Raw genomic sequence first — 144,179 nt, forward strand, 5'->3', positions numbered from 1 at the left:
ACATGGAAAATAGGGTGGAAAATCAATTTCCATGGAAAATGACATTTTTCAAGTGTTTGATTACACTTGGAAATGGAAATTCATTTTCCACCCCATTCAAAAAGTCCACTAAATCATAGATTTCACTTTCCCACCCATATGGGTAGGAAAATGATATGGGTGGGAAAATGAAATCCACCCATATTTTCCATCATCAATTCTTCCCTACCACCGCCGCCACCACCACCACCATTACACTAACCTCGTCGTTGTCGTCATCGCCGTCGTCACCATCGTCGTCGCTGTTGGTTCCGTTTCCGACCACCTTCTCTCTCTCTCTTCTTTTTTTTCTTCTTTTCCTTCTTCTCCATCCCTCACCTCTTCTGCCACCACCATCACCACGTTCTCCCCCCATCTTCCTCACTTACCTTCGTCGCCGACGTAGTCGCCATTGCCCCCACCGTCGCCGTCACCGTTGCCGTCGCCGTCATCGCCACATCCTCCCCCCTCCCTCTTCCTCGTCATATTCTTCTTCCTCTCCCCCTCCTCTAATCTTCTTCCTCCTTCTCCTCTTGTTCTTTTCTCTCATATTTTTCTATGATTTTATCCAAGTGAAATCAAACAATGGAATTTGATTTTCCAACCCTACCTATTTTCCACAATTAATTTTCCATGGATTTCAAATTCCATGGAAAGTGACTTTCCATGCAATCAAACATACCCTTAGTAAACTTTTTCTTTCTTAATGGTCCCTCGTTACGTCGAATTCACAATTTTTACTTTCGTACTCTACATTTTTTTATTCAGTGTCAAATTCACAATTTTTTACTATTGAATTCACCACTTTTTATTTTTTGTCTAACTCGACAGTGGTAAAACCTACTCATTTTCAATTTTTGAGTTTATTAGACTAAAATATATGGAAAGTTGGACTAAAAACTTGACATAACGATTTGCTTAGATGATTTCTACCCAAAAGAATCGTTCTTGATCAATTTTCATCCAAAAACTAATAAGAACAAAGAAGTGAAAAAAATCCCTAATATTTTACATACATGTTTCTTCTTCCTTCTTAAATCCTTTCCAACGGAATTAAGTTTCCAAAACTTGATTGAGATGCCAAAAATCTAAGTTTTTAGATGAAAATAATGAGTTTGAATGGTTAAGGCATTCAATTGTACGAAATGTGGGAGACGAGGTCCAGGGACTATTTAGAAAAAGAAAAGTTTACTAAATGGACTATTTAGAAATTGCCCAAAATTTATGGACTACTAAGAAAGAAGTCCTTCCACCAAGGTCTTTTAAGTATTTTTTTCCTACAGAATTTAACGCAAAAAGAGACTTTACCCAAAATTGAATCCATTGGTGTATTTATATTTTCGTAGATCTAGCATGATCATTGTATAAGAAAAAATGAAGTCAAAATTATTAATTCTGAAGTGTTTATGTTGTTAATTACATGACTAGTGTGTGTAAAGGTCTTCTTGTGCTCGTATGAAAGGTGGAGCCACGATTTTGTCTATGTGGGGGCAATTAAGAACTCATTAATATTTGATTTTATAAAATCTACAAAATTTAACTACTCCAATAATTTACATTTACAAAAAGTATTAACTCGTAGCATTTATACAAAATGTTAACATTGTTTCAACAAATTTTATATACATAAGTTTTCACAATTATTCGCGACAAGTTCCCATATTTTGATCACAAGTTTGAAGTACTATCAGTATACTACTCACGGATTTCACCACCGAGGTGGCACCTACAAATTAAACATAAGCAATATCTATTTTTGGAGGAATATTAGAGAAAATAAAAAATTCAAGCATGATAGAGGAAGTTCTTAAATCACAATTAATTCAATATAATTCCAATTAATTCAAATGAAACTTGCTCTGGAGTGAGGTATGAATATTTTTAAAACAATATCAACTTAAATTAAGAAAAAATATGACACAACATCTAAAAAAATATTGATATCAATATATTTAAATATATATAAATGAATATTTTGAGATTTGTTTGAAGAATTTATATGAAATTGGCTAAACAAAGAGAAACATTCAAAATTCTAGAATTTAAAGACTTTACATGTAATAATGTACAATGTTTCTTAATCAATAGAGATAAGAATTTCACTCACGAATTCACCGGTTAAAGGGAATTCAACCAAAAAATATCATAATAATTTCCCACTCTTTGCTTTATCTACAATTTTATCATAAAATAAAAACATTAAAAAAAAACCTAATTGAATCAAACCTTGAACTATGATAATAATTACTTAAAGAACCTAATAATTACATAACAATCCAAAGATTTAAGATGGACTTGAACAAAAACTCACAATTGAAGGCTTATATAAACAACCCAAATTTTTGTTTTAGGGTTTACCCATTGTTGCAAAAATGTGTTAGAGAAATTACGAAGAACTTCTCGATTTCTTTTGGAGGAGACTTCTAAAATTTAAAATGACGACGTTAAATAGAAGAGATAGAGGTTTTTTTAAAAAAAAAAAAGAGATTTACCTGGCGGACCTTACTATTGCATTTTTATTACAAAAACTCCCTTGGAGTTCTGAAAACTCCAAGAAAACCCTACTTTACGAAGTTTGTTACCCACCAAACCGTACTTATCAAGTTTGTTACCAAACAAACCTTGAAGTGGGATCAACGTCATAAAATTCAAATTGTTGTGGTTAGTTTGCTACTTAACATCCTTGGAGTGGATCCTAACCGCATCAATTTGTGGCATCCAAAAATATGATATGATGCCACAAGGTTATAAAGGAAAATTTTCTAAAAACTCTGGGGGTGGATTCGAAAAAAAAATCATCGTTGAATTTTAGGTCTTGCTTGGTACCATGCAAATCATTTGCAAATGCAAAAGATTTGCACTGAAAATTATTTGCAACACTTCTTGAGTTGCAAGTTATTTGCTAAAATTTATGAAGGGTTTATTGGTTCATGCAAATTTTTTTCAAAATGTAACCAAGCATCTGTAAATTAGATTCCAACAAATCATTTGCATTTGCAAATGATTTGATTCGTACCAAACAGGACCTTAGTTTCAAAGGAAACCGTTTCTTTCGTGATAGAAATAGTTGTAATTAGAGATTTCTTAGATGTGTTCCTAGAGAAGTTACCAGGATTGCTACTAAATCGAAAGATAAAATTCTCCATCAACTTAACCATGGGCAGAAATTTTATATTTATTGCACCGTATCAAATGACACCGTTGAGACTTGAGAATTGAAGGAACGAATTGTTATTAGATCAAGCTTTACACTCTAAGTAGCTCCGATTCTGTTTGTGAATAAGAAAAACAGTTGAATTGTTATTAGATCAAGCTTTACACTCTAAGTAGCTCCGATTCTGTTTGTGAATAAGAAAAACGGTTGCATTGTGATTATATATCGACTATAGAAGATTGAACCAGGTAACCATTAAAAACAAATACCCTCTTCCTTAAATAAAGAACTTGTTTGACCAATGCAAGGTGCCCAATATTTTTTCAAGATTGATTTTAGATCTAGGTACCATTAGTTGAGAATAAAGGGGGAAGATATTCCAAAGACTGTATTTTAAATAAGGCTAAGACATTTTGAATATCTATGATGCCTTTTAGTTTGACAAATGCATCAGCTGCTTTTATGGACTTAATGCATAGAGTGTTTTGGAAACATCTCAACAAGTTCGAGATCATGTTCATAGATGACATTCTAATTTACTTCAAGTTTAGGGAAGATTAAGAAGAACACTTGAGGATTATGCTTTAGACTTTGAGGGAGCACCGGTTGTATGCCAAATTTAGTAAATGTGAATTTTGACTAATCGGGATGAAATTTTTGGGCCATGTTGTATCAAATGAATGTATTTTTGTGAATCCTTCGAAGGTAGAAGCAGTGTTAAACTAGAAACAACCCAAGACAGTGACTAAGATAAGAAAGCTTCCTTAAGATGGCTGGATATTATAGGAGATGCATTGAAGGCTTTTAAAAATAGTCATTAGGCTCTCACTAATTGAACATAACCATTATTTTAAATTCAACCATAGTCTCTTGAGGTTTTTTGCCCGAGTCAGTAGAGGATTGTGAACCTACACTTGTGCACACATCCTTCATTCATCTCCAAACCCTGAGACCCTATGAACCCTATTTATCTTGATAAAAAACCCTAGTTCCTAACCTAGATCTAGTGCTTCAACCTTCTCCATCTACATCCTCGACAAAATCTTAGCTATGTACTCTTTAGACATCATTTGGAGCAAGCTAAACATGATTGGAGCTAGAACTAACTTCAAGCAATTAAGACTCAAGTTTTTTAAGCTACATTAGTATGTTTTCTCTAATGGCAAGAATCTTCACAACTTGGTCACTCTTCTATTATATGTTTTTCTTTGGTTCCTTGATTTTTCATGGGACAATGATTGTGGAGGTTCATTTTTTTTAAAATAATTACTAAAAAGTCCCTTGGTGAAGAACAGGACTATCGAGGACACCATTGATCAAACATTGTCCTTCCAAGGACAATTTAAAGAATTGTTTAAACAAAATACTTGAAATGCCCCTTAAATCATCATACACTTTGAAAAACACACAGTTTTTGACAATTTCAAATCAACTTTCTCATTTTTTATTATAAAATTTCCCTCCACATTTATACAAAATTTCAAAGACAACAAAAGATCCTTGATTTTTTTCCTTCCAAAACAAATCATCTTCAATCTCTTAGATGATATCGAGGATGGTAGTGACTACGACATGATCATCACCACCACCACCACTATCATATCATTATCACTCATTGTCATTGTCGTTGAGATCACCATCATTATAATCGTAGTCATCCACATCACTATGATCATATCATAATCATGACTATTATCATCATTACCACCACCATCATCATCATAATCATGACTATTATCTAAAATAAGTAACGGTTTGGATTTTTAAATTATAAATAGGTATTATTATTTTTTAAATAAAATTTAGAAAGATCCTTCTGTAGACACCCCATTTTTGCACTCGCCTGATTAATCAACTCGTCAACCCGATCGCAACGGTTCCCAATGATGGATGTTTATTCCAATGCTTCATTTTGTTATCAAATATGTTTCCGAAATCCGGATGAGGTATCTCGAACTAACAAAACTTAGAAACCGCGCTACGCTAGGAAAATACGACCCCAGAAACATAGAAATCATCATCTTGCAAACTAAAAAGAAGTTTCACGATAAAAATCACTAAAAATGACCAAATTACCAAAATACCCCTAACATCAAAACAACCCTAGAGCCTACATTACGCTTAGGAAAACCCATTCAAACACATAAAACAACCAATCAAAACCAAATAAATCATTTTGCCAATTTTCACAAAATTTGATAAAATTACGAAAATACCCCTCATAAAATTCACGACCATTTCACACAAAAAATTTCATAAATGACAAAAATCAACATTCCTATTAAATTCCTTACAAAAAATCGATTCCTAAACATCCTGGAACATTGAAAAATGACTTAAAACGTAAAAAATCCTCTCCGAGGGAAAAACGATAATTTTACAACTTTAATAATTAAAAATTTTGAAATTAATAAATAAATCATTAAATAATGTAAAGTGAAATATTAAAGTCAATCAAGTAAGACTAAAGTCAAGTAAGGCTAAAGTCAAGATTGTAAAAGTCAACCAAGAAAGACTAAAGTCAAAGTATTAAAGTCAATCTCATAAGACTAAAGTCAAAACTCTAAATCAAAATCCTAATCTAAATTAATCAAATCAATCTCATAAGACTAAAATCAAAAACCCTAAATCAAAACCCTAATCTAAACTATTCAAGTCAATCTCATAAGACTAAAGTCAAAACCCTAAATTAAAACCCTAAAGACTAAGTCAATCTCATGAGACCAAAGTCTAAACCCTAATTGAAACCCTAATCAAACCCTAATTCTCCTAAAAAAATTTATAAATAGGAGCCTCCACACACTATTTTCGTGTCAAAGAAAAAACCCTAGAAAAAGTAAGTGAAGAAGCCTCCACAACCTCCCCAAAACCCTAATTTTGGAGCCCCAACTTCTTACCTAACACCCCTACTTCGATTTTAGCCTAAAAAATACCTAGAAACCTTTCAAAAACATCCCAAAAATCTATAATAAATTCAAAGCATCCAGATCCAAGAAGGAAATACCTTGCCTCGGAGATCAGAAATCAGATCCAGAGACAGAACAAAGCAAGGAGTACGGTACAAGGAGCAGTTTCACCAGATCTGAAGGAATAGAACCTTTGCGTATCGAAGGTAACATTTTTCTATTTTTTATCTAGATTTTGATCATTAGCAATGTAGTCTTACTTGGGATAAGTAGAGACCGGCATTGGCCGGGCAGGGTTGGTGCCTAACACCTTCCAACCCCGTAACATGATCCCCGGATTCAGATTTTCTGTAGTAGATTAGTTTTTTATCCATTTTAGAGTCAGTTTGGTTCCTAGACCATAATAACTAGGTGGCGACTCCCAAACCTCAAGGGTCAAAAGTGAAATGGGCTAGACTCATTTTAAGCTCTGATTTTGGAATGGGCTGATTTTTTGTGAGAATGATTTTTGTTGTGCCTAGCCCGCAGCCCTCGACTTGTCTTCCTCTGTCAATCGGTATGTTACATGATTTGATATAATCACCACTATTTAGGTTTGAGGGATGGGAACAACCACCCTTCAATTGAGATGACTCTCAATCTGGTCTATGTGGTCCAAATATTTGGGTAAGTAATTCAATTGAGAAAGGGGAAGATGTCAGGCACCCTGATCCCCAATCCTAAAGAATGATTGTTTTTATTGTTACTTTGAAAAATATCTTGTATTTTATTTTGCTTTGTGTTTCAATATTCTGAGTGATGAGTAAGTGAGATTCATTCAAATCATGATTTGTATAGGAGAAAGTGGGGATTGAAATAAGTTTGATTGGGTGGTTTTTGAGTGGGGATTTGAACGGAACAACCCCTAGTCATTTCGTTTGGTTTTTCTAGTGCACGATGCACAAGGAAGGACTCCAAATTACTCCAAGATAGTAAAAACTAAAACTGGAGACTCAACCGAAGAACTAAAGCTTCCAACATAATTGTTTTATTTACTTACATTTTTATACATATAAGTTTTACAAACGATTGGACAAAATTTCAATAGGACTACGTTTCTCCAAGTCATGTTGATGACAAAACTTTCACTATGTCGAGATAAGTAGGAATAATGTTCAGTGTAAATTGGAAAGGGTTTTGATAGTGTCAGGTAAAAGTAGGAAATGGTTCGGGTAATTTGGGCAGAATTTTGATAGGACTACATCTCTCCAAGTCATGTTGATGACAAAACTTTCACTATATTGAGAAAAATAAGAATAACATTCAATGTAATTTGGAAAGGGTTTTGATAGTGTCAGGTAAAAATGGGAAATGGTTCGGGTAATTCAGGCAGAGGTTCAACAATATTTGGAAAATGGGAAATAGTTTGGGTAATTTGGGCAGAGGTTCAACAGTATCAAGAAAAAGTGAGAAATTATTTGGGTAATTTTGGTAAAGGTTCGACTATGTGGGTGATGGGGATTGAAATTATGAAGATTGGGTGAAATTGGCATGGTTTTGAAGTTCGTCAGGTGGACTTCCAAACAATTGAAAACAACAAGGGAGCAAGTGGGAATGAAAACTGAGGTAAGAGCTCAAGGTGTTGAAATGGGAGGGGTGGTGCCATTTTTATAGTACACAACACAAACCAACCTTAGACATCAGTTTATGAGTTGTCTTGTCATATGTATGCTTGAACACATGCTGGGGGAAGTTTGAGGTGGTTGATTAGTCAATCAAGATTGACCAAATCGATCTTGCAGACCTATCTGGATAGTTTTTAATCAAATTCAGTTCTTTTGATTTTGGGAGTGGTTGGAAGGTTGACCTTTGACCTTTGGACTGGGGTAATGGGCCTAGGTGGGTTTTAGAGGTCTCGAGAGTTCGAAAAAACCCCAATTTTCAGGGAAGTTGGGAGATTGGTACAGGGTTTTGCACTAAAGGTATTTGGGGTTCGGAAAGAGTATTAGGTTTAGGATTTCGGGTTCGAATAGGGCTCAGGTGTGGGTTTCAAGAGTTGATTCAAGGGTTTTGGGAAATGATTTGGAGTAAGGGATTTGGTTTTTTCTCTACCTACAAACATCTCAGAGAATTGTTGCCTTACCGGAATGCTACACCACTTGGTACTAGAAAAGATGGGTGCATAATTTTGGGGTGTCTACAATTTCTATTGTGACAAGATATCCTTACAAAAAAATCATCCCATTTTGAAACTTTTAACCTTGTCAAAAGTGATTTACAAGTTTTTATGGACCATCAATTTTTACCATTAAGTTGTAAATCACTTTTGATAGGGTAGAAGTCCTGCAATGAACTGATTTTTATGAAGATGATCTCCTCACCATAGAGAGGAGATCAATGACGTTCGTCACAAAACGAATCCTAACAACCTCATACGCCTCGTCTCCTCCTATTTGGACAACAACAAAAAGCACTCCCCATTTGTAGATACATGATCCTCAATTACAAGTGGCACTTCTACGAATGTTTGGAGTAGCCACCATTCATTTTGTAAGAAGGTGTGAATGGTCACCCGAGGTACATTTTTGAAATATTATCATTTTTGGCATTTAGTGACTCTTGATAGATAAGGTACCAATCTAACTTTGAGATTTGGGTAAACAGCTCGATTAGAGAAAAGGGAAGGTGTTAGGCACCCTTTTCTCCCCACTAAGTGGTGGTAAGCTCAACTCAACTCGACCATTTTTAGATGAAAATACAAAATAAAATAAAGTACCACGTGTCAATAATTTGTACCCTAAATAGGGATTTATTTTTGGCTTAGACTATAGGAAACATCTCATCGAAGGAGATGAACATATGAATGTTTAGCCTTCAAATGATATGCTTTTGAAGAGTGTTGGCTAATGGTTAGGATTTCATTCTCATAGGTTGAGAAAGACCCGAATACCAGTTGCCTCAAAACAGTTGAAGATTTAAATCGATTTTGTTTTTTAAGGTGGTTACAACCTTTATACTTTCGACCGAACCGAAGTCCGATCTACCGAAGATAAGGGAGGGGAAGCATTACATCCTAAGTCTCTCTACAAGAAAAAATTAAAAAGAGAAAGGGCATAGTAAAAGGGGCATATGGAGAGGACAGAGAGAGAGGGGGGGTATGGATCCTTTGACCCACCTTGAAGCTTCAACTTATTTTTCTTTCTTTCTTTTTCTTCTTCTTCTTCCTTGAATCCTTAGTATAATATGATTATATATTTTAGAATAGTGTGAGGAGGTTGAAAGTGAAGTAGAAGAGAATTGAAAGTAGAAAGATTAGTTGAGAGTAGATTCTTTTTTTTGTAAGACTTGGGGGGTTTGATTTGAGAAATTAATGAGGTATTTATAAGTGTTGGGAGGATAGTTTAGGGATATAATGGGATGAAGTGTTGGGAGAGTAGAGAATGACATCGATTATGAAAGTGAGGGGTATGAAATTTAAAGTAAAGTGGTGGGTAATTGTGTAATGAAGGTAAATGGGTATTATTTTGATACAAATAATTTGGATCATACCCAATCCATTTGGGTAGAGTGTTTGGTGATGTGAGATGATGGGTGTTTGGTTTAAGAGAATGGGGATGTAAGAGAGTGATGTGTTAATGGAGTGTTAGGTTGGTTGAAGGGGTGAGATGCTTAAAATAGGAGAATGGGTTGTGTAAGGGGGGGTTGGTTGGTTGGGTTTTGGGAGGTTTAAGGAGATGATGACATGTGTTAAAAGGAGATGGAGGAGTTAGGTGATTAGATTAATTGATGGGTGAGAGTAGGTGTTTGATTGAAGATGAGGGGCATGAGTTAGTTTTATGATAATGGTTTTGTAAGAAATGATAAGGGGAGATGTGGGTTGTGATATGAGTTGGTGGAGTGTTTAGAGAAAGGTGAGGTGGGTAAATTAGGAAAGAATATGTGTTGAGATGATTTTTTGGAGAGAGGTGATGTGAGTAGGTAGTTGGATGAGGGATGTGAGTTTAATTGATGACATGTGTCCTATTTGATTATCAAGATGGTGATTGGTTGATATGGGTAGTGGTTTGTGGGTTAGGGTTATGAGTGTGGATGTGGATTGGATATGGATAAGGGTTAGTGGGTTTTGGTGTATTGAGCTTAGGTTATGGAAGGTTGTATGTTATTTTTGATTGGGTAAGGTTTGTTTTATGATGGGGTTGGATGTGTTGACTTTTGTGAAATTAGATTTATTTTAGGTTGGATAGGATGAGAGATTAATTTTGGAGAGTTGAGGGTTTATGGGCCTTTAAACGAACTTGGGGTATATTCGATTTGGGATCGGAACGGTGAAGGGTAAGGAAGGTAGTGGGTATCTCAAGTCTTATTTTAAATTATCAGATTAATCAAAATGTCATGTCTTGCCAAATTGATCCATTGAGGCCTATTGGTGAATTTTATTGAAAATTTGCATTTTTGGTTTTGGGAGAGGAACGGTGAAGGCGGGAGTATGCCAATTCTTTTTAGTAGGTCCATTAGACCCTTAGGGGGTCTTAGGGACCCTCCAAATCGATCAAAATGTCGTATTTTTATTAATTTGGGCTTTTGAGGCCCGTTGACCAATTCTATTGAAAATCTAATATTTTTTTATCCTTCCAAGTGGGGGTTCGTTCAAATTGAGGTGTTTACAATTGTCCTTCTTTACAGGAATTGCGTGCAAATAACTATAAAGAATAAACTAAACCCCTATTTGTATGGGCCATAAAACTTTTACAAAAATACGACTTCGGATTACCGATTGAGTTGATGACTTTTGTAGAAAATAGCTACTCAAACATGGGGTCTGATAGAGGTTTGCCTTATTAATTCCTTAATCTTGATGGCTCGGAGCTAGTGTGAGATCTCGAATTTGATGAGTTTTGAAATCCAGATATTTTTTGTCGTGTTTTAACAAATCGAAGTTGAGTGTAACACAAAAGGTTTTTCGAAATTCTTTTTTATTTTTATTTGAATATTTTGGGTTTTCTTGATTTTTTTATTTTTGATTCTTTTTTTTTGTCTTTTCTTGATTTTTGATTTTTTTTTCGTGATTTTTGAAAATTATTATTGATTGATCCGTGTTTGCAGCACAGATGATTATAAAATGATGCTTATTCGTATTTGGAATACGGATGGCCTTTAGTTCATTTTCATTCGTTCTTCAAGAACGAATAACACAATGTTTATTTCATCCAGGTCTGATGTACGGATGTAACATTGTTTTCTCCATCTGTACTGGTAATATAGATCAATACGAATTCAAACGTTTTAAAACCTACGCCCTTTCATTTTTCATTTCTTTTCGATTTCTCTTCTTATTCCCCACGATTTCTCCCTTTTTCCTTTATTCTCTATTTGATTTTGTTGATTTGAGCATTTGGTTTGGCCGTTGGGATGATTTGGAGCACACGTTGTTACATTTGGACGTTTGCGGAAGCGACCTAAAACCTCGAGCGATTTGTTTGTACGTATAGGCTACGATTTCGTATCGAGGTAAGTTTTATATTCTTTTTTTTTTTTTCTTTCCTTGCCTGTTTAAAATTATGATATGAGAGCCTTCGTTTTGCATTCTCTTTGGACACAAACAACATCCCTATTTTATGTTTTCCATTTTTCTTTGCTTTTTTGTTTTGATTTATTTATATTCTCCATGTGTGATGTTTTCATAATTCTTTAAGCATTTGAGATGAATGTATTTTCCTTCCCTTTTTGGAATGTTGTCATTTTTGTGAATTGTCTTCCCTATTATTGTTTTTGGTGGCCTTGCTTTGCCAATTTTATTGTTTCTATTTCATTGTCTAATTGGATATGAGTGTATGGATTGCTGATTTAAGGAATTGGTGGGTAGTGGGTGGTGGATTTGTGGAGCTTTTGGGTGAGAATTTCCTAGGATGTTTGGGAATTTGTGAGGGGGTTGATTTGTGAGTTTGGGATTTAAAATCATTAGCGTGGATTGACTGACGATTTCGGTGATTAATTGGTTGGGAATTGTGGGGATGGATGATGGGAAATGGTTGTTTGGTAGGGTTTTTAGGGTAGTTGATGATCTTGGTGTTGTTTTGGTAGAGTCTTACATAGACGAGAATGAGACTATTGGTGGGTCACAGTTTGGGGGTTATGAGTCAAATTTCAGGGTGGATCTTCGGTGGAGGTTAGGAGTCGGGTTTTTTGAGCATTTAGATTCTTTGTGGGGTTTGACGAGGGTTCGGGTTTGCGAATTTTTTAGTGGCAATGGATGAAGAGAGTGGATTTAGGGAAAGTGATGGTTGGTGAATGAGGATGGTTTGAAGTTGTTTTCTGAGAGAGAATTAAGGGTCTGTTTGATTACGCTTGGAAAATGATGAGAATTTGAGTTTCCATGGAAAATAAAATTTTCAAGTGTTTGATTGCAGATTTTTCCATGGAAATCTATTTTCCAACCCCAACAAAAACCCTCCATTTGCTGGATTTTGAAATCCCACCCTCCCCAAGGAAAATGATTTTCCATCAAAGATGAACTTTTTATTTCATTAGGTTATCCGATCGAACTCTCTTCACAAACGACTCTGCAACTTCATCTTCATCGTCACAGGTTTGTTCTTCTCTCTCTCTAATGTTCCTTGTCACAGGTTACCTAATCTTTGTTTTTTTTTTTTTTAATTAAAAAGCTCTCGATCGATCTCTTTTGTGGCTTTCGCCCCCGCTCATGGTTCTTCAATCGAACCATAAGAGAAACCTATCGTTTCCCTCTAATCGTTCTTCTTAGTCGATCTAGAAGAGAACCCTAACTCTAGAGAATCTCTTCCATATCATACAGTAAGCTCTCTCTAATGTATCTTTTGGATTCTTTGATGGAATCTCGAATCCATCTTGGTTTGAAAGAAATTTATTTGGTCTTTTATCAAATTCTGATTCGAGCTGTGGAAGGTTGGGATTCGAATTTGAAAAAGTTTAATGTTTACTTTGTTCATTTATGAAAAATTCGAAGCATTTATGTAAGTTAGATGTTTGAGAAATTGCCTAGTTGAAGTTGAAATTTGGAAGGGTGCTAGTTATGAGAAACTTTGAAGGATTTATTTATGTAGGATATTTTTTAGTTGAATTTTTGTTTGGAATTGTGTGTGTTTGTTGTGATTAATGAGTTTCAATTGATTATTGATTGGTTTAATGGAAAGACTATAAAAATAATTCTGAGTTTTGGATTTCATTGTCCTTCATACCGACATGGAAGTCATGTGGGCAGAATATGATCAACGTCATCCATAGTTATTTTTTTGTTTTGTTTTGTTGTACATCCTTCAAATTCAATGTCTTTCTTTTGAAGGTTTACTATAAAGATGAAAACTTGCATGTAATGAATCTGATTTGAGATTTTAAGCTTGCCTTTTATAATATGTAGGATCTCGTCTCTTACAATATTAAAATTATAATAATGTTATCTTTCTTGAAAATTGAATATTGCTTGAAAATGACTAACATTTATAACTGGCAGTTTTTCTATCATATCTACTTTGCCTTTCAGCTTTAACTAATTTTCTATTCATTTTAAAAAGTTTAATACCTTTATTTGTGATTGAATGTGTATGAATTTACTTATCATAAGAATGAATTCTTCTTCTAAAAAAGACAAACAACAAAAAGAGAAACATCTAAAAGATAAATCATATTTGACATGGGACTTTCTTATGGATAAAATTTTAATTGAAGTATTGTTGAAGGAATATGCCTTAGGACAAAAAACTAACAATGGATGGAATACGAAAGTCATAAATAATGTTTGTTTTGTCCTCCATAACAAGTTGCAAAAAGAAGTAAATGCCAAAAATGTATGATACAAGGTCAAGACGCTTAGAAAAAGGTATTTCAATGCAAATGAAGTGATTTTGGATGGGACAAGGATACTCAATTAGTGACAACAAATGATAATGGATGAAAAAAGTATATAGAAGTATGTTTTCAAAATATTAAATTTTAATACATTTTTTTTCTTCATACATTTATCATTATGATTATTTTTTTTTTGTCTTTTCTTATTAGAAACATCCAAAAAATGCAGAATACCATCACAAGTGCATCCCATTTTATGATGATTTTATCATTATTATCGGTAATGATCAAGCAAATGGAGAACGATGTACAACTAGAATAGAAACTGAACTAGAGATGTCTCCAATTGAAGAGATAGGTAAGAATTCTTCCTTGATTTATGCAATTATTTTGAAAATTGCATACTTCATTTTTCAATGTATTTTTTAATTTTTTTTCTTTGTGCTAGATCTTGATGAAATAGACTATGAGATGTAAGAAACAATTGGACAAGGTGACGTACCTACAAAACAAACAGGATCTTCATTGGTACCTTATCGTGAAATTTCTTCTTCTAAGAGAAAACGAAAGCATAATTCTGAAGAATTTAGTGATGCAACGATCTCCATACTTGCCTTTGCAGCCATGCGTATAGCAACGGCAATGGAGAGACCTAACATAGCCAAATTGCAAAAGGAACTCAATGAAGTTCCTGATATTTCTCGAAAAATCATACTAGAAGCGATTGACTACTTGAGTGAGCGTCAAGAAGCAGCACACATATTCCTTGGGTTGGCAAGTGATATGAAGAGGGATTGGTTATTTATGCGCTTAGGAAAGTTAGATGCATTTATATTGTTGGATGTCATATTTTTTTGGGAGATGTATTTACTATAATACAAAAAATCATACTGATTTGCAATAGTTATATGTTGCATTTTTTGGGGGATATGTCTTACATATATTTTTTGGGTATACTTATTTTGTATTAATCATGATGTATGACTAATTCATCATGTTTGTAAATTTTATACCACATCAATGTTATATATTGTAACTTTTGCGGTGAAAGTATTTTTTTTTAGATAGACCTTTTATTGTGTAAGATCCATTTTATTTAATAACTAAAATGACAATAAACAAAGAAATTGAAAAATATTTTAATTTTCCAACTTGCAATCAAACAATGGATTTGAAAAATGAATGCATTTCCCCACGTGTAATCAAACAGAGAGAAATTTTCTTTATGGAAATTCAAATTCCATACCATTTTTCCATGGAAAATGAATTTTCATGTGCAATCAAACATACCCTAAGGGTAGTTTTAGGGGTGGTTTTGAGTGGGAATTTGGGACTATTTTGGGTGGTTTAAGGGGCTAGTTTTGGGCGAGAAATGGGGGTATTTTTAGGGGTGATTTTTCGGTAATGCTAAGGTGGGAATTTGGGGTGGTTAAAGGATTTTTGTGGAGGGATTTGAGGTGGTTAATCACTATTTTTGAGCGAGAAGATAAGCTGGGCTAAGGACTATTTTTGGGTGAGAAGATAGGATGGTTAGGGACTGTTGGGGACTTGTTTGGGACTGGTTTAGAGATGGTTTTGGGAGACCATTTGGAATTGGTTTAAATGAGAGATTGGGTGGCTAACGGACGAAAGGTAGGACTGGATTTGGACTGCTTAGGGACTGTTTAGATAAGTTGACTTTTCCCTTTTTTTTTTCTTTTTCCCTTTTTTATTTCATATTTTTGATGTGAAAATATCGCTTGTCACGCTTGTTTTCTTTTCATGTTTTTTCTTTTCTTTTTGTTTCACTTTGCTTGAACATTCTGACTTGTTTCGAGTACCCACACACTTTTCCTTTCTTTGAATGATACCTAGACATGATTGTGATGGTTGATTGGTCAATTTGGCATATGTATGGGCTTGATTGGGTAGGAAGGGCATTGTGGATGTATGAATGGCTTTTAGGTTAGCGAATGATTGATTGGTTAAGTTTGAAGGTTTTGGCGTGATGGGATGTGTGAGGTGGACCGATTTTGGGGTTTGTAGGTGGAGAATTATGAGTGCTAGTGTCTTACTTTGGATGTGTTGGGTGAAATGGGCTCTAATAGGTGAGGTCTGGGGTTGGGACTGGGATTTACAGGTTTTAGGTGGTTGGATTGTCGTTGGTTTGACCTTTGGATAGATAGGTTGAGGGGTTAGGTAGGTGGTCTTTTAACCGAGTTCATCACTCTTGGGTTTGAAATGTGGGTCTGTTGGATTTGTTTAGGTGTGGCTTTGGAATGGGTAGACATAGGTAGGTAAGTAAGGTTGGATTTTGGTTAGGTTACATCGAGATAGGTGAATAGGAAGCCTTTTCTCTGTTGACTCATGGCTTATTGACTTGCAGATAGATAAAGAGAGGATGACCAAAGTGGCCCGACATTCTTCAAATGAGAAGGAGGAGGTGAGACCCAGGACCCGGACCTGCTTTGCTTTGGGGTTCGGTATAACGACAGAGACTGGCAGACCGGGTCAACTTTTGTGGAGGTCGAATTTTCTTCTACAGCCGGCTCTTCTTCAGGTAGCAAGGCAGATGAGGCTAGTACCTCTAGGAGTGATCTAGTTGAAGACCCTGTAGGTAGTAGTGGAGGCAAAGGTAGACAAGTGGCAGAGGCAGGGCATATATGGTCGTTGGTAGAGGCAGAATGGGTCGGGAGGTTCCCAAGGTCGAGATCCTTGAGGAAGAGAGCGAGAGGGTTCTAGATACCTCTCTTCTTCATGGCCTGGGGCGACATGTATCGATGCTGGTTCAATTGGATATCCCTACCCCTTATCTTTCAGCTAGTTTCAGGGATAAGTGGAGCACATTTCTCTCTATAGCTACCCTGTTTTCAGATGACATTAGGACACAGTTTTCCATAGTAGACTTTGGAGCCTTTCTCCAGATTCCTGCTTTCAGGGCTAATCGCCCTCTATTTTTTGCCATAGTGGAGATATGGTTTCCAACGACTCATTCCTTTCACATGCCAGAGGTAGAGATAGGCCTCCGGCCTTCGGACTTCGTAGCGATTACTGGTATCGCGATGAACGGAGAGCCCCTGCCCTGACTATGTTGATTGTTCAGGAGGTAGGTTAACTGTTGGGCATTGCTAAAGTCTCATTTTAAATTTATTCATCTTTTTAGGGGTTTTGGAAATCATTGGATTGATCAAAATGTCATGTTTTACCGAATTGGGCCATAAAGGCTTGTTGGTGAATTTTATTGAAAATTTGGCATTTTTGGTTTTGGGAGCGGAGCGATGAAGGTGGGAGTACGCCAATTCTTTTTGGTGGGTGCATTAGACCTTTAGGGGGTTTAGGGACCCTTCAATTCGATCAAAATGTCGTATTTTATTGATTAAGGCTTTTGAGGCTCGTTGGCCAATTTAATTGAAAATCTAATATTTTTAGGCCCTTCCAAGAGGGGGCCCGTTCAAATTGGGGTGTCTACACCATCTTTGCCTCAACTTGAATCACAACATTGGTCGTGCTCACTCTCTTCACTCCCCTCTTTACAAACTCATTGAAGTCATCCTCATTGATTCCTTCCTTACACAATACCAATGTGATCGTGCATTCTATATCTTTTCATGATTCGATTACCTCAAAAACCTGTTTCCTAATCCCAATTTTGAAAACTACCACAAAATACCTTGGTGTTTCTCTCATCTAAAATAACAGCACATTATTCAAACATTACAAAGATTTGGTTCAAGTTATCTATATAATAAATCACAACTATAGGATCCATTTTGGTACAATTTTGTGAGTGATAAAAGTATCATTCAACTACAATTTGAAGGGGATGAAGTCCCATTAGTCTATAATTTTATGAGGTCCAACTTATTCACTTTATTGTGTTTCCTATTCACCCCATCAACTTTATTTTATTTCCTCTGCTCCTCCCTCCATTTTTTCAATAATATCCATATAATTTTATTATATTTTCTCTTTTGCCTCCTTTTCAATAATGTCCATCTATCTTTACTATATTTTCTTTTTTATTCCTTTAACCCACTTTATTCTCTTTCCTTATCTCACAATTTCTTAATAATATCTCTCCAACTTTATTATTTTTCTTTTTTTACCTTCTTAACTTTAAAGATTTTTAATAATACCTATAGACACCCCAATGTGAACGGGTCCCATTCGAAATGATGAAAACAATATTTTTCTGTAAAAAAAATTATCTACGGGCTTAAGGGCCAAATTCTTTAAAAATAGGTATTTTTGTTCAAATTAAAGATCCTAAGACCTCTAAAAGTCTCATGGACCCACAATAAGGCTCTTAACCCCACCACTTTCTCAAACCCTCATCACTCTAACCCTGAACCTAACGTCAAATCTTGAACCCATTTTAAAACTCACCTAAGGCCCACCAATCCTCAACCACCCTAAGTCCCACTTTAATCCCATCTCAAAATAAACCTAATCCTAAGCCTAATCCCAACCCTAGACTTAAGTCAATTTTAAAACTTAAGCCTTCACCAAGTCCTAAGCCCAATATGCAAAAGTCCATTTTAATCAAACCTACTCAAGCCCAAGCCAAAATCTATGTCCTTACCCATATCATCTGTATGATCATAGCCAATCAAGATCTATGCAACTTTGATCATTAAGGGGACACATGTCACTACTATCACTCACCTCGCAAATCCTTCTACCCAACTTTATCATCATTATCAAAAATTTAACCAACCCACACGCATGTCATAACCTACCCCCATCATTCTTTCTAAAACAATCCAACTCACATCTTTTTTCTTAATTAACTCACCTAATACGCACCCTCATACCCCTTTGGACACTTACCACCATCGCCTCCACCCTTCCAAAATATCCACAACAACACCTCTTATTCTTCTAAACAACACCTACACCCCTTAACCACACGTAACACTCAATCCATATGGGTTGAAATATCCAACCCACTTAGGTAAAAAATAATCTATTTACATCATTGTCCACATATACCCCTCTCCAATATAAATATAACAAACCTCCATGCCATTATCCTTTACTTTTCTATTTTTTACATTTCTAACCTTAAAAGCAATCCAAGAAACCTATAAAAAACCCCTTTCCCCTATGAAAGCTCATGCTCTCAAGCCCCTAGGAAATTCTAAAAAAAAATTCAATCTTCTTCTACCAACTTTCTTCCTTTCTCTAATAATTTTCCCTTCTTTAAAAAGAAATTCATATTACTTTATTAAGGACTCAAGAAGAAGAAGGAAGGCTCAAGCCTCAAATTGGGTTAGAGACATGGATATTGCACCTCCTTTTCCATATCCCTCTTCTTCTCCCCTCCCTCATTTTTTTAATTTTATTTAGAGAGCTCTGGGATGTAATGTTCACCCTTTGCTATCTATTGTAGATCGGACTTCGATTCGGTCGAAAGTGTAGGGGTTGTAATCATTTTCAAAAGAAAATCACTTTAAACCCTCAAACAAAATTGGCACACACCACAAAATTTGTTTTGAAGCTAAAGGTGATTGGGCCCCTCCTCATTCAATGAGAGTGGGCCCATAACCACAAGGCCAACATTTTTCCAACTATGTGATCTAAGGCAAGACGTGGTTGTGATCACTTATCTTAATGAGATAATCCCCATGAGACAAGTTGACATTAAAGTCCCTTACATATAAGTGTACATAATCGTCGTTTTCCTATAATTTTTCTTTTCTTTTTTATATTTCCTAAAATGACCACATTTTTTTTAAGGTTACCACCTTTTGGTAGAGAGAGAGAGGGTGATTAACACTTTCCCATTTCTCTAACCGAAGCCTTACCTAGATCTTAGGTGGATCAGTGTCCTAATCCGTACGAGAGCCACTACAAAAAAATACATTTCCAAAAAAAAAAAATCTTATGGGTGTCCATTCACACCATTTTATAAAAAGAATAGTGACGACTCCAAATCCACATAGTGGTAATCTTCAAATTCGAAGATCACATATCTACAATACTCCTTCAATTTTTTTATTTTTTCCATCTCACCCCTTAACCTTAAAGAGGATGTCATGAGCTAACTCTAGTTAATCAACAATACAAAACCTTATAACACTCATTCCAACAATTTAAATAGTTATTTACATTTAAGATTAGACTCATATAAATCCTAAACCTAAAAATATAAATCGTAAACCTAAAAATAGAAATCTAAGAAAAAACAAAATAGATATTATTGGCATCCCAACTTTTACTTATTCTCCACCATTCACTTATTTTTTAGAGGGATACTATTGACACCTTAATTTTTTTACTTATTACATCTCAATTTCTTAAATTATTTATCACACCTATGACTGTAACTTGGGTGGATTGACCCAAAGTCAACCCGATTGATGGGATAACTTGAGCCTATTTATGTAAAAGATGGGTTAGAATATCTCAACTCGATTTCAATTTGGGTTGAGCTTGGGTTGAGGGTACGAGCAACCCGACTCAATCAAAACCTGATGTTATATACTAATATAGAAATATTTTATATTAATTATAGATTTTTTATTTAATTTTTTTATTCCATCCTATTAGTATGACTTGTGGACAATTAGTTAATATTAATGTGAACTTTGGTTTAGTATGATTTGTCTAAATATTCTCTCAATGATAAGTTTGAAGGTCGTTTGCAATTTTATTTACTAGTAATTTTGTTTTTGGTGTTATATATATATATTTTTACTATAAAACTTATTTGCTAATTAAAACGTAATTTGTGTTATACAACTAGCACAATCCCCGCCAACCTGACAAATTGGACCAAAGTTACCTAACTCAGACTAACCCGTTTTCAAAAGATCAATCTCAGGTTGAGATTGGGTTGGTGAGCTTAGACTCGATGATCGGGTTGAGGGTTCTACTACTTGGGTTGAGCCTATGTTTATCCTGCAACTCATCTAACCCACCCATGTTGCAGCCCTAATTACAGTCCAATGAAAGATTAAGATACATTGTACAAACATTACAAAGGTTTGTCTCAAATTAATATCTCAACATTATAACACTCCTTCAAACAATTTCAGAAGTTGCTTCTGATTATGATTAAGGCTCATATAAAATCCTAAAAAAAATATGGAAATCTTAAAGAAGAATATGAGAGAGCTTCTATTGGCACCCCAACTTTTACTTATTCTCAATAGTCTATTTTCTCTATTTTTAATTGGGTGTAATAATTAAAAGCCGAGTGCCAATATTTTTCTTATTTTTAAGGGTGAATATCCAATTTTCCATTTTGTCCATTGAATATAACAAAATTCCGAGTCTGGTGCATTGTTCATTATAATTCTCAAAACATGTTTTTTTAGTGAATTCATCATATTTATAATCAACGAATTTACTGATAAAATACTAGTTGCCATATTAGTGATTTCGTTGGTAATTTATCAACGAATTGGTTGATTATAAAAATGTCGAATTCATTGAAAAACAATATTTTGAGAATTAAAATGAACAATGTGCCGGATTTAGGATTTTGTCAAAAGTTGAGCACGTTTTGGAAAAAGTCGTGGTGGAGTGACCTCAAGCTGGAACCTCAGATTGCACTTCATGACGTAAAAGTGGATATGAATCATAGATGCTTCTCATCGAGATCATGTCATGAAGTGCAATGTGAGGTTCTCACTTCAGCATTATTCTTTTTTGTAAATATATATATATTTTTAATTTTTAATTGGATGTAATAAGAAAAACTTGGGGTGCCAATAGCAGAGCATAGATTTCTTAAAGTAGTGATGTACACTGTATATACTAGTAATTAGTCAATGGTATGTTTGGACTCGCTTCAAAATAACAATCCCAGATTCCCCAGGTCCCAAATCTCAACTCTCATCAGGTCTCAACTCACAAACCTCTCCTCTTCGATCTTCCAAGTATGCTTACTTGCTTCAACCCTAAATCAACTCCTCCTTCTCCTCCCACTTGTTCTTCTTCTTCTTCATCTACCTCTTCATTTTCTTATTCTTCTTCACCACCACCACCACCACCTCCTCCTCAAGATAATATTGGCACCTCAGAAAGTTCAGATCATGAATCCCCCCCAACAACATCAAATGACATCACTGTTGTTAATCTCACTAGCGACGAGTACAGCCTAGCAGTTCAAACCAATTCCTACAACGAGATCTGGTCCAAAATCCACATTGAAGAACCCGAAGTAGAAGTAACATCCACCCACTTCGTTTCTCAAGTCCTCCAACCCAATCATCAACAAATCAATGATGCTCTCAACAAATCCAAACCCAACAATCTCACACGCCTTGTTTCCTCCTATTTCGACAACAGCGAAAGCTCTTCACATCTCTGCTTCAATCTCAACCGCAGCATCGATCGTGCTCGCACTCTATACGCTCCTATCCACGAACTCATCCAAGTCCTCCCTATCGATTCCCCCCTCTCACAACCCCAATGCGATCGCACATTCGATATCTTCTCACAATTCCATCTCCTCGAAAACCCTTTTCCCAACCCTGATTCCAAAAACTTCCAAGAAATGCGTCATTGTTTCTCTCTTCTTAAACAAGATCTCGATCAACATCTTCGTAAGGCACGCAAGAGAACTTATTTTCATCGTCGAGCTGTTAAAAGCTCAGCTGTCTGTCTCATTGGTGCAGGCATTGGTATTGCCGTATCCGCCGTTGCCATTGCTACTCACGCACTCGTTGTCGTAATAGCGTCTGCCCCTTTCTTAGCTTTACTTCCCCGGAATTTTGCTAAGAAACAACTCCATCGTATAGCCCAACTTGACGCTGCGGCCATGGGTACTTACGTGCTTCTTAAGGATCTCGACACGATTGATAGACTTGTGGCACGTTTACACTCTACTGTCGAGAGTGACAAGGTTCTTGCTCGCTTTGTCTTGGAGAGAGGGAGAGACAGGTATGTCATACATGAGGTGGTGAAGCAGTTCCGCAAGAATCATTCCAATTTCCTTCTCCAACTCAAGGATCTCGAGGAACATGTCTGCCTTTGCTTTACTAGGCTCAACAGAGCGAGGTCTCTCATCTTGGAGAAGATTCATCTTCAACAAACCCGTAATAATTCCTAACAAACTAATTTGCACTTTTTTTTTTAATGCTTGTAATTGTTGTTTGCTCATATTCTTATGAGGATTGGATAGATATCAACCTTAAGTAGATTTGCGTACATTTATGTAGAATTTGTTTCTATTTAGCATTGTTATGTAATTTCTATATACACCCTATTAGGGTTCATTGTAATTTATCTGAAGAAGAATAAATTAAAAAAAAAAGGAATTTTGTTACCCAGTTGTGCTTTCTTCAAATCATTCAAACACTTGAGAAAGAATTGTATTCACCATATTTATTGGCTATTTTGCTGATATGTTGGGCAAAAATTTAGATTCTCACTTCGATTCATCATTCTGACATTTGAAGGATAACTAGAAGCTTAACATGTCCTACTTACCAATGAGGAGTCTGTTACCTACCTTCATATTTATTGCAAGTTTTCTTTGGGTAATTTGGAATCATTTTACACCTTTATTCAATCATTATGCGTGCTTTCTGGAATCACTTACTTTATTATTCCAAACCTGGTCTTCTATGGTGTATTTGTTGAGCAAGAAGTGTCTTGTATTCAGCTTGTTAATTCTTTATTTGTGTAACTGAGGTTATTTATGTAATCACATTGGAGTATAAATTTATAACTTTGACCTAGGGTTTTTTGTGGTTGAGAGAAAACACATTTGAGGGAGAAGGAGGCGAAGAAGGGTGAATCCCTTTGTACTGCTTTTCTTGTGATAATAAAGGAAATCTATTGCCTCTAAGGACGTAGCTCATAGAGGGGTGAACCTCGTAAATCTCTGTCCGTGTTTTCTATTTTATGTTGCATTGCATTGTGTGCCTGCTATTCCTCTTTTGAAACAGTAGTTCGGTAGAGAAAGAATCCTATGGTGGTTAATTCCATTTGCTGATTGTTGGGGCATCAGGAAGGAAAGAAATTGTCGGGCTTTTAGACGGAAGGGGCATTGTTTTTTTTTTTTTTTAGAAGTAAAAAAGGAAGGAGCATTCTATGCCCCTTTTTGAAGATTTCTTGTTTGGATGGGAAATCTTTGTGAATGTTTGGGGTAGGCTTTGTTAGGTGTATGCTGTTATGTGGAGGCCACCTCAGCCCCTACCCCTACTTTCTTTCTTTCTCCACTGTATAGGATAGTGGTTTAACCATAAAGTGGTTGGTGAGATGGCCAGGACCACGCCTCAGGAAGCGGAGGTCCTGAGTTCGATTCCCCCTTGGTGGCCACCCCTTGGGATCTTATCTTAGTACAACTGGTACGCGTGGAAGGTGTGACATGTGTGTCCCGTGGGATTAGTCAGGGTGCTCTAAGAGGCTCGGATACCCAAGGTACATATATACCAGAGTTCGCCTGTGCCTACGACACATGCATCCTCTTTGGGGTTAAATGGGTAAAAGAGGAAAGATAGTAAAATTGGTTGGATATTATTGAAAAATGGGAGGGAGGGGAGGGGAGGGACAATGAAGTTGAAGGGGGGTGAAGGGGAAAGCCAATAAAGTGAGTAGTGTGGACCCCACCCATTATAGCTGGAGGGTACATTTATTCCCCACAAAAACTGTAGCAAAGTGGGTCCTACGGTTGTGTTTTATCATATATATGATAAAAGTTCTACCCATAAAAAGCATGTACTTGCAATTTGGTTTCATATATAAGATAATTCACAGCATTTGATGAACAATAACTTCAAACCTTTGGGGGCAATGGTGCTATGTTCTCTTCTTTTCATTTATTCAGGTTGCTTTTGAAAAATTGTTAATGGCATTGCTACAATGAGATGCAGTAACATCAAACCATGAAAAGGTGGAAAAGAAAAAAAACTACTACCTCAACATAAAAAAAATGCTCCTTAGTTTGCTTTGCATGTTTGAATACTTTTATGTACTCAATATTTTCTGTTTTGTGTTATAATTTTCTATCAAGAATTGACCTCTTTCTAGCTGACCCACCCTTTCTTCAACATATGTTATTAATGAATACTCCCTAAACAATCCCAAAAGTAGAAAAGTCTCTCCCTTCAATTCCAATGTCATCACCTATAGTTTTCCTGGCTACCCATGTGGTCTAACCACGGAAAAAGAGTGAGAAGGAAATAACCATCAATGGTTGATGTGTCAGCTTGCTAAGTTGGCAAGGCCTGTGAGTGTTGATATGCTAAGTTGGCAAGGCCTGTGAGTGTTGATACCACCAAGGCAAGACCTGGGTTCAAGCCTTTATCCACTAATTACCAACTACTAACTACTAACTTACTTTGCTTTTATAAAAAAAAAAATCAATCCATTAGTGGGAATTGTGGTTTATAAAGCAAAAAAACCTGGTCATGTATTAGGTCAGTATTGCTCTGTTTCACCCATTCCAGGATGCTGGACAGGTGAGCTGTTTGGTGAGTGGCTTTGGCCAGTTGTTCAGGTGGATAAAACAGTAAGGTTCTGGCCAATCTGGAAAAATTCCATGGCCTATAGTTTATAATAAATAAATTCCCTTTAAATCTAATATTGTTTGAGATGGTTATTAAGGTCTATTACTTTTAAACTCTACGGTGTGAGGTGAGACATTCACCAGTCAAAGCTTTTAGATGCGAGTATCATGAGTGCATTTTTGAAAAGTAAGAAAAAGTAAAGAGAGAACTATAAGAATAACTAATTTCACATTCCAAAGTTTATATCCAAATGCGAAATACAAAATCATAAAAGTTCAATTATTAAAAAACTTCATCTATAGATTTGTACTCAGCAACACATAGAGTGTAATTACCTTTCTAACTAAAAAAGCATAACATACTAGAAGAAGAAATGGAGCAGGTTTATCATAGAGTGAAGATAGACGTAACAAGAATAAAAAAAATAGTCGAACGAAGAAGATGAAATAAAAAAAAAGGACTTTCATGTAATGATCCTACTCAAACGAAAGAGAAAATCGAAATACAACATATTCCATGGGGCATAGACATTAGTTTGGAGGTGCCAGAATGTCCTGCAATTACCCTTATTGGTGGGCCTTTCTGACTCCTTTTTAAAATAAAGCACAAGTCTTTGAAGGAAAAATGGCCTTTTCGCACCCTGAGGTAAGCCTCAGAGCGTAATCCTTCAATGCCTCTGAAAACATTAGGTTTGATCAACCAACACAAACTGCCTACATTGTTCATTGCTAAAATTGTTCTGTTTTGTGAAAGAGTGGTGCTTGATGATGAAAATTTTGTATCTCATGGGAAATTTACTGAGATGTATTGAGAGACCTGTGTAGCTTGTGCCTTATAAAGTGGATCAACCCATGAAAGAAAAAAGGGGGGAATGATAACCTAGGAATGGTTATGTACAATCATTGATATTAGTATCGTCCATGGCTTTCTCTAATCTTTTTAATAATGATTTTTATGTTTTTAATGATGCTTTCTCGACAATTGTGATGAACATCAAGAAACTCGCGCTGAAGTAACTAAGCATGTAGAATGTAATAGAAATTTTGTATATCTAGAAGCTGAAAATAGATTCCAAAGTCATGATATTGGCCATGCAATTACTAGACTTTCTAAACCAGTCATCTCCGTTTCTTGTTCGATGTCGATTTTCCAACAATCCAAGGATAAAATAGTATTTCCTGAAAATTCACTTTGGAAAAAAGAGAAAAAACCAAGAAAAAAAGTGAAAATAAAAAAATAAAATGAAAATTTATGAGAATATATACACGTTGGTAACCAGAAATCACCTGAGCATGGTGGCCCTCTCTTGCACCATCACCACTTGGTTTTACCTCATTGATGTATCTCAAATAAAGACCCTGATATGACAAAACCTAAACACCCCCCCTCCCCCCCCCCCCCCCCCCCCCCCCCCCCCCCCCTGCCAAAACCAAACAGAACAATTGAGAACCCAATGCTTGATAGGTAGATTTCTGCCTCTAAAATCTTCATTTTACACTCAAATGGACCTCAAATCCATTACAGAGAAAACCAACTTCCCTTTTCTTCAAAATTCTTGAACTCAAACCCACTAAATCTCTTCTCAAGCCCCTACCTCCGTATTTGAAGTATGAACCATACATTCCCGCAAAAACTTGATTTGAAGAGTTTCTGCTTCTGGGAATGAAAAGTGTGCACACACCTTTTGTAGAAGAAGAAGATACACACAGATAACCAGAACCTAAATCTGAAAGTGTTTACACTTTATAATTGAAAACAAAAAAATTGAGTGCTTGAGAATGTATAACTCTGTAAGAATGAGAGGAAGAAAAACAAATAGAGAAAAAAAAAAAATTAGTGAATGTTGGCAAGAGAAACTTTTACCTTTTATTTTCTTTCCACCCCCCTTTCTTGATGTCTCCAATTTTGAAAATGATTAGATGTGATCTTGTATGCCCTCCAATTCTCATTATCTAATTAAGGCAAGGCTACTGTGTAGTGTTTAGACGGTTTACCACATGAATCGAAGTATAAGAAATTAGAACTGTTGAAATGGTTTGATGTTTTGTTACCTCACTTTGCATTTGGTGAACCCGAAGGATGGGTCTACTTTAGGATTTTCTAGCTTATATGTTGTTTACAAGCAGGGATTAGACCTCTTCAAGTGTAGGTCTCATTCATGAGAAATTTCTGGCTAATATCTAGTTTGAGGCTACGCATTTTAAAACTAGTTGATTTGACTTGAAACTCGGACAAGTCCACTTGACTCTATTGATTTTGAGTTAACTTGGTCCTAAAATTCGTGAGAACTGACATGCTACAGAGTGGGTCTGAATATTCTAACGAGCGAAAATTTCTTTGTTATTTGAGTGAGATATTGAATGTTAAATTACTGTCATTTTGATTCTTTACTGGAAAGCCTGCGAGTTATTTTGGTCCTACGGTATTTTAATTTCATTGTTAGTGGTGCAACTCTTTCAATATTTGATTACAGGTTATCATTAAAACCTATTAGGTCCAAGAGAACCCATTATTTTGAAATTTTAGTTTAGCATGGAGCAACAACCCTTTGAATGACTCAAGGGAAGCTGGTAAAGAGGCTTGAGAAATCTTTGTTAAATTCTTAAAGGGGCAAGTGCACTTTGTTATCCACAAAGGTTTTTTTTAATTTTAATTTAGTATATCTTTCCCTTTCTGTGTTTTAAAAATATTTTTATCATATTGCAGCATCGTTAGGACATTTCTGTCTAGAGATGTTGGGTTCATGTAATTGATGATGTAGTCTAGAGAGTGTTTGGCACACACCTCCAAGGGTGCCTCTTGGGGGCTAATATGATTGAAGAACTGCTCAAACCCCCTGTGAATGAATAGAACTCACGAGTTTCTTACTCAAAAGCTATCAACGTATACGTATATAGATATAGTGAGTGTGCGTGCAGGGTGTAGGTGTACCACTTACGAGAAAGAACCCCAAGTCAGTCAAGTAGTTAACCAAACACAAGTAAGTAGTTCGTCAGTCCTTCCTCCGACGCCTCCCGTTCATTCTTCTGAATTGAATCATGTTTGTTGTGTTGTTCCGTTCATAGGTCCCAAGTCTGTCTCCTCCCTCTCCTTAAGTTAAGAAAAATAAGAATGCTGCTGGATTGAACGAACATTGTAAGAACCACTACAGGCCACCCACGCCTATTTTGTCTTTTGAACAAAGAGGCAAACGCCGGAATAATCCTCATTTTTTGTCATTTTGATTTAAGTCCATAATAACCGGAGTAAATTCACCATCCTCATTTTTGTCCTTTTGATTTAAGTCCATAATACATAGTTAGGTTGGGTTAGATTAGATCAATTGGTGTAAGACGAGTTTAGCCTTTTGTTTCAGAGATAGAAGTTGCTAGCTTTTCTTAGTGCCAGCCTCTCCATATTCTGAAATGATTATGGTTTTTGTGAAACTTGTATTTTTAGTTTACTGTGCTTGCAAGCAAAAGACTCTACGAATGTGTTACATTTAAAGAAGGCTATCTAATTAAACATAATTCTATCAATTTGTGTGAGCTCATTTTTGAAGTCAACTCTTTTGTTCTGTCACTTTCTTTGTGTGGATACTATTCGGTCATCAAGGAGCTTTTAGGGATTCACCTTTCTTAAATGAAATTTTGCATGCAAAGCCTCCAAGGATATTCATCATTCAAAGTTTGACTCTTTTGATGGTATGAAAGATTCAACTGAGGCACACCCTTCACTATTGTGACCACCCCAATCCGATCCTCTAGTTGCACGACCATGCATTGGTGTGCAAGTTTTTTCCATCAACACAAAAGAATGGGTGAATTATTGGTTCCAGTACTTGTAGTTGGGATCCATTCATGGCTAGTTTTGCCATGGTAGAAAAGGCTTTTGTCACACAATTCATCCATAACTAGAAGAGGAAAGTATGAGACCAGAGTCCACTTTCTTTTTCATCAACAATATTTGGTGTTCTTTCTTTGTTCAAGTTGGTGTTGTAAGGGCATTTACCCAGTTCTGTTTTGGACGTGTGTTGTAGCTGGCAGTTTTTTTTTAATGTGCTCATCGAGTAGTCTTATTGTAATTTATCAAGTAGGCTTACTTTTTCCATACATTGGGGCCTTTGAAAGTTTAAAAAAAAAAAAAAAAATAGTAGTGCTTTCGAAGGTGAGGAAGAGGATTTCCGAAATGTTATCCTTAATATAAAGCCTCCCTTGTTCCATTTGAAGATCTTGAATCAAGATAGGTTACATTTTCAAATGTATTGATCACCTTATCGTTTGAAGGTGCCAAGTTGCTAACTTGTCAAGGTTTGTGAGAGTTGATGTCACGACTTGGGTTCAAAACCTACGTTCATCAATTAATTACCGACCACTAACTCGCTTACCTAACAAATATATATTAAAAAAAAAAAAAAATCATCTTCTTGTACAACATTTCATGATAGGCATCTTTCTTGCAACTCATGTTGCATGATCCCTCTGAAAAGTGAAGTACCTATGTTGAGCATGTTGAAGTAAACGTCTAAACTTTCAAAAGAATCTGGATGAAGCCTTTTGGTGTCAAAATAATTGCATTATATACAGCAAAATCTACGAATTTTCCTTTTTCCATGGCATGTCAAAAAGAACTTGTTGCACTAGTCGATGAAGTTCCTATTCGTCACACATGAAGGACCATGATCTAAAATAATTCGTAAACCTGCCATTGCTGCTATTTTCCGCCACCTTTGGATCAAGAAGCTCAACATATGTGATGTTCAAGGACTATAATGGAATGCATTAGAACCAAATATCTGAAGGTGGATACAAGCGGCAAAAGTATGCATTCGAATTCTCTTACCAAGAGAGAAGCAACTCAATCATCAAATCTTCATGGAAACCTTCAATGGTCACACAATCCAGCTTTTCAATTTTTCCGAGTTGATGAGTATTAATCCACGAACGCTCGAGTTCAGGGTACATGTTAAAGTGAATTAAATATATCTTGAGAATTGATTTTCGTACTAAAACTGCCCTCAATTTGTTTTTATCAAAATACCCTCAAATGCTTATTTTCAAGGTGTATTTAATGCATCTTAACGTGTGCCCTAATTAATTATTTAATTAGGCTAGATCAAGAAAAAAATTTCAAATTGCTTGGAGCCGTTGAAAAAGAGACAAAAGAATGTGCGGGATTGGAGTTGAATACTGTCCGCAAATGGATAGTGGCAATTTTTGTAATGCAAATCATTTAGTGGAATTTCTTAGGAATTTAGGTGGTCTATGCAAAGTTTTTGCAATGCAAATTATTTGCATTGCAACTCCTGGAATCTCCATTGGACTTACCTTAGATTAAAATTTGAATACTTGATGGTAAGTCGATGGCACAACCTTCAATGAATGGGTCCATTTTTAGATGAGAATTGTGTTGTATGTCGAAAGTCACACGCCAATGAGTACGAGTTGAGTCATTATGGTGATTAGTCATGTATTCATTGGCAAAGTGATTTCTGCATCGAGGTATTAATGGCACTCTATTGATGCCAAACCTGTTGTCTACATGGACTCTAGGATTTTCTTTAAGATCCCCATCTACTTCACATACACAAGAAATATTGTAATGCCCTGAAATTTTTAAGATGCATCTCGAGATAATTCCTAAGTCAATCAATATAATTTTTTTTAAAGTTGGAATTCGATAATTTCAATCACACCATTAGATCCGCATAGAAAAATTAACCAAGATAGACTATAGATTTGCGAAAATCAGAACACGGGATATAGACTTTCTTAACATAGACTGACAAATGACCGTTATGTCCTTTTAGCTCTATAAATAATAAACTTAAGTAAAATTTATAGATTTTTATTTCATATGCTCTCTTATCTCTAAAATGAAACCCTAGCCTCGTTCCACCTTTTGACTCGCTTTCAATCGCCTAGAGGATTCATTAGGGTTCGTCGTAAGAGAAGAGATTGTTTGACTTGTTGAGAGTTTCGAGAAGAATCGTAAATTTAGAACTTCCAATCACTTCGGATAGGAAAAATTTGGAATCAACGCATATTTTTGCGTTCTTTTAGTGTCAAACTAAAGTAGGGAATATATTATTTTCTGAAAATCATGACCGATTTTACTGTGATGATTTTAGAATAAAACCCCATTAAAAAGAATTATTTTTATTTGAGTAAAAGAAAATTGAACCTAGAATTTCAGAGAAAAATTGCGGGTTTTTTGAAACCTTCGTTTCTGGAAAAGGTTTTGTTGATGCCATAGATAGACCCATCAGTGCCACCAACATAAAAGATTTTCGCCCCAAAAATTATTTCGGATTTTGACTGATTTTGGTAATTTGCTTCAAAATAGGTTTAACAGATGATTATTACCATTTAAATTTGTTTAAGGCTTCGTTTTCAACTCGTTAAAGGCTTATAAAAGGTTTTGATTGAAATTTCAAAAATTTTTTTTGAAGCAAGAGTTTGAATCATTGTCCAGTTTGAGGGATTACTTTATGGATGTGATGCCTTGTGAAAGAGAATATGAGCTCTCATTGTGTGTGTGTGTGTGTTGGCGACTTGGTATCTAGGTTGAATTTTACTTTTTGTTATCCCGAGACGATGTGTACTGTTGTTTATTTTTACGGGTTAGGTTGTTGCATGGTAGAAAATTGAATATCAATTCCATACACTTGTAATGTTAATTTATATTTTATTTTGAAGAAAATAATAGTAATATATATATATGGGAAATGTTCAGCAACAAACATTTTGGCAAAACATTTTTCAAAACATGGGTTAGAGGTTTTAGAATGGGCTGATTTTTGGTGAGGATGATCTCTACGGTGAGGAGATCATCATCACCAAAAATCAGCCCATTCCAAAACTTCGAACCACATCAAAAATGGTTTACAAAAAATGGACGGTCCACGATTTTTCAACTTGTAAACATGGGGCTAGAAGTTTTGGAATTGGCTGATTTTTGGTGAGGATGATCTCCTCACCGTAGAGATCATCCTCACCAAAAATCAGCCCATTCCAAAACCTCTAACCCATGTTTTGAAAAATGTTTTGCCAAAATGTTTGCCAAAATGTTTGTTGTTGAACGGGACCCTATATATATATATATATATATATATATATATATATATATATATATATATATATATATATATATGTAGATATTTTGAGATCTGTTAACAGTCTGTGAGAAGGGATAGTTTGTCATGTCATTTTTGGAGTGACATACTATCCTACGATGGACAATTGCGATGGTAAACTCCTATGTAGTATGAAATGCATAGGTTAGTAGCATCACAACTGAGATCTATAAGAATCCGTTCTATCTTTAACGATGAACTATGTGATGTAAAGGTACTTTGTGAAAAGTGTAGAGAAATCTTTGAGAACTATATGTTAGCCTGATAAGTTTATATGAAGATGACTTGTCAATGATCATTAACAATCTAGAGTAGTCAAATGTATTGACATTTCGTGAAAGGACCTGAGCCGAATAAATGATTACTCGATCGTAGTAAGTGCAATAACCGACCAAAAATCCGAAACTAATAATGGGGTTCCACATCGGTGAAGTCTGGAACATATTCGGAACTTGATTGGGAGGTATCTAGTCATGTTAATCAAAACACTTAATAGAAACACTAGCACTGCTTGTATTTAAACCTATTTATTATGCTTATTTGTTTATGTTGAGATTACTTTGAAAACTATGTATATTTACTTCAGTTATCTTCCAGCATGATTATGATTACTTTACTATTTCAGTTATTTGAAAACTTGCATATGTTTTTAAATGTATTAGCATGATTTCCCCCCCCATGTTAGGTGACTATTAATTTTGAGATAATAGCTTCTTATTGGGTAACTTCCCCATTACTCACCCTATCATTTTAATTGCAGATCTTCCCCTAGTCGAGGAGCAGTTAGAGGAGCTTCCAACATATTATCAACTCTGATCAGAGTCCACTTCTAGGCAAGAATTGGAACTATTTTTATTAATTCAATTTCAGTTTAGATATTAGGATACCTTATGTTTTATTTGTTTTGAGAGTAGGTTTGATGTTAGTGTGAGGTTTTGCCAACTTTTATTTTTGATAGATTTTTTTCTTTGAGTTCTAGTTTACTTTCCAGTTATTTTGTGGATATTAGTACATTTAAATTTCAGATTCATTCAATCTTTCCGTTGCAATATTATAAAATATCACCATATTGTTTATTTATTGTTATTATCATTGTGGGAATGTTGTTTTAGTGCCTTGGATTTTAACTGGGATCATGGGGATTTGTGTTAGAATTTGGGGTGCTACAAATATGATGACTACTCACTTCCCGAGTCCATTGCACTTGTTACTTTCCCATCATCTCTGAGTGAGATATACGATAAAAAAATTAGATTTACATTGATCTTCATTTGTGTTCTCTGAATTCAAGGGTGCATACTGTTAAAGCTCGTGGGCCTAACTCATCCTTGAAAATCGGCTTGTAAGGATAGGGTTGCTCCCGCTTTATACATTGCACATCCCAAGAGTACCCAGGAGATGTGACACTATTCTAAAACTCCCCCTTAGCGTTAGGGTTGGAGATACTCGACTCTCCCCCTCAATGCAGGGCTAGAGATACTAACCTGTCCCATCCCTGAGGTACACCAACTTTGATACCATGTTAAAGCCCATGGGCCTAACTCATCTTTGAAAACTGGCTTGGAAGGAAACCCCGCTTTATGCCTTGCACATCCCAAGAGTACCCAAGTGATGTGGGACTATTCTAACACATACTTGCAAAATACTTTGACACCCGAGTCATTTGATGTACACTAACGATTTGGTTTTAGGTTCTCTACCTCCTAATTTACTATTATTCCCTTGTTATAGGTTTTTAGGGATGTAACTCCCTATGAGCATTATCCCTTGATTCTAGCATGTTACTACACCACACTAGGGGCGGTCACTTCCATCCTCCCTAACAATGTCAATCAATTCACTTGGGAGGGAACTTGAATTTAGCTCGATCTCACCTACACCACTAAGCATATTCACTAGAGAAAATCGGCCGACCTATTAGTTTCTCTAAATACAAGACATATGAGATTTCAGAAAATTGAGCTTCAACATCTCTAATCTCCTTGATGTGACGATGCACACACCAAGGTTCATTGCTCCCAAATACTTCCATTCAGTAAGCAGAGTGTTTTATTTTTATTCAATTTAATATTACTTTTTTGGATTTGTTCATACATGATATGTTCTAAACTAGTGTATAGATATATCTATAAGCAATTTTCCTAACTAAATTTAGCAGATTTCTAAGCAACTTGGATTTGTATTCTGTTAAATAGTATAGTGTAATTTTTTTTGCATATTTCTTCAGACGTATAGAGTCCTTGAAATCAAGACTTTTTGATTTCTAAGTTTTATAGTCATGGAAAGCTTGAACTGATTTACTAACAAATCATTCTGCAAGGTTTGAGCTGGCATGAACTTCTGAGTTTTGAACATCTCAAACTATGGGTAAGTGTAAGATCGAGTTCAATATGTCTCCACGAACTCGAGGGAAACTTGGTTAGCCATGTAGACTCCAACCCTTTTTATCTGCTTTGTTTCATTGTCCCAATCCACACTTGGAATGAAATATATCACAAGGGATGCTATGGCTCTCAATTAGTGGAGTTGGAGATGAAGTTGAGACCTTGGCCCACTCGAATGTAATGTATCAGCGCTGCTCATTGTAGACGATAGAAAACAGAATTGTTTCTCAAAACAGAGCAATGAAAGTGATAGATGTTCAATTGAAAGGCATGTGTATCCGTCATTAAGTGTAATTTAACATATTCGGCTAAGTACAACTCGAATTACAAAAATTCATCATTTGGTTTGCTACAACCTCAACCTCTCACTAAACCCCATTGTCTCCATGAATCACAAGCTTTTTATATTTAAAGTATATGAGATAATGGTCCTTCATGTCCGATGAATGACAACCTCTATGATTTGTACAAGTAAATCGGATTCTTCTTTTTGGCATGCCATGAAAAGTTAAATTAATAAAATTTTCTGTATATTTTTGATAATTTAATTGTCCGGCACCAAAAGACGTCACACGGATTCCTTTGGAAGGTTAGATTCCAACAGGCTTGACATGGGTGCTTCACTTTTTTGGAGGAATTGTGCAACATGAGGTGCGGGTAAGATGCTTGTCGTGCAATGTCAAATGATAAGATTATTATAATAATAATAATATTATTATTATTGATAGACATGCGAGTTAGTGATCAGAAAATAGTCAGTGAAGGTGGTTTTTGAATCCAAGTTGTGGTATCAACACTCACAAATCTTGCCGACTTAACAAGCTGAAACTTTAATAATCTTGATTCCATAAATGGAGACTAGAAATCTGCTTTCTTACCTTGGAAATAAGCACTATATTACTTACTTTCGAATGCCCCAACATACTTCATATACAACTTCTAGACAAGAACGTCAAGAATTGGGTAACACCAATACATCAACTTGAGAAAAGAAGCAACACCAAATATTTTATATATAAGGCCATTTTTAATGAGGTCAGTAATTTGGCGATGGTGGGAATTGACATAGACTTCACCGAGACCTCTCAATCCGAGTTCTTCGAGCATCAAGGAATTTACTGTTAATGGAATTAGGTGTTAAGCTGTTCATTGAACAGCCACAAAAACTAACATTGTGATACATGGTGAAAATTTAGCAAATGAACCACACGTCAAGAAGTGGAGATCTTGAGTATGCATCTTCCCTTAGAGGCCACTCTCAGGGATTTATCCCGAAAATTACTTGGTGCAAGTTGTGGAAGGGGATTACACATACCCCGAGGATTAGTCCGGTGCTCTAAGAGGCCCTAATACCTCGGTTCCTAAAAAAAAAATGTTAAAAGGGAAAATTAGATGTTATATTGAGTTGTAACTTGTCCTGACCTTCCAAAGACTACCATTTTGTTTGGAAATCAAAATGTTTTTGTTTTTCTTTTTCTGCAATTTCAATGCCATTACCATTTAATGTATTTTATTTTTTTGTTAATTAAATCGCTTGGATTGTAGGAAGTATGATGGAGTGTGAAACCATGACCTAAAAAATACAATGCCAACTCTCAAGAGGTCACAAAAGTCAAAGTCATCAAAAAGACTTCTTCAGAAGAATTAATATTTATTTCAGATTTCACAAATTATTCACCCCCAGCCGCTTGCAAGACTAGAATTTCTCACAAATGACAAAATATATAGTTTTCTACATTTTTTTTCTTGAGCAGAATCAATGAAATCCGTGGAGAAGAATACCACCACCATAGGATGGGAAGCTAATTAATGATCTTAAGATGGGACTCCACAGTATCACTAATAAGATCGCTGTGGATCGGATCAAAGATGAATTTGATAACATACTCACGATGATCATTACTCTCACCAATCCAATAATTGAAACCGACTTCGACGCGCTTATACTTATCGATCTGATTTCGGTTTGTTTATGTTTTTAAAAACATGGGTCAAAATTTAAATTGACTTAGTAAATCATCTCTATCTCTCATTACAAAAGACTTTTAGAATTCAGATTCATACCGCAGCTGCCTTGCAAGTTGCAAGTCTTGAATTCTTATAATAACAAAGTAAAACAACAACAAATCCAGAATTCTTTGCTCTACAGCTCTGAGAAGCCTTCTTTCCTGCCAATGGAATGCCCGGAGAAGAATGCCGCCATAGAATTTGAAGCAGCTGAGAAGCTAATCTTAAGATGGGACGAAGCAAGAGAATGTACAATATTTGATGCTCATCATCGACAACAAGCTGAGATGCTAATCGACATTACTTGGCTCCAAAATGAATTTCACAAGATACTGATCACTCACACGAATTCAATTGAAACCGACATTGATCTGAATTCTTATTCAAATCCCACGATGAGTTCTGTAACTGAAAGTAGTGCTGATTTCAAAACTGCTGGCTCTCAATTCATCGAAGAAGGCTACCTAGAAGATGAAGTTTCGGGTAGTATCCCTTTGGAAGCGATCTATGATCTCCTCCGTAGTATTTCTCGAAGGATGATTACTGCTGGATATCTACATGAGTGTATACAAGTATATGTGAGTGTTCGTAAACCTATCTTCAATGCTAGTTTCAACCGCCTTGGGATCGATAAGCTTAGCATAGGTGATGTTCAAATATTAGAATGGGATGCATTAAAAAAGAAGATCGGACAATGGATAGAAGCGGCAAAAGTACATGTTTGGATTCTCTTTGAAAGAGAGAAGTGGCTTTGTGATCAAATCTTTGAAGGTGATTGTCTTGGCACCATCGCCAATGATACTTGCTTCATGAAAATCATTGAAGCTTCCATGATCCAGCTCTTCGATTTCCCTGAGGCGATATTTATGACTTGGCAATCCCCCAAGAAGCTCTTCAAGTTACTAGATCTTTACGAAGCAGTATCTGACCTCTCTAAGGTGGATGTACTAGTCAAGTGGAAGGTGGTGTCTGTTCGAGCTAAGGCTGTTGATATGCTACTAAGGCTCGGTGAGGTTGCGAGAGGGATTCTGTCAGAATTCGAGAATACTTTGCAGAGTGAGTCTACAGAAGTTCCAGTACTTGGAGGGAAAATTCACACCTTGACAAGGCATGTGATGAGATACATTTTCATATTGATATCTGGTTACAGACAGACCATGATGGAATTGATTGTGTCGAAGCCATCAATGGAATCACTATTATCTGGTGATCAAACAGCCCCATATATCGATTTTCATGAACCGGAGAATCAATCTCCATTGGCCCTCCATCTACTTTTGATCATTCAAATCCTAGAATTCAAGTTAGAGGACATGTGTAAGTACTACAAAGATGCTTCTTTATCTCACATTTTCCTCATGAACAATCTACACTACATTGTTATGAAGGTTAACAGATCTCCTGAGCTCCGCGAGATGATCGGAGATGACTACCTCATGAGAAATCTAACGTTGAAATTCAGGCAAGAGGCGATGAACTATGAAAGATCAACATGGGCCAAAATTTTATATTGCTTAAGAAATGAAGAACAACATGTGGGAGGGAGCTCCTCATTTTGGGTTTCAAAGTCTTCGTTAAAGGAGAGATTCAAGACTTTTAATTCAATGTTTGAAGAAGTACATAAGGTTCAGGCGACATGGACAGTACCAGATCCTCAGCTTCGAGAGGAACTTCGGATATTTTTATCAGAGCAGCTGATTCTAGCTTATCGATCTTTTCTAGGTCAGTTAAAGGGTCATATAGAGAGTAGGAATCACCCAAAGAAGTATATCAAATATTCAGTCGATGATCTTGATATTGCTGTCAGGGATTTCTTCGAACGGCGCCCAATTTCCATGCACACAAGGAAGAGATTCATGAAGAAATTTAGTTTAGGTTGGAAGCTAGCATTTAGAACCAGCTGACTTGAGTTCTGTAAATTTAAGACGATCAAGTAATTGGGTTGATCAGCTCGAGATCTCAGAGTAGTAAATGTTTTGATTTGTTATTCCATTTCAAATATTGTTTCATATGTTCACACGGGATTTATTCTAAACTAGTGTACCTTCATATATATATATATATATATATAAATATAGATTTCAGCTGATATAAACTTATAGAGTGGTTTCTAATTCTTGGTCTTAGGACTTGTATATATATATGTATGTATGGGTCACGTTCAAGGGCCAACTTTTTGGCAAAACATTTTTCAAACACATGAGTTAGAAGTTTTGGAATGGGTTGATTTTTGGTGAAGATGATTTCTACGGTGAGATATAAACTTATTGAGTGGTTTCTAATTCTTGGTCTTGGGACTTGTACGCAAGCATGACCATACACAAGCATTCTTCAATCCCATGAATTGATCATAAGGATTCACTCTTTGTTGTTTCAAAAGAGAGATGACTTGGCAATGGTTCAGTCAATAAATCCTCTACTAAGTACAAATTGGCTTTCAAATCGCTCATAATGATTTAAACCCCACAAGAGATACCACTCCCAAAACAGAGCAATTAATGATATAGATGCTCCATTATTGATCTGGTCATCTTAAACGATTCATACTTCAACGATGGTAAGCTTAAAAAAAGGAGCAAATATTGGTGTCTTTTTCTGTTGTTTCATCACATAAACTTAGATCCGTTGAAACTCAAATTGGTTTGGCTAGTAGTATGGATCATTTTGTAAATAATTCAATTGGAATGTACATGAGCATATATTTCACTAAGTACATGTCAGAATTTCAAAACTTCATCTATAATTTAACCATATAGAAAATACAAGATTTGAAAAAAAAAAAAAAAAAATTGAGCTCCCTTGTTCATACAAAGTGAAGTATTTACTACAATCACAATTAATCTCACACTTCAGCTTATTGTCTCCATACTCCACTTTTGATTTTAATAGCTTTAATAAGAAGTATTTAGATCATAGCCCTCCATTTCTGATGAATGAGAATGAATCTCATCAATATATATATATATATAAAATCAGATTCTTCCTTTCAGAATACCATGGAAAATGAAACTCAAAGATTCAGCATCATATTTAAGATAATGTAATTATTTGCGTTTCACAGTGCGAATGCTTCGCAAGTGTAAAAATTTATTACTACTTGATAGTCACCAGGAAATCTCCTGCAAAATCATTGAAGATGAGGGGCATTTAACTCATTTAAATTAGTCTCTCAGAGAAGACATAGGTCAAGGGAGTATCTCATCAGTTTGAAACACATTGGCATCTCTAAAATGTGCTACAGCCCATGTACTACTGACCAAAAATTGCTTCAAAAGAGCCGCTCCTCTCAAGAAGTGGTCTTCTAAAGAATTCAAGAGTTCAGATTGGGACAAATGACCAATAGTTTCCTTGCAAGATCATAATTTCTCACGATAAATAAATAAATAAAGACTATGCATTGTTTGTAGTCCAAGTTCTAACAAGAACATAAAAAAAAATCTACCTTTTCATTCAATTTTTAGCTTTGTAACTCTGAGAAGAATGCCGCTATAGAATTCGAATCAGCAGAGAAACCAATGTTAGACATGACTTCGTGGCATCGGTAGAAGCAAGTGAACATAAAGTATTTGATGACAAGATACACAAAGTAATCAAAGTAGATCAATACTTACGTGCTGTCAATGAGATCCAACAATTGATGGAGTCAGTTGCTTTACTGATCCTAAGAAGATCAGCAGTTTTGAGATACAGATTGCCATGGCTCAGCTCACACCAATCAAATTGAAACTGACGTGCATATCTATTCCCACTCTTCAACTCCCTTGAGTTCTCTAACTGAAACTTGTACAAATTTCAGAACTGTTTGGCTTGAAGATGAATTCCGCAACATAGTGCTCACTCACACTATTTCCACTGAAACCCACTCCCACATCGATACCAATTCTTCGACTCACTCAAGTCGTGTAACTGAAAGTAGTGCTGATTTCAAGGCTTACCGAGGCTACAAGAGGGATGATACTGGTAGAAGTTGAGAATGCGGTGCAGAATGATGGTACGAGGACTCCACCACTTGGAGGAATAATTCACCCGTTGATAAGGTATATGAGGATCACATCCTTTTGATATCTGATTACACGAAAACCATGATCGAGTTGACTGTGTCGAACCCATCAATAGGATCACGGATATCTGGTGATCTTACATCCCCAAATATCAATTTCTCTGTATTAGAGGATCGATCACCATTAGTTCCTCATCTAATTTGGATCATTGAGATACTACAACTGAAGTTGGAGAAGTACTATAAAGATGCTTATCTGTCTAACATTTTCCTCATGAACAATGTACACTACATTATTCAAAAGATTAAAGGATATCCCAATCTTCACAAAATGATGAGACATGATTGCTTGAAGAAGCTAAAATTGAAATTCAAGCAAGAGATAAGTGACTACGTGAGTGAGATCAACATGGGTCAGGATTCTATACTTCTTAAGAGATGAAGCGTGCACACAGACACACACACACACACACACACAGTAAATGAAATGAAGCAATTAAAAAAAAAAGGATTTACTTGCACGATATTTAATGGTAATAAGTGCAAAGCAAACCAGTGTGAAGCTTCTAGGAAAATATAGAAAATTAGGCTCATATCTGTTATGATATATTGGACCCAAGGCCAACCTATGAGATCAAATCCAAAATGAAATTCCTTCTAAATGCCTTTTCAAAAGCTCTGATCTTGCATATCAGACAAAAGGGTTGTGCTTTAAAAATGGACCATAAACGAGTTTCAAGCACAACTTGTTTTAAAAGCATCAAAGGTGGAGTAAACCCAAAAAATACAGACTTCCATAATCAAGCCATGTTTTAAACCAACATTCGAATGCATTGCGACAAGAGATTGAACAAAATCAAGATTCAAATTCATTTTGTATAAACCCACACAAAATTTCATAACCGATCAAATAGAATTTTTATATTACTTTAAAATTCCATGTCCAAAAAAAGCGAAATAAGCAACACTATCTAATCTAGACAGTGGAATTAAATTCCTAGAAATAGAAGGGACGTAAAATGTGTTGGGAAGATCCAGTACCAAGCAGTGTGTCCAAATTACTACCAATTCCGCTCCTAGCCAATTTCCCATATAGTTGGTCTTCTCATTTTCTATCGGATTCCTTTGAAAGGAATCCCTACATTGAATTTGTAATGTGAGTTGTGGTTTCAGAGTCAATCCACCAAGTATTCAAAAGTACTTCAGTCAAATTAAATTCTAAACATACTAAAGAAAATTCCTTACCTTTCTTTTAGAACCAATCCTTATGTTTGAAGCAATCCTTATTCAAATATCCCTTTTTGTTAAAAAATTAATATTTGACATCATTCAGATCTTTTACATGAACATGATTGCTGAACTCATACCCATTTTCTTTCTTTGGTTGAAACTCTTCCATTTTTTGTTCTTTCTTCTTTTCCTTCTTACTTGAGTAATTATTAATGCTGAGTAGCCCCTTTACTGTCTCAATCTCATTTCCTCCTGGACACACATATTGGTCAACTCATTCAAGCTCCACTTGTTCTTATTAGTGTTGTAATGGACTTTGAATGGTTCAAACTGGGAGGGACGTGAGTCGAGAATAAACTACATGAGAAATGACTCATCGACAGTTATCCCTAAAACTTTCAGATTAGCTGCCATGTCATCCATGTTCATCGTAGTCAGCTCTGCCTTTAACATGCTCGCCGGTGAATTTTCCTCGAATTTGAAATGATCCTCTATGATTTTTAGATATTTTAGTGTCAATTCAACTTTAGGTAGCGATGTCCTGATGTTGTTTGCAATGATCATCCTCATGAACATTAAACTTAGCCTATTCGATCTCTCCCATGTGATCAAGGTCTAGAAAGTGATTTCTAGAGCCCTTATTACATGAGTTTTATAGATAAATTGCATATCAAATCCCTTTATTAAACATAATGAATTTTTAGTCCATATTTTTCATAGGTTTCCATTAAATAATGTGTTTTAGAATTAATTGCTTTTAATTTCGTGTAACAGGAAAGATCGTAAATTTCGGGGAATAATTCAAAATAATTGAAGCATGCATTGCGATCAAGGACCCGGGAGCAGTCAACTGACCAAGAACCAAGTCCTGTGGACCCAGGTTGACTAGGGCGATGTGGTCAAAGCAAAGAGTCAAACCTCGGGAAAATTATTGTAGATTGGTAGCCGAATAACATTCGTTATGGATTAGGGTTTATGAATTTTTGTAACCACGAAATGTTCTCAAAATCCTAATTTCCTTAGAAACCCTAATCTCGTCTCTATAAATAGGAGACCAGACCAAGAGTTAAAGGCATCTAGAGAATTAGAAGAATAGTAGTTTTTTTTTTCCTATTGTTGTTTTAGTTTTCTTAGAAGATGGAATTGTAATCGAAGAACCTTGGCTGATTTTGAAGTTCAAGAAACAATAAAAGATTTTTCTTTCCCTCATCACTCTTCTCTTTTTTTACATTATGCTAATTTTATTTTATTTTATTATTCTTGCAATGATCATTGGCTAACTTTTCCGTTAGATTGCTTGAGGAAACTGGAGTAAGATTTTGACAATAGTTTTACTGTTCTCATAATAATCACTTAATAGTTTTTAAGTAGATATTTTTGGATTTAATATTGATTGTTTCTCAAAGTTTTGATGGTTCATTCTTTGATAAGTTCAAGATTAACCATACTTCACAGAGAATAATTAGTACTTATCCCATGAGCTTGGCTTGATTTATTAATCACATACTTTTAATCTCGTTTAAATTATAACTGTTTAATTTTTTGATTCACAAACATTAACTTTGTTTAGTGGATTGAGATAAATAGAGGACCAAAAAATCATTGATAAAACTTGTGAAGGTGGATCCGATTGATCTACAATTCTCTATCGTATTTTAAATCTCTTTCTTTTAGTATTTTATTTCAAATAATTTATCTCGAAAAGTGTTTTTAATCATTTGCATAAATTGAATTGGATTTAAAGTGAAAAGATTGCAGGATTAACATTGCCTCTGTGGTTCGACCTTGCTTGCTAAGGTTTTTATTTTGTTCTTATTTTATTATAATCTATAATATCGAACAAATTGGCACCGTTGCCGGGGACAACAGTATAATCCAATATCTTTTATCCGAAAATCCGATTTGGTTATCTGCCGATCAAAATTTTTATTTCAAAAAAATTTGAAAATAATTCTGTTGGATTCTTAAAGTCAGTACGAACAAAACCTTAAAATTTGAGTGAATTTCATCAGAATTTTACCACGGCACCTTAGTCAACTCGGGCATCACAATAAAACCTCAAGATTCATACTTCAAATTTTTACAGAATCTTTCTTTGAACTTCTGGATCTCAACGAACACATAATTTTTCTGAAATTCTAACTTTGATTTTTTTTTTCTATTTTCATTTGAAGGATTTGACGAGGAAAAATGTGGTTGGAAAGTTTTATTCCACCACTCAAATCCGATTCTTTGACGAAGAAACAAAAACTTTCTTTTTGTTTAGAATAGAACTATAGTAGGATTTTCTTTTAGAAGTTTTAATTTATTTTTATAATTTAATTTTAATTAATTCGAGAAATTTCGGATTGTAATAAAATTATGGGAGGACGATAGTGGGACGTAACTGTTTTGGCTCCTCGGTTCGTATACTGAGTTTGGTGTAGGTGGCCCGAGTCAACTCAACTTGATCAGCGCCCATCTAGAACATGAGGGAAGACTCGAAACTTCCATGTAACTCTTGCAAGTGGGTTTTTGTATTGAATTTGAGTGAGTTAACTGCACACTTCCGATTGTACGATAGTAAAAAGGGCACCCTTACGAGGATGATACGAACAAGATAAGAATCGGATTTCATCATCGAATTCTCGCCATATTAGAAAATTAATTCATACAAGTCAATTTTAACTAAAATCTGATTAGACTTGATCATAGGTTTCATCGAGCTCAATAGACAAAGCTAAAATGAGTTGTACCAATTGTACTTCTTGATCGAAGTCAATTGCACTCTTAAATCACTTTCTCGTCTCGAATAAACGTAATCTATTCCCCTTATACAGCAAGGTACAACGGGACAAGATTTTACTTAGGCACTGACCTTAATCAATAAGTACAATTAGTGCAACTTAGACTAATTTTGCTTATTGAGCTCGATAGGACCTAAAGTCAAGTCTATCTAATTTTAAATTATTTTGGATTCTTATGTGGATTCAATTAACCTAACAGGATAAGAGTTCGGTGTTGAAATTCGATTCTTATCTTATGGTACCATCCTAGTAAGGGTGCCTTCTTTACTAAGTACAAATCGAAGTTTGTAGGAATAATCAAACAAATGCAGTACAGAAACCCACAAGTAGTAGTTTGTGAGGGGAACGAGTCTTATCTCTCGTTCTCGACGGGGGATGTACTAGTTGAGTTGACTCGGGCCATCGACACCAATCTTGGTGTACCAACCCGAGGGGTCAAAACAGTTGCATCCCACTATCGTCATTTCCTAAAACTATTATACTTCGAGCCTTCTCAAATGAATTAAAATTTGTTTAAAACTAAAGTAAAATCCTACTATAAGTCTAATCTTAGAAAGAAAAGAAGAAAAGAAAAATAAAGAGTGATGCTGCTTCTGGGTAAAGGAATTTGATCCAGATGATTGAATAAAGCTTCAATCAAAATTCCGTTTTAACTCCTCGTCCTAAAAAGAGTAGACAAATCCGAAGTCAAAATTTCAAAACTTAAATATTTCATTTGAGTCAAAATCAGTCTAGAAATTTTCTGTAAAAAATCAGATTCACGTATCTCGATGATTCACTTCACAGCTCAAAGCACTATAAGCGCCGCGGTAAAATTTTGGTATTTCTGAAAAAACTTTATTCTCTTTTGATAGGTCGAGAATTAGATTGAAATTATTTTTAAAAATTTTAAAAGATAAAATTCAGATTCGTAGAGTGTGAAACCATGACCTAAAAAATACAATGCCAGCTCTCAAGAGGTCACAAAAGTCAAAGTCACCACAAAGTCTTCTTCAGAAGAATTGATATTTATTTCAGATTTCACAAATTATTCACCCCCAACTGCCTTGCAAGACTAGAATTTCTCACAAATAACAAAATATATAGTTTGTCAGATAATAAAGTCACTTTTGTTATCTGAAGGTGGTTAAGAAAAGTCAAATTTGACGACTGGATAAAGTAAAAAATGACGATTGGATAAAGTCAAATTTGACGACTGGATAAAGTAAAAAATGACGATTGGATAAAGTCAAATTTGACGACTGGATAAGTCAAACTTGACGACTGGATAACCACCTATCTCCCTCTATAAATACATGTTTCCTCTCATTCAGAGATTATTCCAGTCTTGTGTTAGAATCCCATCCTAACTAAGAGAGAGGGAAAGAAAGTTTAGAGAGAAAAATTGTGAGGTTTCTCCTAATCTTCATAGCCTTTCCTTTGTTAGAGAGAGTGTGTTTTCTCATATGATAAGAGAGAGGGTATTGTCAATTGTGCTCTCTTTATTTATATAGAGAAAGAGTTGTATTTCTTTTGCAATAGTGAAATCCTTCTGTAGTTTGCCCGTGATTTTTACTCCAATTTTTGGAGGTTTTCCACGTTAAATTTTGGTGTTCATCATTTTCATTTTTCTTTTCTTTTCTACTTCAGTTGTAATTGTGTGCCCAGTACCACAACTTCCTAACAGTGGTATCAGAGCCAGGTTTATAACTGGTTTTCGTGCTACAGTCAGATCTAGTTAGTAGAAAAGAGGCATTTTCAATAATGGCGACGAAGTATGAAATAGAAAAGTTCAATGGGAATAATTTTTCATTGTGGAAAATGAGAATAAAAGTAGTTTTGAGAAAAGATAACTGCTTTGAGGCAATTGGAGATAGGCCCGTGGAAATCACTGACGACGGCAAGTGGAACGAGATGGATGGCAATGCTATTGCTAATCTGTACTTAGCACTAGCCGATGGAGTACTGTCAAGTGTGACGGAGAAAAAGACAGCAAAAGAAATATGGGATACACTAACAAAATTGTACGAGGCCAAATCACTACACAACAAAATCTTCTTGAAGAGAAGGCTTTACACCCTTCGGATGATGGAGTCAACTTCGGTGACCGACCACATCAACATCCTCAACACTTTATGTTCACAGCTCACAACAATGGGGCACAACATAGAGACGGGTGAACGTGCTGAAATTCTACTTCAAAGTCTACCTGATTGGTATGATCAACTCATCATCAACTTAACCAACAACATAGAAGTTCTAGTTTTCGATGATATTGCAGCTGCGGTTCTTGAAGAAGAAAGTCGACGCAAGAACAAAGAAGATAGACTAGGAAGCTCATAGCAGGCTGAAGCTTTAATGATGACGAGAGGGAGATCAACGGAACGTGGCCCCAGTGGGAGTCAAAATCAGAGTAGATCAAAATCCAGAAGTAAGAGAAATGTCAAGTGTCATCACTATGGCAAGAAAGGGCACTACAAAAATGAGTGTTGGTATCTCAAGAAGATCGAAGAAGCCAAAGGAAAAGGTACTGAGTTGTCAAAAGCTCAGGGTTGTGTAGCAAGCACCTCGGATGATGGCGAAATCTTATATAGCGAGGCAACAACAGTTGTTGAAGGCAGAAGAAAATTCGCTGATGTCTGGCTTATGGACTTAGGAGCAATGTGGCATATGACTTCAAGGAGAGAATGGTTCCACCAATATGAACCTATCTCTGGAGGATCTGTGTTCATGGGAGAGGATCATGCATTGGAAATTGCTGGTAATGGTATCATCAAATTGAAAATGTATGATGGTATAGTTTGCACCATCCTGGAGGTACGGCACGTGAAGGGCCTGAAGAAAAATCTATTGTCTTTAGGACAATTAGATAATAGTGGGTGCAAAACCCATGTTCAAGATGGGATTATGAAAATAGTCAAAGGAGCGCTTGTGGTGATGAAAACGGAAAAGATAGCTGCGAATTTGTACATGCTTAAAGGAGAAACACAACAAGAAGGAGAAGCATCTTCTGCATCGGCAGAGGAACTAACGATGATATGGCACCATAAACTTGGTCACATGTCGGAACGAGGCTTGAAGATTCTTGCTGAACAAAGGCTTTTTCCAAGGCTCAAAAATGTTTCATTACCCTTTTGTGAGCATTGTGTCACTAGTAAGCAGCACAGATTAAAGTTTAGCAGTTCTAATGCTAGAAGCAAAGCTATCTTAGAACTGATCCATTTCGATGTTTGGCAAGCACCAGTTCTATCCCTAGGAGGGGCAAGATACTACGTATCTTTTATTGATGATTACTCTAGGAGATGTTGGGTGTATCCAATCAAGAGGAAGGCAGACGTATTTTCAATTTTCAAAATGTTCAAAGCGCGAGTGGAACTTGAATCTGAGAAGAAGATCAAGTGTTTGAGGACGGACAATGAAGGAGAACATACCAGTGATGAATTTGATAACTTCTGTCATAAAGAAGGTATCAAGAGGCAGTTAACAGTGGCATACACTCCACAGCAAAATGGAGTAGCAGAGCGGATGAACAGAACCTTGTTAGAATGGACAAGAGCGATGTTGAGAACTGCAGGGATGGCAAAGTCATTTTGGGCAAAAGCAGTCAAGACCGCCTGTTATGTGATAAATCGGTCACCATCAACCGCAATTGATCTAAAGACGCCAATGGAGATGTGGACTGGTAAACCAGCTGATTATTCTCACTTACATACATTCGGAAGTCCTGTGTACGTTATGTACAATGCCCAAGAAACATCAAAGTTGGATCCAAAATCCAGAATATGCATTTTCTTAGGGTATGCTGATGGAGTTAAGGGGTACCGCCTGTGGGATCCCACTGCCCACAAGGTGATAATCAGTAGAGATATGATATTTACAGAAGATAAAGTCAAGGAAAAGAAAATGATAACACTTCAAAAGAGAAATCAGAGACTACTACAGTTCAAGTTGAAGAAAGACAAGAACAAGAAGTTCCAAATTCTTCTGAAGCAGCACCAGAACACGAAGAACAAGAGCAAGTTGAGTTTGCAACTCCACAAGTTCGACGGTCAACTCGGGAGAGAAAAGAACCAGCTTGGCACTCAGAGTACATTATGGAGGGAAATGTTGCATACTGTTTACTAACAGAGGATGGAGAGCCATCAACTTTCCATGAGGCTACAAAAAGCCAAAAAGCTTCTCTGTGGATGGCAGCGATGCAAGAAGAAATTGAAGCTCTCCATAAAAATAAGACATGGGATCTTATTCCATTATCACAAGGAAGGAAGGCCATCGGGAACAAATGGGTTTACAAGCTCATACGAGATGGCAATGACCAAGTGGAGCGGTATCGTGCTAGATTGGTGGTGAAAGGATTCGCTTAGAAAGAAGGCATAGACTTCAACGAAATATTCTCTCCTGTTGTTTGACTTACAACAGTTCGAGTAGTCCTGGCGATGTGTGCTACATTTGACTTGTACTTAGAACAGTTGGATGTGAAAACTACATTTCTTCATGGAGAACTTGAAGAAGAGATTTACATGCTCCAACCAGGAGGTTTTGAAGAAAAAGGAAAAGAGAACTTGGTTTGCAAGTTGAACAAATCTCTGTATGGTCTTAAACAGGCGCCGAGATGTTGGTATAAGAGATTTGATTCCTTCATTATGAGCCTTGGATACAACAGACTTAGTTCAGATCCTTGTGCTTATTACAAGAGATTTGGTGATAATGAGTTTATTTTTTTGCTGTTGTATGTTGACGACATGTTGGTAGCAAGCCCCAACAAAGATCGTCTTAAAGAGTTGAAGGCACAGTTGACTAGGGAGTTTGAAATGAAGGACTTGAGACCAGCAAACAAGATTCTAGGGATGCAAATTTACCGAGACAGAAATAATAGGAAGGTATGGCTTTCTCAGAAAAACTATCTGAAGAAAATCTTGCGACGCTTCAATATGCAAGTGAAATCGACTCGACCCCGCGGTCATCCCCTGAATAACGGATTAGGGGTCCGATCTACGTATCTTGGGGATTTTTAAAAGAATAGGGAGTTGCCACCTAGTTTAGGTCTAGGAACCAAAATTAACTCTAAATGGATATGGGTCGGTCCGTGGATCAGAGAGATGGGTAAGGGGTCAGGTTACGGATTTTGGAAGGTGTTAGGCACCGAACCCACCTGATCAAGATGATCAGTCTCTATTGCGATCCAAAAATATCCTACGGTCAACATTCAAAGACTAAAAGTCAAACTAGGGTCCAATCATCATCAAATTGCATCGGATTTACTAAACAAATCCTACGGTTAAAATAATTACATGATTTAATGAGGCATACATGACCCAAAAATTTAATGGATCAATTCGATCATATTTTAAACAATACAAAATCGATTTTCAATGCCGCGTATATAAGATTAGTGAATTGGCTCATTGACGATATTTTATCAAAGAGATTCGATTTTTGAACCATCACGTCCATTAAATTCAGTGGATTAACTCACAAATTTTGAGTTGCCACGTGTATTAAATCGGTGAGTTAACCACGTGCCAAATTTTAAAATAAAATCGATTTAAATTTTCAATGTCCCCAAAATCAGCGAGTCGACTCACAATTTGTTAATCAAAAGAATCCTAATTTTTGGAATTGCCACGTGTATTAAATTGGTGATTTAACCCACGTGCCTAATTTTTTTAAAAATTCGATTCGAATTCTCAATGTCTCCAAAATCAGCGAGTCGACTCGCAATTTGTTAATCAAAATAATCTTTGATTATTTTTTAAAATAGCCATATGTGTTAAATATGTGATTTAACCCACATGCACAATTTCTAAAAAAATCAAACCAAATTTTCAATGTACCAAAAATCAGCGAGTTGACTCGCAATTTGTTAATCAAAATAATCTTTGATTATTTTTTAAAATCGTCACATGTATTAAATATGTGATTTAACCCACGTGCACAATTTCTAAAAAAAATCGAACCAAATTTCCAATGTACCAAAAATCAGCGAGTCGACTCGTAATTTGTTAATCAAAATAATCTTTGATTATTTTTTTAAAATGGCCACATGTATTAAATATGTGATTTAACCCATGTGCCTAATTTAAAAATAAAATCGATTCAAATCTTCAATGTCCCTAAAATCAGTGAGTCGACTCGCAATTTGTTAATCAAAAGGATCTTGATTTTTTTTGGAAATCGCCATGTACATTAAAATCAATGAGTTGACTCAAATGCCCAATTTCATAGAATATTTTGATTTGAAATTTTCAATGCATACAATAAATATCAACAATGAGCCGGTTCACCATCTTGATGTTAACAAGTTAACTAATCAATTTATCAACAAAATTTGCGAATCGATCCACTAATAATTCGAAATCGTAAAGATTGCCATAGTGCCATGCCTACCCTAAAAAATCGGTGAATTGATTCAAAAATTAAAAATTAAAAATTAAAAAAATTAAAAAAATTAAAAATTAAAAAAAAACAAACATAAAATATATATAATCTCTATCCTACCAATAAGCAACATAAACAAAAGAGAAAAATTACAGAAACACTACATCATTAATCCTACCCATATATGAAAAATAAACAGAGGAGAACATGAAAAGAGAGAAAAAAAAGAAAAATAAAAACAAATAAAAATAAATAAGAACTAAAAAAATAAACTCACCTAAGTGGGGATGACAATGGTCGATTCCTTCAGGTATGATCTCCAAAACTCGTGACTATTCGCTGTGGAAGATGGAGGTAGTGAAGAGGCTGCAACGGACCTTGAACTGACGAGGAGTGAGGCAATATCGTTTATTTGTAGGGGATACGAAAACAAGAGAAAGGCTTGGAGATGGAGAAGATGTTATAGGAAGTGAGGAACGTGAAAGAGAAATGATAAGGGGCTGCTATAGGGCTGTAGCAATGGCTGAACGTTGCTGTGTTGCAGGTTAATGGAGGTGATGGAATGGACAGTGAGTTAAGAAGACGATGTAAAACGTTTTAAAGGGCTGTATTTGGACATGTAATGAAGCTTCACAGAAGAGTTGAAGCGTTACAATAAGGTTAGGTGCGTTTGGGAATCAGCAATGTTGCAAGTTATGTAGAGAATAAGAAGTTGCTGTTTTTTTTTTTTGGACATGAAGGGGTGCTGTTTTTTAATGGAGGTAGCCCCAAAAAACGTTTTTTTTTTCTAATTTATGGAGAGGAAGAAGATAGGGAAGGGTAGAGATGCAAGGTAGAGAGAGGAAGGAATATTAGAGAAGGAAACGTGGGGATCAAAGATGTGAGAGAGAGAGATGAGTTGCTGATTTTTTTTTAATGGCTGTCAACCATGAAAACGTTTTTTCTTTTTTTTTTTCTCTAAAAGAACGTGGGACAACAAGGATAGATTTGGAGGGAGGGAGATGAAGTGAAGATGAGGGAGATCACGTGAAGATGAGGGAGGCCACAACAGATTTTTAAATGGAGAAGAAGAGTTGCAGGTTTTTTTTTCTTCAATGGCAGCTAAGCAAAAAAAAAATGTGTCTCTAATTCGTTGCTTCCCTTCTCTTTTACAATAGTGTTCCTCATCAAAATGTGAGAGAGGGAGAGAGGGAGAGAGTGGGGAGAGGAGTGGGGAAGAAAGTGGGTGTTGTGTGGGTGAAGAGAGAAGTTGGAGAAGAAGGAGTGGAATACGTGGGGAAGAAGAAGAAACGTGGTTTCTTCTTCTTTTTTTATTTTTGAAATTTTTTTTCTTTTATTTTTTAAAAGAATGAGAGAGGGGGATCCTACACTACTCGTACTACGGTAACTCTCGGCCAATGAGTCGTGATTGGTCCATTTAATTTTCCTTTCGATTGGTTGATTTCGAAATTTTTTTTTATATTATTTATTTTAGTCGATGTTTTGATTTGAAATTTAATTTGATGTTTTAAATTACATTTGAATTTGTATTTGATTTTAAATTTTGAATTTCGATTAGAATTTAATTTGAATTTTGATATTAAATTTGGTTGTTGGTGTGTTTTAATTTGAAATTTAAATTGATTTTAATTTTTAATTGGTCGGTTGACTGGATTTCGATTTAAATGTGATCGAATGGATTTTAATTTGTTAATTACATTTTTGGTTGGTCGATTTGGTTGATTGATTTAAAATTTTAATTCAATTTTGCATTTTAATTGGTTGAGTGATTTTTAACTTGATTTTCAATTTGATTTTGATTTTGATTTTGTATTTTAATCGGTTTCTTGAAAATGTAATTTTTATTTTGTATTGAAATTTAATTTGATTTTACGATTTTAAATTAATTTTAAATTTTGGATTTTAGTTTAATTTTCAATTTGAATTTTTTTTTGGTTTAAATTTATTATTTGAATTTTATTTTCCTAGGGATCAATGTCTCTATGTTAGAGTTAGATGTTAAGGGGCGTTTTGGTCATTTTTACGATTTTTGATGATTTTTCTTGAATTTCTCTGTTTTCATCGATTTGGATCCCGTTAGACTCGAAATCACGTTCTGAGTGCAATGGAGGTACTTTCGAGACTTTTCGGACATCCGAAATTTATGAGGGGTATTTTCGTCATTTTTGTGATTTTTACAGATTTTTAGGGATTTCAGCGTGAGATTTCTTTCAGTCCCTGTGTGTTTATTTCTAAGTTTTAAATCCATATTTTCCTAGTGTAGCGAGGTCTCTAAGTTATCGAACTGTGTAGCGAACCTATGCGTACGTGCTTGCTAAGTCGGGTGTAAGATGTAGCGATCCTAAGCGTGCGTAAATTTCTAGGTCGAGTCGTAGTGAGTAGGGGGGATGAAAAGAAATTAGAAACAGAAGGAATCAAGCAGTACTCACAAGCCTTCGAGTTCTTTTATATTCATCATTAGGAATCCACCAAATCGGGTGACGAATTGTCGAATTAGGCAGATGCAATAATGGGGCGTCTACAGCAAGATTGTAAGTCAGTTTCTACCCCTTTTTCCTATTAATTTCAAATTATACTCAAAGATGAGCCCTAACAACGAAGCAAAGAGGATGGAAATGTCTCGAGTACCGTACGCATCAGCAGTGGGAAGTTTAATGTTCGCTATGGTTTGCACAAGACAAGACATTGCACAAGCAGTGGGAGCGGTTAGTCGATACATGGCGAATCCTGGTAGAGAGCATTGGAATGTTGTAAAGAGGATCCTGAGATATGTCAATGATACCTCAAATGCTGCATTATGTTATGGAGGATCAGACTTTATTGTCAGAGGCTATGTTGATTCAGATTATGCAGGTGATCTTGATAAGAGTAAGTCCACCTCAGGTTATGTGTTTTCTCTTGTTAGAGGAGCTGTAAGCTGGGTTTTGAAACTGCAGTCTATTGTGGCTACTTCTACAACAGAGGCAGAGCTAGCAAAGAGGCAATATGGTTTCAAATGCTACTGGAGAAGCTTGGACACAAACAAGAGAAGATTGCTTTATTTTGTGATAGTCAGAGCGCTTTGCATCTAGCAAAGAATCCAGCATTTCATTCAAAGACAAATCACATACGAGTTCAATATCACTTCCTTCGTGAGAAGGTGGAAGAAGGAAGTGTGGATATATATAAAATCCATACTAAAGACAACCTAGCTGATATGTTAACAAAGTCGATCAACAATGATAAGTTTAGTTGGTGTTGATCCTCTATTGGTCTAGCAAAAATGCAAGTAGCATGGAAATGACAAGTAGAAAGGATAGAAGAATCGCAAAAGTGACTTTAAGTGGGAGATTGTCAGATAATAAAGTGACTTTTGTTATCTGAAGGTAGTTAAGAAAAGTCAAAATTGACGACTGGATAAAGTAAAAAATGACGACTGGATAAAGTCAAATTTGACGACTAGATAAAGTAAAAAATGACGACTGGATAAAGTCAAAATTGATGACTGGATAAAGTAAAAAATGACGACTGGATAAGTCAAACTTGACGACTGGATAACCACCTATCTCCCTCTATAAATACATGCCTCCTCTCATTCAGAGATTATCCCAGTCTTGTATTAGAATCCCATCCTAACTAAGAGAGAGGGAAAGAAAGTTTAGAGAGAAAAATTGTGAGGTTTCTCTTAATCTTCATAGCCTTTCCTTTGTTAGAGAGAGTTTGTTTTCTCATATGATAAGAGAGAGGGTATTGTCAATTGTGCTCTCCTTATTTATATAGAGAAAGAGTTGTATTTTTTTTGCAATAGTGAAATCCTTCTGCAGTTTGCCCGTGGTTTTTACTCCAATTTTTGGAGGTTTTCCACATTAAATTTTGGTGTTCATCATTTTCATTTTTATTTTCTTTTCTACTTCAGTTTTAATTGTGTGCCCAGTACCACAACTTCCTAACATAGTTTTCTACATTTTTTTTCTTGAGTAGAATCAATGAAATCTGTGGAGAAGAATACCACCACCATAGGATTGGAAGCTAATTAATGATCTTAAGATGGGACTCCACAGTATTACTAATAAGATCGCCGTGGAATGGATCAAAGATGAATTTGATAACACACTCATGATGATCACTACTCTCTCCAATCCAATAATTGAAATCGACTTCGACGCGCTTATAATTATCTATCTGATTTCGGTTTGTTTATGTTTTTAAAAACATTGGTCAAAAGTTAAATTGACTTAATAAATCATCTCTATCTCTCATTGAAAAAAGACTTGCAGAATTCAGATTCATACCGCAGCTGCCTTGCAAGTTGCAAGTCCAGAATTCTTATAATAACAAATTAAAACAACAACAAATCCATAATTCTTTGCTCTACAGCTCTGAAAAGCTTTCTTTCCTGCCAATGGAATGCCTGGAGAAGAACACCGCAATAGAATTTGAAGCAGCTGAGAAACTAATCTTAAGATTTGACGAAGCAAGAGAATGTATAATATTCAATGGTCATCATCGACAAGAAGCTGATCAATACTTACATGCTGTTGATGAGATCATCCAACAGTACTCGGTGGAGTCCGTTATTACTATATCCACCAACGATCATCCTATTCTTAGTAAGATCAACAGTTTTGCGATGCAAATCGCCATGACTCGGCTCCAACATGAATTTCACAAGATACTGATCACTCGCATGAATTCAATTGAAACCGACATCGATCTGAATTCTTATTCAAATCCCATGATGAGTTGTGTAACTGAAAGTAGTGCTGATTTCCAAACTGCTCATTCTCAATTCATCGAAGAAGGCTACTTAGATGATTAGTTCTGGATATCTACATGAGTGTATGCAAGTATATGTGAGTGTTCATAAACCTATCTTCAATGCTAGCTTCAACCGCCTTGGGATCGATAAGCTTAGCATAGGTGATGTTCAAATATTAGAATGGGATGCATTAAAAGAGAAGATTGGACAATGGAAAGAAGCGGCAAAAGTACGTGTTTGGATTCTCTTTGCAAGAGAGAAGTGGCTTTGTGATCAAATCTTTGAAGGTGATGGTCTTGGCACCATTGCCAATGATACTTGCTTCATGAAAATCATTGAAGGCTCCACGATCCAGCTCTTCGATTTCCCTGAGGCGATATTTTGTACTTGGCAATCCCCCAAGAAGCTCTTCAAGTTACTAGATCTTTACGAAGCAGTATCTGACCTCTCTAAGGTGGATGTAATAGTCAAGTGGAAGTTGGAGTCTGTTCGAGCTAAGGCTGTTGATATACTACTAAGGCTCGGTGAGGTTGCGAGAGGGATTCTGTCAGAATTCGAGAATACTTTGCAGAGTGAGTCTACAGAAGTTCCAGTACTTGGAGGGAAAATTCACACCTTGACATGGTATGTGATGAGTTACATTTTCATATTGATATCTGGTTACAGACAGACCATGATGGAATTGATTGTGTCGAAGCCATCAATGGGATCACTATTATCTGGTGATCAAACAGCCCCATATATCAATTTTCATGAACCGGAGAATCAATCTCCATTAGCCCTCCATCTACTTTTGATCATTCAAATCCTAGAATTCAAGTTAGAGGACATGTGTAAGTACTACAAAGATGCTTCTCTATCTCACATTTTCCTCATGAACAATCTACACTACATTGTTCAGAAGGTTAAAAGATCTCCTGAGCTCTGCGAGATGATCGGAGATGACTACATCATGAGAAATCTAACGTTGAAATTCAGGCAAGAGGCAATGAACTATGAAAGATCGACGTGGGCCAAAATTTTATATTGCTTAAGAAATGAAGAACAACTTGTGGGAGGGAGCTCCAAATTTTGGGTTTCAAAGTCTTCATTAAAGGAGAGGTTTAAGACTTTTAATTCAATGTTTGAAGAAGTTCATCAGGTTCAGGCGACATGGACAGTACCAGATCCTCAGCTTCGAGAGGAACTTCGGATATTTTTATCAGAGAAGCTGATTCCAGCTTATCAATCTTTTGTAGGTCGGTTTAAGGGCCATATAGAGAGTAGGAATCACCCAAAGAAGTATATCAAATATTCGGTCGATGATCTTGAGATTGCTGTCAGGGATTTCTTTGAATGCCGCCCAATTTCCATGCACACAAGGAAGAGATCCATGAAGAAATTTAGTTTAGGTTGGATGCTAGCATTTAGAACCAGTTGAATCAAGTTCTGTAAATTTAAGACGGTCAAGTAATTGGGTTGATCAGCTCGAGATCTCAGAGTAGTGAGTGTTATGATTTGTTATTCCATTTCAGATGTTGTTTCTTATGTTCACACAGGATTTATTCTAAACTAGTGTACCTTCATATATATATATATATATAGATTTCAGCTGATATAAACTTATTGAGTGGTTTCTAAATTTTGGTCTTGGGACTTGTATATCCTCCTCAACAAAAGACATTAACTCTCTCACAGAACTCACTGGGATTTGCTGAGAATTTTACATTAAGAGGGCCCAGTTGCCACATGACCATACACAAGCATTCTTCAACCCCATGAATTGGTCATAAGGATTCACTCTTTGTTGTTTCAAAAGAGAGATGACTTGGCAGTGGTTCAGTCAATAAATCCTCCACTAAGTACAAATTGGCTTTCAAATCACTCATAATGAATTAAACCCCACAAGAGATACCACTCCCAAAACAGAGCAATTAATGATATAGATGCTCCATTATTGATCTGATCATCTTAAACGATTCATACTTCAATGATGGTAAGCTAAAAAATAGGAGCAAATATTGGTGTCTTTTTCTGTTGTTTCATCACATAAGCTTAGATCCATCAAAACTCAAATTGGATTGGCTAGTAGTATGGATCATTTTGTAAATAATTCAATCTTATATTTCACCTAGTACATGTCAGAATTTCAAAACTTCATCTATTATTTAACCATATAGAAAATAAAAGATTTGAAAAAAAAAAAAAAAAATTTGAGCTCCCTTGTTCATACAAAGTGAAGTATTTACTACAATCACAATTAATCTCACACTTCAGCTTATTGTCTCCATATTCCACTTTTGATTTTAATAACTTTAATAAGAAGTATTTAGATCATAGCCCTCCATTTCTGATGAATGAATCTCATCAATATATATATATATATATATATATATATATATATATAAAATCAAGGGAGCATGTCATGAGTCTGAAAACATATGGGCATCTCTAAAATGTGCTACAGCCCATGTACTACTGACCAAAAATTGCTTCAAAAGATCCGCTCCTCTCAAGAAGTGGTCTTCAAAAGAATTCAAGAGTTCAGATTGGGACAAATGACCACCAGCTTCCTTGCAAGATCATAATTTCTCACAATAAATAAATAAATAAATAAAGACTATGCATTGTTTGTAGTCCAAGTTCTAACAAGAACATAAAAAAAAAATCTACCTTTTCATTCAATTTTTAGCTTTGTAACTCTGAGAAGAATGCCGCCATAGAATTCAAATCAGCAGAGAAACCAATCATTAGACGTGACTTCGTGGCATCGATAGAAGCAAGTGAACATAAAGTATTCGATGACAAGATACACAAAGTAGATCAATACTTACGTGCTGACACGTCTAGATATCTCCTTTGCGGTCAACAAGCTCTCGCAATTTATGCACAAGCCAACGCAAACTCACTGGACAACAACAAAACGACTTCTTCATTATTTAAAACAAACCATTTTTCATGGTATACAGATTTCTAAATCTGGTTTGTCTCTTTTAACAACTTTTTCAAATGCAGATTAGGCTAGAAATGTCGATGACTGCACCTCCACTTCTGCATACATCAGCTTTCTAGGATCCACTCCAATTTATTGGAGTTCAAAGAAGCAAAGAGCTGTTGCAAGGTCTTCAACAGAAGCTGAATACCGAGCACTTGCAAATGCCGCTTCCGAAACCACGTGGCTTCAAAATCTCCTCAAAGAACTTGGATTTCCACTCAAAACAGCACCTCAACTTCTCTGTGATAATCTTGGTGCTACACATCTCAGCTTCAATCCAGTCAATCATTCCCGTATGAAGCACATTCAAATCAATCTTCATTTTGTGAGGGACCTAGTTCAACAAGGATGCCTTCAAGTCCATCATGTTCACACCCAAGATCAACTAGCCGACTTATTGACCAAGCCACTGTCTCGACAGCGAACTGAATTACTACGCAACAAGATTGGTCTTGTTGATGGCAGCTCAATCTTGCGGGGGCATATAAAGGAAGATTGCATGAATCAAGTTCACAACACAACAGAGCATATCTAGGCTGAAATTGTGGTGTATAGTTTCAGTAACAGCTGCATATTTATTCTCGTATCTGTCAATTGTAACTGTAGCATATCGTGTATATCATTCTTAAAATAGAACTCTAGACTTTGTGTATATAATTCAGTTTTTCATATCAATGAAAGTGTGAAGGAAACAATTATTTCAAAACCTTTGCAGTGTAGACTTTCTCTTATATCTCCATTATAGATATCTGAAGTTCCCCTCGAAGCTGAGAATCGGTTACTAACCATGTAGCATAAACTCGATGAACTTTTTCAAACATTGAATTAACAGTCTAAAATCTCTCCTTTATCATTGTCATCTTCTGTCTCATCGTGAAACTCCCTCCCCCATGTAGCCCATCATCTCTTAAGCAGTATAGAATTTTGACCCATGTTGATCTCACTCACTTACGTAGTCAATTATCTCTTACTTGAATTTCAATTTTAGCTTCTTCAAGCAATCATGTCCCATCATTTTGTGAAGATTGGGATATCCTTTAATCTTTGGAATTATGTAGTGTACATTGTTCATAAGGAAAATGTGAGACAGAGAAGCATCTTTATAGTACTTTGGCATTTCCTCCAATTTCAACTGTAGTATCTCAATGATCCAAATTAGATGAGGAACTAATGGTGATCGATCCTCTAATACAGAGAAATCGATATTTGGGGATGTCAGATCACCAGAGATCCATGATCCTATTGATGGGTTCGACACAGTCAACTCGATCATGGTTTTCGTGCAATCAGATATCGAAAGGATGTAATTCCTCATATACCTTATCAACGGGTGAATTATTCCTCCAAGTGGTGGAGTCCTCGTACCATCATTCGGCACCGCATTCTCGACTTCTACCAGTATCATCCCTCTTTCAGCCTCGGCAAGCCTTGAAATCAGCACTACTTTCAGTTACATGACTTGAGTGAGTTGAAGAATTGGTATCAATGTGGGAGTGGGTTTCAATGGAATTGGTGTGAGTGAGCACTATGTCGCGGAATTCGTCTTCAAGCCAAACAGTTCTGAAATTTGTACGAGTTTCAGTTAAAGAACTCAAGGGAGTTGAAGAGTTGGAGTAGATATGCACGTCAGTTTCAGTTTGATTGGTGTAAGCCGAGCCATGGCAATCTGTATCTCAAAACTGCTGATCTTCTTAGGATCAGTACTGGAGGTGATCAATACTTACATGCCATCAATAAGGTCAACAATTTGACACAGATCACCATGGGCCAGCTCAAAGAAGAATTCTAAAACTTACTTATCATTTACACTCACACTCAAACCAATCCAATTGAAACTGGTGCACTTATCGATCCAAGTTCTTCAACTTCTGTAACTGAAAGTAGTGCTGCTGATTTCAAAACTGCCCGGCTCGAAGATGAATTCCACAACATACTGGAGTTTTGTAACTGAAACTACTGCTGATTTCAAAACTGCTCCTCAATCAACCATAGAAGGCAACCTAGAAGATGAAACAGACCATGAAGTAGTTGCTTTCGAACCCATCAATGGGATCACTAGATATCGATCATCAATCCCCATTAGCTATCCATCTGCTTTTGATCATTCAGTTCCTACAATCCAAGTCTTAGTATTACATAGATGCTTCTCTGTCTCACATTTTCCTAGTGAACAATGTACACTACATTGTTCAGAAGGTTAAGGGATCTCCTGAGCTCCACTAGAACCAAGATGATTGGAGATAACAACTTGATGAGGAAGCTGACACATAGATTTTGGGAAGAAGCGACTAGCTATGAAAAATATGCATGGGTTGGGATTCTATACTACTTAAGAGGAAAAGGGTTACACGTGAGAGGGAGCTTCTCATCTGAGGTCTCAAAGTCGGCATTAAAGGAGAGGTTTAAGACCTTTACTTCAATGTTTGAAGAAGTTCATTGGGTTCAGGTTGTAGAAAATACTGTACACATGCAACACACACTATATATCAAATGACAAGACCTTAATTGAAGGAGATGCAGCACACTGAATCAAAAGGACAAAACCTTAATTGAAGGAAAGCCCACTTGGAATCAAAGAAGATATTGTGGAAAAAATTCTGGCATCAATCACTCTTTCTAACGTCTCTATGCTCCCTTTAGAAATTGTAATCTAACTTCTTTTACTTTGGGAAAGTTTCTACATCCTATAAGGAAACTTAACCCAACACAGTTGTATGAATTTCTTTAAAATAATTCAATGACTCATCCATTCTGGTGTGGTCTGTACCAATCTTCTTCTTCTCTTCATTTTCTAAAAGTCTTTACAGGTAACATGGTCAGTACCCAATCCTCAACTTCAAGAAGACCTTCAGATATCGATATCGGAGAAGCTGATTCCTGCTTATTGATATTTTCTAGGTCAGTTCAGGGGCCATACAGAGAGCGGGAAGCACCCAGAGATGTATATCAAGTACTCAGTCGAGGATCTTGAGATAACTATCTTGGATTTTTTCCAAGGGCACACAGTTTCCCATCACACAAGGTAAGTTTGAGCTAATATGAACTTTTGAGTGGTTTTAGGTCCTGAGACTATTAAGTTCTTATAAAAAAAACTGTTTTACTGAAATTAAAACAGGGAAAAGATAAAATATTTTATCATTTTTGAAATTAAAATGAAGAATCTATTGTTTTGGTAATTTTTAAATTTTACTTCACCGTTTTGGTGATTGACTCTAATTTGTCGTCATTGGGCTTGAGTTATGATAACATGGATACTCAACGTTGGTATCATCAGTTAAAATATTTTTTTTTATTTTTTTAATTAAATCGTTTAAATCATCACTCACAATGACACCTTCATAAGACTTGAGACAGTACACATTATACAGGACAGATGAAAGACTACTCAGAGTAGAAAAAGAGCTATACAAACAAGGGGTGCAGACTTTTGGAATTCTAGGTTGGGGATAGAGTGTTCTTAAAAATATCATCACGAAAGGGAATCTCCAAGTTTGGCATGAAGGGTAAATTGAAGTCACAATTTGTGGGACCGTTTAAGGTAATTGAATGGATAGATCCAATGGCTTATAGATTAATTCGCCACTGCAACTTAAGCAGGTTCATAATGTGTTCCACGTGTCTATGCTAAAAAAATACTTGCCAGATCATTTGCACATTGTTGCTTTACGGGATTTAAAGGTAGACGAAGACATGTCCTACGAGGAAAGTACAATAAAGATACTTGACAAGAGAGTAAAACAACTCAAATATAAATTTATTCCTTAGGTCGAAGTACTGTGAAGACACCACAACATTGAAGAAACCACATGGGAAAAAGAGGTAAAGAAGCAGGCTAAGTATCCATAACTATTTCGAAATTAAGTTATGATTTCAATTTCGATGACGAAATTTTGACTAAGGGGGGAGAATCTAAAACCTGATTTTTAATTTGTATCTCGAGGAAAAATCAAATAATGAAATTTTGGGAAAATTTTAAAAGATGGACTTAGGGTAAAACTTTTTGATTTTATTCTGATAATTTTTAATGAAATTTGACTTTATAATTGAATTCAACATGACAGAAAAACATACTGTATCCTAAAAGCACGCTCAAATTTGAGTTCAAACGGAAAAGTTACGAAATCCTTGATTTTCGTGTTAGACGAGGCCTAAAAAGGTGAATTTTTGTTAGAACGAGAATTTTTAGAATCTGATTACACCATTAGGTTCGTAACAAAAACTTACAAAGAATAGAGTACTCATTCGTCGATTTCCGAGTCTAAGAAGTCGAGATACTGTCAACAATATAAACAAGTTAGAAAATACCAATTATGTCCTCAAGTCCTTATATATAAAAGAACTTAAAGTTCTTTTATTTCACATAGATAAGTCTATAAAATGTGGTCTATGACTACTACACGCCACCCAAATAGACTATAATCTTTATTAATAATTTTCATTCACTACTTAATACCATAGGAAAGGAACAAAGAGTTTATTAACTCTTTTTCACTTTTACTTCACCAATTAGTTAAGTGGCTTGTCTTACCAATTGAATCTACTTCTCGGGATCTCCATTCATATATATATATATATATATATATATCAAATTTTCATCACAGACTAAATATTTATAGAGGCTACATTTACTCACTAACTCTCGAGTTAGTGATTTATTTAATAAATCTTGTAATTTTCTTTTTGACTTAACAAAGTCAATGGCAATCATTCCATCCTTCAATAATTACCTAACAACAATATGTCTAAGACATATGTGTTTACTCTTACTATTATATTTATTGTTTTTACCCTTGGTAGTAGTAGCTTGACATTATAGTGAATAAATACTAATGGCAATTGTTTTTCCCCTAAGGGAATACCTATCAATAAGTTGCTCAACCATTTAGTCTTAGTTCCAACTAATTTTAAAGTAATGAACTCTGATTCCATTGTAGATTTAGTCATGCATGTTTGCTTGGATGATTTTCAGGGGACAACTCCTTGACCTAGTATGACAATATAACCACTAGTGGACTTGAATTCATCAAATTCTACGATTTAACTCATATCATTGTACCCTTCTATTTTTCACTAAAATGTAAGCCCATATACATTAGTACCCTCAAATATCTAGAAACTCTTACTAGGAAAACATGACTTTGAAACTTAGAAATAATCACGTCGGGACTAAAAGAAACTTCACGCTAAAATTCATAAAAATTTGGAAAATTTGACATAATGACGAAAATACCTCTCATAAATTTCGGAACTCCGAAAGACCTTGAAAGTACCTCCAACGCACTCAAAAACATGATTTCGAGTCTAACGTGAACCAAATTGACGAAAACAAAGAAATTTAGGAAAAGTCATAAAAATGACCGAAATGGCCCTCGACCTCCAAACTCAACTTAGAGATCTCGATCCTTAGGAAAATGTAATAAAAATCGAAATCAAATTTAATAAAAATTAAAATCAAATTAAAAATTAAACAAGTAAAACTTAAAACTTAATTCAAAATTAAACAATTAAAATCAAATTCAAAATTAAACAATTAAAATTAAAATCAAGCAACAATTAAAATTAAAATCAAACAACAGATCAAATTAAAATTAAAACGTAATCAAAAAATTAAATACAATAAAAAAAAATTTAAAAATCGATCAACCAATAAATTTTTTTCAGTTAATTAATCAACCAATAAAAAAAATGTCAAATTCAATCGATCAACCAAATAAAACCTGAATCAAATAGCCAATTAAAAATCAAATTAAAAGATTAAAATCAAATTAAAATTTTTAACTAAACCTAAAAATTCAAAATAATAAAACTCAAAATTAAAAAATCAACAAACAAAAACTCGAAACAAAACCAATCGATCAACCAACCAAAACTCAACAACAAGAGACCACTAACGTGGTACGAGTAGCGGGGAATCCCCACCATCCAAAAAGAAATACATAAAAAAAAAGAAACGAGGAAAATACGTGTAAGAATAAGAAAAGGAAGGAAGAGAAATAAAAAATTAGAATGTTTTTTTTATATATAGAGAAGGACGTCTCATTCTTTTTCGGTCTCTCCTCTTTGGGCTGGCTCACAGACCTCTCTCTCTCCTTGTTCATCTTTCCTTATTCTCTTCTCCAACGGTTCCACTACAACTCCATCCTTTCCACTGCACTTCATCCCTTCTACTCACCTTCATCATCTCCACTATTGCAACAACACTCCCAACCCTCTTCATCACGCCCTCTACACCTCTCCAGCCTTCTCTCTGTCTTCAGTTCATCTTCAACAACTTCCCCAACAGCATAACCATGTCCTGCATACATCTTCGTTCCTTTCTCTGCATAGCACAACACCCCAATACAGCCACGTTTTGGCTGAACATGAGCGCCCCATTGTTGCCCTCCTCTCTTCTCCACGTCTTCAACAAGATCCCTCTCTCTCTCTCTCAAGTCCTCTACTCAACAGACATCTTTCTCAGCCCTCATCTTCAACAATGTCCAAGCACACTCACTTTTATCTCAGCCCTTTCTCCAGCACATTTTTTTTACTTTCAAACCACACAACATCACTGCAGCCCTCTATTTCTTTCCTCTCCTCCTCAAAACGCTCCAACAACAGCGGTACCTTCACTGCAAGGCACACCTCCGCAGTCATCACGTCCATTGCTGCTACAGCCTCGTTACATCGTATACCAGAGTGCCTATCTCACTGCCTTCATCCTCCTTAACGGATACTCACAAGCTTTGGAGGTCGTATTTGAAGGAATCAGATCCTATCACCTCTCTATAGGTAAGTTTTATTTTGTTTTATTTTTTAATTTGTACTTTTATTTTTTATATCAATAGGATTAGTAGATTTTTTTTATGCATTTTGTTATTTTATTTATTTATTTATTTTTCTATGTCGTTAGGGTTAGGAGAATATTTAGTTTGAGTTTTTTTTATTCATTATTTTTGCATATTGGTAGGATTAGAAGAGTTTTCTTTTTTTAATATTTCTCTATGTTTTTATTTGTTTTGTGTCTCAATAGGGTTAGGAAAATATTTTTTTTTATACTTGTCTATGATTTTTTTTATTATTTTTTCTTGGCATATTGATGAGGGCAATACATATATATATATATATATATATATATATAGGGAAATGTTCAGCACCCTAAGTTTTACCACACACTTTAACAAATGTTTTTTTTCCTACATGGGTTAGAAGTTTTGGAATGGGCTGATTTTTGGTGAGGATGATCTCTATGATTAGACGATCATCCTCCCCAAAAATCAGCCCATTCCGAAATGTTTAGCCCCATATTTACAAGTTGAAAAATCGTGGACCGTCCATTTTTTGTAAACAATTTTTGATGGGGTTAGAAGTTTTGGAATGAGCTGATTTTTGGTGAAGATGATCTCCTCACTATTGAGATCATCCTCACCAAAAATCAGCTCATTCCAAAACTTCTAACCCATGTAGGACAAAACACGTTTGTTAAAGTGTGTGGTAAAGCTTAGGGTGCTGAACGGGACCCATATATATATATATATATATGTTTTTTTAGGCTTTAATCATTTTTGTATGTTGATAGGGTTATGGGTTTCTTTATATTTATTTATTTATTTATTTTCATATTGATAGGAAGAGGAGAATGTTTAGGTTTAATACTTCTTTTTTGTTCATTTTTATTTTTTTTTTGTTTTTTTTTTTAGGTTTTGTTTTTATTTTTATTCTTTGCATGTTAGTAGGATTAGGAGGATATTTTGTTTACATATATTTTTTCTGTTTTTTTTTTTTTTTTTGCATATTGACAGGATTAGATTCTTTGCATGTTAGTAGGATTAGTCTTTATTTTATTTTTATTTTTTATGCATTTTTTATGAACTTGTAATGATATTTTTTTTAGCATGACGAGTATGCATGCGTTGAATGATAAACATTGTTGAAAAATTGAGATATGTCATTGCATGATAGTTGTTTTGAAAAAATTGATGGTCATAGATACTTGTCCGTTTGAGTCGATTTGAGAATTATTTGAGTTTAAAAATTTTGTATGCATTGGTGTTTGTTGATCTCCAATATTTTGTATGCATTGGTACTTGTTGATCTACAATTTGGTAAGCATGGTATTGTGAACTCTTTTTCTTATTATTTCATAAATTTTCAAATTGGTGATCCTTGGTAAATCCACATTTTTAATTCGGAAATTCCCATTCATAATTTTGTTTTGAAAATTGGTATTTGGAATTTTCTAATAGGGAAATTATACAATTTTCTATTTGAAGAAGGAATATATTTACAAATTTCTATTTTAGGAATTTCACATTTTAGCAATTTCTAATTTAGATGATTTTGCAATTTCATATTTAGAAAGTTCATGGATTTAGAAGTTTCTAACTCAAAACTGTGATATCTTTGGAAAACTTCTATTTTGGGATAGTTTCATTTTTAAAATCTCTAATTTGGGAATTTAGCATATATTTTTGAATATTAATTTGGGCAACTTCGGATTCCCAATTTGAAAATTCTTTGAGTTCCAATTTGGCAATTTCTATTTTGAACAATATGAAAAATATGAGCATGTGTATTCCTTAATTGATTACAGATCATGGAGCTAAGTAGGGCTTTTTAAAACCCTTTTATATTTTGTAGAATTAAAAGAATAATCATGTAATAATTGAGACAATTTTAGTCATATGACTCATTTGGCAAATCCGACAGAAGTTGATGATAATGATTGGACCATAGTATTTGTGTGTTGATCATATGATGATTTTGGATCGTAGTAGAGACTGATCATCTTGATCGGGCGGGTTCGGTGCCTAGCACCTTTCGAAACCCGTAATCTAACCTCTTACCCATATCTCTTTGATCTGTGGATCGACTAATATCCATTTGGAGTTATTTATGGTTCCTATACCTAAACTAGGTGACGACTCCTATCTTTCAAAGTCCCCCATTTATAAATCGGACCCCTACCACTATTTAGTGAAGACGGGTCGTGGCGATTTCACTAAGGTTGTCCAATTATGTCTACTAGGATTTCTAGTGAATTTACTTAATAACCCCACAACAAAACTATATCTGGATGAGTATAGTTTTTTAACTACATCAAGTTTCTTATAATCCCGAATATTTTTTTTGTGACACACTATCACCTCTATTTTTCTTTGACTTCATGTTCGAATGTAAATGAGTCAAAACAAGTACATTCTCAAATTGCCCAAACTTCTTTAAGGCTTTTTCTATATAGTGGTTTTGTAACAATACAAATCGTTTTTCTTTCTTTGTTATTTTCATCCCTAGCATGATAGCAACTTCTCTTAAATCCTACATCTCAAATTTGAATTTTAAGAAAGTTTTAAAAAATTAATGAAACATTGAGTAAACCCAAAATCCAAAATTGGGCTGCCACGCGTGTCTGTGTGTGTTTTTGTTATCGCGCTAGCGACATGCACATGTGCATGTACTAATGTTTTTTGACTGTTTGACCCCAAACACAATGGATTGCAGTCCCACAATGCCTTGGGCCCTCATGTGCGCATCAGACCCACTCTCTTTCTCACTTACATCCAAACAAGAGAGAGTGGGATCCTTTACTAGGTGAAGAGTACTTTTGTAATTATTCACTGTGGGACTCAAGTTTAGAAGTATTGTTTTTACAAGTCTCACAAATAGAATGTAAAGAAAATCTTTGACTTTCAATTTGCACACAATTGAAAAAAAGCTCTTTAACTTTGTGTTTCACTAAAAAAGGAGATCTCTACACAAGTAAAGAACCCAAGAGGTCATGTATTCAAGTCTTGCCTCAAACAAAACATAGTAATAAAAACTATGAATTTTACAATAGTTGTTTCCTTTATTGTAGGGTGCTGGAAAGTTGAACCACGGATGGAATTCGTGGGTTTGTTGAGATTCTATTTTGTTTGTATTTATTATCAAATTTGAGAAGTACTACGAAATAAGGAGAAAATATTGAAAAGTCTTTGATTGGATTTGGAGACTGACCATCTTGAATTGATGTACGAGGTTCGATCTCCCTCCAATATGAGATCATTATCTATTTTCTTTTATCATGTTTATAATTTTTTTGTGATCTCTAAAATTTAGGAACATAACAAGATATTTTTTCGTGGCGATCAATTGACATCTCTATTCTTATCAAAAAATTCATTTTTATTATTTTATTCGTGTGGACATTTAGAAGTTGAGGTTATCCATTTCAGCTCCAACTATGTCGATGCAAAATGAGAAATGGAAGATGCTAACCTCAACCATGGTGTCGGCTGTCCATCAACCAAATGGTTGAGATGTTAGGGATTCCAAAGAAAATTGAATCCCTGGAAATGATTAAACTAATTCTTGAAAACTAATACTGATCTCTAAGAAATTGTGTCAGCAGAGAATCTTTACACGTTGGAGTGGCATCAACTATTTTCAAGACTTGTCATTTGCAGTATGCCACCCGTTAAAAAATGCATAATTACATAGTTTGACCAGAAATCCTTAGATAAAAAGTTCCTATTATTCTTTAAAGACATTTTATTACTCTCAGAAGATACGACTCCAACCTTTAGTCCTTTACTACTAGTATTCAAAGAAAGAGAGCTTACAACACACACGATTCCAACCTTAAGTCCTTTACTACTAGTATTCAAAGAAAGAGAGCTTACAACACACCAGCACTTAAAAATCGAACAGATGATCGGACCCAGAATATGCCAAATTGATCACCATAGTTGGAACCTGGTTCAGTTTGGTTGGATTACCTTCATATATATATATATATTCATGAACACATACATATATTAGTCAAACAGATCTTAGTAAAAATCTGGTTGAACCCAGTTTGACCACTGGTTCGGTACGATTTTTAAAAGCCCTACCATACACTCATTAATACATACGCATATAAAAGCCCTACAATACACTCATTAATACATACGCATATAGCTAAAACTTAAAATTATATATGGTGGTAGGACTAGCAACTGGGGAAGGGCACGCCACATCTGCTGGCTACTTTCCTAGCATTAGGACTATTGGCATAGCTCGACAGATTGGGGTCCTTCAGATACTTGCAGAGGCATGGCTTCTGCTCCCTTAATTTAGTGCAACACTTAGCAGATGGGGGTGTCCCCGATGCGACCGCGTTGTAGCAAGGGGCCAATCCGATGGCATTGCAAGTAACCGCCATTGACACATGGGCTTGGCTAAGAAGCGACACCACTGCAAACAACAGTATTAAGAAAGAGAGCTTCATCTTCATCCCACTAAATGGCTAAGAAGAAATAAAAACTGAGAATTATGCATTTGTGTTGGTTGGTGGTCTTCAATTTATAGCTGTGAGGGGTAGGTTCAAGTCAAATTAACAAGGCAAGAAAGTGGACGGTAATTTTATATTTGCGACACCTCCCTATTTTATTCTTTTTGGATCAACATTAGAGTTAGTGCAGCTAATCATTAATTCTTGATCGAGGCGGTTCAGTGCTCAAAGGCAATTTGATAAATAAAAAGAAGCCGTGATATTTTTACTTGAAAAGACCTAGTTGACCAGTATGCGACTGACATGGCAAGAGTGAAGAAGGGATATTTTTGTGCCCAGCTCTGTTGAAAGAATATTGGGAGGCAACAGATATGGTGATGTGAAAGTAGTAACAGTGAGAGAAGATATTTTTAGGAAGTAAAAGATAGGGGATTTTCACGTAACAGTTAGTGAAGATATTTTCACTCTCACTAACTCGATGTCATCTCTCTCTCCTTCTGTGTCTCTCTCTCAGTGTCTCTCTGTGTCTCTCTCACAGTCTCTCTCTCTCGATCGACATCGCTCTAAGGTTCTTACGCCTCACACTCACGATTTACCTTCTCTCATTCAACTCGATCTCTCATTCGGCTCTCTGGTATGCTATCTCTCAATCTCTAGGGTTTTTGCACCTCACACATAGACTCAATCACCAAGTATGCATCTTCCCTTGTAAGAATCTAGAAATCGATACGAACTCTCCTTCATATTGGATTTTTAGCTCTGGAAGCTCTAGCTAGGGCTAATCGGTATGAACTCTCCTTCCCTCTTCTCTCTGATTTGCATCTCTTGCATTTTATTTTTATGTTTTTGATTTGATTTACTCTTCCAACGATCTGGTTCTATAGTCGATCTCTACACCTAATGATAAAGTTATCATTGTTTCAGATTTTTCTTTTAGATTTTTCTTTTAGATTTTTCTTTTAGATTTTTGAATTTTTGGAGGGGTTTGGTGCTTTTATTTTGTTTCTAGTTGTTAATATTGATGATTTTTCAGTTATGTTTCAGTGATTTTTGAGTTGTTGATGGCGATTATCATGAATTTATGGATTTTAGGGGGTTTAGAACAACTGCTCATGATTTTTTGGATTATGGATACATGATAACTTTTATTTCCTTTTAATGGTAATACAGTTATATAACAGAATATGTAGGCCTTTATATGATCTAACATTTATTGTAAGTTTTCATATAAAAACTCTATATTTAGAAGGGTATAACTCTCAACATATGGTTTATGTTTTGCATATCAAGAAAAGAAAATGAACAAAAGAGAAAGAAAATCTGAGTCGTCCCTGTGATTCCTTGGATAATTGGCGTTTAAGTTATTTATTACATGGCTGTAGCATAACCATCCAGCATAGGTTCTAAATAATGATTTTTAGCCTCATTGAGGAGATGTCATTGTGCTTTGTACCAGTATTTTGATTCCCACCATAAATTTCTTTCTTTTTGTTTGGCAAAACATCTATGTTTATTTTTCTTTTATTATACATGTAATTTCCTCTATATACATTTTAGACTCCCTTGCAACTATTTTTGTTTTGGTGTTAATAGATTGTAGTTTTGATCTTTGATTGTGGATGATTTAGAGTGAGTAATTGAAAATGGGGATCTTCGTGTTGGAGTGTCTTTGTTAGCTCCAAAAAGCTTAATGCAGGGGATGCATTTATTTTTCTCAGGTTTGTTATCTACTCCACACCCTACACATCTTGTGGCACCAAATTCCAATTCATGTCTGATATGGTGTTGTTTATGGTTTTTAAAAGTGAAAATGGGAAAATGTCATCTCTTCCGGAACCATGTTCACCATCTATTATAAACCAAGGTTTGCATGTTATCTTGTTTCATTTCTTTTCTATCATTGAATTAAAATTTACATGATATTGAACAACATGGCAGACCCCAAATTTTTTCTAAAAGACTTCAATTATATCTGACCATTTTTACATGTGTCATGGAGTTGAAATTATCTGCTTGGCATGTACCTGTGATACTGAAATGTTTTCAATGTTGAAGTTACATTTGGTTAAGTCCATTTATTTACAATAGAATCATGCAAGATTATTCTCTTTCAATTTGGATGGGGAGATGGTGCATCTATTTTTCTGAATGACACTCCATCTAGCTAATAATCTACTAATTGAGTATTGTCACTCTTTCATCTGTCAGACCTAATGATCTACTAGTAAGACTGTAGAAGCCTTGAAGAAACTTCAAAATGCATACGAGGTACATTTTGTTGTCCACCTTTTAATCTTAGTCGGGTATTTTCTTAAGTTCAGTTTGTCACCATTGAAACAATCTATTGTTGCAGCTGTAAAACAACGTTGCTGTCATTGTGACATTGATAAAGCAGAACTTGAATGGAAGCAAGGAATTTGATCTCGATATATTTGTTGTAGGTTGTCGGAGTGCACCATGTGGGACTGCTTCCATTTATTAAAGAAGTAGCTCAGATGCTCTTTTTCCGTGGTGTGATTAAGGTAATGAGCAAATTTTCTTTAGTGACCAAATGTTCATCCAAGGAATTCAAACCAAGGTAGAAAAAATTAGCATTTATACTCCCATTATTACTAGAATTCAGTTTTAGGAAGGCTTGCTCGAAATCATAATAGCCCATTTATTTGGTGTCACTACTCACATAACACCAACTTACTAAGTTGGCACCTTTAGATATATTTGCATTTTGCTCGTCTTTATTTCTTTGTTTCCAAACCCAAATCAAAACTAGCCCATATTGGGTCTGGCATGAGTTGGATCAACTCTAACCCAACCATTGGAACCAATTTGCAATGCAGAAAACTGTTTATTCCCAAAATATAATAAGGTTCAAATGAGTAAGCATGGAACCAAAACCCATTTATCCCAATAGGGTTAGGAGATTAACCGAAGTTATAATACACGTATTTAAGTATTTCGATGGCGAAACAAGAAAGCTACAAGTTCTTGTCCAATTTGGGATGAACGTAACATTCCGCGTGACCCATAACAATCTAGATCATTTTGAAGTCAAACAAGGAAAGACAATAGAAATGCGTGTTTTACGGCTAGGTTTGGATTAGGCATATATATACACTTAACATTATTCTAGCTAAACTTATTGCATGAATCAATGGTGGGCTGGGAGTTGGGACCAATTACTTGACATTATAACTAGAAATTAATTTATATTCTATGACTTACATGTTGTAGGGACATTGCCATCCGAAAGTCGCGAAGGCTCTTGTTGAACAAGCAGAGAAACTCACTCTTTATCTCTAGAACAATCTATAATGATAAGTTCCATGTATTTGCGGAGAGTCTGAAAAGCATGTTTGGTTATGAGATGGTGCTACCAATGAATATTGGCGTTGAAGGTGTATAAACAGCCCTGAAATTGACAAGGAGATGGGGTTATGAGAAGAAGAATATTCCCAAGGATGAGGTAAGAAGCTATATTCAAAACGGCGTATTTTTTATTATTAAAACTATGTTTGCTTCGATGGAAAATGTCGTTAATTGTTCTTATGTGCGAATGTCATTTACATGATAACGAGCTAGTTCAACCTAAACCAAAGGGAGTTGAAGTAGGATCTGGAGAACAACTAGAATAAAGAATTGCATAGCAAGTGATAGGGAAATTTAAAACAACAGACATTTCACCATTATGGTTGAGTTAGAACTACTAGATTAAATTTGGCATCCCTAGATATGTACATCATTTCATGATTTCAGTTTCTATTTTATTGCTTTTTGAACTATCGAATCTTTCAATGTGTGTTTCAAATGTTGATTAGCATTTCAAATTTTCATATTGACTTTAGGATGGATTGTCCACAATCCAGACATTTGCTCATGATCAAAGTAAATAAAAAAAATTCAGCTTGGATATGATTAATAGAAAAAAGACCTCTGTCTACTTCTTATATTTTAGCTTGCTTGTTGTTTTGTGAAAGTAGGGATTTGCTTTTTGGTAAAAGTAGAAGAGTTATGATGGTCATTAAAACCAACTGATTAGAGTTTGCACAATAGATTGCAGTAAGGGAATTAAGGGAAAAACAAAGATTGGGGTAGTGTACTATTGGATGGGTTTGAAACTATACGATCTGGTTGCTGGACCACTCCTTCTACATCTTTCCCGATATTATTCTTGCACAAGAGTCATCTCAACCACCTTCATGAGGTGGTTACTTTGTGCTGGCCATAGAATTAGGAATGAGTTTCTTTTTGAAATAAAGCTTTCTGTTTTTTGACTATGTGTTGCTATATTTTACAGATTTAAGTATGGAAACCATTATTCTGGTACTGGTGCTTGTATGTCTTTGTTATATTTAAATAACCTTATTCTTATTTTCCCCATTTTTATCTTGTGGAAGCTTAAATTAATCAGCTCGGAGGCTGCTCTCGTATTTGGGGGTGTATCTGTTATATCTCGTTCTTGCAATTTCTATTCTTCTGGTTCTCAGAATCTAAATTATGATATATGTATGTTTTAGGACATGTCTAAATGTACCCTCATTGTTGGTCGGGGGTTATTTTTACTCTGGAGCTCATGACTCCTTATCAGACATGGTTTTAAAACTCGTTACCTATTTATAGGACAACTCAACTACCCATCTACTTGACCATACAGTTCAATGCCCTACAATGTTGAAACAGTTTATTATGGTTTAGTTCTTTAACGTTAATTGTTCTCTTGGACCAGGCAATGCTGAATCCTGACTTCCGTAAACGGCCAATTGCAGAAGCTGTATTGAATCATTGGTTCATGACTGGTACTGTTCTATGAATGTCTCGGGCTGAAATCTGAAAATTTAAGATAATTTTTCTTCTACTTACCACATATAATTCCGTAAAAAAGGTTTATGCTTTGTTTGCCCATAGAATGAAGTTCTTATATTGTCATTCTTAAGTGTAAAGGGTCCATCTGTCGCCCCTTTAGTAAATTGAAGTTTAGTCTATAAAGCTTCACTCAATATACTTTGTCTTTGATTCTATTTATTCTAAAACCCTTGGACTCCAAAACATCTCTTCAGAGTTCTATTGTTATGTTGACTCCTTTCATATATCATCTCTTACCCTAAAGCGAGATTCTATTGGTACACCAACTTTTACTTTAACACACCAATAAACTTTTACTTGGTGTGTTATAAGTAAAAGTTGGTGTGCTAATATAAGCTCTCTTAGAGAAGTTAGGCATACACTTAAAGGAGATAGCTGTTGTAAATAAATTATAATTGAAAATTTATTAGTCAACTTATGATTTGTTCAAAGTGGCAATTTAAATTGATACATTTGGTAGGCAGTGAGTTGTATTCTAGAGGTAGCATTTTATAGAGAGAAGGTCATTCCCTGCCATTTGAAGCCAGTGGAAAGGCAATCTAGGATCTTCAAAGACAAAGTGACTTGTGAAGGCATATAAGAAAATCAAAATTTTCATGATGCCCTAAGGGGAGAGTACTTTTTTTTATTTCAAATCAATACCATGTCACGCATGCGTGCACACACAAATGCTTGATTATCTGCCACCTTCATATTAGCCTAGATTCTTATCCAAAGGGGAACATGCTTGCCACTACCCAGGTTTTACTTTTCTATCTAGTTGTTTTTGTCTGTTTGTTTATTATTATTATTATTATTATTATTATTTCGAGTATTTTGAATGGAACTTAATTTCTTATATAGTACATTGGACATTTTGAATTGTCATGATAATATGACTCCCCCACGTGGCATACTAAAAAATACTCTCATGATGTGGCATGTGCTAGAACCATAGATTTTATGCCTCGGGATACACATCACCATAAATATGTTCGGTTGTGTATTTTGAGGAAGAAAGATCTATGGGTTCTAGCACATGCACATCAGGAGAGTATTTTGAGTATGCCACGAGTGGAAGTCAGAAAATCATTACTCTTTTGAATTACATCTGCCTCTACACCTTATGTGAATGTGAGCAACAAGTATTGTTCAAAGCTTCCTGTCATCTTGCTTTTTGGGGATAGCAAATTCAAATATGAAGATCAATAATCAAGTATATGGTATCCTTTTATATGGTATCCCTTTATATGTAAAACATATTAGAGCTTGTGTGTAATTGTCATCTATTGCAGACATATCTTAAGTTGCTCAATATCCTGCAAGAAACTAAACTCTGGAATCATGATAATTTTTTAAGAATTTATTGTTGATTGTTTAACAGAAAAAACGGATTTGAAATGGTTTTCTTATGTTTTAGATAGAAATCTGTGCTTAAAACTACTGATGATGAGTTCTTTTGCAAAGTACTTGCATAATGCAATATAAAAGTTAATACAAATTTATCCTTTTTTGCAAATTAATTTTGGTTACACAACATTGCAGATTTAGAAGACAGACTGTGTCAGGACTGATTAAGGATGGAATGAGTGTTGTTTCACAATATTAATTGAATAATTTTGATGAAGGCATTCGCCAGGCAAGATCCCTAGTCTCACCTAATTTATGATACGCAGATACCTGTATATGATTAAAATAATAGGTATCAGTAGAATTCATTACTGATACAGCTATGGTGCTTCTAGAATTTTATTTAGAACAATAATCACATAAAGTAATATATTAATACATATATCACTCCTTTTTGTTTAATTTCCTTTTATTCCCTCTTCTGGCTACATACTTTCTACTTGACCTGCTTTATTAAAATAATGATTGATGAGTTTTCCATTCCCTTTGATCTATTTCTAACCCTTTAGCATCCTTTTTATTTATTTATTTTTTTCACTAGTCAAGCAAGGGGGTTTAGTGGTCAATGGTGAAGGTGGGTTCAACAAGGTTTGAACCTAGGTCGTGGGAAGAACACTCCACACGCCTTACCAACTTAGCTAAGTTGGCACCCTCTAAAAAAAATTGGTTCTGTGATTTTTGATCCATTTATGTACACAATTTTCAGGATCCAGTAGTTACTAACATTGCTTGTGCCGCTCTTAAAGGTCTGAAAATGGGTGATAAAACTCTAACTGTCAGCCGTACCACTGCCAGGTTGGTGTTATTTAATTAGGAGAGCATGCAAAGACTGAAAATTTAACCATTTCATTTTTTTTCATAACTTCCATATTTTTATAGTGGTAGGATTCAAGCCCCACCTTTTTTTTCCTTCTCTTTATATAAATAGATCTGAAATTACAGTTGAAAAATCTGTCTTTGAGTTCTAAATGTCTCGCTTGAGTCGTGATCCAGAGCAGTGTCCCGTTCAATTAACAATGTACAGTGTCTATGTGGCACATTTTGTTTGGAGATTAAAATAAACACATTGGTCTGCATGTCATGTAAAAAATGTCTTTGTTAGGAGGCCCATGTATTTTAAACTCCATACAAAAATGCACCTTGTAGACACCATTCCTATTCTATATGAATGGGACACCATACTTGATCCTGATTCTCTATAAGTTTCCATGGCAACAAATGTTAATGCCTTTTTTGTTAGAAACAACTGTAATTTCAGCTATTATTTTTTTGCTTTCTATTTCAATTTTACCCTTTTTGTTGATTTATTTCATTTCTAGCTCTTTTGACAAATATATTGTTGCAGTCAAAGATAAATATTTCTTTGAGCTCTAAATGTCTTGGAACTCTTTTTTATTATATAAGCTTCGATGTTTGATGTGTGCCACTCAATTGTTGATGCCTTGTTTTGTTAGAAAGTTACTAAAAACTTTGTTCTAATCTTCTACTTCAGCATGGACATATTTGATTTATGTTGACTTGTTACGATGCCGAGCTTAGCTATGATAGCTGCATGGACACTTTTCATGCAAGGTATAACGCTATATAGCTTTCTTCAAACTTGTGTCCCAACAACTTCAAGTGACCAATGTTGTTCTGCTTTAACATGAGTTACGAATTTGACACTGTTTTCTTGTTTATTAACTCATTTATAAAGGCATTATTACCTTTTTTGTGATCTATTAGTGAGACTTTCAACCTTTATTGATCTTCGGGTGGTTTTTCTGGCCATTGAGGAATTTACAACCGTTCGATGCAACTCCCTTTCTTTCCCAAGAAGGTAATATCTTGCTGGCTTACACTAAACTATGATGAAACGATCCGCAGACAAACTTATGTTTCAAGAGGAACTTTGTTAGTGTAAAGCGGACGGCTTTTTCTTGACTAATTTCTTTTAGCGATTACTTTTTTATGATCTTAACTGGGCACCGAAACAGTCTCATTTTCAATCTTTAATCAGACTAGAAAAATATTTTTATTTTGCAAGGTATTGTTTGTAACATATTTAAGCAAGGTACTGTTTGTAACCATTGACACAGCTTAGATGCACCATTCAATGGTTATCCCAAGGTGATCTAGTTGGCCAAATTTTGACCTGGTAGAGGAAAATCTGATGTATGTCGTTTTTGTATTTTCCACTTATATATGTACTTTGCATAATAGGCCATCATGTGGTAACTTATATTTTCACTTTTAAATTCTATCTTGCAACCATCATGGGGTTGGTTAATTTCTTTTGTTACCGACATAGGTACCATTTATTTGGAGAAATGTGGGAAATCAAGGTTAGAGGAAGTTGGTGGCTGCAAACTGAGTGGGCATTGGCAAAATGGCTAACAAACGTCGTTTGACATAGTACATATTGCATCCACGAATATAAGAGATAGTTGCTGAATATTCTGGGTGCAATTTATATGTATAAGAAGTTAAAGGTATGAAAGACTTCCCAACAATTTAATTCCAAAAAATTGCTTTGTTTTTATCTAAATATTCTGGAGTTTAGAAGAAAGTTATCATTTATAAATGAAAATTCACAATATGTAAAACACATTCAAAAGGTAGGAGTTTATCATTTAATGAGTCTTATCTAAGATATTTTATTGATAAAAAGTTCACTCTGATTATATGATCAAAGTCATCTAATCAATGGAGTGTTTTTCCTTGGACCATTTAATGAAGGTTTTGTATTTGCATTTGTTAAATTATATTTCTACTCTTGGTTTTAGAAGATAAATTTTCCATTTAACGTGCTTTTGGTTGGCTATAAACACAATGCTACTCTTGCTACTGATCTTTCTTAGGAAATGAGCTCAATGGAACGTGCAAAGACTATTCGACGCACCATCATGATTGGAGGAAAAGCATTTGCAACATATACAAACGCTAAAAAGATAGTCAAGTTGGTGAATGATGTTGGTGTTGTTGTCAACAGTGATCCTGAGGTCAATAATTATTTGAAGGTACAAATTTTTCATATTTTCTTTTTTATAAGTTTTATTCATATTGGGTCTTCAAACATCACAATTTTTATTATTTGGCTTCATGGGAGCAACTTGATTTGTAACCAATTTATAGTTGGTCTTAGTCATCTTCTGCACCTTTACCATCATTGTCAAAATTTGTATTTTCCTTCATTTGATATCTTGGAAATTTGACAAAGTATATTTGTGTACGTGCATACCCTAACAAGCAACAAATGTACTCACTTGGTTTTCTGATTTGTTATGAAATATTTTCATCAATTTTGAGCACAGTTGGTAGTGGTAAATTCAACAATGACCGGACAATCGTCTAGTACGTAAAAGAAATCTGGAACATAGAGGAGTGCGTTTAAGAGGACAAGATAAAGCGGAGAGAGCTTACGACCATTTGCTTCTAATTGTGATTTATTTTTAAGCAATTATGTGACTCAATTTCATTTGTTAGTGTCTAATTATTTCTATTAGAGTTTGTTTAGTAATGAAATTTCAATGTATAATATGAATTTTGAGTTGTTTAATTTAATTTGGAGCTTGTTTTATAAATTTTTTTTTTGTTTTTTATTATGTTTATTGTGATTGGTGAATTAGAGGACCGTGCTATTGTTTGTTAAATCTCCAAATTTGACAGCCATACCCTATGGATTTTTTTTTTTTGTGTTTTTTTGTGTTTTTTTAAGCCCATTCTCCAATAATTTGATAGTTCAGGGTCGTCAAAAAAAAAAAAATTCTACAAGAGAATATTTGATGGGAGGGTCCATCAAAATTTTCAAAATTTGACAGGCTAAGACCATCAAATATGGGTTTTTTTCACATAGTGTCTTATCTTTATTTTTTTTCCCTCAAACTATTTATCCTAATTGTCAATCTTAAAATTTTATCTCCTTCAACCTTCAAATCTCAAGAATGAGCTGATGATAGGATTTATGGCAAGTAAAAGACAATTGATTTTTGGATACAATTTGTAATGGCGTAACACAAATTTGAAGATGATGGTTTAGGTTTTTAGTAGGGGTGCAAGTGAATTCGGTTCAAATCGAGAATTGAACCAAACTATAGAATTTGGATTGGTTTGGTTCGGTTTAGATTTAGATCGGTTCGGATTCGGGTCTAAAAATGAAGAACTGATGAATTCGGTTCGGTTCTCGGTTCAGACAGTATAAAAAATCAAACCAAACCAAAAATCGAATAAATATATATTTATAATAAAATATTAAATATATATTATATAATTGATTTTTATTTTTTAAGGTTTTATAGAAACCTAACTTTCGCTCTCGGGTATTTCGAGTTTCGACTTTTCCCTCTTCCCTGTTTGGCTGCTTCCCTCTCGCTCGTCTCTTCCAGTTGCAGCGTAAGTGCGGCTGCAGGCTTAACTCCGGTGGTTGGCTGTCGTTTATCCCTCCCTCCCCCTGTCTCTCTCTGCCTCTCTCTTTCTTGGCATTGTGTGCGACAGTGCGACACTGTTGTGGGCTGCATCTCAACTCCAGCGGACGACGGTGGATCACTCTCTCTCTCTCGTCCTGAGGTACGACTCTCTCTCTCCATTACTTTTGGTCCACATTGATACACTGAATGTTCTCATGATAATAGATTTTGGATTTGATTTTGGTTTTAAAGAATCACAGATCTTGGATTGTTATTCCAAGAAATAAATCAAACCATATATATATTTATAATTATTATCCAATGAATCGCTTTTCTAATTGTTATTCCAAGAAATTAATAGTTTGGTTTTAAGGCATCTCAGATAGTTGTGCATCGGTACAAGTTTGAAACTTTTGATATTTTGTTTTGGTTATTTGAGCAATTTTGGAAATTTTAATGAATTTATACTAAGACCTGTACAAAATTCCAGTGTTTTGAAATTTCAGGATTTCATTTTGATTATTTGAGTAAATTTTAAAAATCCAAAATGCTGATTTTATTTTGGTTATTTGAGTAAATTTTAAAGCATTTCATTTTGGTTTCATTTTGCATCAGCTTTAGAATTATGATTATCTGAACCTGGAGAACAAATACAAATTTTGTGGTATAAGATGTTTTAAAACATCAGAGATTAATTAAAGTTTTCCTTTAAATTGGTTTTTTTTAACTATATTTCTTGACATAAATTGAATTTGCAATGACAACCTACAATAAATAGAACTCAATCCTCTTTATTAAGAACATATAAAATTGGAAGGTGATGCATTAAAGAACATATATAGATTCAATTTATGTGCCAGTGTATTAGAGTAATGGAGGTTAACTTGTTTAATGGGTCGAGTATTTTACCCTTTCGATGCTCTAAATTAACTTTAAAAAATCCAACAAAATATTAGGGATTTGAAGTTGATTATGATCTATTTCGATTTCATATTTTTATAATTAGAAGGCTCAATTTGCAAAGAAAAAAATAAATGCAACTTATTTATTTATTTATTTTTGGTCGATTTACTAAAAGATACGCTCAAAATTCTATCTTGAGAGCATTTACTTGGAGCATTAATTCATGTTGAATGTTTTTTTTACTTAATTATTTTAATTATTTTTATATATATTTGGATTTAATTGATATATTTTTATTTTTGTTAGATATCAAATATGGGAGACAAAGACACTAACAATGCCAATATTGAACCAATTATTGATTCTACTCCTTCTGTTCCTTCTGCTACAACCGGTACTATTGCCTCAAAACCTAAGGTAAACTCAACTCGCAAGAAGCTTAATAACCCAAAATCTGATGTTTGGGATCATTTCACTAAAATTAAAAATGATAATGGGAGGAAGTCAGAAAGAGTCAAATGTAATTATTTTAGTTCAGATTATGGATATTCGAGTGTTAATGGGACTAGTACGTTAAGGAAACATTTAACCAAATGTCCCAAGTATCCTTATTGTGATGACAAGAGGCAAAAAGTCCTATCATTCCAAACAGTAGGACACGAAGGAGATAATAGTCTTACCTCTTGGAAATTTGACCAAGAGTTATGTAGGGATGCCCTTACAAGAATGATAATCATTGATGAGTTGCCTTTTAAGTTTGTGGAGCGTGAACGTTTTCAATATTTTTTAAGCGTATTGCAACCTAAATTTCGTTTAGTGTCTCGCACCACTAAAGCAAAAGATTGCTTACAATTGTATGTAAATGAAAAGAAGAAGTTGAAGAATTTTTTGAATACTTCTGTCCAAAGAGTCTCTCTTACTACGGATTTGTGGACTTCTTTGCAAAACATTTCATACATGTGTCTCACTGCACATTTCATTGATAAAAATTGAAAATTATATAAAATGATACTTAATTTTTGTGTAGTTACTAGTCATAGAGGTGAGGCAATTGGTAAAGCAGTTGAGTTATGTTTGCTTCAATGTGGTATAGAGAATGTGTGTACTATCACGGTTGCTAACGCAAGTTCTAACAACGTTGCAATTGGTTATCTGAAAAAAAAAGTTGAACAAAAAGGTTGGTTGCATTCTAGAAGGTGAATTTTTGCATATGAGGTGTTGTGCACATATTTTGAATTTGATAGTAAAAGAAGGGATTAGTGATGTGCGTGATTCTATTAGTAGAATTCGCAGGGCTGTGAAATATGTGAGGAGTTCTCCGTCAAGAGCTCAACAATTTAATAAATGTGTTGACCAAGAGAGAATTATATGAATGATTTTACTCAAACTTTAAATGCGATGGAAGTTGATCAACTAACTGGTGAAGGTAATGTTCAAGTCAAGTCACTTCAATCTGAGTTTCTGAAGCACTTGGAAGAAGAAAAAAGTGTGGATTGCAAATCAGAAGTAGACAAATACTTAGAAGAAAGTGTTGAGAAGCCAGACATAAATTTTAATATTTTGGATTGGTGGAAAATTAATTCTTCTAAGCATCGCATACTTTCTATGGTGACACGAGATTTGTTAGCTATTATGATTTCCACTGTTGTTTCCGAAAGTGCTTTTAGCACTGGGAGTCGCGTATTAGATCAATTTCGTAGTTCTCTAACCCCGAAGTTGGTGGAATGTTTAATTTGTGGGCAAGATTGGTTATGTGCTACACCAGTTCCAATTGATGTTGAAGAGAGATTAGAAGAACTTGAAGAAATTGAGTCAGGTAATTTTTAATTTTTATATGATTTTATTTTATTTGTGAAGTTCTTTAATTTCTATTTTCTATTTGATGACAATTTATTTTATTTTATTTTTACAGTTATTACAGATGATTCTGAGCTTCTTGATTGAATTACAAATGCCTCTTCATTTGTATTTTTAGGTAAATTGTTCTTCCATAAATTATTACAATAGAATAATTTTTTAAATATTTGACTTTATATATATATAACAATAGTGTTTTTTTTTTTTTGTTAGACTTATTGATTGTAGAATGGAGGAAGATGAAGAGTGGTTGATTTTTTTTTGTGCTTTACCTTTTTGATTATGTATGGTTTCTAATAGAACTGGGGTGTTATTGTAAGGAAAGATTGATTTATTTAGGACAAATTGTATGAATGTGTTGGTGACTTGGTGTGATATTTGGATTTTGAACATTTTAATATTTAGATTTGGATTTTGGACATTTTAATAGTTGATATACAAATTGTATGCCTTTCCTTGACTTGCAATATGAAAAATCTGACTTTCATTTAAAGACATCCCCGAAGGTGGGGAGAACATAAGATGTAAGACTCTCTTTGGTTCTGAACCTCTATTTGTTGATTATCTCACTCATGGGCTGGCAAATCTATTTGGTTCATGGTAATTACTTTTCTTATCACAATTTAAGAATGTTTCTACAAATATATTGGGTTCGTGGTAATTCCTTTCATAAATTCTGAGTGTATGTAGATGGCTGATACACATAAACATGCTGACATGGTGCCTCGGTGTTCCCCCCATCGTCTGTGTAAAGTGGTGGCTGCAATGGAGCCACATGTATTATTGTAAAGTGGTGACTTTGTCACAAATTTTTTTATTAGTTATTTTTTTTTTTGCTAAGCTCTCTTTCTTTGGCAAATAATATAATTGCGATTGACATGTTTCACTTTCAGGAATTATTGAAAGCAATGGTTATCTTAAAGTATCTTGCAATGGAGGCTTGAATCAAATGCATGCTGTAGTATGTTTTCATCATTTCACTTGCTTCATTGACTTTCATATGTTTTATGCCAATCTTTTTATTATTCCAAATTGACATTTTGTTTCAGATAAGTGATATGGTGACATTTTGGTATGAAGTTTGTGAATGTTCATACCAAGACATGGGTATGAACTATGAAGTATCTTGCAATGGAGGCTTGTTGCCATCTCATTTTGATTTTTTTCCTTGCTTTTTTGTTTTAGTGATTGTTGATTGTGTATTGTTATGTTGTTGTTTGACAGCATGTTCCTTTTGTACATAGTAATGCCAAATTTCTTTCAAACAGTGGATGACATGCTCTAAGGTCTCGACTTTTGGAGGTATTTGTAATTTACATGTTGTGTTTAGTAGAATGATTTTTAACGGGCCTGGATTTTTATGCCGTTATTCTTGTGACCTTTTTTTCAGCTTGGTTATGAATTAAATGGTAAGGAACTTGATGATGTTTTTTGGCGTTTCAAAGCAGTGGCTGAGAAAAAAAAGGTGAGGCACGATAAAATGTTGGAATGTGCTTTATTTATTGATTGGTTTTTGATTCTCACGACTAATTGCCATAAATGCTTGTCAAAAAGTGTTTGTCGCAAATTTTCTACAGGGGATTGTGCTTTATTATTAGTAATCCTTGCCCACCTGATTTTTTCCTATCTCCCCAGATTAACTATCATGGGAAGTTTGAAAAAATAAGTTTGACTTGGAATGTGCCTAGATGTCAACGTCTATGCAGGTTGAACAATTAAGTAGTCTAGTTCTAACTTTTTTAATAAAGAGACACAATTATGTGAATAAAAATTTTTGGAAAGCAAATTTGGATAGCATCAGCTATACTGAAGGAAAAATGTACTTCTGTTCGGAAATTGCAGAGCAACAAGAACAGGCAGCCAAAACTGCTCTTCAATAACTTGATTAGTCGTTCTTCATTTTAACTGAAGTGGCTTAGGTGATGAGTTTACATTTGTTTTCACAATATTATCGTGAAGCCCTTGAATTGAATATTAGTTGTACTTGTTGGCATTGCCTTGAAAAAAAAAGTAGTGCCGTTGATTTCAGAACTACTCGGCTTGAAGATGAATTCCACAACATACTGATCAGTACTCCGAATTCTTCAACTCAATGGAGTTGTGTAACTAAAAGTAATGCTGAATTCAAAACTGCTCATGAGTCCATTAACCTACAATATCAATATGAATATGAATATGAAGATGAAGATGAAGATGAAGTTTCACGTAGTAGTACTAGTTATCGATTTTGTAAAATTCATAGTTTAAATTTCATATAATATTTCATTTATTGTTGAGGATAAGTTTTGAACTCAAGACCTCTTGAGTGTTTTCTTGTAAAAAAGTAGTATTTTTCTTTTTTGGTGAAACATAAAAGAACTCTTTCCATTTTCTTTTTTTGTCTTACTTTATTTTATTGGTTTTAAAAGTTGTAAAGACAACTCTTATTTCTTTAGTCTCACATCGGGTAAATACAAGGAAAGTTCTCAACTTATTTATGATCCCTCTCTCTTTAATACTTGAGTGTGAGAGAGATAGAGATTGGGCTTCACGCGCACATGGGGGCCCAAGGCATTGTGGGACTGCAGCCCATTGAGTTTGGGGCCAATCCGTCGGAAAACCTTAGTGCGCGTTCAGGGGGGGGGGGGGTGCAGATTTCAGAATTTAAGCCTAACGTGGGTGCACGTGATAGGCCCGTTTTTTCTAAACTTTTATTTAATCTCAATCGTTGGTTTGTGTTTTTATCTTAATCGTGATTTGTTTTTTACCGTTTGGGCTTAACAAGGCTCAAACGACGTGTATTATTTACAATTGTGAACCGTTGGGCCTGTTGTAGACTGATGGCTTACTATTTATAAAATAAGTCTTTTCCCATTTCTTTAAGTACAAAAAGTGAATACTTTCTGATCTCTCTTTTTCTTCGATACAAAATCTTGCTACCTGTGAAAAGTTTGATCTAATCGAATTCGCTGTAGATCTGCTATTTTCAAGTGCACGGTTAACAGACAGTGACTGCTGAATCTTGGAAACCAGACGCCTGAAACCAACTGCACTAAGGATTCAATCCTAAGGGGGTGGAATTGGTTTTAAGGACAACGACTTTTCCGTGCCTCAATCACCGATAGGTTCTTCCAATTTTTTTGAATTATTTACATTATATTATTGCTTATAATTCATTGTTTCAACAAACCAAGATCAGAATTTCTCCAACAATCTTAAAACCAATCCATATCTATATCCTGTTTCTGTTTCTGAACTTTAAAACATGGATTTCAAACCCAAACATGTGAAACCTGACTTGTTGTAAGCAGAACCTTTTAATGGAAAATTTTATCAAAGATGGAGCCAAAAGATGCTCTTCTTCCTTGAAGCCCTTAATGTACTGTTCGTACTCAAAATAGAAAAACCTATAGATACAGATCCTAATTTGCAGAATTGGATCAAAGCAGATGGAATTTGTAGGAATTATATTTTATCTTGTCTTGTAAACACATTGTATGATATTTATTGTGTGTATGGTACTTCTATATAATTATAAGGGGCATTAGAGAAGAAATATGTAACAGAAAATGTAGGTGTCAAAAAATATATAGTTAAAACATTTATAGAATTTTTAATTGTCGATGAGAAGTCCATTACAAATCAAGTAAATGAATTTCAAAACATTATTCACAAGTTGACATATGAAGGCATTAAATTGTCAGAACAATTTGTAGTATCATCTCTAATTGAGAAACTTCCTGAAAGTTGGAATAAATACAAGACTAACTTGAGGCAGAAAAAGAAAGATAAATCTCTTAAAGACCTCATTATCCACATTAACATAGAAGAAACTAGTAGACTAAGAGAGAAAAATGGTACGGTCAAACAATTTGTTACCAAAGCCAATCTCATAGAAGGAGATTTTCAACCATTTAGGTTTAGACGTAAGAAAGTATTTAAAAAAGAGGGACCAAGGACTAAGAATACTGTTGACTTCAAGAAGTCAAAAGGTAGTTGCTTTGTGTGTGGTAAACCTGGTCATCATGCAATTGAGTGCAGATTCAGAAAAACTAACGAAAAATTGAAAGGGAATCATGTGAATCTAACTGAAATTAATGACACTATTATTGCAGTTCTCTCCGAAGTCAGTTTTGTGGAAAATCCTAAGGAGTGGGCAGTAGACACTGATGCTACGAGGCATGTATGTGGGAACGGGGATATGTTTACTTCCTACAATTCTGTGAGAGACGAAGTGGTCTATTTAGGAAACTCAAGAACATCTCAAGTTGCTGGAAAAGGCAAAGTGACCCTTAAGCTGACTTCGGGAAGACGCTAGTACTCACAGATGTTCTTCATGTTCCTGCCATTAGAAGTAATTTTGTATCTGGATCTCTTTGGAATAAAGTTGGGATTAAACTTGTATTTTAGTCAAATAAACTAAGATTGCCTAAAAATGAGGTATTTCTAGGAAAAAGATATTGTAATGAGGGTTTATTTGTACTTAATATCATGAATGAAATTGCATCGTCTTCTACTTATCTTGTTGAGTCAATTTTTTTATGGCACGCTAGATTAGGTCACACCAGTTTAGGAAAATTAAAGAAATTGAAGAACTTAGGTATTTTACCTAATTTAGATTAAGGAGTTAGATAAATGCGAGATTTGTGTAAAATCAAAATTTACACATAAGCCACACTATAATATCAAGAACATCTTCAGAACTTCTTAGTCTTATTCATACTGATTTTGGAGATTTTAGAAATCTTGAGTCTAAAGGAGGTAAAAGTTATTACATTACTTTTATAGATGATTTTTCTAGATTTACAAGAGTATATCTTCTTAGAAATAAAAATGAATCAGAAGATATGTTTCTAAAATATAAAATGAAGTAAATCAATTAAATAAGAATATTAAGATATTAAGATTTGATAGAGGAAGAGAATATAATTCTAATATCCTTAGTCAATTTTGTGAACAAAATGACATTATACATGAAGTCACGCCTCCATACTTACCCGAGTCAAATGGACTAGCGGAAAGAAAGAACAGATGTTTAAAAGAAATGTTATATGCGTTACTTATATACTCTGGAATACCTAGTAATATGTGGTGAGAGGCTATATTTACTGCATATCACATTACTAATAGGATTCCCCATAGGAAATTAGGAAAACTCCTTATGAGCTTTGGAAAGATTATGCACCCAACTTAAATTACCTTAAATTGTGGAGGTGTTTATGTAAGGTAAGACTTCTAGAAACCAAAAAGAGAAAGATATGACCTAAAATAATTGATTGTGTATTTTTAGGATATTCTGAATATAGTAATTCATATAGATTCTTAACCTTAAGATCTAAAGAAGATGGTATTGATAGCAATGTCATCATTGAAGCTAGAGATGTTGAATTGTTTGAGGATATTTTTCCGATGAAGGTTAAAGCTTCTTTAAGTTCTAATGACAAAGAAAAAATGGTGATGAAAAGAGAAATGCCAATTCCTGAATCTTTTCCGAAAGAAATAGATTTTAGTGAGATTGTAAAAGAAATAGAACCTAGAAGGAGTAAAAGAATTAGAAAAGAAACCAATCTAGGAGATGCTTTCTATACTTATTTAGTTGATGATGATCCGTTATCTTATCAAAAAGCAGTGACATCCCCTGATGCTATTTTTTTGGAGAGAAGCCATTAACAGTGAATTAGAGTCAATCATGTTAAACCATACTTGATAATTAATGGAGTTACCTAAATGCACCAAACCTATTAGATACAAATGATATTTAAAAGAAATTAAGATCAGATGGATCAATAGATAAATTTAAAGCAAGATTGGGTATTTTCACGAATATCCATCCATACAAATTAAATACATCAAATCATCAAACAAATCAATAGAGATAAACAATTGAATATATCTAATCATATGCCAATGAAAGAAATGACAAAATCTAGTCTAATCTAAGAGTCTTATTGAGTCAACTGGGTTGACTCGAAGAAAAAGTCAATCTAAGGATAGTCTTGGATCAGGTCAAGTTTGACCCTATTATTCCCAGTGGAGTCGTCATTGAAATCATCACGACCCGGACGTCCGCTAAATAATGAATATGGATCCAATTACGCCAATCAGGGATTTTTAAAGAATTGGGAGTCGCAACCTAGTTTAGGTCTAGGAACTATAAATAACTTCAAAATGGATTGGATTGGTCCACGAATAATGGGTAAGAGGTCAGATTACGAGTTTCGGAAGGTGTTAAGCACTGAACCCGCTTGATCAAGATGATCAGTTTCTACTACGATCCAAAAATTTCTTACGGTTAACATTCAAAGACTAAAGGTCAAATTAGGATCCAATCATCATCAAATTACATCAGATTTACTAAACAAATCTTATAGCTACAATAATTACATGGATTCTCGAGTTTTTCATTGTGGGATCCCATTATTTATAAGGCTTATGTGGTACCAAAAATTAGTAAATCGATTCAGTCACATTTGGAAGAGTATGAAATCAATTTTTAATGCCATGTACACAAAATTAGTGGATTGACTCATCGACGACATTTTATCAAAAATAAAAAATCGGATTTTAATTCAATGTTTAAAATAGTTAATCAAGTTCAGGCTACATGGTCAATTCCTGATCCTCAACTTCGAAAGGAACTTCAGATATCTATAATGAAGAAGCTGATTCTTGCTTATCGATCTTTTCTAAGCTGGACTAGGTGGCCTATGGTGAACAGGAAGCACTTAGAGATGTATATCAAGTGTTCGATCGAGGATTTTGAGATTGCTCTTTTGGATTTCTTTGAAGGTCGTAATGTTTCTCACCACACAAGGTTTTAGCTTATATGAATTTTTGAGTGGTTTCTGGGTTCTAGGACTACAACGTCCTTATCAAAAGTCATTATTAACCTCTATCACATATCTAAGTGGGATTTGCGAAGAACTCGACAGTTTGATTCTATTATTAAATTAGGATTGCTAGTTTTGAACATCTTAAACTATGGATAGGTGAAAGATCGAATTCAAAATGTCTCTACAAGCTCGAGGGAAACATGGTTAACCATATAGACTCCACACCCTTATGTGAAATATTTCATGCTTAAATAAGTTAATATATAGTTCTAAATGTACTTTTTGTCTCATCTTTTTTTAGCTTTATTCCTTGTACCCACACTTAAAATCAAGTAACCATGAGAGATCATTTCTCCAAATAGGGCAATTAAAATATATGGATGCTCTAATCTTGATCTGATTTTCTTGAATTGTACATAGTTCAACGATGGGAATCGAAGAAATTAAAGTGGAAAAGAAGGGTCTCTTTGAAAATCAAATTAGGTTGGATAGTAGTATGGATTATCTTGTTAAATTATTCAATTTGAATGTACATGTTTTTTATATTAAGCATATTTTCAACATATTCTGTCAAAAGTATAATATCTACATCTCCATAATCTAACCATATACAGAGTATATAAATCGGTAAAGATGACTTTTAAGTAATAACACGGGATTTTAGAAAAATAAAATAAATTGTTTGTATCATTTGGTTTTCTACTTGAAAGTGCCCTCGATTCGTGGGGTGCGCGGATTCGCTTTTGATTTTTGAGATTTGGGAGTTGCCACCTAGTTATTATGGACTAGGAACCGAACATTGACTCTAAAAGGCAAATAACACTAATCTACAAAAGAAAATACGGGTCCGGGAATCACGTCACGGGGTTGGAAGGTGTTAGGCACCAACCCCGCCCTACAAATGCTGGTCTCTACTATTTCCCAAATACAACTACATTGCTAAAAAGATTTACATAATAAAAAAATAAAAATATTTACTTTTACGAATGCAATGGTTTTGGTTCCCTCAGATCTGGCGGAGAAATCCCTTGATTAATATTATTTGCTTTGTTTTATCACTGGATTCGCTTCAGATCTCCAAGACGAAGTACTTTCTTCTTAGATATGAATTTTCTAACTTTTTTTTATGGATTTCTGGGTGTTTTTGAAGAGTTTCTAAGCGTTTTTTAAGCTAAAGTTGGGGTATGGATGTTAGTTAAGGAGTTAGGACTTCAAAATTAGGGTTTAGGGGAGGTTGGGGAAGCTTTTTAACCTACTTTTTCTAGGATTTATTTAGACTTACGAAAATAGATTGTAGAGACCCTTATTTATAGATTTTTTTAGGTGCTTTTTAAATAGAGTTAGTGTTTAATTAGAATTATTTTAGATAGAGTTAGTGTTTAATTAGAATTATTTTAGATAGTTTTGAAAAGAGTTTAATTAGAATTCTATTAGATAGTTTTAGAGTTTAATTAGAATTCTATTAGGGTTAGGGTTTAACTTTGGTCTTATTAAATTGATTAGGGTTTTGACTTAAGTCTCATTTGATTGACTAGATTTTAGGATTTTGACTTAAGTCTCACTTGATTGACTTGATTTTAAGATTTTAACTTAACTCTTACTTGATTGACTTTAATTTTAATTAGGATTTCATTTTACATTAATTAATATTTTTTCAAAATTTTTAATTTTTAAAATTGTAAAATTACCGTTTTGCCCTCAAAGAGGACTTTTTGCATTTTAAGTCGTTTTTCAATGTTCCAGGATATTTTAGAATCGATTTTTGGTAAGGAATTCAATGAAAATATTGGTTTGTGTCATTTATGAAATTTTTTTTGTACGAAATGGTCGTGAACTTTATGAGGGGCATTTTCGTAATTTTGTCAAATTTTGTGAAAATTGGCGAAATGGTTTAGTTGATTTCGATTTGTTGTTTTATGTGTTTGAAAGGGTTTTCCTAAGCGTAGTGTAGGCTCTACGGATGTTTTGAGGTTAGGGGTATTTAGGTAATGTGATCTTTTTTTAGTCATTTTTATCGTAAAGCTTCTTTTTCTCTGCAAGATAATGATTTCTATGTTTTTGGAGTTATATTTTCCTAGCGTAGTGTGATTTCTACAGTTTTGTTAGTTTGAGATACCTCATCTGAATTTCTGAAACATATCTAGTAACAAATATAGCATTGGAATAAACATCCATCATTGGGAACAGTTGCAATTAGGTTAATGAGTTGATTAATCAGGTGAGTGCAAAAATGGGGTGTCTACACTACTACTTAATTAATCTCACACTGAACCCTGTTTTCTACGTGAGATTTTTTTTTTTTTGCTAGGCAAGAAACGTGTTATTTGTCAACATGAAGGTGGGTGTTCGACAAGAAATGAACCTAGGTCATGGGATCAATACTCCACATGCCATTACCCTCTTAGCTCATTTGGCATTTTAATAAGTACTTTAGATTATGGTCCTCCATGTCCAATGAATGACAACTCGTTGACATGTAAAACAAGTAAATCAGATTCTTCCTTTCTGGCATGCTATGGAAAAATGGAACTTATGGATTTAGCTCTATATGTTAAATAGAATGGTTACTCATCTCATTAAAACTAGCATTTTTGATTAAAAAAAGACGCAAATCTAAAGTTTCATTACAGATCCCCACAGCCAATTTTAGATTTTTTACCTCTTCAAATTGGCATCATCCATTGTACACTAAGTAAAAAAAACTATGCTCAAAGATAGTGAAAATGTGACAAAAAGATTATTTCCCCACTAGGACCATGTATTCGACAACATAAAAGAAACAAGTGTTGAAGAAGATTTGGGTGGAAATGAAGGAGGGGATAACCAAACAAGTTGAACAGATTCTTGCTATCCAATATGAAAAAATGAGCAACTATGACAGCAAATGATCGAGGACTAGGCATCAACATATCGTTCCATGCTCCATCTACACCAGAACCAGAGGCTATCATGGACTTCACCACTTGATCCAAATTTCCAAGTGCAGGAGGCCTTCCAAGGGGAGATTGGATGAGAAAAAAAGTGAGGCTAGAATGATTAGCTTAGTAAGAGAACATATGCAATTTGATGGCTATCGACAAGAAGGTGATCAATACTTACATGCCATCAATGAGATCACCAATTTGATACAGATCACCATGGGCCAGCTCAAAGAAGAATTCGCTCTCTTTAGAAATTGTAATCTAACTTCTTTTACTTTGGGAAAGTTTCTACATCCTATAAGGAAACTTAACCCAACATTGTTGTATGAATTTCTTTAAAATAATTCAATGACTCATCCATTCTGGTGAGGTATGTACCAATCTTCTTCTTCTCTTCATTTTCTAAGAATCTTTACAGGTAACATGGTCAGTACCCAATCCTCAACTTCAAGAGGAACTTCAGATATCAATATCGGAGAAGCTGATTCTTGCTTATTGAGATCACTATCTTAGATTTCTTTCAAGGGCACACAGTTTCCCACCACACAAGGTAAGTTTGAGCTGATATGAACTTTTTGAGTGGTTTTAGGTCCTGAGACTACTAAATCCTTATCAAAAGACAATTAACCTTTATCTCATATCTCTCTAGGATTTGCGGAGAACTTGAAAATTTGATCGAGTTCAATATGTCTCCACTCTCCACACCCTTATATGAATTATAGCTATTCCAAGCTCAAGTATATGAAGTTAATCTACTTTTTTATCTGTTTTTTTTCTTTTCTTTTGTTTTTAGCTCTATTCCTTGTACCTACACTCCAAATCAAATAAACCACAAGATATGTCATTTCTCAAAACAGGGCGATGAATGAAATATATGGATGCTCTAATCTTGATCCGATATGCACAATTCAACGATGGGGAGAGAAGAAATTAAATAGCAGCAAAAAAGGGTATCTTTTCTATCATTTGCTTCTCGTAAGCTTAGATTGGACAAAACTCAAATTAGGTTGTTAAATTATTCAATTGGATTGCACGTGTGTTCATTATTAAGCATACCTCCAACATATTTTTCTACGTACATGATCAATTATTATAAAAACTACATCTCCATCATCTAACCATACAAAGAGTGTGTAAATCAGTAAAGATTATTTTAAGTCATAAAACAAAATTAAAATTAGCACTATTGTTCCACCAAGAGTAAAGTTAATCTCACACTGAACCCTGTTTATCTTGGCTCGGCAAGCAAAGTGGTTAGTAGTCAACGTGTAGGTCGGTTTTCAATTAGATATGAACCTAGGTGCTGAATGACAACCTCGTCGACAAATAAATCAGATTCCTCCTTTTGGCATGCTATGAAAAAAGAAACTCATGGATTTAATTAGTGTAATCATCTGGTGCCAAGAGACTTTAATTACCCAATTTGACAATAAATCAGACTTTACAGTCGTGCTTGGTATGCCGCAAATCATTTGCGAATGAATGTGATTTGTGTTATAGATGTTCTGCAATGCAAATGTTTCATAGGTGCAAAATTTACTCATCAGGAAATCTCCAGCTAAATCATTTCTTGTTCTTGATTGATTTTTTGCAATACAAATATTTTTCAATTGTTTCTTGTGAACATATATAAAACGTTGAGACAAAGAATTAACTTATTCGACCTTGTCTTCAATTGCCGATTTTTCTTATTGAAAATCCATCATCTTCAACTTATCCTATCTTCTTTTGAGGTTTAAAGGTTGAAGGAGGTAGAATCTTGAGGTTGGAGATGTGTTAAAATATTTATCCTAGAATTCAAAGACGACAATTTCGGGAGAAAAAATCATGGATTTTCCACAAGAGGTTGAAAATAAGGCTACTTGGGTAATTTTCTATCAGTTTCCAAGAAAAGACCATGGTCAAGGGTTATATCTAAATTACCCAAAGAATTACACTAGTACTATCATAATCATGATTTGAAAACAAAAAAATTACCATTTGATTTGAATTTAAAATTTAAGAGTTTAGTAATTGTCCATTTTCCAAAGCATTGATCAAACCAAAAATATTTTAATTTAATTTATTTTGAATCTTGTCTAAGCTTGAATTTAGGGGGTCGTAATATCATTTTTTCAAATTGCCAATCCATTTGGGCCCATTAATTAAAATCTTACTAAGTTTGATCATTTTCCATTAGTTCATAAGAGAAGGCCTTAGATCGAGGGCACATGTAATCAATTTTAAAACACATTCTTCTATTATCTTACCATGTTAATTTTTATTTTATTTTTTTCATTTTTCTAAGCAGTTAATTCACTTGTTATATTTTGTAAAATTAGGATATATTTAGTTGAAAAAAAAAAAAAAAAACTTACAAGATTATTAATATGTTATGGGGTATTTAAAAGAAGGACGTCAATAAATTGTGGGTGATTACCAAAACATGTGCTGCAAATTGAAAAATTATTAAAATGACACTGTTCATTTTAATTTTAAAATCGGTAATTGACCGTTTTGAAATTAAAATATTTTCGTTAAAGTGGGAAAAATATTACTGTTATATGAAACATAACTTATGAAAAAAAAAAAAAAATGTTTTAAAGTAATTAAAACAGGGAAAAGATAAAATATTTTATCATTTTTGAAATTAAAATGAAGAGTATGTTGTTTTGGTAAATTTTAAATTTTACTTCACCGTTTTGGTGATTTGCTCTAATTTGTCCTCATGTAGATAAAATTGGGCTTGAGTTATGATAACATGGATACTCAACCTGAGGTCACAAAAATTTTACAATTTTAACTGATGATGCTCAGGTAAAATTTAGTGATTTGCTCTAAATTTTAACCCTACAAATCAATATATTTTGTTATTTGTGATACTGTGGAGTCCCACCTTAAGAACATTAGCTTCCAAAGATTCCATTGATTCTACTCAAGAAACAAAAAATGTAGAAATCAATATATATTTTGTTATTTGTGAGAAATTCTAGTCTTGCAAAACAGTTGGGGTCATTAATTTGTGAAGTCAAAGTCTTATGAAGATGTCTTTGTGAGTGATGACTTAGATTTTTGTAACCTCATGATAGCTGGCATTGTATTTTTTGGGTCATGGTCAAAAAAATGGTAAAATTTAGAGCAAATCACCAAAATGGTGCTTCACCATTTTAAACTCCTGATCCTATTTTACAATTTTTATTTTTGGTGAAGTAAAATTTTAAATTTTACTTCACCATTTTGGTGATTTGCTTTAAATTTTATCATTTTTTTTTACCATGACCCAAAAAATACAATGCCAGCTATTATGAGGTCACAAAAATCTAAGTCATCACTCACAAAGACATCTTCATAAGACTTTGATTTCACAAATTAATGACCCCAGCTATCTTGCAAGACTAGAATGCCTCACAAATAACAAAATATATATTGATTTCTACATTTTTTGTTTCTTGAGTAGAATCAATGGAATCTTTGGAAGCTAATGTTCTTAAGGTGGGACTCCACAGTATCACCAATAAGATGGCCGTGGATCGAATCAAAGATGAATTCGATAACATACTCCTGATGATCACTACTGACACCAACCACATTATTGAAACCGACTTCGACGCACTTATTTTTTCAAATCGCTCGAGTTCTGTAACTGAAAGTAGTGCTGAATTCAAAACTGCTCATGAGTCCATTGACCTACAATATGAATATGAAGATGAAGATGAAGATGGAGTTTCACGTAGTACTACTAGTTATCGATCGATGAATAGTATCTGTGAGATTGATCCGATCCCTTCGGAAGTGAAGTGCGATCTCCGTAGTATTGCTAAAAGGATGATCACTGCTGGATATCTATGTGAATGTATACAAGTCTATATGAGTGTTCGTAAACCTGTAATTGCTGCTATTTTCTGCCGCATTTGGATCGACAAGTTTAACATAGGTGATGTTCAAAATCAAGAATGGGATGTATTGGAACCAAAGATCCAAAGGTGGATACAAGCGGCAAAAGTATGCATTCGAATTCTCTTAGTAGCAGAGAAGCAGCTCTTTGACGAAATCTTTCAAGATGATGCTTGCTTCATGGAAACCTTCAAACGACGTATGACCCAACCATTCAATTTTTCCGAGGTTATAAGTATTAGTCCACGAACGACTGAGAAGCTCTTCAAGAAACTACATCTCTTTGACACACTATCTGATCTTCTCTTTGATCTGGATATACTATTTGGATGGAATTTGTTGGAGGCTGTTCAAGTTCAGGTTGCTGTGATACTAACGAGTCTCTTCAAGACTGCAAACGAGACACTTTTGGAATTTGTGAGTGTGGTGTGGCACCATGATGATGATGATTTGAAGACACCAGTACCCGGAGGGAGAATTCACCCCTTGACAAGGTGTGTGATGAATTACATCATTTTAATATCTGATTACATGAAATTGTTGTTTGGATCGAAACCATCATCAGGATCACAAATAATCTATGGTGATCCAACAGCCCAAGATCTCAATTTCCCTGAAATAGAGAATCAATCTTCATTAGTTCTCCATCAACTTTCGATCATTCGGTTCCTACAAATCCAGTTGGTGGATAAGTCTTATTACTACAAAAATGTTTCTCTATCACATATCTTCCTCATAAACAATATACACTATATTTTTCACAAAATTGAAGGATCTCCCGAGCTTCGTAAAAGGATGGGAAGTGGCTACTTGAGCAATCTAACAGGGAAATTCAGGCAACAGCTGAGGAACTATGAGAGCTCGACATGGATCGGGATTCTACACTGCTTAAGAGTCGAAGGGCTACATGTTAGAGGGAGCTTCTCATCAGGGGTCTCGAAGTCAGCATTAAAGGAGAGGTTTAAGACCTTTAATTTGATGTTTGAAGAAGTTCATCGGGTTCAGGCGACATGGTCGGTACCCGATCCTCAGCTTCGAGAAGTACTTCGGATATCAATATCTGAGAAGCTGATTCCTGCTTATCGATCTTTTTTAGCCCGGTTTAGTGGCCATATAAAAAGTGAGAAGCACCCAGAGAAGTACATCAAGTATTCGGTTGAGGATCTTGAGATCGCTATCTTGGATTTCTTTGAAGGGCCCACAGTTTTTCACCACACAAGGAAGTGATCATAGTGAAGAAATTGAGTTCAGGTTGAGTGTTAGAATTTAGGACCAACTAGTATTTTCTCGGAATTCTTGACTTCTTCAAGGACCCAATCGAATTCGATCCCAGATTATTTTCTATAGATTTAAGACGATCAAGTAATTGGAAGATCAGATGGAGATCTGAGAGTATTGCACCCACATATTCTCATTCGGTAAGCAAATTGTTTTTATTTGTTACTTAAATTTCAGATTTTGTTTCATTTGTTCATACAAGATTTGTTCTAAACTAGTGTTTCTTCAAATGTCTATGAGCAATTTTCTTCACTAAATTTAGCAGATTTTTGAAAAAATAAATAAAATAGCAATACTACTAGCAGATCTGATAATTATTCACAGAGATGTGTGATCTAGATGAGATGAGATGAGACAAATTTGGGGAATTTACGGCAGAATTCCCCTATAATATTTATTTACCTAAATTTCAGCATATGAATGCATCTTAATGAAAATTCTAATTTTAAATTTGGTTCATGTGAATATATTCTTTGATCAATGCTCTTTGTACTTGTATAGATTTGGCTAAGAAACAGTGATCTGTGTCTATAAAATGGTTTAGTCTACTAGTTCTATTGCAGATTTCTTCGATGTACGGAATCCACAAAATCAAAAGTAGATTTCTAACTTTACTGATTTAATCGATTAAAGAATGTGATTTGGAAGCACTAGCGGATCATTTTGCAAGGTTCGAGCTGATGTGAACTTTTGAGTTGTTTCTACGTTCTGAGACAACCAAGTCTTCATCAAAAGAAATTAAACTCTGTCACTAGAATTCTGTAGTTTGATTATGTTCTTAAATCAAGACTACCATCCAACTATAAGTATGTGTAAGATCAAGTTCGATATGTTTTTACAAGCACGAGCTCGAGGGAGACTTGGTTAACCATGTAGACTTCACATCCTTATGGGAGTTATATAGTTTAATGTTATTACTTAAGAACTAATTTCTTATGGATAGAGAGAGAAGAAGTTTGAAAAAATCTTGATATTCAAATTGAATGTAAAAGAAAAATATTACCTAAAAAATAAAATGGTTGAGGCATGTACAAAGCACTGTCCTAAAACGAAATTTGCCCCTATTATCGTACCACAGTCTGTAGCTATTCGTTCTCCAGGATACAACAACCCATATATCCAAAAGGGTATTCTAAATTGGAAATATAACTTCGAACTCGACGATGTTGTGTACTCTCACAATGAAAAATAAAAGTGCATTGATAGTCGAAAATATATAATAAATAAAATATCAGAGATCAAATGTTTTAAATTGACTAAACATTGGATATAAATAAAGGGAAAGTGACTGTTTAGAACAGTCACAAACCTATTCGAATGTGCTGATTCAAAATAAACACCATTGTGCTGGTTCAGAATATACACACTGGTTCAAAACAAAATTTAAAACGTCTAGAATTTTTAAATAAAATTGGACCTTGAAAATCCGATAGACTTATACTAGGTAAGGTTCAAGTCCAAAAGACATCTATGCTAAAAAATTGAATATTAAAAGATTTTCAAATTCAACCCTCTAAATTCCAACAATCCCCCATATGAATTCAGAAAACACAAAATAAAAATATATATAAAATGTGAGAGCACTTTTTGAGCAGCTATGTTTCAGTATATGTGTCTTTTGGACTTGAATCTTACCTAGTATAAATCTATCGGATTTACAAGTCGATTAGTGGACTTTAACCACATAATGTACTTCGAACCCCTTCTTCAAAACTTGGCTGAGTGTAGAAAATCTATCATGCACAGCTGATTGTAGAACTGAAACTACGCTTGTATCACATGGAAGGTTTTGGGGCATTAGGATCCATAAAAGCGTAAACAACACCCCTATTATTTTCCTCACAACTATAACGGAATCCATTAATCAAAGAAGAGCAATTATAGAACATGTTGAGGTTCTCATCATTGACAGTATAATTGAAGTGAGCAAAATCGAGATTGTCGGCACCAAATCTTGAAGGACAATTACTAAATAAGAAATCCATTCGGACGATTCTCATTGTTTTAGCTGTTTGATAGATACTTAGGACTTGATATGTTTCCGACATGATGTTTATCTAAGTGATATTATCTTGGCATGTGAGTTCGAAACTGGGGTGGCCACAATAATCAAGTCGGGAATTTAAAACGTCTAGAATTTTTAAATAAAATTGAGCCTTGAAAATCCGATAGACTTATACTAGGTAAGGTTTAAGTCTAAAAGACACCTATACTGAAAAATTGAATATTAAAGGATTTTCAAATTCAACCCTCTAAATTCCAAAAATCCCCAACTATGTTTCAGTATAGGTGTCTTTTGGACTTGAACATTACCTAGTATAAGTCTATTAGATTTATAAGTCGGTCAGTGGACTTTAAGGTGTTGTTTGTTAAACTGAAAAAAATAAGTGCTGAATAGCATTAAGCGCTGAAACTTATAAGTGCTGAATTTAAGTGCTGAAAAAGTTGTTTGTTTAGATGCCGAATCATGTTTATTACATATTGCTGAAACTGATAAATTGTCTTTGTTACCCTTACAATCATATTATACATTGTTTACATGTTTCAAATGCTTATTTATTATCAAACACAATAAAATATATTATTTCTTATAAAATTAAAATACAATTTATTTTTAAATAATAAATAATACTAAAATAATCTTCAATTTATAAATAATAATTTCTATTTATAAAAACCCACAAATTTCAAATTAAAAATAATGTCATACAAGTCACTAAAATTTGAAATCAACTTTAAAAGAACTTAATTTTGGATGAATAATTTTCGATGGAAATGAAGGATGTGTAATTATAAAAACACCCTATGAATTAATAAGGACAATCCACATTATAGCCATTTTTTGTTTTGTTTTATATGGGTTAAAGTTTTTGGAATGAGCAATTTTTTAGTGAGGATGGTCTATATGGTCTAGAGATCATCCTCACAAAAAATCAGTCTATTTTGAAACTTCTAACTCGTTAAAAATAATTTTTTTATTTTTAAAAAGGGATAATTTACGATACTTGAACTTGTTTTGATAGGGTTAGAAGTTTCAAGATGTGCTGATTTTTTGTGAAGATGATCTCCTCATTGTAGAGATTATCCTCACCAAAAATCAACTCATTCCAAAACTTTTAACCCATATAAGACAAAATAATTTAGCTATGGTGTGGGTTTTTTAATTTGTGGGGTGTTTATATACTTTTATCAATGGGATATAAGAGGTAATATCCTTTTAAGAATAAGGGCATACTTGTCCATGTTCAAAAAAAATAAAGGGCATACTTGTCCATGTTGAAAAACGCGAAGTGCTTACCGCTTCAGCACTTTTTTTCAGCATCAAAATAGTGCTGAATTTTTTTCACTTATTTTCAGCAATAAGCACGAGTAAACAAACGCGCTATTTTGACAAAAGTGCTGAATTTAATTTTTTTCAGCAATAAGCACTGAAAAATAGCGCAAACAAACACCGCCTAAGTCTTGAACTACCAATCTTTAGTGTAAATCAAAACAATAGACTATACACACAGGTTACTCAATCAACTATCAAGTTCTATCAATGGTGTTCATTTTGACCCTGATCATAACCTGGTATCATGAGTGCTTTAGAAAGCTTAGCATAAACTCTCATAAAATTGGTCCAATTCTATACTCATTTAAGTATGCTTATGAGAAGTATCCTGTTATACTCTACTTTTACAAGTATAGGCAACATTAAGAATTATACTTCAACCTTTCTACTTTACAGGTAACACTAAACACTTCATAGGAATAGACTTAGAACACTATATTCTATTAGTGTTTTCTTTTAAATTATATTCAATTGGTTTTCCCATTAAATCTATTTTTTAAGATCTCCAATCAATTAGGTTGGGTTTCCATTGAAGTAATTTTTAATCAATAGGCTTTAGGCCCATTCCCCTCAAAGTCGATGCAACTAACTCTTTAGATAATCCTTTGGTTAGAGGATCTACCAAATTTTTCTTAGACTTTACAAAGTCAATGGAAATAATTCCATTAAAGAGTAGTTGTTCCATTGTCCCAATCCACACTTGGAATGAAATAAACCACAAGGGATACTCTATTAGTGGAGTTGGAGATGAAGATAAGACCTTGGCTCAGTTGAACTTAACGTATCAGCGTTGCTCATTGTAGACAATAGAAAACCAAATTGTTTCTCAAAACAGAGCAATGAAAGTGATAGATGTTCAATTGAAAGGCATCTGTATCTGTCATTAAGTGTAATTTAACATATTCGGCTAAGTACAACTCGAATTACAAAAATTCATCATTTGATTTGCTACCACCTCAACCTCTCACTAAACTCCATTGTCTCCATGAATCACAAGCTTTTTATATTTTGAAGTATTTGAGATAATGGTCCTTCGTGTCCGTTGAATGACAACCTCTATGATTTGTACAAGTAAATCAGATTCTTCTTTTTGGCATTTTAGATAATTTAATTGTCTGGCACCAAAAGATGTCACACCGATTCCTTTGGAAGGTTGGATTCCAACAGGCTTGACATGGGTGCTTCACTTTTTCGGAGGAATTGTGCAACATGAGGTGCGGGTAAGATGCTTGTCGTGCAATGTCGAACGATAAGATTATTATTATAATAATAATATTATTATTATTGATAGATATGAGAGTTAGTGATTGGCAAATAGTCAGTGAAGGTGGTTTTTGAATCCAAGTTGTGGTATCAACACTCACAAATCTTGCCAACTTAACAAGCTGAAACTTTAATAATCTTGATTCCATAAATGGAGGTTAGAAATCTGCTTTCTTACCTTCGAAATAAGCACTATATTACTTTACTTTCAAATGCCCCAACATATGGCAAAAGTAAGCTTACTTCATATACAACTTATAGACGAGAACGTAAAAACAGAATTGGATAACACCAATACATCAACTTGAGAAAAGAAACAACACCAAAATATGTGCACCATTTTTAATGAGGTCAGTAATTTGGCAATGGTGGGAATTGACACAGACTTCACCAAGATCTCTCAATCCGAGTTCTTCGAGCACCAAGGGATTTACTGTTAAAGGATTTAGGTGTTAAGCTGTTCATCGAACAGCCACCAAAACTAACATTGAGATACATGGTGAAAATTTAGCGATAACTTCTACTAAACTCTTAAAAGGTCCAAAATTTTAATTTAAAACCTTTTTTCTTCTAAAATTGAAACAAACTTTCTCTTTTCTTATAATTTAGTAGTGACCAAATGTCACAAGTGAAGTAAATGAACCACACGTCCGGAAGTGGAGATCTTGAGTATGCATCTCCCCTTAGAGGCCACTCTCAGGGATTTATCCCGAAAATTACTTGGTGCGAGTTGTGGAAGGGGATTGCACATACCCCGAGGATTAATCCATTGCTCTAAGAGTCCCCGATGCCTCGGTTCCCAAAAAAAAAAATGTTAATGGGAAATTTAGATGTTATATTGGTTTGTAACTTGTCCTGGCCTTCCAAAGACTACCATTTTATTTGGAAATTAAAGTGTTTTTTTTTTCTGCAATTTCAATGTCATAACCATTAAATGTATTTTATTTTTTTGTTAATTAAATCGCTTAGATTGTAGGAAGTATGATGGAGTGTGAAACCATGACCTAAAAAATACAATGCAGCTCTCAAGAGGTCACAAAAGTCAAAGTCATCACAAAGACTTCTTCAGAAGAATTGATATTTATTTCGGATTTCACAAATTATTCACCTGCCTTGCAAGACTAGAATTTCCCACAAATAACAAAATATGCAATTTTCCACATTTTTTTTCTTGAGTAGAATCAATGGAATCTGTGGAGATGAACACCACCACCATAGGATTGGAAGCTAATTAATGATCTTAAGATGGTACTCCACCGTATTACTAACAAGATCGTCATGGATCAGATCAAAGATGAATTTGATAACAAACTCATGATGATCACTACTCTCACCAATCCAATAATTGAAACCGACTTCGACGCGCTTATAATTATCGATCTGATTTCGGTTTGTTTATGTTTTCAAAAACATGGGTCAAAAGTTAAATTGACTTCATAAATCATCTCCATCTCTCATCAAAAAAGACTTTCAGAATTCAGATTCATACTGCAGCTGCCTTGCAAGTTGCAAGTCCAGAATTCTTATAATAACAAATTAAAACAACAACAAATCCAGAATTCTTTGCTCTACAGCTCTGAAAAGCCTTATTTCCTGCCAATGGAATGCCCGGAGAAGAACGCCGCAATAGAATTTGAAGCAGCTGAGAAGCTAATCTTAAGATGGGATGAAGCAAGAGAATGTATAATATTCCATGGTCATCATCGACAAGAAGCTGATTGATACTTACATGCTGTTGATGAGATCATTCAACAATACTCGGTGGAGTCCGTTATTACTATATCCACCAATGATCATCCTATTCCTAGTAAGATTGACAGTTTCGAGATGCAAATCGCCATGACTCGGCTCCAACATGAGTGTCACAAGATACTGATCACTCGCATGAATTCAATTGAAACCGACATCAATCTGAATTCTTATTCAAATCCCACGATGAGTTGTGTAACTGAAAGTAGTGCTGATTTCAAAACTGCTCGTTCTCAATTCATCGAAGAAGGCTACTTCGAAGATGAAGTTTCGGGTAGTATCCCTTTGGAAGCGATCTATGATCTCCATAGTAGTTCTGAAAGGATGATTACTGCAGGCTATATACATGAGTGCATACAAGTATATGTGAGTGTTCGTAAACCTATCTTCAATGCTAGCTTCAACCGCCTTGGGATCGATAAACTTAGCATAGGTGATGTTCAAATATTAGAATGGGATGCATTAAAAGAGAAGATTAGACAATTGATAGAAGCCACAAAAGTACGTGTTTGGATTCTCTTTGCAAGAGAGAAGTGGCTTTGTGATCAAATCTTTGAAGGTGATGGCCTTGGCACCATCACCAATGATACTTGCTTCATGAAAATCATTGAAGGCTCCACAATCCAGCTCTTCGATTTCCCTGAGCTGATATTTAGTACTTGGAAATCCCCCAAGAAGCTCTTCAATTACTAGATCTTTACGAAGCAGTATCTGACCTCCCTAAGGTGGATGTAATAGTCAAGTGGAAGTTGGAGTCTATTCGAGCTAAGGCTGTTGATATACTACTAAGGCTCGGTGAGGTTGCGAGAGGGATTCTTTCAGAATTCGAGAATACTTTGCAAAGCTACAGAAGTTCCAGTACTTGGAGGGAAAGTTCACACCTTGACATGGTATGTGATGAGTTACATTTTCATTTTGATATCTGATTACAAACAGACCATGATGGAATTGATTGTGTCGAACTCACCAACGGGATCACTATTATCTGGTGATCAAACAGCCCCATATATCGATTTTCATGAACCAGAGAATCAATCTCCATTAGCCCTCCATCTACTTTTGATCATTCAAATCCTAGAATTCAAGTTAGAGGACATGTGTAAGTACTACAAAGATGCTTCTCTATCTCACATTTTCCTCATGAACAATCTACACTACATTGTTCAGAAGGTTAAAAGATCTCCTAAGCTCTGAGAGATGATCGGAGATGATTACATCATGAGAAATCTAACGTTGAAATTCAGGCAAGAGGCGATGAACTATGAAAGATAGACATGGGCCAAGATTTTATATTGCTTAAGAAATGAAGAACAACATGTGGGAGGGAGCTCCTCATTTTGGGTTTCAAAGTCTTCATTAAAGGAGAGGTTTAAGACTTTTAATTCAATGTTTGAAGAAGTTCATCAGGTTCAGGCGACATGGACAGTACCAGATCCTCAGCTTCGAGAGGAACTTTGGATATCTATATCAGAGAAGCTGATTCCAGCTTATCAATCTTTTCTAGGTCGGTTTAAGGGCCATATAGAGAGTAGGAATCACCCAAAGAAGTTTATCAAATATTCGGTCGATGATCTTGAGATTGCTGTCAGGGATTTCTTTGAATGGCGCCCAATTTCCATGCACACAAGGAAGAGATCCATGAATCGAGTTCTGTAAATTTAAGACAATCAAGTAATTGGGTTGATCAGCTGGAGATCTCAGAGTAGTGAGTGTTTTGATTTGTTATTCCATATTGTTTCTTATGTTCACACAGGATTTACTAAACTAGTGTACCTTCATATATATATATATATATATATATATATATATATATATAGATTTCAGCTGATATAAACTTATTGAGTGGTTTCTAAATTTTGGTCTTGGGACTTGTATATCCTCCTCAACAAAAGACATTAACTCTCTCACAGAACTCACTGGGATTTGCTGAGAATTCTACATTAAGAGGGCCCAGTTGCCACAAGACCATACACAAGCATTCTTCAACCCCATGAATTGGTCATAAGGATTCACTCTTTGTTGTTTCGATAGAGAGATGACTTGGCAGTGGTTCAGTCAATAAATCCTCTACTAAGTACAAATTGGCTTTCAAATCACGTATAATGAATTAAACCCCACAAGAGATACCACTCCCAAAACAGAGCAATTAATGATATAGATGATCCATTATTGATCTGATCATCTTAAACGATTCATACTTCAACGATGGTAAGCTAAAAAATAGGAGCAAATATTGGTGTCTTTTTCTGTTGTTTCATCACATAAGCTTAGATCCATTGAAACTCAAATTGGATTGGCTAGTAGTATGGATCATTTTGAAAATAATTCAATCATATATTTCACTAAGTACATGTCAGAATTTCAAAACTTCATCTATACTTTAACCATATAGAAAATAAAATATTTGAAAATATATATATATATATATATATATTTGAGCTCCCTTGTTCATACAAAGTGAAGTATTTACTACAATCACAATTAATCTCACACTTCAGCTTATTATCTCTATATTCCACTTTTGATTCTAATAACTTTAATAAGAAGTATTTAGATCATAGCCCTCCATTTCTGATGAATGAATCTCATCAAGATATATATATATATGGGTCCCGCTCGCTACCCTAAGCTTTACCCTATACTTTAACAAACATGTTTTGTCCTACATGGGTTAGAAGTTTTGGAATAGGCTGATTTTTTGTGAGGATGATCTCTATGGTGAGGAGATCATTCTCACCAAAAATCAGCCCATTTTAAAACTTTCAGCCCATCAAAAATGGTTTACAAAAAATGGACGGTCCATGATTTTTCAACTTGTAAACATGGGGCTAAAAATTTCGGAATAGGCTGATTTTTGATGAGGATGATCTTCTAATCATAGAGATCATCCTCACCAAAAATCAGCCCATTCAAAAATTTCTTGCCCATGTAGGACAAAACACGTTTGTTAAAGTGTAGGGTAAAGCTTAGGGTGTTGAACATTTCCCTATATATATATTATAAAATCAAGGGAGCATGTCTCATGAGTCTGAAAACATATGGGCATCTCTAAAATGTGCTACAGCCCATGTACTACTGACCAAAAATTGCTTCAAAAGATCTGCTCCTCTCAAGAAGTGGTCTTCAAAAGAATTCAAGAGTTCAGATTGGGACAAATGACCACCAGCTTCCTTGCAAGATCATAATTTCTGACAATAAATAAATAAAGACTATGCATTGTTTGTAGTCCAAGTTCTAACAAGAACATAAAAAAAAAAACTACCTTTTCATTCAATTTTTAGCTTTGTAACTCTGAGAAGAATGCCGCCATAGAATTCAAATCAGCAGAGAAGCCAATCATTAGACGTGACTTCGTAGCATCGATAGAAGCAAGTGAACATAAAGTATTCGATGACAAGATACACAAAGTAGATCAATACTTACGTGCTGACATGTCTAGATATCTCCTTCGCGGTCAACAAGCTCTCGCAATTTATGCACAAGCCAACATAAACTCACTGGACAACAACAAAACGACTTCTTCATTATTTAAAACAAACCATTTTCCATGGTATACAGATTTCTAAATCTGGTTTGTCTCTTTTAACAACTTTTTCAAATGCAAATTAGGCTAGAAATGTCGATGACTGCACCTCCACTTCTGCATACATCGGCTTTTTAGGATCCACTCCAATTTCTTGGAGTTCAAAGAAGCAAAGAGCTGTTGCAAGGTCTTCAACAGAAGCTGAATACCGAGCACTTGCAAATGCCACTTCCGAAACCATGTGGCTTCAAAATCTCCTCAAAGAGCTTGGATTTCCACTCAAAACAGCACCTCAACTTCTCTGTGATAATCTTGGTGCTACACATCTCAGATTCAATCCAGTCAATCATTCCCGTATGAAGCACAATCAAATCAATCTTCATTTTTGTGAGGGACCTAGTTCAACAAGGATGCCTTCAAGTCCACCATGTTCACACCCAAGATCAACTGGCTGACTTATTGACCAAGCCACTGTCTCGACAGCGAACTGAATTACTACGCAACAAGATTGGTCTTGCTGATGGCAGCTCAATCTTGCGGGGGCATATAAAGGAAGACTGCATGAATCAAGTTCACAACACAACAGAGCATATCTAGGCTGAAATTGTGGTGTATAGTTTCAGTAACAGCTGCATATTTATTCTCATATCTGTCAATTGTAACTGTAGCATATTTTAGGCTCAATCGTGTATATCATTCTTAAAATAGAACTCTAGGCTTTGTGTATATAATTCAGTTTTTCATATCAATGAAAGTGTGAAGGAAACAATTATTTCAAAACCTATGCAGTGTAAACTTTCTCTTATATCTCCATTATAGATATCTGAAGTTCCCCTCGAAGCTGAGAATCGGTTACTAACCATGTAACCTAAACTCGATGAACTTTTTCAAACATTGAATTAACGGTCTAAAATCTCTCCTTTATCATTGTTATCTTCTGTCTCATTGTGAAACTCCCTCCCCCATGTAGCCCTTCATCTCTTAAGCAGTATAGAATCGATCTCACTCACTTACATAGTCAATTATCTCTTGCTTGAATTTCAATTTTAGCTTCTTCAAGCAATCATGTCCCATCATTTTGTGAAGATTGGGATATCCTTTAATCTTTTGAATTATGTAGTGTACATTGTTCATGAGGAAAATGTGAGACAGAGAAGCATCTTTATAGTACTTCGACATTTCCTCCTATTTCAACTGTAGTATCTCAATGATCCAAATTAGATGAGGAACTAATGGTGATCGATCCTCTAATACAGAGAAATCGATATTTGGGGATGTCAGATCACCAGAGATCCATGATCCTATTGATGGGTTCAACACAGTCAACTCGATCATGGTTTTCGTGTAATCAGATATCGAAAGGATGTAATTCCTCATATACCTTATCAACGGGTGAATTATTCCTCCAAGTGGTGGAGTCCTCGTACCATCATTCTGCACCTCGACTTCTACCAGTATCATCCCTCTTGCAGTCTCGGCAAGCCTTGAAATAATCACTACTTTCAGTTACATGACTTGAGTGAGTCGAAGAATTGGTATCGATGTGGGAGTGGGTTTCAATGGAATTGGTGTGAGTGAGCACTATGTCGCGGAATTCGTCTTCAAGCCAAACAGTTCTGAAATTTGTACAAGTTTCAGTTAAAGAACTCAAGGGAGTGGAAGATGAATTCCACAACATACTGGAGTTTTGTAACTGAAATTACTGCTGATTTCAAAACTGCTCCTCAATCAACCATAGAAGGCAACCTAGAAGATGAAACAGACCATGAAGTAGTTGCTTTCAAACCCATCAATGGGATCACTAGATATCGATCATCAATCCCCATTAGCTATCCATCTGCTTTTGATCATTCAGTTCCTACAATCCAAGTCTTAGTATTACATAGATGCTTCTCTGTCTCACTTTTTCCTAGTGAATAATTGTTAAGAAGGTTAAGGGATCCCCTGAGCTCCACTAGAACCAAGATGATTGGAGATAACAACTTGATGAGGAAGCTAACACATGGATTTTGGGAAGAAGCGACTAGCTATGAAAAATATGCATGGGTCGGGATTCTATACTGCTTAAGAGGAAAAGGGTTACACGTGAGAGGGAGCTTCTCATCTGAGGTCTCAAAGTCGGCATTAAAGGAGAGGTTTAAGACCTTTAATTCAATGTTTGAAGAAGTTCATTGGGTTCAGGTTGTAGAAAATACTGTACACATGCAACACACAGTATATATCAAACGACAAGACCTTAATGGAAGGAGATGCAGCACACTGAATCAAAAAGACAAAACCTTAATTGAAGGAAAGCCCACTTGGAATCAAAGAAGATATTGTGGAAAAGATTCTGGCATCAATCACTCTTTCTAACGTCTCTATGCTCTCTTTAGAAATTGTAAACTAACTTCTTTTACTTTGGGAAAGTTTCTACATCCAATAAGGAAACTTAACCCAACACAGTTGTATGAATTTCTTTAAAATAATTCAATGACTCATCCATTCTTTAAAAAATACTTGCCAGATCATTTGCACATTGTTGCTTTACGGGATTTAAAGGTAGACAAAGACATGTCCTACGAGGAAGGTACAATAAAAATACTTGATAGGAGAATAAAACAACTCAAATATAAATTTATTCCTTGGGTCAAAGTACTGTGAAGTCACCACAACATTGAAGAAATCACATGGGGAAAAGAGGTAAAGAAGCAAGCTAAGTACTCAGAACTATTTCGAAATTAAGTTATGATTTCAATTTCGATGACGAAATTTTGACTAAGGGGGGAGAATCTAAAACCTGATTTTTTAATTTGTATCTCGAGGAAAAATCAAAATAGTGAAATTTTGGAAAAATTTTAAAAGAGGGACTTAGGGTAAAATTTTTAGATTTTATTCTGATCATTTTTAATGAAATTTGACTTTATAATTGGATTCAACATGATAGAAAAACATAATGTATCCTATAAGCACGCTCAAATTTGAGTTCAAACGGAAAAGTTACGAAATCCTTGATTTTCGTGTTGGACGATGCCTAAAAAGGTGAATTTTTGTTAGAACGAGAATTTTTAGAATCTGATTATACTATTAGGTTCGTAATAAAAACTTATTAAGAATAGAGTATTCATTCGTCGATTTCCGAGTCTAAGAAGTCGAGATACTGTCAACAATATAAACAAGTTAGAAAATACCAAGTATGTCTTCAAGTCCTTATATATAAAAGAACTTAAAGTTCTTTTATTTCACATAGATAAGTCTATAAAATGTGTTCTATGACTACTACACGCCACCCAAATAGACTATAATCTTTATTAAGAATTTTCATTCACCACTTAATACCATAGGAAAGGAACAAAGAGTTTATTAACTCTTTTTCACTTTTACTTCACCAATTAGTTAAGTGGCTTGTCTTACCAATTGAATCTACTTCTTGGGATCTCCATTCATATATATATATATATAGGGTCAGGTTCAAAGGCCATATGAGAAAACATATGAGAAAACTTTCATTTTTCAAAATAAGGGTTAGAGGTTTTGGATTGAGCTGATTTTTTGCAAGGATGGTCACTATGATGAGAAGATCATCCTCACAAAAAATCAGCTCAATCAGAAACTTCTAAATCCATCAAAAGTGATTTACAAATTAGTGATAAAAATTGGTAAAAAATCGACGGTCCACATTCTAAATCACTTTTAATGGGGTTAGAAGTTTCAGATTGGGCTAATTTTTTTTTTTTTTTGGATGATCTTCCCATCATAGAGATCGTCCTCACAAAAAATCAGCTCAATGCAAAATTTCTAACCCATATTTTAAAATTTTTTGAAAAACGAAAGTTTTCTCATATGTTTTCTCATATGGCCCTTGAACCTGACCCATATATATATATATATATATGTATCAGATTTTCATCACAAACTAAATATTTATAGAGGTTACTCTCTATTGATGATTTACTCACTAACTCTCGAGTTAGTGATTTATTTAACGGATCTTGTAATTTTCTTTTTGACTTAACAAAGTCAATAGCAATCATTCCATCCTTCAATAATTATCTAACAACAATATGTCTAAGACATATGTGTTTACTCTTACTATTATATTTATTGTTTTTACCCTTGGTAGTAGTAGCTTGGCTATTATAGTGAATAAATACTAATGGCAATTGTTTTTCCCCTAAGGGAATACCTATCAATAAGTTGCTCAACCATTTAGTCTTAGTTCCAACTAATTTTAAAGTAATGAACTCTGATTCCATTGTAGATTTAGTCATGCATGTTTGCTTGGATGATTTTCAGGAGACAACTCCTTGACCTAGTATGACAATATAACCACTAGTGGACTTGAATTCATCAAATTATAAGATTTAGCTCATATCATTGTACCCTTCTATTTTTCACTAAAATGTAAGCCCATATACATTATTGCCCTCAAATATCTAGAAACTCTTACTAGGAAAACATGACTTTGAAACTTAGAAAAAATCACGTCGGGACTGAAAGAAACTTCATGCTAAAATTCATAAAAATATGCAAAAATTGACAAAATGATGAAAATACCCCTCATAAATTTTGAAACTCCGAAAGACCTCGAAAGTACCTCCAATGCACTCAGAACATGATTTCGATTCTAACGGGAATCAAATTGACGAAAACAGAGAAATTTAGGAAAAATCATAAAAATGACCGAAATGCCCCTCGACCTCCAAACTCAACTTAGAGATCTCAATCTTTAGGAAAATGTAATAAAAATAAAAATCAAATTTAATAAAAATTAAATAATTAAATAATTAAAACTTAAAATTTAATTCAAAATTAAACAATTAAAATCAAATTCAAAATTAAACAATTAAAATCACATTAAAAATTAAACAATTAAAATTAAAATCAAGCAACAATTAGAATTAAATAATTAAACAATTAAAATTAAAATCAAACAACAGATCAAATTAAAATTAAAACGTAATCAACAAATTAAATACAATAAAAAAAAATTAAAAATCGATCAACCAATAAATTTTTTTTCAGTTAATTAATCAACCAATAAAAAAATATCAAATTCAATCGATCAACCAAATAAAACCTGAATCAAATGGCCAATTAAAAATCAAGTTAAAAGATTAAAATCAAATTAAAATTTTTAATTAAACTTAAAAATTCAAAATAATAAAACTCAAAATTAAAAAATCAACCAACAAAAACTCGAAACAAAACCAATCGATCAACCAACCAAAACTCAACAACAAGGGACCACAAACGTGGTACGAGTAGCGGGGAATCCCCACCATCCAAAAAGAAAAAAAAAAAAAAAGAAACGAGGAAAATACGTGTAACAACAAGAAAAGGAAGGAAGGGAAATAAAAAATTAGAATATATTTTTTTATATATATAGAGAAGGACGTCTCCTTCTTCTTCGGTCTCTCCTCTTTGGGCTGGCTCACAGACCTCTCTCTCTCCTTGTTCATATTTCCTTATTCTCTTCTCCAACAGTTCCACTACAACTCCATCCTTTCCACTGCACTTCATCCCTTCCACTCACCTTCATCATCTCCACTGTTGCAACAGCACTCCCAACCCTCTTCATCACGTCCTCTACACCTCTCCAGCTTTCTCTCTGTCTTCAGTTCATCTTCAACAACTTCCCCAACAGCATAACCATGGTCCTGTATAGCATAACACCCCAATACAGCCACGTTTTGGCTGAACCTGAGCGCCCCATTGCTGCCCTCCTCTCTTCTCCACGTCTTCAACAAGATCCCTCTCTCTCACTCTCAAGTCCTCTACTCAACAGACATCTTTCTCAGGCCTCATCTACAACAACGTCCAAGCACACTCACTTCTATTTCAGCCCTTTCTCCAGCACATTTTTTTTACTTTCAAACCACACAACATCACCGCAGCCCTCTGTTTCTTTCCTCTCCTCCTCAAAACGCTCCAACAACAACGGTACCTTCACTGCAAGGCACACCTCCACAACCATCACGTCCATTGCTACTACAGCCTCGTTACATCGTATACCAGAGTGCCTATCTCACTGCCTTCATCCTCCTTAGCGGATACTCACAAGCTTTGGAGGTCGTATTTGAAGGAATTAGATCCTATCACCTCTCTATAGGTTAGTTTTATTTTGTTTTATTTTTTAATTTGTACTTTTATTTTTTATATCAATATGATTAATAGATTTTTTTTTATGCAATTTTTTTTTTTGTATGTCGATAGGGTTAGGAGAATATTTAGTTTACGTTTTTTTTATTCATTATTTTTGTATATTGGTAGGATTAGAAGAGTTTTCTTTTTTTAATATTTCTCTATGTTTTTATTTGTTTTGTGTCTCAATAGGGTTAGAAAAATATTTTCTTTTATACTTGTCTATGATTTTTTTTTTTTTTTGTCTTGGCATATTGATGAGGACAATACATATATATATATATATATATATATAATGTTTTTTTAGGCTTTAATCATTTTTGTATATTGATAGGGTTAGGGGTTTCTTTATATTTATTTATTTATTTATTTTCATATTGATAGGAAGAGGAGAATGTTTAGGTTTTATGCTTCTTTTTTGTTCATTTTTATTTTTATTTTTTGTTTTTTTTAGGTTTTGTTTTTATTTTTATTTTTTGCATGTTAGTGTAGGATTAGGAAGATATTTTGTTTATATATATATATTTTTTTTTTCTGTATTTTTTTTTTTTTTTTTTTTTTTTTTGCATATTGATAGGATTAGGAAAGAAGTTGTTTTGCTTTTGTCTTTATTTTATTTTTATTTTTTATGCATTTTTTATGAACTTTTTAGCATGACGAGTATGCATGTCGTTGAATGATAAATGTTGCTGAATAATTGAGATATGTCATTGCATGATAGTTGTTTTGAAAAAATTGATGGTCATAGATGCTTGCCCGTTTGAGTCGATTTGAGAATTATTTGAGTTTGAAAATTTTGTAAGCATTGGTGTTTGTCGATCTCCAATATTTTGTATGCATTGGTACTTGTTGATCTACTATTTGGTAAGCATGGTATTGTAAACTCTTTTTCTTATTATTTCATAAATTTCCAAATTTGTGATCCTTGGTAAATCCACATTTTTAATTCGGAAATTCCCATTCATAATTTTGTTTTGAAAATTGGTATTTGAAATTTTTTAATAGGGAAATTATACAATTTTCTATTTGAGAAAGGAATATATTTACAAATTCTATTTTAGGAATTTTACATTTTAGCAATTTCTAATTTAGATGATTTTGCAATTTCATATTTAGAAAGTTCATGGATTTAGAAGTTTCTAACTCAAAACTGTGATATCTTTGGAAAACTTCTATTTTGGGACAGTTTCATTTTTAAAATTTCTAATCTGGGAATTCAGCATATATTTTTGAATATTAATTTGGGGAACTTTAGATTCCCAATTTGGAAATTCTTTGAGTTCTAATTTGGCAATTTCTATTTTGGACAATATGGAAAATATGAGCATATGGATTCATTAATTGATTACAAATCATGAAGCTAATTACGGTTTTTTAAAATCCTTTTATATTTTGTAGAATTAAAAGAATAATCATGTAATAATTGCGACAATTTTAGCCATATGATTCATTCGGCAAATCCGACAGAAGTTGATGATGATGATTGGACCATAGTCTTTGTGTGTTGACCATAAGATGATTTTGGATCGTAGTAGAGACCGATCATCTTGATCGGGCGGGTTCGGTGTCTAGCACTTTTCGAAACCCGTAATCTGACCCCTTACCCATATCTCTTTGATCCGTGGATCGACTCATATCCATTTGGAGTTATTTATGGTTCCTAGACCTAAACTAGGTGGCGACTCCTATCTTTCAAAGTCCCCCATTTATAAATCGGACCCCTACCACTATTTAGTGAAGACGAGTCGTGACGATTTCACTAAGGTTGTCCAATTATCTCTACTAGGATTTCTAGTGAATTTACTTAATAACCCCACAACAAAACTATATATGGATGAGTATAGTTTTTTAATTACATCAAGTTTCTTATAATCCCGAATATTCTTTTTCTGACACACTATCACCTTTATTTTTCTTTGACTTCATATTCGAATGTAAATAAGTCAAAACAAGTACATTGTCAAATTGCCCAAACTTCTTTAAGGCTTTTTCTATATAGTGGTTTTGTAATAATAAAAATCGTTTTTCTTTCTTTGTTATTTTCATTCCTAGCATGATAGCAACTTCTCTTAAATCCTACATCTCAAATTTGAATTTTAAGAAAGTTTTAAAAAATTAATGAAACATTGAGTAAACCCAAAATCCAAAATTGGGCTGCCACGCATGTCTGTGTGTGTTTTTGTTATCGCGCTAGCAACATGCACATGTGCATGTACTAATGTTTTTTGATTGGTTGACCCCAAACACAATGGATTGCAGTCCCACAATGACTTGGGCCCTCATATGCATATGAGACCCACTCTCTTTCTCACTTACATCCAAACAAGAAAGAGAGTGGGATCCTTTATTAGGTGAAGAGTACTTTTGTAATTATTCAATGTGGGACTAAAGTTTAGAAGTATTGTTTTTACAAGTCTCACAAACAGAATGTAAAGAAAATCTTTGACTTTCAATTGGCACACAATTGAAAAAAACTCTTTAACTTTGTGTTTCACTAAAAAGGGAAATCTCTACACAAGTAAAAAACCCAAGAGGTCATGTATTCAAGTCTTGCCTTAAACAAAACATAGTAATAAAAACTATGAATTTTACAATAGTTGTTTCCTTTATTGTAGGGTGCTGGAAAGTTGAAACACGGATGGAATCATGGGTTTGTTGAGATTCTATTTTGTTTGTATTTATTCTCAAATTTGAGAAGTACTACGAAATAAGGAGAAAATATTGAAAAGTCTTTGATTGGATTTGGAGACTGACATCTCGAATTGATGTACGAGGTTCGATCTCCCTCTAATATGAGATCATTATCTATTTTCTTTTATCATGTTTATAATTTTTTTGTGATCTCTAAAATTTAGGAACATAACAAGATATTTTTTCGTCGCGATCAATTGACATCTCTATTCTTCTCAAAAAATTCATTTTTATTATTTTATTCGTGTGGACATTTAGAAGTTGAGGTTATCCATTTCAGCTCCAACTATGTCGGTGCAAAATAAGAAATGGAAGATGCTAACCTCAACCATGGTGTCGATTGTCCATTAACCAAATGGTTGAGATGTTAGGGATTCCAAAGAAAATTGAATCCCTGGAAATGATTAAACTAATTATAGAAAACTAATACTGATCTCTAAGAAATTGTGTCAGCGGAGAACCTTTACATGTTGGAGTGGCGTCAACTATTTTCAAGACTTGTCATTTGCAGTATGCCACCCGTAAAAAAATGCATAATTACATAGTTTGACTAGAAATCCTTAGATAAAAAGTTCCTATTATTCTTTAAAGACATTTTATTATTCTCAGTAGATACGACTCCAACCTTTAGTCCTTTACTACTAGTATTCAAAGAAAGAGAGCTTACAACACACACGACTCCAACCTTTTGTCCTTCACTACTAGTATTCAAAGAAAGAGAGCTTACAACACACCAATAATTAAAAATCGAACAGATGATTGGACCCAGAATATGCCAAATTGATCACCATAGTTGGAACTTAGTTCAGTTAGGTTGGATTACCTTCATATATATACATATATTCATGAACACATACATATATTAGTCAAACAAATCTTAGTAAAAATCTGGTTGAACCCAGTCTGATCACTGGTTCGGTACGATTTTTAAAAGCCCTACAATACACTCATTAATACATACGCATATAGCTAAAACTTAAAATTATATATGGTGGTAGGACTAGCAACTGGGGAAGGGCACGCCACATCTGCTGGCTACTTTCCTAGCATTAGGGCTATTGGCATAGCTCGACAGATTGGGGTCCTTCAGATACTTGCAGAGGCATGGCTTCTGCTCCCTTAATTTAGTGCAACACTTAGCAGATGGTGGCGTCCCCGATGCGACCGCATTGTAGCAAGGGGCCAATCCGATGGCGTTGCAAGTAACCGCCATTGACACATGGGCTTGGCTAAGAAGCGACACCACTGCAAACAATAGTATTAAGAAATAGAGCTTCATCTTCATCCCACTAAATGGTCAAGTAGAAATAAAAACTGAGAATTATGCATTTGTGTTGGTTGGTGGTCTTCAATTTATAGCTGTGAGGGGTAGGTTCAAGTCAAATTAATAAGGCAAGAAAGTGGACGGTAATTTTATATTTGCGACACCTCCCTATTTTATTCTTTTTGGATCAACATTAGAGTTAGTGCAGCTAATCATTAATTCTTGATCGAGGCGGTTCAGTGCTCAAAGGCAATTTGATAAATAAAAAGAAGCCGTGATATTTTTACTTGAAAAGACCTAGTTGACCAGTATGCGACTGACATGGCAAGAGTGAAGAAGGGATATTTTTGTGCCCAGCTCTGTTGAAAGAATATTGGGAGGCAACAGATATGGTGATGTGAAAGTAGTAACAGTGAGAGAAGATATTTTTAGAAAGTAAAAGATTGGGGATTTTCACGTAACAGTTAGTGAAGATATTTTCACTCTCACTAACTTGATGTCATCTCTCTCTCCTTCTGTGTCTCTCTCTCAGTGTCTCTCTGTGTCTCTCTCACAGTCTCTCTCTCTCGATCGACATCGCTCTAAGGTTCTTACGCCTCACACTCACGATTTACCTTCTCTCATTCAACTCGATCTCTCACTCGGCTCTCTGGTATGCTATCTCTCTTTTTGCACCTCACACATAGACTCAATCACCAAGTATGCATCTTCCCTTGTAAGAATCTAGAAATCGATACGAACTCTCCTTCATATTGGATTTTTAGCTCTGGAAGCTCTAGCTAGGGCTAATCGGTATGAACTCTCCTTCCCTCTTCTCTCTGATTTGCATCTCTTGCATTTTATTTTTATGTTTTTGATTTGATTTACTCTTCCAACGATCTGGTTCTATAGTCGATCTCTACACCTAATGATAAAGTTATCGTTGTTTTAGATTTTTGAATTTTTGGAGGGGTTTGGTGCTTTTATTTTGTCTCTATTTGTTAGTATTGATGATTTTTCAGTTATGTTTCAGTGATTTTTGAGTTGTTGATGGTGATTATCATGAATTTATGGATTTTAGGGGGTTTAGAACAGCTGCTCATGATTTTTTGGATTTTGGAGACATGACAACTATTATTTCCTTTTAATGATAATAAAGTTATATAACAGAATTTGTAGGCCTTTATGTGATCTAACATTTATTGTTAGTTTTCATATAAAAACTCTATATTTAGAAGGGTATAACTCTTAACATATGGTTTATGTTTTGCATATCAAGAAAAGAAAATGAACAAAAGAGAGAAAATCTGAGTCGTCCCTGCGATTCCTTGGATAATTGGTGTTTAAGTTATTTATTACATGGTGTTGTTTATGGTTTTTAAAGGTGAAAATGGGAAAATGTCATCTCTACCGGAACCATGTTCACCATCTATTATAAACCAAGGTTTGCATGTTATCCTGTTTCATTTCTTTTCTATCATTGAATTAAAATTTACATGATATCGAACCACATAGCAAACCCCAAATTTTTTCTAAAAGATTTCAATGATATCTGACCATTTTTACATGTGTCATGGAGTTGAAATTATCTGCTTGGCATGTACCTGTGATAATGAAATGTTTTCAATGTTGAAGTTACATTTGGTCAAGTCCATTTATTTACAATAGAATCATGCAAGATTATTCTCTTTCAATTTGGATGGGGAGATGGTGCATCTATTTTTCTGGATGACACTCCATCTAGCTAATAATCTACTAATTGATTATTGTCACTCTTTCATCTGCCAGACCTAATGATCTACTAGTAAGACTGTAGAAGCCTTGAAGAAACTTCAAAATGCATACGAGGTACATTTTGTTGTCCACCTTTTAATCTTACTCGGGTATTTTCTTAAGTTCAGTTTGTCACCATTGAAACAATCTATTGTTGTAGCTGTGAAACAACGTTGCTGTCACTGTGACATTGATAAAGCATAACTTGAATGGAAGCAAGGAATTTGATCTCAATATATTTGTTGTAGTTTGTCGGAGTGCACCATGTGGGACTGCTTCCGTTTATTAAAGAAGTAGCTCAGATGCTCTTTTTCCGTGGTGTGATTAAGGTAATGAGCAAATTTTCTTTAGTGACCAAATGTTCATCCAAGGAATTCAAACCAAGGCAGAAAAAACTAGCATTTATACTCCCATTATTACTAGAATTCAGTTTTAGGAAGGCTTGCTCGAAATCATAATAGCCCATTTATTCGGTGTCACTACTCACATTACACCAACTTACTAAGTTGGCACCTTTAGATATATTTGTATTTTGCTCGGCTTTATTTATTTGTTTCCAAACCCAAATCAAAACTAGCCCATATTGGGTCTGGCATGTGTTGGATCAACTCTAACCCAACCATTGGAACCAATTTGCAATGCAGAAAACTGTTTATTCCCAAAATATAATCAGGTTCAAATGAGTAAGCATGGAACCAAAACCCATTTATCCCAATAGGGTTAGGAGATTAACCCAAGTTATGATACACGTATTTAAGTATTTCGATGGCGAAACAAGAAAGCTACAAGTTCTTGTCCAATTTGGGATGAACGTAACATGCCGCGTGACCCATAACAATCTAGATGATTTTGAAGTCAAACAAGGAAGGACAATAGAAATGCGTGTTTTATGGCTAGGTTTGGATTAGGCATATATATACACTTAACATTATTCTAGCTAAACTTATTGCATGAATCAATGGTGGGCTAGGAGTTGGGACCAATTACTTGACATTATAACTAGAAATTAATTTATATTCCATGACTTACATGTTGTAGGGACATTGCCATCCGAAAGTCACGAAGGCTCTTGTTGAACAAGCAGAGAAACTCACTTTTATCTCTAGAACAATCTATAATGATAAGTTCCATGTATTTGCGGAGAGTCTGAAAAGCATGTTTGGTTATGAGATGGTGCTACCAATGAATATTGGCGTTGAAGGTGTAGAAACAGCCCTGAAATTGACAAGGAAATGGGGTTATGAGAAGAAAAATATTCCCAAGGATGAGGTAAGAAGTTATATTCAAAACGGTGTATTTTTTATTATTAAAACTATGTTTGTTTTGATGGAAAATGTCGTTAATTGTTCTTATGTGCGAATGTCATTTACATGATAACTAGCTAGTTCAACACTAAACCAAAGGAAGTTGAAGTAGGATCTGGAGAACTACTAGAATAAAGAATTGCATAGCAAGTGATAGGGAAATTTAAAACAACAGACATTTCACCATTATGGTTGAGTTAGAACTACTAGATTAAATTTGGCATCCCTAGATATGTACATCATTTCATGATTTCAGTTTCTATTTTATTGCTTTTTGAACTATCGAATCTTTCAATGTGTGTTTCAAATGTTGATTAGCATTTCAAATTTTCATATTGACTTTAGGATGGATTGTCCACAATCCAGACATTTGCTCATGATCAAAGTAAATAAAAAAAATTCAGCTTGGATATGATTAATAGAAAAAAGACCTCTGTCTACTTCTTATATTTTAGCTTGCTTGTTGTTTTGTGAAAGTAGGGATTTGCTTTTTGGTAAAAGTAGAAGAGTTATGATGGTCATTAAAACCAACTGATTAGAGTTTGCACAATAGATTGCAGTAAGGGAATTAAGGGAAAAACAAAGATTGAGGTAGTGTACTATTGGATGGGTTTGAAACTATACGATCTGGTTGCTGGACCACGCCTTCTACATCTTTCCCGATATTATTCTTGCACAAGAGTCATCTCAACCACCTTCATGAGGTGGTTACTTTGTGCTGGCCATAGAATTAGCAATGAGTTTCTTTTTGAAATAAAGCTTTCTGTTTTTTGACTATGTGTTGCTATATTTTACAGATTTAAGTATGGAAACCATTATTCTGGTACTGGTGCTTGTATGTCTTTGTTATATTTAAATAACCTTATTCTTATTTTCCCCATTTTTATCTTGTGGAAGCTTAAATTAATCAGCTCGGAGGCTGCTCTCGTATTTGGGGGTGTATCTGTTATATCTCGTTCTTGCAATTTCTATTCTTCTGGTTCTCAGAATCTAAATTGTGATATATGTATGTTTTAGGACATGTCTAAATGTACCCTCATTGTTGGTGGGGGGTTATTATTACTCTGGAGCTCATGACTCCTTATCAGACATGGTTTTAAAACTCGTTACCTATTTATAGGACAACTCAACTACCCATCTACTTGACCATACAGTTCAATGCCCTACAATGCTGAAATAGTTTATTATGGTTTAGTTCTTTAACGTTAATTGTTCTCTTGGACCAGGCAATGCTGAATCCTGACTTCCGTAAACGGCCAATTGCAGAAGCTGTATTGAATCATCGGTTCATGACTGGTACTGTTCTATGAATGTCTCTGGCTGAAATCTGAAAATTTAAGATAATTTTTCTTCTACTTACCACATATAATTCAGTAAAAAAGGTTTATGCTTCGTTTGCCCATAGAATGAAGTTCTTATATTGTCATTCTTAAGTGTAAAGGGTCCATCTGTCTCCCCTTTAGTAAATTGAAGTTTAATCTATAAAGCTTCACTCAATATACTTTGTCTTTGATTCTATTTATTCTAAAACCTTTGGACTCCAAAACATCTCTTCAGAGTTCTATTGTTATGTTGACTCCTTTCATATTATCATCTCTTACCCTAAAGTGAGATTCTATTGGTACACCAACTTTTACTTTAACACACCAATAAACTTTTACTTGGTGTGCTAATATAAGCTCTCTTAGAGAAGTTAGGCATACACTTAAAGGAGATACCTGTTGTAAATAAATTATAATTGAAAATTTATTAGTCAACTTATGATTTGTTCAAAGTGGCAATTTAAATTGATACATTTGGTAGGCAGTGAGTTGTATTCTAGAGGTAGCATTTTATAGAGAGAAGGTCATTCCCTGCCATTTGAAGCCAGTGGAAAGGCAATCTAGGATCTTGAAAGACAAAGTGACTCGTGAAGGCATATAAGAAAATCAAAATTTTCATGATGCCCTAAGGGGAGAGTACTTTTTTTTATTTCAAATCAATACCATGTCACGCATGCGTGCACACACAAATGCTTGATTATCTGCCACCTTCATATTAGCTTAGATTCTTATCCAAAGGGGAACATGCTTGCCACTGCCCAGGTTTTACATTTCTATCTAGTTGTTTTTGTCTGTTCGTTTATTATTATTATTATTATTTTGAGTATTTTGAATGAAACTTAATTTCTTATATAGTACATTGGACATTTTGAATTGTCATGATAATATGACTCCCCTACGTGGCATACTAAAAAATACTCTCCTGACGTGGCATGTGCTAGAACCATAGATTTTATGCCCCGGGATAGACATCACCATAAATATGTTCGGTTGTGTATCCTGAGGAAGAAAGATCTATGGGTTCTAGCACATGCCACATCAGGAGAGTATTTTGAGTATGCCACGTGTGGAAGTCAGAAAATCATTACTCTTTTGAATTACATCTGCCTCTACGTCTTATGTGAATGTGAGCAACAAGTATTGTTCAAAGCTTCCTTTCATCTTGCTTTTTGGGGATAGCAAATTCAAATATGAAGATCAATAATCAAGTATATGGTATCCCTTTATATGTAAAACATATTAGAGTTTGTGTGTAATTGTCATCTGTTGCAGACATCTCTTAAGTTGCTCAATATCCTACAAGAAACTAAATTCTGGAATCATGATAATTTTATAAGAATTTATTGTTGATTGTTTAACAGAAAAACGGATTTGAAATGGTTTTCTTATGTTTTAGATAGAAATCTGTGCTTAAAACTACTGATGATGAGTTCTTTTGCAAAGTACTTGCATAATGCAATATAAAAGTTAATACAAATTTATCCTTTTTTGCAAATTAATTTTGGTTACACAACATTGCAGATTTGGAAGACAGACTGTGTCAGGACTGATTAAGGATGGAATGAGTGCTGTTTCACAATATTATTTCAATAATTTTGATGAAGGCATTCGCCAGGCAAGATCCCTAGTCTCTCCTACTTTATGATACCCAGATACCTGTATATGATTAAAATAATAGGTATCAGTAGAATACATTACTGATACAGCTATTGTGCTTCCAGAATTTTATTTAGAACAATAATCACATAAAGTAATATATTAATACATATATCACTCCTTTTTGTTTAATTTCCTTTTATTCCCTCTTCTGGCTACATACTTTCTACTTGACCTGCTTTATTAAAATAATGATTGATGAGTTTTCCATTCCCTTTGATCTATTTTTTACCCTTTATCATCCTCTTTATTTATTTATTTTTTTCACTAGGAAAGCAAGGGGTTTTAGTGGTCAATGGTGAAGGTGGGTTCAACAAGGTTTGAACCTAGGTCGTGGGATGAACACTCCACACGCCTTACCAACTTAGCTAAGTTGGCACCCTCTAAAAAAATTGGTTCTGTGATTTTTGATCCATCTATGTACACACTTCTCAGGATCCAGCAGTTACTAACATTGCTTGTGCCGCTCTTAAAGGTCTGAAAATGGGTGATAAAACTCTAACTGTCAGCCGTACCATTGCCAGGTTGGTGTTATTTAATTAGGAGAGCATGAAAAAACTGAAAATTTAACCATTTCACTTTTTTTCATAATTACCATATTTTTATAGTGGTAGGATTCAAGCCCCACCTTTTTTTTCCTTCTCTTTATATAAATAGATCTGAAATTACAGTTGAAAAATCTGTCTTTGAGTTCTAAATGTCTCGCTTGAGTCGTGATCCAGAGCGGTGTCCCGTTCAATTAACAATGTACAGTGTCTATGTGGCACATTTTGTTTGGAGATTAAACTAAACACATTGGTCTGCATGTCATGTAAAAAATGTCTTGGTTAGGAGCCCCAAGTATTTTAAACTCCGTACAAAAATGTGCCTTCTAGACACCATTCCTATTCTATATGAATGGGAGACCATACTTGATCCTGATTCTCTATAAGTTTCCATGGTAACAAATGTTAATGCCTTTTTTGTTAGAAACAAATGTAATTTCAGCTATTATTTTTTTGCTTTCTATTTTCAATTTTACCCTTTTTGTTGATTTCTTTCATTTCTAGCTCTTTTGACAAATATATTGTAGCAGTCAAAGATAAATATTTCTTTGAGCTCTAAATGTCTTGGAACTCTTTTTTATTATATTAAGCTTCGATGTTTGATGTGTGGCACTCAATTGTTGATGCCTTGTTCTGTTAGAAAGTTACTTAAAAATTTGTTCTTATCTTCTACTTCAGCATGGACATGTTGGATTTATGTTGACTTGTTACGATGCCGAGCTTAGCTATGATAGCCGCATGGACACTTTTCATGCAAGGTATTACGCTATATAGCTTTCTTCAAACTTGAGTCCCAACAACTTCAAGTGACCAATGTTGTTCTGCTTTAACATGAGTTACGAATTTGACACTGTTTTCTTGTTTATTAACTCATTTATAAAGGCATTATTACCTTTTTTGTGATCTATTAGTGAGACTTTGAACCTTTATTGATCTTCGGGTGGTTTTTCTGGCCATTGAGGAATTTACAACTGTTCGATGCAACTCCCTTTCTTTCCCAAGAAAGTAATATCTTACTGGCTTACACTAGACTATGATGAAACGATCCGCAGACAAACTTATGTTTCAAGAGGAAACTTGTTAGTGTAAAGCGGACGGCTTTTTCTTGACTAATTTCTTTTAGCGACTACTTTTTTATGATCTTAACTGGGCGCCGAAACAGTCTCATTTTCAATCTTTGATCAGACTAGAAAAATATTTTTATTTTGCAAGGTATTGTTTGTAACATATTTAAGCAAGCTACTGTTTGTAACCATTGACACGGCTTAGATGCACCATTCAATAGTTATCCCAAGGTGATCTAGTTGGCCAAATTTTGACCTGGTAGAGGAAAATCTGATGTATGTCGTTTTTGTATTTTCCACTTATATATGTACTTTGCATAATAGGCCATCATGTGGTAACTTATATTTTCACTTTTAAAATCTAGCTTGTAACCATCATGGGGTCGGTTAATTTCTTTTGTTACCGACACAGGTACCATTAATTTGGAGAAATGTGGAGAATCAAGGTTAGAGGAAGTTGGTGGCTGCAAACTGAGTGGGCATTGGCAAAATGGCTAACAAACGTTGTTTGACATAGTACATATTGCATCCACTAATATAAGAGACAGTTGCTGAATATTCTGGGTGCAATTTATATGTACAAGAAGTTAAAGGTATGAAAGACTTCCCAACAATCTAATTGCAAAAAATTGCTTTGTTTTTATCTAAATATTCTGGAGTGTAGATGAAAGTTATCATTTATAAATGAAAATTCACAATATGTAAAACACATTCAAAAGGTGGGAGTTTATCATTTAATGAGTCTCATCTAAGATATTTTATTGATAAAAAGTTCACTCTGATTATATGATCAAAGTCATCTAATCAATGGAGTGTTTTTCCTTCTACCATTTAATGAAGGTTTTGTATTTGCATTTGTTAAATTATATTTCAACGATGGGGGAGAGAAGAAATTAAATAGCAGCAAAAAAGGGTATCTTTTCTATCATTTGCTTCTCGTAAGCTTAGATTGGACAAAACTCAAATTAGATTGTTAAATTATTCAATTGGATTGCACGTGTGTTCATTATTAAGCATACCTCCAACATATTTTTCTACGTACATGATTAATTATTATAAAAACTACATCTCCATCATCTAACCATATAAAGAGTGTAAATCAGTAAAGATTACTTTAAGTCATAAAACAAAATTAAAATTAGCACTATTGTTCCATCAAGAGTAAAATCCTGTTTATTTTGGCTTGGCTAGCAAAGTGGTTAGTAGTCAACGTGAATGTCGATTTTGCAATACAAATATTTTTCAATTGTTTCTTGTGAACATATATAAAATGTTGAGACAAAGAATTAACTTATTCGACCTTGTCTTCAATTGCCGATTTTTCTTATTGAAAATACATCATCTTCAACTTATCCTATCTTCTTTTGAGGTTTAAAGGTTGAAGGTGGTAGAATCTTGAGGTTGGAGATGTGTTAAAATATTTATCCTAGAATTCAAAGACGACAATTTCGGGAGAAAAAATCATGGATTTTCCACAAGAGGTTGAAAATAAGGCTACTTAGGTAATTTTCTATCAGTTTCCAAGAAAAGACCATGGTCAAGGGTTATATCTAAATTACCCAAAGAATTACACTAGTACTATCATAATCATGATTTGAAAACAAAAAAATTACCATTTGATTTGAATTTAAAATTTAAGAGTTTAGTAATTGTCCATTTTCCAACGCATTGATCAAAACAAAAATATTTTAATTTAATTTATTTTGAATCTTGTCTAAGCTTGAATTTAGGGGGTCGTAATATCATTTTTTCAAATTGGCAATCCATTTGGACCCATTAATTAAAATCTTACTAAGTTTGATCATTTTCCATTAGTTCATAAGAGAAGGCCTTAGATCGAGGGCACATGTAATCAATTTTAAAACACATTCTTTTATTATCTTACCATGTTAATTTTTATTTTATTCTTTTCATTTTTCTAAGCAGTTAATTCACTTCTTGTATTTTGCAAAATTAGGATATATTTAGTTGAAAAAAAAAAAAAAAACTTACAAGATTGTTAATATGTTACGTAAAAAGTTATGGGGTATTTAAAAAGAAGGACGTCAATAAATTGTGGGTGATTTACCAAAACATGCGTTGCAAATTGAAAAATTATTAAAATGACACACTGTTCATTTTAATTTTAAAATCGGTAATTGACCGTTTTGAAATTAAAATATTTTCGTTAAAGTGGGAAAAATATTACTGTTATATGAAACATAACTTAAAAAAAAAAATGTTTTAAATTAATTAAAACAGGGAAAAGATAAAATATTTTATCATTTTTGAAATTAAAATGAAGAGTATGTTGTTTTGGTATATTTTAAATTTTACTTCACCATTTTGGTGATTTGCTCTAATTTGTCCTCATATAGATAAAATTGGACTTGACTTATGATAACATGGATACTCAACCTGAGGTCACAAAAATTTTACAATTTTAACTGATGATAGTCAGGTAAAATTTAGTGATTTGCTCTAAATTTTAACCCTACAAATCAATATATTTTGTTATTTGTGAGAAATTCTAGTCTTGCAAGGCAGCTGGGGTCATTAATTTGTGAAATCAAGTCTTATGAAGGTGTCTTTGTGAGTGATGACTTAGATTTTTGTGACCTCATGATAGCTGGCATTGTATTTTTTGGGTCATGGTAAAAAAAATGATAAAATTTAGAGCAAATCACCAAAACGGTACTTCACCATTTTAAGCTCCTAATCCTATTTTACAATTTTTTTGGTGAAGTAAAAAAAATGGTTTCACACACCACAAAAAAAATTGTAAAATAGGAACAGAAGTTTAAAACGGTGAAGTAAAATTTTACTTCACCGTTCTGGTGATTTGCTCTAAATTTTACCATGACCCAAAAAATACAATGCCAGCTATCATGAGGTCACAAAAATCTAAGTCATCACTCACAAAGACATCTTCATAAGACTTTGATTTCACAAATTAATGACTCCAGCTGTTTTGCAAGACTAGAATTTCTCACAAATAACAAAATATATTGATTTCTACATTTTTTGTTTCTTGAGTAGAATCAATGGAATCTTTGGAAGCTAATGTTCTTAAGGTGGGACTCCACAGTATCACCAATAAGATGGCCATGGATCGAATCAAAGATGAATTCCATAACATACTCCTGATGATCACTACTGACACCAACCACATTATTGAAACCGACTTCGACGCGCTTATTTTTTCAAATCGCTAGTAGTGCTGCTGATTTCAGAACTACTCGGGTCGAAGATGAATTCCACAACATATTGATCAGTACTCCGAATTCTTCAACTCGCTGGAGTTGTGTAACTGAAAGTAGTGCTGAATTCAAAACTGCTCATGAGTCCATCGACCTACAATATCAATATGAATATGAAGATGAAGATGAAGATGAAGTTTCACGAAGTGGTACTAGTTATCGATCGATGAATAGTATCTGTGAGATTGATCCGATCCCTTCGGAATTGAAGTACGATCTCCATAGTATTGCTAAAAGGATGATCACTGCTGGACATCTATGTGAATGTATACAAGTCTATATGAGTGTTCGTAAACCTGTAATTGCTTCTATTTTCTGCCGCATTTGGATCGACAAGTTTAACATAGGTGATGTTCAAAATCAAGAATGGGATGTATTGGAACCAAAGATCCAAAGGTGGATACAAGCGGCAAAAGTATGCATTCGAATTCTCTTAGTAGCAGAGAAGCAGCTCTATGACCAAATCTTTCAAGATGATGCTTGCTTCATGGAAACCTTCAAACAACGTACAACCCAACCTTTCAATTTTTCCAAGGTTATAAGTATTAGTCCACGAACGACTGAGAAGCTCTTCAAGAAACTACATCTCTTTGACACGCTATCTGATCTTCTCTTTGATCTGGATATACTATTTGGATGGAATTTGTTGGAGCCTGTTCGAGTTCAGGTTGCTGTGATACTATCGAGTCTCTTCAAGACTGCAAACGAGACACTTTTGGAATTTGTGAGTGTGGTGTGGCACCATGATGATGATGATTCGAAGACACCAGTACCCGGAGGGAGAATTCACCCCTTGACAAGGTGTGTGATGAATTACATCATTTTAATATCTGATTACATGAAATTGTTGTTTGGATCGAAACCATCATCAGGATCACAAATAATCTATGGTGATCCAACAGCCCAAGATCTCAATTTCCCTGAAATAGAGAATCAATCTTCATTAGTTCTCCATCAACTTTCGATCATTCGGTTCCTACAAATCCAGTTGGTGGATAAGTCTTATTACTACAAAAATGTTTCTCTATCTCATATCTTCCTCATAAACAATATACACTACATTTTTCACAGAATTGAAGGATCTCCCAAGCTTCGTAAAAGGATGGGAAGTGGCTACTTGAGCAATCTAACAGGGAAATTCAGGCAAGAGGTGAGGAACTATGAGAGTTCGACATGGATCGGGATTCTACACTGCTTAAGAGTTGAAGGGCTACATGTTAGAGGGAGCTTCTCATCAGGGGTCTCGAAGTCAGCATTAAAGGAGAGGTTTAAGACCTTTAATTTGATGTTTGAAGAAGTTCATCGGGTTCAGGCGACATGGTCGGTACCCGATCCTCAACTTCGAGAAGTACTGCGGATATCAATATCTGAGAAGCTGATTCCTGCTTATCGATCTTTTTTAGCCTGGTTTAGTGGCCATATAGAAAGTGAGAAGCACCCAGAGAAGTACATCAAGTATTCGGTTGAGGATCTTGAGATCGCAATCTTGGATTTCTTTGAAGGGCCCGCAGTTTTCCACCACAAAAGGAAGTGATCATAGTGAAGACATTGAGTTCATGTTGAGTGTTAGAATTTAGGACCAACTGATATTTTCTCGGAATTCTTGACTTCTTCAAGGACCCAATCGAATTCAATCCCAGATTATTTTCTATAGATTTAAGACGATCAAGTAATTGGAAGATCAGGTGGAGATCTGAGAGTATTCCCACATATTCTCATTCAGTAAGCAAATTGTTTTTATTTGTTACTTAAATTTCAGATTTTGTTTCATTTGTTCATACAAGATTTGATCTAAACAAGTGTTTCTTCAAATGTCTATGAGCAATTTTCTTCACTAAATTTAGCAGATTTTTGAAAAAATAAATAAAATAGCAAGACTACAAGCAGATCTGATAATTATTCACAGAGATGTGTGATCTAGATGAGTTGAGACAAATTTGGGGACTTTACGGCAGAATTCCCCTATAACATTTATTTAACTGAATTTCGGCATATGAATGCATCTTATTGAAAATTCTAATTTTAAATTTGGTTCATGTGAATATCTTCTTTGATCAATGCTCTTAGTACTTGTCTTGGCTAAGTAACAGTGATCTGTGTTCTATAAAATGGTTTAGTCTACTAGTTTTATTGCAGATTTCTTCGATGTATGGAATCCACGAAAACAAAAGTAGATTTCTAACTTTACTGATTTAACCTATTAAAGAATGTGATTTGGAAGCACTAGCAGATCATTCTGCAAGGTTCGAGCTGATGTGAACTTCTGAGTTGTTTCTAGGTTCTGAGACAACCAAGTCTTCATCAAAAGAAATTAACCTCTGCCACATATTTCACTGGAATTCTATAGTTTGATTATGTTCTTAAATTAGGACTACTATCCAACTATAGGTAGGTGTAAGATCAAGTTCGATATGTCTCTACAAGCTCGAGGGAGACTTGGTTAGCCATGTAGACTTCACACCCTTATTTGAGTTATATAGTTTAATGTTATTTCTTAAGTATTGATTTCTTATGGACAGAGAGAGAAGAAGTTTGAAAAGATCCTGATATTCAAATTGAATGTAAAAGAAAAATATCACCTAAAAAAAATGGTTTAGGTATATACAAAGCACTATCTTAAAATGAAATTCGCCTCTGTTACGGTACCACAGTCTGTAGGCATTCGTTCTCCAGGATACAACAACCCATGTATCTAAAATGGTACTCTAAATTGGAAACGTTACTTCGAACTCGACGATGTTGTGTGCACTCACAACGAAAAATAAAAGTGTACTGATAGTCGAAAATATATAATGAATAAAAGATCAAAGATCAAATGTTTTAAATCGACTAAACATTGGATATAAATAAAAAGAAAGTGTTTGTTTAAAATAGTCACAAACCTATTCGAATGTGTTGGTCCAGAACAGACACCATTGTGCTAGTTAAGAATAGACACACTGGTTCAAACATAATTTAAAATGTCTAGACTTTTTAAATAAAATTGAGCCTTAAAAATCCGATAGACTTATACTAGGTAAGGATCAAGTCCAAAAGACACCTATACTGAAAAATTAAATATTAAAGGATTTCAAATTCAACTTTCTAAACTCCAACAATTCCCCACGTGAATGCAGAAAATATAAAATAAAAAATATATATAAAATGTGAGAGCACTTTTAGAGTTACTATGTTTTAGTATAGGTGTCTTTTGGACTTGATCCTTACCTAGTATAAGTCTATTGGATTTACAAGTTAGTCAGTGGACTTTAAACCATGAACTGCCAACCTTTAGTTAAATCAAAACAATAGACTATATACACAGGTTACTCAATTAACTATCAAGTTCTATCGATGGTATTCATTTTGACCCTGAACATAACTTGATATGATGAGTGCTTTGGAGAGCTTAGCCTAAACTCTCATATAATCGGCCCAATTCTACACTCATTTAGGTATGCCTATGAGAAGTATCATGTTATACTTCACTTTTACAAGTATAGGCAACATTAAGAATTATACTTCAACTTTTCTGCGTTACAAACAATAGTAAACACTTCATAGGAATGGACTTGGAACACTATGTTCCATTAGTCTTTTCTTTTAAATTACATTCAACCGGTTTTCCCATTGAACTTATTTTTTAAGATCTCCAATCAATTAGGTTGGGTTTTTATTGAAATAATTTTTAATCAATAGGTTTTAGGCCCATTCCCCTCGAACTTGATGCAACTAACTCTCTAGATAATCCTTTGGTTAGAAGATCCGCCAAATTTTCCTTAGACTTTACAAAGTCAATGAAAATAATTCCATTACAGAGTAGTTGTTTTACAAAGTTGTGTCTCCGTTTAATATGCCTTGACTTGCCATTATATACATTATTTTTTGCCCTCGTAATGGCAGTTTGGTTGTCACTGTGAATAGATATAGTAGATAATGTTTTAAGTCAAATAGGAATGTTAATAAGAAAATTCCTTAGCTATTAAGCTTCTTCACTAGTCTTGTCTAGGACAATAAACTCAGATTCCATGGTAGAACGAGTTATACATGTTTGCTTGGTGGATTTCCATGAGATTGCTACACCTTCAAGTGTAAAAATATAGCCACTAGTGGATTTCGACTCTTCCGAGTCTAATATCCAATTGGCATCACTGTATCCTTCTAATACGCCAAGATACCTATTATAATGCAATCTGTAACTCATGGTATACCTTAAGTATCTCATGATTCTCACCAAAGCTTTCTACTAATCATATCCTGGGTTGTTAGTGTATCTACTTAATCTATTTATGGAATACGCAATATCTAGCTTTATACAGTTCATAATATACATTAAACAACCAATAACTTGAGCATATTTTAATTGAGAAACACCTTTACGAACATTTTTTATCAATTTACAATTTGGATTAAAAAGTGTTTTTGCAGGGATACAATCAAACTGATTAAAACGTTTCAAAATATTTTCAATATAATGAAATTGTGCTAAACCAAATCCATTATTATTACTAAAATTTTTTATTCCAAGAATGACATCAACTGGACCTAAGTGTTTTATGTCAAAAATTTTAGGAAATAATTTCTTAGTTTGATTTACAACATTTATATTAGATTTAAAAATTAACATATCATCTACATATAAGCCAATAATCACATAAGAATCAATGATAATTTTATAATAAACATATTTATCAGCTTCATTGATTCTAAATCCATTTGATATCATTACATTATCAATTTTTTTCATGCCACTAACTTGTTTTAAACCATACAAGGATTTAATTAATCTACAAATTTTATTTTCATGTCCTTTAATTACAAATCCTTCTAGTTGGTCCATATATATATATATATATATATATATATAATATTTCTTTATCAAGTTCTCTATTTAAAAAGGTAGTTTTTACATTCATTTGATGAATTTCTAAATTATAAATGGAAGCTATAGCAATAAGAATTCTAATAGAAATGATCCTAGTAATAGGAGAATAAGTGTCAAAAAAGTCAATACCTTTATAGTTCCATCGGATTTTAATTTTCTTTTGAAAATCTATTTACAACCAATTGTTTTATTACCACGAGGTAGATTGACTAATTTTCAAGTGTTATTATTCATAATTGAATTCATTTCACTATTTATAGCTTATTTCCAAAATGGAGCTTCAGATGTTAAAATTGCATCTTTGAAAGTTTGAGGTTCTCCTTCTAAGAGAAAACTAATAAAATCAGGTCCAAAGGATATTGTTGTTCTAGTTCTCTTACTTCTCCTATGTTCTATATCAAATTCTAGTTCTCTAGGTTCATTATTAGATAACTCAATGTAAGTTCTCGTTAAAGGTTTTTCAATTTTATCCTTACAAAGATACACAACCTCAAAAAATTCAGCATCTTTGGATTCAATTATAGTATTAGGATTAATATCATTTATATACAAAAAATTTATACGCGCTACTATTAATAACATATTCAATAAAAATGCAATCTATAGTTTTATGACCTAATTTTATTCTTTTAGGTAAAGGGATAGCCACTTTGGCTAAACACCCCCACACTTTCATATATTTAAAAGTAGGTGTTTTACCTTTCCAAAATTCATAAGGTGATTTTTTAGAATTCTTAAATGAAATTTTATTTAAAATATAACAAAATATTAAAAGGACTTCCACCCATAAATTTAGAAGTACACTTGAACTAACAAGTAAAGAGTTAACCATATTTTTTAAAGTTCTATTTTTCCTCTCTACTACACCATTCTATTGGAGAAAATAAGGAGCAGTAGTTTGATGTATAATTCCATTTTCTTAACAAAATATAGGTAAAGGATTAGATTCATATTCTCCTCCTCGGTCAGATCTTAAAATTTTAATTTTCTTTTCAAGTTGATATTCAACTTCAAATTTATAAATTTTAAACATTCTATTAGAGAGAATAAAGAGTAGTAGTTTGGTGTATAATTCCATTTTCTTAACAAAATATAGCTAAAGGATTAGATTCATATTCTCATCCTCGGTCAGATCTTAAAATTTTAATTTTCTTTTCAAGTTGGTTTTCAACTTCATATTTATAAATTTTAAACATTTCTAACGTTTTATCTTTACTACTTAAAAGATATATTATACAAAATCTAGTACAATCGTTAATAAAAGTTATAAAATATTTTTTCTACCTCTAGATTGAACGTATTTGAAATCACACAAATCAGAATATATTAATTCTAAAGGTTTTGTAAATCTTTCAATATTTTTAAAAGGATTTTTAGCAAATTTTGATACAACACAAATTTCACATTTTTTAGATGTATGAATATGCATTCTAGGAATCTAACTACTATTCATTAATTTGATAACTGATTTACTAGGCGTAATCTAGTATGCCAAATATTATAATACTCAGAAACATAAACAGAAGAAGTAATATAATTAATAAAATCAGAAATTACATTGAGTTTAAATAACGCATTACACAAATAGCCCTTGCCCACAAACATTTCATTCTTTGTAATTAACTACAAAATATGAGATTTTTTTAGGTGGTTTTAAACTGCCACTAATTTCGTGAAAATCGCCTCCAATATATACAAGGGCGGTTTTGTTAAACTGCCCACTATAATGGCTTCACTAATTACTTTTAGAGGCCAAGTAAGGGCGGTTTTTTATATTTTTAGAAGCTGTTTTAAAACCACCTCTAATAATAGAAATTTAATGGCAGTTTTAAAATCGCCTCTAAAAAATATGATTTAAGGGTGGTTTTTATATTATTAGAGGTTGTTTGAAAACCACCTCGAATTAATTTATATAATTAAGTAGATTAACTATACCCGACAGATTAAAATCGCTCCTAATGACAAATTTTTTTAAAAATAAATTTTATTTTAGGCAGTTCAAAACCGCCTCTAATGTTGTAAAAAAATTTATTAAAATTTTTGTTTCAAAATAAAACCTACAATTATATAAAGAAAAAGAACTACTATTGACACCCCAAATTTCACTTATCACACTTCAATTTCTTAAGAAATGCTATTGACACCTCACATTTTACTTATTATACTTCAATTAATTATCACATCATAATTAGAATAAAACATAGTATTCACATTACAAAATATACAAGGGTTAGTTCTTATAATGACAAACCAAGTACTTGTGGCGCCCCCCGCCAAATGCTAACACAAATCCCTATGTCAGATCTCGAGGTACTAGGTGGCACCTCGAAATTTTGGCATGGTCTCCTATGTTTATGTTAGCATTCTAAGGCGTTCAACCTACACCTGAAAAACGACATACAATCCTGCATATAAACAAATAAAATATAATACTAGTGGAAGCCTATATACATCTAATAACATACGATAAATCAGAGTGCGGAAGAAGAAAATTTATATATAGGATTATACAAAAAAATTTCACTCTAACAAAAGTCTTAACGCCCAAAACAACATTTATAATACTCCTTGACAAATCAACCCATTAAACATGCATTTCATTTTATATATCAAAATAAGATAACAGATACATAATATACAATGGTGAAGTATTGGAATTAGAGAGTTGGGATTCACGACTGGATCGTTTCCAGTCGGGACATGATGTTACAATTCTTCTCTGACTTTTAGTTCCTGATTTTGTGGCCGGACGCTGCATTTACCACACTTGGTTGACCATTTATCTGGTTCAGGCTGACCATTTGACGTGACCGTAAGCAATGAGTATCTTTTCAATGTGTCAGAACGTTCAATTACTATAGATTGTTAGTGATCACTGAATAATCATCTTCGTCTATGCCTATCAGACGGGCATGTGATTCTCAAATATACGAACCATTCGTATACGACTACCTCTACATTACAAGTTCACTGGTAAAGATAGAGAGGAATAAACCCGGATTTCAGTTGTGACTCTACTCACATATGCGTCCCATACCACGTATGAGCTTGGTGGTCCCTACCGTACATCCTAGGATAGTACACCACTCCGGATGATATGACGCACTATCCCTTTAGGCATTCACAGACTCTTTAACAGCTCACAAAATAGCTACATATATATTATTTTCATTTAAAAACAAAAGAGAAATTAATAATACAAGGTTGAGAATGTATATTCAGTTTCCTACCATGCAAGTGTGACCAGCCGGCCTAAAATAAATAACTGAACGAAAACGTAAACAACGCCCCTCACGCTAATAGAAAGTAAATAAACATGCAACCTGTAATATTATCCTTGAATACCCGTTCACCAACCTATATACAACACAACAATGTAAAATGCAAACATCACCCATCGGGTGTGATTATGACATTTTATTGTTTTCATACCCTTTTTCCCTTTTTCCGAATTTTACAGTTTTCAATCTCTCAAACAAAATATCCACTTTCTGATATTCATCAACTCAATATGAGTTCATTGAATATTAAATCATTTTTTCAATTATGAAATTAATTTTTATTAATAACATTGAAAAAGTACAAAACTTAGATCAAAACGGGGTCTGAGTGGTACATAAGACTCAACTGACGAAAATAACTCAATGAGATATCCTACCACGTATATTTTGTTATAACATATCAAACATGCAAGTTCTGGTGTGAATTTTAAATAATCAATTGAATTCTATATTTTTGGAAACTCACCACAAATTTTTAATAAAATCCTAAATGCAATTTTCTCAATCTATAATTACTTATAAAAATTGAGAGTTCCTTACAATCTCTATGCGAGATGATCGAAGCACGTGCGAGGAAATCGAGGCAAATGGCACAAAACCGAACTTCAAAACGACTAATTTTTGAATCTGGCCCAGTGATTTTGAAGATCTCGACATTGTCGTCCTTTCTCCCTTTTACGACGGAGGACGATTTGACCATGAAACCGATGAAATTCAATGTCGAAGTCTCGAAATCTCCGTATATAAATACGGCTGATTTTTTACGAGACCAGGTGAAAAAGAAAGTGAAACGAAAAAATGTTGGGTGTGTTTTGTAGAGAATGAGGCTGCGGACGTTTTTCCCTTCTACGTCGGTCGACGATGGTAAGCCGTTTGTTGTAGATCTAGAGTTGAAGTTTAAAAAAAAAGTAATTAAAAAAAAAATGGCGTTGGCTGTTGGATGGGTTGGAGAAGACGAAATATATAAAAAAAATTAAAATTTTATTTATATAATAAAATTTGGGATGAAATCCGTATTTCGCTTATTGTTTCGATCGACGATAACTTGACCATTCGGACTCCAAAAATAATGAATGAATACTCTATTTTGCCTAATTTTTCGTTCAGGATATAATGGTGTAGTCAATTTCTATAAATTCCATCTCTAACAAAAATTTACATTTTAGGCCTAAGGTGACCTTAAAATTGACGTCATTTTCATTTTTGACGATAATTTGACTTCCTGATATCCAAAAATGACAAATAAATAGTCTATGTTCAATAATTTTTCGTTACAAACCCAATAGTATAATCGTATTTTAATAATTCTTACTCTAACAAGAAGTCACTATTTTAGCCTAGTCCGACTCGGTAATCGAGGATTTTGTAACTTTTATGTTTGGACTCGCATTTGAGTGTGCTTATAGGCTAAAGTATGTTTTTCGATCATTTTGAATCTAATGGTGAGGTTAGATTCCATTAAAATGATCAGAAACATCCTAAAATTTTACCCCTAAGTCCCACTTTCAAGATTTTTTCAAAATTCTATTATTTATTTTTCTCGAGATACGAATCAAAAACTCAGGATTTTACATACTAATTGAAACATTAACATTGTAATCAAATAAAATAAAATTAAAAAATAAAAAATCAGCTAGTCAAATGTGGTCCTTCAACATTGTTGTATTCCCATACTTAATTATAAACACCATAATGCACTACCTGCAATCAGTAAAAATTCCTAGGAACATAATCAAAATCTAAACAAATACTATAAAAGCCATGTAAAAGATCTTATATGTAAGCGTAAGGTTGCAATGCAAATTGATTCCTACTAAAGTTGTAATTTTTAGTAGAGAAACACATATGCAAATCAAATAAAGAGTTAGGGTAGATTCATCAAGCCATAAGTACACATCTATCCAAAATGCATCCAACACATGGACTAAGTACAAACACATATGCCCAGATTTTCTTGTAAATATATGAGACTAAATGTATACATGTAAAATTTATAGTTTCAAGGAATAGATCTATACTAATACATATCAAATTGTGTTAGCTAGGTAGTGAGTGAAAAATACCAGCAAATGGTTATCCTTATCAAGATGAAAAACTCCTTCCTCGGCCTCGTTGAAATAGAACCTTGTTCCCATAATCTGGTCTTTCATGAACTCCCTCCATTCATCATAATCTGCTCTTTAAACATTTGTCCTGCAAAATATTAAAAAAAAATTATTCGTACCTTCAAATTGGCAAAGACTCAACTAGAAGATTATAACACGAATGAAGTATCAATAATGATAAAATTAAGTGAAATTGAGGGTAGATATGAGTTGTTGATCCTAAGACAAACAAAACATTTTAGGTGAAGAATCCATCCAATAAGAGAGTTCAAATTTGCCAATAGCTGTATTATAGGAATAACTAGAGCAGATTAAGTCCATATTCAAATCTATATCTATAATTTAAAAAAAAATTAAATATGATTGAGTTTCAGCTATAAAATATTATTTATCTCAAAGAGTAAATTAAATATCAGAGAAGGAGACGGAAAGAGAGATGAGTTGCAAATCTTTGTGTTCTGAATCTCAATGCATTCCAGATACAATAATCACATCAATCTTAAACCATCTCGTTTTGGAATCACATAGAAACATTAATAAATTCTTGTGATCAATAAATGCAAATTCGAATGTTGGATGCATCAATTATCAACATCACAACTAAACGAAAATCAAAATACCTTTCTGTAAGACACCCAAAATCCATAAAAAGATTAAGGATCGGGATCAAATATCAACATATTTTCTATTATAATAGAAAATCAAAACATTTTACCAGATTGATTTTGCTCCATCCAATTAATACGTATATTCGACACCTTGTTCAAAATTTATATCCAAAGCTTCCTGGCCAACTTCTATTAGATTTCGTACTTCTTCAACTTCTCATTAGAACTCGCAAAATTCCAATACTCCTTACGTCATAGATAGCTATGTTATGCGAATAATTAGAAGAAATTTATATCCTACTATTACCTTTCAAGGACATAATGATTAGTGGCTTGAGTTAAGAAGAAAAATAATTATAACTAAGCAAATGGGCTATTGCAATCTCACTAGAATCAATCAAAATTATTACACAATTAGTGGGGAACACAATTAAATTTAAGAAAATTATGTTAGCCTAAGGTCTAGTGTTCATATCTATGAAAACCTTTTGCTAAAGTCTCCACATTAGAAATCCCTTCATGTTACCAATCTATGTTTAGTAGCTCCATGTCATAAACCATTTTTAAGCATCACCAAGTGCCATGATAACGCCATGTTACAATTCAACAATGGCCATCATGATCAGTCGCGGCCCGTAGCAGTTCATAAATCATCTCTCCATAATTGATGAACTATTGACAAAAGTATCATCAAATCATGATGTCTAATCACAAAGCTTGATTGATCAGGCAACCTATGCATCCATTGAGCTTTTAAATAAAAGTTGAGTTTACAGTGAATGTGAGATAAGAATAAAATAGGAAATATGAATTATAAAGAAAAAATACTTTGCATATCAAGATTTATGTGGTTTAGCAGTGGTTACGTCTATGAGATAAAAGTAATTTACTTACTCAAAGAAAGAAATTATTATCCATGATTTCTCCCTACTCCTCTCTAAGATTTTCCAAACATAAACCCTTATATTTTTTTCACTTATGTCTTCTTCTTCCCTACCACCATCACCACCACCACCACCACCACCACTATATCTACCATCACACTAACCTTGCCATCGTCGTCGTCATCATCGCCATTTCCCACCACCTTCTCTCTCTCTCTCTCTCCCCGCTTTCTTCTTTTCCTTCTCTCACCTTCGTCACCACCACCTCCACGTTCTCTCCTCTTCTTCCTTACTTACCTCCGTCGCCACCACCACCACCACGTCCTCTCCCTCCCTCTTATCATTTTCCAAGCCTCTTCTTCTCCGTCCCAAGTCTTTTTCTCTTCTCTCATCTTCTTTTTTCTTTCTCCTCCTCCTCCTCCTCTTCTTTTTCTTTTTTATCTTCCTCAAATATTTTTTCTATGATTTTATTCAAGTAAAATCAAACAATGGAATTTGATTTTCCACCATTATTTTTTTATGAATTTTAAATTCCATGGAAAATTACTTTCCATACAATCAAACATACCCTTAAAAAAAATGTCTTGAGTTCAAATCTTTCCCCCAATAAAATCCAATAAATAATATTAATTATGAATCCTACAACATACATCATCATAGGATAAGCATCTTTCTTTCATAAAAGAATTTTTAAATGGAAAAACCCATTGTCTTCGTTACTGAACAAGACAAGATGACTCATCTAAGACAATCAGGTCTCGGGCATGGACTAGTTTTAAAAACATGACCCCACCAATGTGGTACTTACCAAATACCCTTTCAAGAGGTGAAATGTAAATGTGATTTTTTCTTTTTTTTCTTTTTTATTTTAATTTTATACAAATGGTAGGGAATAACTATTCGACTTTTCCAATTTCGAGATACGTTAAAATCCAACACATAGTATATAGAACTCCGTTGGCTGTAGTTGGACAACAAGGAAAGTTTCATGACGGGTTCCAAGTCAAAAGGGAATATATTCGGAAGTCGCAAGCAAACCTCCTTATGTTGTAATATAGCGTAGCACTTCCTAAATCCATTTGAACAGATTGACTAAAACATGATTATCCAAAACATTGAATAATGAACACCATTCAAGATTGAACATTTTACCAAAATAAATAACACCAAAATGCAGAATATTTAAGGGTTGGAGATACTTAATAATGTCTTAAATATGTAAATTTTACACATGAAAACTATTCGACTAAATCCGACATTGATTCCAGGAAAATAATGGTTGTTGCTAAGCAAACAACATCCACTCAAATGTCCTTCACCGATCGTGACCATGGACTTGTCTCCTCTTCACTAAAATCCCTATTCAAGTTGTCTACCATCCAATTCAACCCGCCAACTCCAAGAGCCCCTCCATTTTCACTCTGAAGCATGAATTTATAGGCAAGTCAATCACTTCCCATTCCATTCCCATTCCTTTCCAGTCAAAGTAGCATAGTAACAAAGTCGAACATCTTTTCGAGACTTATCAGCCTCTCTACAGATACACAATTAATCCAACATTGAGTCCCCCATATTCCTAGTTTGCTTTCCTTGTTTTTTTACCTCCACCAAGACCATTTATAACCTTTAAGTTGAGAATCCTTAAAGAGCAACGCAAAAAACCCTCCTTGTCAATAATAGAATACTAAGCTTTGGACAGAATGAAATGTTGGAACAGGATTCATTTAGCCAACCCCAAATATTTGGGATAAGGATTCATTGCTGTTGCTGTTGTTGTTTATTATGCAATTTTGCTATGAGGAGGGTATGAACCTCCCCAAGAGAGTTTTAAAGACCTTCACCACTGCTCCTATCATCAACATCCACAAAATAGCAGATAACACCCCTAGAATCGAAAGGAAAAAGAAAGTCCCATTTCCACCAAGACTCCTCCTCCTCCTACCAACAGTAGCACCCACCCCTGTATTAGCAACAACATCAGTGTTTCTAGAACCCATCTGCACCCTACCAAAACTTGACATCCGCTCAAAAGCTCGATTGATCATGGAATTCTCTGAGGCTGCTGCAGGAGTAGTAGGTACCGAATCCAAGAACGCCCAGAGTGCAGATGTAAACCAAGATTCTTGTTCAACACCTTCATTACCACCATCTTGATTCTGCTTTTCCTCACTAAGAAGAGGCATTAATTATCGGCATGTCTTGCACCTACAGATGATCAGATGGATCAGAAAATCTACTAAGCATTTATACTGGAAATTGAATCAAATTTATATATACCTGAAGTTTGTGGATCCGTAACCGCCTGATTTGATTCTATTGATGCAAATACATTGCAGTTCTGCTCATGTGTCCATAACTGATCCTCGTCACCAAAATCGCTTGTCGGTTGGAAATTGAACTGGCTGGCCATTTCACCTCCAAGACTACTGAAATATGGTTGTGATGTTGTCTCGTGATTAATGGGTCCCATGCCACGAAGAAACATGGCTGCATCAAAGTAAAGGTCAGGACCATCCAATGTATCTATCTCTTGAATGACATTAGTCATCGTATTTGAAAAACTAGGCTCTGGACCGATGAGATCATCTATTTCAAGAAAATTGTCCCCTTCATTTCCATTAGGATACTGCTCCGAAATATTGGAAGCTGGAATGATCTCAGATGCCTTACATGACAGGAAGAAAGAGGTAGCTGATTCTGTCACATCAAAGCTAGCCTGTGAATCAAATGGTTGCTCGCAAGGATGTAAAACCACACCCAGTTCAGAAGAAATGACTTCCTTAGGTGATGGCTCCACCATATAACTATGTGCTTCTTCTTCAAAACCAACCTACAGTTACATGTTTGATAGATCATTGGCACCTTTGTTCTATATTAAAAGTAACATTTCAGTTTAGAATATATAAAGCAGGTCAAAAAAATATTTCACCCTTTTCAATCAAATTCAGGATTAAGTGAAAGAGAAGACGAAGATGGCTAAAAATTTACTATATCTAAAATAGTAGGGGTGCAACTTGGTTCGGTTTGAGGCAAAATTGAAACTGAACCGACATAGGTCAGTTCCACCAAATAAGAACCAGAACCGAACCGATATGGCAATGGATTATGGAACCAAACTAAGGTCTGTTTGGTTCGGTTCAGTTCTATGGGTTGCCAATATTCTATAAATCTGCTTGGAAATAACA

General features: G+C 34.4%; 7 protein-coding genes, 1 long non-coding RNA gene, 1 other non-coding gene and 2 pseudogenes across 78 annotated transcripts in view; 8 read left to right on the forward strand and 3 right to left on the reverse strand.

Moving 5' to 3' along the window:
* Nucleotides 1-21,654: 21,654 nt before the first annotated feature.
* On the forward strand, nucleotides 21,655-23,178 carry LOC147410685 (transmembrane protein, putative (DUF677)). Its single transcript, XM_086438522.1, has one exon. It carries the CDS (start codon nucleotides 21,746-21,748, stop codon nucleotides 22,916-22,918), a length of 1,173 nt encoding a protein of 390 aa, XP_086294648.1. The 5' UTR covers nucleotides 21,655-21,745; the 3' UTR covers nucleotides 22,919-23,178.
* Nucleotides 23,179-36,994: 13,816 nt separating this feature from the next.
* On the forward strand, nucleotides 36,995-38,731 carry LOC147410686 (exocyst complex component EXO70A1-like). The gene has a single exon (XM_086419093.1). The coding sequence runs from the start codon at nucleotides 36,995-36,997 to the stop codon at nucleotides 38,729-38,731; it is 1,737 nt and encodes a 578-aa protein (XP_086275219.1).
* A 17,259-nt stretch (nucleotides 38,732-55,990) lies between these two features.
* Nucleotides 55,991-57,358, forward strand: LOC147410687 (exocyst complex component EXO70A1-like). The gene has a single exon (XM_086419308.1). It carries the CDS (start codon nucleotides 55,991-55,993, stop codon nucleotides 57,356-57,358), a length of 1,368 nt encoding a protein of 455 aa, XP_086275434.1.
* A 988-nt stretch (nucleotides 57,359-58,346) lies between these two features.
* On the reverse strand, nucleotides 58,347-61,950 carry LOC147410688 (uncharacterized). Of its 3 annotated transcripts, XR_015177392.1 has the most exons (5): nucleotides 61,457-61,950; nucleotides 58,961-59,512; nucleotides 58,752-58,825; nucleotides 58,591-58,619; nucleotides 58,347-58,490 (listed from the first exon to the last, which is right to left on the reverse strand). It is a non-coding gene; the product is annotated as an uncharacterized LOC147410688 (long non-coding RNA). The 3 variants fall into 3 exon arrangements; XR_015177391.1 differs by having other exon boundaries at nucleotides 58,752-59,448; XR_015177390.1 differs by having other exon boundaries at nucleotides 58,752-59,512.
* An 8,392-nt stretch (nucleotides 61,951-70,342) lies between these two features.
* Nucleotides 70,343-83,966, forward strand: LOC147410689 (uncharacterized). Of its 50 annotated transcripts, none has more exons than XR_015177417.1 (17): nucleotides 70,353-70,713; nucleotides 70,803-70,930; nucleotides 71,774-71,863; nucleotides 71,951-72,009; nucleotides 72,354-72,413; nucleotides 72,499-72,667; nucleotides 73,377-73,608; nucleotides 74,869-74,938; nucleotides 76,530-76,623; nucleotides 77,101-77,966; nucleotides 78,120-78,213; nucleotides 78,685-78,718; nucleotides 79,235-79,393; nucleotides 80,703-80,939; nucleotides 81,989-83,498; nucleotides 83,595-83,657; nucleotides 83,753-83,966. It is a non-coding gene; the product is annotated as an uncharacterized LOC147410689 (transcript). The 50 variants fall into 50 exon arrangements; XR_015177421.1 differs by having other exon boundaries at nucleotides 70,362-70,930; nucleotides 77,141-77,189; nucleotides 77,887-77,966; XR_015177463.1 differs by having other exon boundaries at nucleotides 70,364-70,930; nucleotides 81,989-82,099; nucleotides 82,710-83,498.
* A 12,700-nt stretch (nucleotides 83,967-96,666) lies between these two features.
* Nucleotides 96,667-98,766, forward strand: LOC147410690 (exocyst complex component EXO70A1-like). Of its 2 annotated transcripts, XM_086438559.1 has the most exons (2): nucleotides 96,667-97,639; nucleotides 97,918-98,052. In XM_086438559.1, the coding sequence occupies exons 1-2, from the start codon at nucleotides 96,714-96,716 to the stop codon at nucleotides 97,934-97,936; spliced, it is 945 nt and encodes a 314-aa protein (XP_086294685.1). In that variant the 5' UTR covers nucleotides 96,667-96,713; the 3' UTR covers nucleotides 97,937-98,052. The 2 variants fall into 2 exon arrangements, with proteins under 2 accessions (XP_086294685.1, XP_086294677.1); XM_086438551.1 differs by having other exon boundaries at nucleotides 96,672-98,766.
* Nucleotides 98,767-104,433: 5,667 nt separating this feature from the next.
* Nucleotides 104,434-106,425, forward strand: LOC147410691 (exocyst complex component EXO70A1-like; annotated as a pseudogene).
* Nucleotides 106,426-118,106: 11,681 nt separating this feature from the next.
* LOC147410692 (non-specific lipid-transfer protein 2 pseudogene) lies at nucleotides 118,107-118,391 on the reverse strand (annotated as a pseudogene).
* Nucleotides 118,392-118,630: 239 nt separating this feature from the next.
* Nucleotides 118,631-128,494, forward strand: LOC147410693 (ornithine aminotransferase, mitochondrial-like). Of its 18 annotated transcripts, none has more exons than XM_086438798.1 (10): nucleotides 118,672-119,162; nucleotides 119,734-119,793; nucleotides 120,138-120,197; nucleotides 120,371-120,451; nucleotides 121,161-121,391; nucleotides 122,653-122,722; nucleotides 124,270-124,363; nucleotides 124,840-124,928; nucleotides 125,628-125,707; nucleotides 125,861-128,494. In XM_086438798.1, the coding sequence occupies exons 4-7, from the start codon at nucleotides 120,425-120,427 to the stop codon at nucleotides 124,296-124,298; spliced, it is 357 nt and encodes a 118-aa protein (XP_086294924.1). In that variant the 5' UTR covers nucleotides 118,672-119,162; nucleotides 119,734-119,793; nucleotides 120,138-120,197; nucleotides 120,371-120,424; the 3' UTR covers nucleotides 124,299-124,363; nucleotides 124,840-124,928; nucleotides 125,628-125,707; nucleotides 125,861-128,494. The 18 variants fall into 18 exon arrangements, 16 of the variants coding, with proteins under 16 accessions (XP_086295002.1, XP_086295019.1, XP_086295011.1 ...); XM_086438806.1 differs by having other exon boundaries at nucleotides 126,426-128,494; XM_086438789.1 differs by having other exon boundaries at nucleotides 120,283-120,451; nucleotides 125,628-128,494.
* A 795-nt stretch (nucleotides 128,495-129,289) lies between these two features.
* LOC147410694 (exocyst complex component EXO70A1-like) lies at nucleotides 129,290-131,179 on the forward strand. Its single transcript, XM_086438754.1, has 2 exons — nucleotides 129,290-130,053; nucleotides 130,324-131,179. The coding sequence occupies exons 1-2, from the start codon at nucleotides 129,419-129,421 to the stop codon at nucleotides 130,784-130,786; spliced, it is 1,098 nt and encodes a 365-aa protein (XP_086294880.1). The 5' UTR covers nucleotides 129,290-129,418; the 3' UTR covers nucleotides 130,787-131,179.
* Nucleotides 131,180-142,155: 10,976 nt separating this feature from the next.
* LOC147410695 (NAC domain-containing protein 17-like) overlaps nucleotides 142,156-144,179 on the reverse strand; it is a 5,613-nt gene continuing 3,589 nt past the window's right edge. The window contains exons 4-5 of the mRNA XM_086419633.1: nucleotides 143,272-143,824; nucleotides 142,156-143,179 (exon numbers count right to left, since the gene is read on the reverse strand). Coding sequence (XP_086275759.1) covers nucleotides 142,788-143,179; nucleotides 143,272-143,824 — 945 coding nt within the window. The 3' untranslated portion in view covers nucleotides 142,156-142,787. The remainder of the gene's footprint in view (nucleotides 143,180-143,271; nucleotides 143,825-144,179) is intronic.

The sequence above is a fragment of the Akebia trifoliata genome, chromosome 1 (genome assembly GCF_017979445.1).
Source record: "Akebia trifoliata isolate Shusen 1 chromosome 1, ASM1797944v1, whole genome shotgun sequence".
NCBI classification, from domain to species: Eukaryota; Viridiplantae; Streptophyta; class Magnoliopsida; order Ranunculales; family Lardizabalaceae; genus Akebia; species Akebia trifoliata.

Coding starts and splice junctions, on each gene's coding strand:
- LOC147410693 (XM_086438789.1), top strand. CDS start 120,425: ATGCTCTTTTTCCGTGGTGTGATTAAG. Junction 121,392..122,652: donor AAAATATTCCCAAGGATGAG/GTAAGAAGTTAT, acceptor CTCTTGGACCAG/GCAATGCTGAATCCTGACTT. Junction 122,723..124,269: donor GAATCATCGGTTCATGACTG/GTACTGTTCTAT, acceptor ACAACATTGCAG/ATTTGGAAGACAGACTGTGT.
- LOC147410687 (XM_086419308.1), top strand. CDS start 55,991: ATGATTAGTTCTGGATATCTACATGAGTGTATGCAAGTATATGTGAGT.
- LOC147410694 (XM_086438754.1), top strand. CDS start 129,419: ATGAATAGTATCTGTGAGATTGATCCGATCCCTTCGGAATTGAAGTAC. Junction 130,054..130,323: donor AGAATTCACCCCTTGACAAG/GTGTGTGATGAA, acceptor CATTTTTCACAG/AATTGAAGGATCTCCCAAGC.
- LOC147410690 (XM_086438551.1), top strand. CDS start 96,714: ATGGAATCTTTGGAAGCTAATGTTCTTAAGGTGGGACTCCACAGTATC.
- LOC147410686 (XM_086419093.1), top strand. CDS start 36,995: ATGGAATGCCCGGAGAAGAATGCCGCCATAGAATTTGAAGCAGCTGAG.
- LOC147410685 (XM_086438522.1), top strand. CDS start 21,746: ATGCTTACTTGCTTCAACCCTAAATCAACTCCTCCTTCTCCTCCCACT.